Below are 144,179 nucleotides of genomic sequence, written 5' to 3'. Positions count from 1 at the left end.
ACTGCAAATCGCTTCCCATATACAGTATGAGCCCACATATAGCCTCCTGAATACAGTGTTTGCCTCCTATATACAGTGTGAGTCCCCATATTGCCTCCTATATACAGTATGAACACTCACATATAGCCTCCTGAATACATTGTTTGCCACCATATTGCCTCCTATATACAGTGTGAGTCCCCATATAGCTCCTATATACAGTATGAGCCCCTATATAGCATCCCATATCTAACTGCATTTACCTTGGTATCATTAATTTTCTATGAGACTGCTCTGTTCTCATATTGTGCATTTATGCATTTAGTAGGGCTTAATGGAATGATTGCGCTTGTTACACATCAACTCTAGATGCGCTCACTTATTAGACTTTGGTTGGGGCAACTTTAAAATATAATAATGATAATGGTCCTGTCTAGTGACAAGTTTATTTTACAGGCTTCTGGAGAAAGGCACAATACCAGTCATTCAAGGGTTAATTCTTTGGAACACTGAGAGGGACTTTCTAGCCAATGAAACCACAGTATAAAACACCTGTGATAATGATGGCAACTGCGCTGATGTCATAAACACATGCATCTATGATGCAGGAGAAGATTCCAGAACCACAAGTCATTCAGCCGCAGACGGAGCCATACTTGATGTGTCTGGAGACCTGGAGCTTCATCACTCCACAATGGGAGGAAGGGGACACCGCCTAGCCAGCCAGATCAGCCATACCGCCTAGCCAGCCAGATCAGCCATAGCTCCTAGCCAGCCTGATCAGCCATACCGCCTAGCCAGCCAGATCAGCCATAGCGCCTAGCCAGCCAGATCAGCCATACCGCCTAGCCAGGCAGATCAATGGGGTGACAGATGTTGCAGCCAGATCTCCCTCACGTCCGGTACTCGCCGCCTTCACTTTATGTGTACGGCCTGGAGAGGTCGCATTAGGCTTCTCCAGAACAAATATGACACAATGTACAAATTCAGGTACAATTTGCTGTTACATGTTGGCACTAACCTTCTAAGCCCAAGGGAAGGGCAGTCCTGCAGCCATGGTTCCCTAGAGGTTTCCACCACAGGGGGTTTTTCCTCTCCTGAGTGCTGAAGGACGATTCTTCGTGAGTTGGGGGTTCTGCCATTTTCAGTGTCTCTTTCATAGTAATTGGCTGATTCTAAATTTCAGACACTGAAAGAAATAATAATGATGAGATTTGGAATAAAATTCGGTCAATTTAACATCCAATAAAAGTGTTGTGTGTTTCTTTCACAATCTTCGGTTGGTGAGATTTTGTTGGGGATCAGGATCCAGCATCTATGATCAAGCCATGAAGCCAGATATGAAGTCAGAGCAATTTAACCCTGCGCTGGAAGACAGGACGGAGCAGAGATGACAAAGTGTGACTGCACAATTAGCACAAGTTCACACTCTTCCTCCCATTCAGATACACGAGGGGATTCAGGGCCGAGTTGGGACTAAAAACCAGCCCTGGCACACAAAATTCACCAGCCCACATACAATAAGTGTCCTCAACCCAAATTGTAGAACACTGATAGGTCATGTAGGATTTTGCTTTATCCGTTACCAGGGCCGAAACAAAGTATTTTGGGTGCCCAAGGCAGATGAAGCCGAAGGCGCCCATTTTGCATTTCTACCCTGCTAATTCTTCCCTTTTCCATTAGGTCTATGACATCATGTGATTAATAACTGATGAGCTGAATCCTTCTAAGTCAGGCCCATATGCATTTGTATCTCATGAACCTACAACTCCCAGTATGTCCTTAACAATGGTAAGGAGATGCTGGGAGTTATCAGTCTTTATCAGACTGCGGACTATACAGGAACCATAGTACTGATGAGACGCAGTCAGTACCAATAGCTAAAAATGTACATCCTGGTACCTTATAGGTGACCTCTTCTCTGATTGAGTCTTTTCTTTCTCTTAGGCCTGTTTCACACTTCAGTTTTCTGGCGTTAGTCAAAATCCGCCAGTGTGCAAAAACGGATCCGTTTCCGTTTTGTGGCAAATGGATGCAACTGGATGCGTTTTTTGTACGGATCCGCTTTAGACGCTAGTGCATGAAATTTAAAGTAAGGCCTGTTTCACGAGAGAGAGAGATTTAGCTGCCAGAATGGGATTTGGGGTTAAATATCATGAAAGGACATTCATTCGGGCATGCTCAGTATAAAAAGGAGGATCCATTGGCGGATTCCATCAATTAACGGTTGGCAACGGATCCACCGCCTTTTCTCATCCACATCTCGCTTCTTAAGGCCCCTTTCACACTCCAGTCTTTTGCAATCAGTCACAATCTGTCAAAGTGTTCAGATCCGTCAAGTGGACGGATCCTGCGTATATTGCAAAAAACTCCAGATCTCATCCAGGGCTTCCTGGTGCCTGATCAGTAGGCAATGAGGTCCCTTTATCCACAATGATCCTTGGAGAAACAATTGTCCAGCAGACCCAGCACGCCCTATAACTAGTAAAACCATCCTTTTTACCTCCCTGATCATAGATGCTGGATCCTGATCCCCAACAAAATCTCACCAACCGAAGATTGTGAAAAAAACACACAAAACACTTTTATTGGATGTTAAATTGACCGAATTTTATTCCAAATCTCATCATTATTATTTCTTTCAGTGTCTGAAATTTAGAATCAGCCAATTACTATGAAAGAGACACTGAAAATGGCAGAACCCCCGACTCACGAAGAATCGTCCTTCAGCACTCAGGAGAGGAAAAACCCCCTGTGGTGGAAACCTCTAGGGAACCATGGCTGCAGGACTGCCCTTCCCTTGGGCTTAGAAGGTTAGTGCCAACATGTAACAGCAAATTGTACCTGAATTTGTACATTGTGTCATATTTGTTTTGGAGAAGCCTAATGCGACCTCTCCAGGCCGTACACATAAACTGAAGGCGGCGAGTACCGGACGTGAGTGAGATCTGGCTGCAACATCTGTCACCCCATTGATCTGGCTGGCTAGGCGGTATGGCTGATCTGGCTGGCTAGGCAGTATGGCTGATCTGGCTGGCTAGGCGCTATGACTGATCTGGCTGGCTAGGCGCTATGACTGATCTGGCTGGCTAGGCGGTATGGCTGATCTGGCTGGCTAGGCGGTATGGCTGATCTGGCTGGCTAGGCGGTATGGCTGATCTGTCTGGCTAGGCGGTGTCCCCTTCCTCCCATTGTGGAGTGATGAAGCTCCAGGTCTCCAGACACATCAAGTACGGCTCCTCCTACGGCTGAATGACTTGTGGTTCTGGAATCTTCTCCTGCATCATAGATGCATGTGTTTATGACATCAGTGCAGTTGCCATCGTTATCACAGGTGTTTTATACTGTGGTTTCATTGGCTAGAAAGTCCCTCTCAGTGTTCCAAAGAATTAACCCTTGAATGACTGGTATTGTGCCTTTCTCCAGAAGCCTGTATAATAAACTTGTCACTAGACAGGACCATTATCATTATTATATTTTAAAGTTGCCCCAACCAAAGTCTAATAAGTGAGCGCATCTAGAGTTGATGTGTAACAAGCGCAATCATTCCATTAAGCCCTACTAAATGCATAAATGCACAATATGAGAACAGAGCAGTCTCATAGAAAATTAATGATACCAAGGTAAATGCAGTTAGATATGGGATGCTATATAGGAGCTCATACTGTATATAGGAGCTATATGGGGACTCACACTGTATATAGGAGGCAATATGGTGGCAACAATGTATTCAGGAGGCAAACACTGTATTCAGGAGGCTATATGTGGGCTCATACTGTATATAGGAAGCGATTTGCAGGCTCATACTGTTTATAGGAAGCGATGTGCAGGCTCATACTGTACATAGGAGGCTATATGCGGCCTCATACTGTATATAGGAAGCGATGTGCAGGCTCATACTGTATATAGGAGGCTATGTGGGCTCATATTGTATATAGGAAGCAATGCGCAGGCTCATACTGTATATAGGAGACTATATGCGGCCTCATACTGTATATAGAAGGCTATATGCAGCCTCATACTGTATATAGGAAGCGATGTGCAGGCTCATACCGTACATAGGAGGCTATATGTGGCCTCATACTGTATATAGGAGGCTATGTGCAGGCTCATACTGTATATAGGAAGCAATGTGCAGGCTCATACTGTTTATAGCAGGTAAACACTGCATTCAGGAGGCTTTATGTGGATGCTCATACTGTATATAGGAGGCTATATGCGGCCTCATACTGTATATAGGAAGTGAAGTACAGGCTCATACTGTATATAGGAGGCTATATGCAGCATCATACTGTATACAGGAGGCTATATGTGGGTGCTCATACTGTATATAGGAGGCTATATGTGGCCTCATACTGTATATAGGAAGCGATGTGCAGGCTCATACTGTATATAGAAGGCTATATGGGGACTCACACTGTATATAGGAGGCAAATACTGTATTCAGGAGACTATATGTGGGCTCATACTGTATATAGGAAGCGATGTGCAGGCTCATACTGTTTATAGGAAGCGATGTGCAGGCTCATACTGTACATAGGAGGTTATATGGATGCTCATACTGTTTATAGGAAGCAATGCGCAGGCTCATACTGTATATAGGAGGCTATATGCGGCCTCATACTGTATATAGGAAGCAAAGTACAGGCTCATACTGTATATAGGAGGCTATGTGCAGGCTCATACTGTATATAGGAAGCAATGTGCAGGCTCATACTGTATATAGGAGGCAAAAACTGTATTCAGGAGGCTATATGTGGGTGCTCATACTGTATATAGGAGGCTATATGCGGCCTCATACTGTATATAGGAAGCGATGTGCAGGCTCATACTGTATATAGAAGGCTATATGCGGCCTCATACTGTATGTAGGAGGCTATATGAAGTGTTCTTCAGCTATATCAATAGTAAAAGAATCAAAAGTGAAAGTGTAGGCCCATTAAAAAATTGTGAGGAAAGTATGGTTGTAGATGATGAGGAAAAAGCTAATTTATTAAACCCCTTGTTCTCCACGGTATTCATGGTGGAAAATGAAATGCTAGGTGAAATGCCGAGAGACAAAGAAAACCCAATATTAAGGGTCCCCAATCTAACCCAAGAAGAGGTGCAAAATCGGCTAAATAAGATTAAAATAGATAAATCTCTGGGTCCGGATGGCATACACCCACGAGTACTAAGAGAACTAAGTAATGTAATAGACTCACCATTATTTCTTATATTTAGAGACTCTATAGCGACGGGGTCTGTTCCACAGGACTGGCGCATAGCAAATGTGGTACCAATATTCAAAAAGGGCTCTAAAAGTGAACCTGGAAATTATAGGCCAGTAAGTCTAACCTCTATTGTTGGTAAAATATGTGAAGGGTTTCTGAGGGATGTTATTCTGGATTATCTCAATGAGAATAACTCTTTAGCGCCGTATCAGCATGGGTTTATGAGGAATCGCTCCTATCAAACCAATCTAATCAGGTTTTATGAAGAGGTAAGCTATAGACTGGACCAAGGTGAGTCATTGGATGTGGTATATCTTGATTTTTCCAAAGCGTTTGATACCGTGCCACACAAGAGGTTGGTACACAAAATGAGAATGCTGGGTCTGGGGGAAAATGTGTGTAAATGGGTAAGTAGCTGGCTGAGTGATAGAAAGCAGAGGGTGGTTATAAATGGTATATTCTCTAACTGGGTCGCTGTGACCAGTGGGGTACCGCAGGGGTCGGTGTTGGGACCTATTCTCTTCAACATATTTATTAACGATCTGGTAGAAGGTTTGCACAGTAAAATATCGATATTTGCAGATGATACAAAACTATGTAAAGCAGTCAATACAAGAGAAGATAGTAATCTGCTACAGATGGATCTAGATAAGATGGAAACTTGGGCCGAAAGGTGGCAGATGCAGTTTAACAATGATAAATGTAAGGTTATACACATGGGAAGAAGGAATCAATATCTCCATTACACACTGAATGGTAAACCACTGGGTAAATCTGAGATGGAGAAGGACTTGGAGATCCTAGTTAATGATAAACTTACCTGGAGCAGCCAGTGCCAGGCAGCGGCTGCCAAGGCAAACAGGATCATGGGGTGCATTAAAAGAGGTCTGGATACACATGATGAGAGCATTATACTGCCTCTGTACAAATCTCTGGTTAGACCGCACATGGAGTACTGTGTACAGTTTTGGGCACCGGTGCTCAGGAAGGATATAATGGAACTAGAGCGGGTACAAAGGAGGGCAACAAAATTAATAAAGGGGATGGGGGAACTACAATACCCAGAGATATTAGCAAAATTAGGATTATTTAGTCTAGAAAAAAGACGACTGAGGGGGCGATCTAATAACCATGTATAAGTATATAAGGAGACAATACAAATATCTCTCCGAGGATCTGTTTATACCAAGGAAGGTGACGGTCACAAGGGGGCATTCTCTGCGTCTGGATGAGAAAAGGTTTTTCCACCAACATAGAACAGGATTCTTTACTGTTAGGGCAGTGAGAATCTGGAATTCCCTGCCTGAGGAGGTGGTGATGGTGAACTCAGTTGAAGGGTTCAAGAGAGGCCTGGATGTCTTCCTGGAGCGTAACAATATTGTATCTTACAGTTATCGGTAGGTTCCTTAGAAGGACGTAGATCTGGGGATTTATTCTGACAGAATTTTATAGGCTGAACTGGATGGACTAATGTCTTTTTTCGGCCTTACTAACCATGTTACTATGTTACTATGTAATACTGTATAAACGTTTTTTTTCACTTGCAAAATATGGTTTTCGTATTCCTTAACCGATTTACCTAGGCTGTATTCTATAAGAAACGCCAAATTTCAACCAAATTTTCATCAGCTACGACGTCTCTAGTTCGTTCTTTACTGTTTCTTCATAAAACACTAATATAAACGATGATTTAAATGAATCAAACCAAAACAGACCGGCCCTCCATCAGTGGTATACAGCCCCCCCATCAGTGGTATATATCCCCCCATCATAGGTTACAGCCCCCCATGCTGCCGCACATCTTAAAATAATGAACCATTCATTCTTACCCTCCGCCACCGCTGCCAGTCCCTGCTTCTTCCTGCTTTCGCCGGCGTCATGTGACAGGCACAGCAGCGATGACGTCATTGCTGCTGCGTCGGTCATAGCTGGGTACAAGCAGGAAGAAGCAGGGACAGGAGGACGGCAGCAGTGACAGAGCGACGGAGGGTAAGAATGAATGCTTTATTATTTTAAGGTGTGCGGCAGCACCTTCAGATTTTCCGGTACGCCGTACCGTCGCGTACCGGCACAAAAAAGCACTGCCTGTAATACCACATGCAAGGAACAAATACAGCCACATCATGACCAGACCACATATTACCACCAATGACAGAATAATAGCACATACAAGGGACAAATACCACCGCACCATGCCCAGACCACATATTACCAGCACATGGTGACTGGATACTACAATAATGATCATTAATAAAAAAAAACATAATACTATCACCATAAGTGCCATTATACACAGGAGATCTGTACTTAGTATGTAGTGTCTGTGTACAGGTAATACAGTGATCACCAGTGACACTGCACAAAGGTACTCTGTATATAGTGTATAGTGTCATTGTACAGGTAACACACTGATTCACCAGTGACGTCTCTAGGTAAAGTCCTTTATCTTTGCTTTTCATCTTTCATCCAGCACAGACCGCCATCACGTCTTCCAGCCAGGGCTCATCTCTGTAGGAAATAACACAGTTATCTAGAGTTCCACTTGCAGAACATATTACTTAATTTTTTCCCAACTTCTACACTACACCAGATGAAGAAAAAAAGGCGACGTAGTGTCCCTCTGCACAGTAACAGAACCTCCCCCCATTTAAAACAGTATCCTCAAAAAAATAAAATAAATACATCACTGCAGTAATAATATCCCTTAATTAGCCCCTATGGTAATAATATCCCCCATCCTGACCCCCCCTGTGTCTCATTCCTGGCTCCAGCCTTATTTTCTCTCATCCTGCCCTCATGAGTATCCATTCTGCCCCCATATGATCTCCCGATCCTGCCCATCTGTCTACATCGTATCCATCCTGCCCCATGATCCTGCACCATGTCTCCCATCCTGCCCCGTGTCTCACATTCTGCCCCCTCCTGTGTCTTACCGTCACATTCTGCCCCCGTGCCTCACATTCTGCCCCCTCCTGTGTCTCACTGTCACATTCTGCCCCTCCTGTCTCACTGTCACATTCTGGTCCCTCCTGTGTCTGACTGTCACATTGTGCCCACTCCTGTGTCTTACTATCAGATTCTGCCCCCGTGCCTCACATTCTGCCCCCTCCTGTGTCTCACTGTCACATTCTGTCCCCATATCTTGCATTCTGCCCCCATGTCTCACATTCTGACCCTCCTGTGTCTCAGTCACATTCTGTCCCCTCCTGTGTCTTACTGTCACATTCTGCCCCCATGTCTTGCATTCTGCCCCATGTCTTGTATTCTGCCCCATGTCCATTCTGCCCCCGTGTCTCACATTCTGCCCCCATGTCTTGCATTCTGCCCCCATGTCTGCATTCTGCTCCCATATCTCACATTCTGCCCCCATGTCCATTCTGCCCCGTGTCTCACATTCTGCCCCCATGTCTCGCATTCTGCCCCATGCCCATTCTGCCCCCATGTCCAGCATTCTGCCCCCATCGTGTCTGCATTCTGCCCCCGTGTCTTGCATTCTGCCCCGTGTCTTGCATTCTGCCCCCGTGTCTTGCATTCTGTCCCCATGTCCAGCATCTGCCCCCATCTTGTCTGCATTCTGCCCCCGTGTCTTGCATTCTGTCCCCATGTCCAGCATCTGCCCCCATCTTGTCTGCATTCTGCCCCCGTGTCTTGCATTCTGCCCCATGTCTTGCATTCTGCCCCCATGTCTTGTACTCTGCCCCAGTGTCTCGCATTCTGCACCCATGGCTTGCATTCTGCCCCCATGTCTACATATTTGCCCCTGTGTGTCTCCAATCCTGCCCCCTAGTCTCCATTCCGCCTCTGTGTGTCTCCATTATGCCCTGGCAGGATGGAGACACATGGTCCATGTGTCTCCATCCTGCCAGCAAAACATATTGCCCCTTTCAATAATAAAAGAAAATAAAAACTTTCTTCTTACCTGACCGCGCTCGTGCGGTGAAGATGGAGCTGCTGCTGTGTGAGCTGAAAGGACCTGTGGTGACATCATCATCATGTGATCAGGGGGCGGAGCTGATCAATAATGAAGGCCTGTGATAATGATGACGTCACCACAGGTCCTTCAGCACTTCTGTATCTTTGGATGTCGGCCGCTGTGGCGACTCTGCTGATGTGTGCACTGCAGGCCCGGCCGCAGCGCACACTTGGGGCCAGCCCGGCGCCTGATGATGCAGAGCACATGGGGCCCGAAGACTGGAAGCACAGGAGCGGGGTCCCTGATCTGCGGGCCCCCTTCTGTACTGCTGTTCACCGGGCCCCATACAGCAGTAAGGGCTGTCATGCCCTGATGGCTTCCCTCTATCTATCTATCTATCTATCTATCTATCTATCTATCTATCTAAAAAGATGAAAATTAGAGCAGCACATAAAAGGAAAGAATCTGTGTGCAGAGCCCCCCAGGCAAATAGCAAACTTCAATTACAGAAATCTAGGAAATTGGAGGCAGCACCCCGTTTATAGTGAAAAAAGAGCTATTTAATAAGCCCAAAAGGCCCAAATATTGACCAAATAATGAATGTGTGAATGTGACCTAATGCAGACACTGTGAATCACACTAAGTATACAGGACAGAAATGGTACTTTGCAGTTTACATACACAAAATTCTGTCCTAGAGTTGCATCACAAGACTGGACTGAAGATAAAGCCTCAAAAGTGTCATCTGTTTCAGAAGGAAATAGAATACCTAGGGCATATAGTCATAAGTGAAGGCGTGTACCCAACAAAGGAGAAAGTGGCTGCTGTGAAGAAATGCACCCACAAAGTTAAGAGTATTAACAGCATTCCTGGGCCGAAGACGGTGGCCCCACTGCACAAACTGCTAAGGGTGATGGCAGGAAGTCCGAAGAGTCGATCGATCCAGTGGGGGCCGAGGCAGGAAGATGCCTTCCAGGCTCTAAAGCTTGCCATGATGAATGCTCCTATTTTGGCCTACACAAACTTCTCTCAATCATTTGTGTTATACACAGACGGTAGTCTCTACAGTCTGGCAACGGTGCTGGCCCAGGTCCAGGAATTGCAAAAACAATTGCCTACACTAGCAGATCGCTATGGGATGCGGAGAAAGAAATCATGAAAATTATAGCTCATTCAAACTACAATTGTTAGCTCTGGAAGTTAATGTGCGGACTGACAACCCACTTGCCCACATAGAAAACACAAAACTGGGAGCATTGGAACAACGGTGGGTCACAAGGATGTCCAAGTATGGGTACAAGATAGCCTATAGGGCGAAGGTTGAAAACACCCACATAGAAACACTATTTAGCGAGGTACAGGAGGGATAATCACAGAAAGGTCAATACGTAGCCAGGGGTCATACACAGAGCGGGCATAGAGGTACAGAGTCAGAATACAAGAGACGTTAACCGAGACAGGACCGAATCAAACACCAAGCAAGCATACGAAGACAGGCATGAAGCACAGACAGAACAGGGTCAGGCACACTCAGCTAGGAGTATAAACGACAGGGAACGGCTCCTCCATGAGGCTATAAGAACCCTCCCCAGATCCATAGAGAGGCTTCCCAGATTAACCTTTGCACCGCTTAACCTGGAGCCTCAGTAAATCATGACAGATGAGGCACAAGATTTTAGACACATTTTGACAGCGCTCATGGCCTCTCAAGAATTGGGAGAAGAATACGGACCAAATTGACTGCTGGGACTTTCACAAGATAAATGGGTACAGCTGCAACAGTCAGATCCGGAGCTATCAAAGTTAAGGAAGTGGGTGACTCTAGGCCAAAAGCCCAACAGAGAAGAGAGGGTAGCCTTGTCTATTGTTGCCTTACAGACTCTAGGACAGGGGTGGGGAATTTTTTTTCTGCCAAGGGCCATTTGGATATTTATACCATCCTTCGGGGGCCTTAAAAACTCTGCCCACAAATTACATCCTGACTCTGGCACTGGTGTCATGGCGTAATCTTTCATTGCATGCCCTTCAGTGTTCAGTAGTGAACACTGCATGTGTGTGTGCTAACAGAGCAAGAAGATATTCAGTTTGTGGCAATCAAAATACAGCTCCCTGCCCAAGAATGCTGTCTCTGAGAATCTTCCCGGGGGCCTGATAAAAGGTCATCGAGGGCCGTAAATGGCCCTGGGGCCTGAGGTTCCCCATCCCTGCTCTAGGACAATGGGAGGATCTCTGAAGAATGGCCTGTTAGAAATGTGGATACAGTTAGAGAGTTTTGGACTACGCGACAAGTAATGATTCCAGAAGGGATTGTGCTGAGTGTGGTGAAGATGGCCCATGAGAGGGGTGTGCACTTCAGAACAGAGAGGACCTTCCAATGGCTGCAGTAATCAGTGTATTGGCCACAACTATCTTGGGTGGTGGATGAAGTTTGTCGGAAGTGTTGGCAGTGTGAATTGATTAAACCTGCAGGACAGAGGGCACCCACGCAAATGATAAGGATGTTGAGCCACTAGAAATGTTAATGGTGGATTACATCATGATCGGCTCATCTCATAACAGTTGTGAATATTGCCTGGTGATGATGGAACACTTCATGAAGTTCGCAGTCGTAACACGGACCCAGGATCAGTGTTGCTAAGAACGTTGAAAGAAGATTGGAAGAGGAGACGACTTGAATTTGTTCTGGAATTAGCGTGGATATACAACAACAGAGCTCGTGCCTCATGCCTTACACACTGCTGTTTGGCCACGAAATAATGGAGCTAGATCTTGACCCAGAGGAAGATTAAACTAGGATGAGTATGTCCACCTGGGTGCAAGAACACCGGCATCAATTACAGATGCTGAGGTGGCTATTTGAACAAAAATTCCAAAAGTTGAGAAATCCGGACATGACCACAGTGCAGGAGGCAGCATTAGAACCAGAAGATCGAATGCTGATGTGAGCAATGCGCCCCAGTGGCAAGTTGGTTTACAGATGAGAGGCAACTTCCCACTGAATAAAGAGGAGAGTTCACCCCGAGAATCCAGTGTATGATGTTCGACCCGAGAGGGCACCAGGAAGAGTGCTACACTGCAACATGCTACGTCCCTGTGTATCTGAAGGGGAGAGAGTGACTGAACCCTCAAAAGAGCAGTGGAATGCTGCAGCAAGGAGGTTTGCAGATAATTAGGATGAATTATGGGTGGTACCATAAGTGTCAAGGAAATCAGCACTACCACTCCAGGTTGATCCAGATAATAGGTCAGAGGCTAAACCTGCAAGAGGAGTACCAGAAGACCCAAGTATTACTGAAGACGCAAAACCAAGAGGGGCCTTGCAGTACTGAGCGTGCCAACGCTGGTGTTCCACCCACAAGATACGTGGAGGATGACTTCATTTGTCAGATCTTAATGAAAGATTGACATAAGAATATGCTTGGATACTAGCACCATTAACAGAACCACAGAGGACCATCTAAAAATAAAGAACTCTTTCTTGACCGAGGACTGACTATTTTAAAGAGAGAAGGGATATAAGGAGATAGACAAATGGGAAGAAGCACACGGTTAATGCCTAACAAAGAAATAATTGCATTAGCATTAGCAGGAACTCAAGAGTGCAGTGCATGTTCCCTTGGGGAAGAAATTGAAGGAGACACCGGGTAAGGTGATAGCTGTGGCGCAGTTAGTAATTATAAAAGACCCAATAGGACAGTGAAAGAAAGGAGATGGTGCCACAACTTGTAGCACGATGGATGTCCAGTACAGATGCCAGATATGTGTAAAGAAACGGAAAGATCAGCTCTGACTAAAGAAATCGAAAGACCAGATCCGAGTCATGGGAAAAAGACTTGGGTATACTTATAGATCACAGACTGAACGTGAGTCGACAGTGCAATGCAGCAGAAAAGCAGCAAATACAATTCTGGGATGTATTAACAGAAGCATACAGTCTAGATCACGTGAAGTCATTATCCCATTCTACTCCTCTTTGGTCAGACCTCATCTGGAATACAGTGTCCAGTTTTGGACACTACATTTTTAAAAAGACATCAACAAACTGGAACAAGTTCAGAGAAGAGCAACCAGAATGGCGACCGGTCTGCAAACCATGTCCTATGTGGAATGGTTACAGGATTTAGGAATATTTAGCTTGCAAAAAAGAAGACTGAGAGGAGGCTTGATAGCTGTCTACAAATATCTCAAGAGCTGTCACATTGTAGAAGGATCATCTTTATTCTCATTTGCACAAAGAAAGTCTAGAATCAATGGGATGAAACTGAATGAAGCTGAATGGGAGGAGACAAAGATTAGATATTACAAAAAACTTTTAGTGTGATCAATGAGTGGAACAGACTGCCACCAGAGGTGGCGAGTTCTCCTTCAATGGAAGTCTTCAAACAGAGGCTGGACAGACATCTGTCTGGGATGATTTAGTGAATCCTGCTTTGAGCAGGAGGTTGGACAAGATGACCCAGGAGGTTCCTTCCAACTCTACCATTCTATGATTCTATTAATCGAGAGTCCACATTCGAGTAAAGAAACCGAAAGACCCGATCCGAGTAAAGACTCGAGAAAGACCAGGGCCAGAAGAGCTGAGTCGAGTGAGCAAAACCAGGGCAGAGAGAGACGACTAGGTCACAGTGGTGGGATGTTCATGGAGGAATGTTGTGTGTCGCTTTCAGTGCAGACATACAGTACAAAGTTGGGACCGGGGCTGTGATTCAGAGAATGAAGGTGGCCAGTGTTATGAGTGTACCGAGTAACTCACTGGGGCTTGCGGCCTAGCGGGTAGTAACGTCGACCCCCGGTGTGATGTTTTGTATTGCCTAGAGAGTGATGATGGTGATGGGCCCAGTAGGTTAGGGTTTTAGGACTAGGACCTCACTGATGATAACAGATAGTTAATGGTAATAAATAGAACAATAGACTATAAATAGCATTGTGTCAGTATCCTGTTCATCTGAATTACCATATTCTTCTTTAACATAACTTGTTTCATTTTCATCATTTACGATATGCCCTGAAGAGGGATGTCTGGATCCAGAAGAAGAGGCCTGCAATCCCAAAGTAAGTTTGATGCCCCTCACCCATAGCAGCACACCGGGACTGGGAAACAAGATGTCTATAGGATGCCAAAGCCAGTGGGGACTGATGGTCGCCCATGATTACCTCACTTGCACATCTCACAGGCTCAGACTGTGACACATCTTAGTTATTATATATGCTATAAACCAATTCCTGTCCCACAATGAGACATGGAGGCAGTCATTGCTGCTCTGTGTAGAACGTGTAGAAGAGACCTGGGATCAGATTTTGGCAGCACATGTTTGAATCAGATCGAGAGCATGCTCAGAAGGATTCAGCCAGTGTTGAAAGCCAATGGTAGATTTACAAAATAATAAAAAATAAAAATTAGATTTTTAGGAGCAAAACAGTAACAATGCAGGGACATGACAATAAGGCTAATTTCACACTTGCTTTTTTTTGCAGCGCGTTTTTCCCGCAAAAAAACGCATTGAAAAAACGCATACAAAAGCATACAACTGCTGCGTTTTTTTCAAGCATTTTTATGAGCATGCATGAAAAAAACGCAGCGTTTTTATGCGTTTGTATGCGTTTTTAGTGCATTTTTACCGCGTTTGCGTTTTTTCCAAACATTAGGTGGCCCCTCACACTAACCCAAACCATGACTTTACTAACCCTAACCCTGACCCTAACCAAACCATACTTAACCCTAACCCTAACCCAAACCATGACTTTACTAACCCTAACCCTGACCCTAACCCTAACCCTAACTTTACTAACCCTAACCCTGACCCTAACCCTGACCCTAACCCTAACCCTTAACCAAACCAACCCTAACCCTAACCCTTAACCAAACCATACTTAACCCTAACCCAAACCCTAAACCCTAACTAACCCTGACCCTAACCCTAACCCTGACCCTAACCCTGACCCTAACCCTAACCCTGACCCTAACCCTTAACCAAACCATACTTAACCCTAACCCTGACCCTAACCCTTAACCAAACCATACTTAACCCTAACCCTGACCCTAACCCTTAACCAAACCATACTTAACCCTAACCCAAACCCTAAACCCTAACTAACCCTGACCCTGACCCTAACCCTAACCCTGACCCTAACCCTTAACCAAACCATACTTAACCCTAACCCTGACCCTAACCCTAACCCAAACCATGACTTTACTAACCCTAACCCTGACCCTAACCCTGACCCTAACCCAAACCATGACTTTACTAACCCTAACCCTGACCCTAACCCTAACCCTAACCCTGACCCTAACCCTGACCCTAACCCTGACCCTAACCCTTAACCAAACCATACTTAACCCTAACCCTAACCCTAACCCTAACCCTGACCCTAACCCTGACCCTAACCCTTAATCAAACCATACTTAACCCTAACCCTAACCCTGACCCTAACCCTAACCCTAACCCTGACCCTAACCCTTAACCAAACCATACTTAACCCTAACCCAAACCCTAAACCCTAACTAACCCTGACCCTGACCCTAACCCTAACCCTGACCCTGACCCTAACCCTAAACCCCTTTAACTAACCCTAACTCTAACCCAAACCCCTAAATTCCATGGTTAGCAAAAAAAACGCATGTGCAAAAAAACGCATACATAAGCATGCCAATGCGCACATATGCACACCCATAGACTTATATTGGGTGTCTTGCTGTAAAAAAACGCGCGCATGCGTTTTTTTTAGGCAAGTCGGACGCCCAAAAAATCCAACAGGATGCATTTTGTGCGCCCGAGCGCATACCGCAAAAAACCGCATGCGCGGAAAAACGCGTACAAACGCATGTGTATGCGCACATAAGCGCATCCCATGCAAAGTATAGTAAAAAAAAACGCATGCGCTATTTAGCGCTAAAATACCGCGAAAAAAAACGCAAATGTGAAACCAGCCTAATCTGCACAACTAATCATATGCTAAGTAATTGCAAGTTAAATTTATGTATGAGACATCCAAGATGATTGTCTGTAAAATGATCGTAGTCTCATGTTTGAAGCAGTAGCGGATGGTGGGATATGGAGCCTGAAAGTCAAAAGTTCAAAACATTGTTACGCTTTTACTCATCACTGTAATCAATAATTATTAATACAAAGATGAAAATCAATACACCTTCTCTTTAAACTGTGTATGGGAGAGGGGTGCCAAACTGCATTTTTGCCCTACGTGCATGAAGCCCTAGATTTGCCTCTGGTCATGGCTGCAGTATGTTTTTATGTGGTAAAACTACAGTTTCTAAACTCTCCCTGATCAGTCCTGATCTCACCTAGTGTATTGATCTTGCTATGCCAAGAGTCATTTTGTCTTTCGGATAGGACACTGTGGTATGACCTGATAATAGGAGTAAAGAGGCCTGGCATGCATTATAGAATCTCATGTAAACTGCAGTAAATTATGATTTTCTCCTATGATAGGAAGGCTTACATTGACAGTAGAAACCTCCATCTCAGGAAGGGGTGTTGGGGTATAAGGGGAGTGGGATGGGCAGCAGAAGTTTGAGTGCTTTCAAATACTAGTGTAAGATGTCCAAGTGAGGTAGTTGTTGGCAAGCTTCTGTTCATTCTCGCTTTGGCATCCTACAGACAACTTGTGTCCCAGTCCTGGTGTGCTGCTGTGTGTGAGGCGCATCACACTTACTTTAGGGTTGCAGGCCTCTTCTATCTCCAGGTATCCCTCTTCTGGAACCAGGGCAACAATGAATCTGAAAGATACAAGGTTCATAAAAAAATCCAAATGTTTACTTGGTGAATGGCAGTATTTACAGGCAGGCATAGAGGATAAGGCCCAGTGGGTTGTCACGTTTCCCACAGGTACCGGACACAACAAAGCTCTGGTTCTTGGTATAGATGGAACATCCCTTTTACTATCTCTTCTAGTTCTAGGGGATCCTCTTTTCTAGCAGTATATCTGGATTCCATCTCACTCCGCTTCTCTCTGTTTGAGTTGCACCCTTGGGGGTATGTTCTTCCTCAGCCGAGGAAACCTCAACCGCTTTCATCCAACTTCAGCACAGTAACCACAGCTCGTAAGCCAAGAGGCCCCGATCTGGTTGCCAAACCGCAATCCACCAGACCAGCATCGGCAGTGGCAACAATGGCTCCTGAGCAGCTGCCTGCTGCGGCCCGAGGAGTGACAGATGGTGCACCCCAGGAGTCCGGTTGCCACAGTGGCATTACGCTCCCTCACAGGGCGTAATGTTATGCCTGGAAGCAAGGAGGGGTCCCTTTACCAGGTGTCAGTAGGAGAGAAGTTGAGCAGAACCTGGGGAGTGGAGCTGTGATTAAACTAGCCCCAGAGCTGAGCGCTAGGAACTGGATACCGGAGTGTTGTGAGTTCATTTTCCCCTTCACTACTGAGGCCCGAGGAACTCCCTCTTCTGGTAAAGAAAGGTAGTGAGCCTGATTATCAAACACCTGAGTCTGATGATGATGACTGGCTGAGTGGAGTTACTGACTGGATATAAGGCTGCCGACGCCCTTCTGCCCTGCGGGTGATTTCTCTGTGGGATCCTTGGAGACCAGTCTGAATTCCTGCTCCTCTAAAGCTAAGTTTTCTGCTCGGCTTTTTGCATTTGTGCTTAGACTTTGTTTTGCTTTGTTTTTCTGGATTTCTGCCATTCCCTGCTGGGGTGTGCTGAATTCCTTTAGCTCTGTCTTCTGAAAATACCTGAGTGCTGATTTAGTTTTTGAAGCCTAGCTGCTTCAGGGTCTTTTTCATATCAGCTTGTTGGCTTATGTCTTTGATAGGGTTTTGGCAGATTGCAGACAGCAACCTTCCTTTCCTGTTCTGTTTAGCTAGCTTAGGCCCCATCGTTTGCTCAGCCTATCTTTCTATCTGTGTGAGTGTTTTTTCATCTTGCTTCACCGTCATTATATGTTGGGGGCTGCCTTTTACTTTGGGGTCTGCTCTGGGGCAGTTTAGATTTCCTTTTCTGTCTTTAGGCTATTTAGCGCTCCGGCTGTGATTGAGGGGTCTAGGGCATCGTAGGAACCCCCCACGGCTACTGCTAGTTGTGTTGATAGGTTCAGGGGTCTGCAATCTGATAGTTGCCAACTTCTCTGGTTTTCTGGACGTAGCTTCTATTTTTGTGTCTGCCTCCTACGGTGACTCAATCATAACAGAATCACCCGCCATACCGCAAATCCTAGGGTACTCAATAGCAGGAAAGAATTGTATAAAAAAAAAAAAGAAAAAAAAGTGTGTATATTTTTTCCTCTATATCTCTGAGGCCGTAGGGGGAATTTTTTTTTCTCTCAATGGAGATAAAGCAATTGTCTCATCGTGTGGAGCAGCTCGCTGCGGAAGTGCGGGGAATTTCCGCCTACCTTGCTCATTCACATGCTGCTGAACCAAAGATTCCTACACCTGATGTATTTTTTGGGGATCGGTCTAAATTTTTGAATTTCAAAAATAATTGTAAATTATTTTTTGCCTTGAAGCCTAACTCGTCAGGGAGCTCCGCGCAGCAGGTTAAAATTGTCATCTCTTTGCTGCGTGGCGATCCCCAGGATTGGGCGTTTTCTTTGAAACCAGATGATCCTATTCTGACTAATGTGAACGCAATTTTTCAGGCCTTGGGGTTGTTGTATGACGAACCTAATGCCATTGATCAGGCTGAAAAGACCCTGCTGGCATTGAACCAGGGTCGTGATTCTGCAGAATTGTACTGTCAAAAATTCCGAAAGTGGGCAGTACTTACTACCTGGAATGATAATGCCTTGGCTGCTCTCTTTCGGAAGGGGTTGTCAGAAGCCGTAAAAGATACTATGGTGGGATTTCCTGTTCCCTCTGGTCTTGACGATTCTATGTCATTAGCCATTCAGGTTGATCGGCGTTTGCGCGAATGCAAAGCTGCACGAGAGGTGTTGCCACCTGTTGAACAAATGTCTGAACCTATGCAATGTGATAGAGTTTTTTCCAGAGAGCAGCGTCAGGAGTTCAGAAGGCATAATAAGTTGTGTTTTTTCTGTGGAGATGCCTCGCATATTATTTCTGTCTGTCCTAAACGAGAGAAACGCTTTGCACACACGTTTTCTGTTGGTGGTGTTCAACCTAAGTTTCTTCTGGCTATTACTCTGATCTGCTCCCTGTCCACATTTTCCACCAAGGCTTTTGTGGATTCGGGAGCAGCCCTAAACCTAATGGACTTGGATTTTGCTAAACGTTGTGGATTTCCGATGACACCTCTGCAGACGCCTATCCCTTTGAGTGGGATTGATGCTACTCCTTTGGCTAAAAATAAACCTCAGTTTTGGACCCAGGTGGTAATGCGGGTCGCCCCAGACCATCAAGAAAATTGCAGATTTTTGGTGTTGCATAATCTGCATGATACTATTGTTCTGGGGTTTCCCTGGTTACAAATTCATAATCCAGTTTTGGATTGGAAATCTGTGTCTGTGGTGAGTTGGGGTTGTCGGTGTGCCTTTAGTGAGGCTCCGGTGTTTTCCACCTCTCCTCAGTCGCATGATGTTCCTGATTATTTGGCGGACTTTTATGATGTATTTAGTGAGAATGAGTCTGCGTCTCTGCCTCCTCATAGGAGTTATGACTGTGCAATTGAACTGAGCCCGGGGTGTAAATTTCCCAAGGGTCGGCTCTTCAATTTATCTGTACCCGAGCACGAGGCTATGCGATCCTATATTAAGGAGGCGTTGGAGAAGGGTCATATTAGACCATCCTCGTCACCCTTAGGTGCCGGGTTTTTTTTTGTAGCCAAAAAGGATGGCTCATTAAGATCTTGTATTGATTATCGTGCCCTCAACAAAATTACTGTTAAATATCAGTATCCGTTACCCCTGATTTCTGATCTATTCTCCAGAGTTAAAGGTGCTTGCTGGTTTACCAAGCTTGACCTCAGGGGGGCGTATAATCTTATTCGCATTAAGCATGGGGATGAATGGAAGACGGCGTTTAATACTCCGGAGGGACATTTTGAGTACCTGGTGATGCCTTTTGGGCTTACTAATGCCCCTTCTGTCTTCCAGTGCTTCATGAACGATATTTTCCGAGATTTTGTCGATAAATTTTTGATTATCTATCTGGATGATATTTTGATCTTCTCCAAGGATTGGGATTCTCATGTGGAACATATTCGGACTGTGTTCCGGATCTTGAGGGAGAATTCCCTGTTTGTCAAAGGATCTAAATGCCTTTTTGGAGTACAGAGGATTTCTTTTTTGGGATTTATTTTGTCCCCGTCAACTATTGAAATGGACCCGGCCAAGGTACAGGCCATTTACGATTGGGTTCAGCCCACTTCTTTGAAGGCCCTCCAGAAGTTTTTGGGTTTTGCTAATTTTTATCGGAAATTTATAGCAAAATTTTCTAGTATTGCCAAGCCATTGACTGATTTGACTAAGAAGGGTGCTGATGTGTTAAATTGGTCTCCGGAGGCTGTTTCTTCCTTTCAGGAGCTGAAGCGAAGATTCACCTCCGCTCCGGTTTTGCAGCAACCTGATGTCTCACTTCCGTTCCAGGTAGAGGTGGATGCTTTTGAGATTGGTGCAGGAGCTGTTTTGTCCCAAAAGGATCCTGTAACATCTAAAATGAATCCCTGTGCTTTCTTTTCCCGAAAGTTCTCTCCATCTGAACGTAACTATGATGTGGGGAATCGGGAACTGTTGGCCATGAAATGGGCATTTGAGGAGTGGAGACATTGGTTGGAGGGAGCTAAGCATCAAGTCGTGGTCCTCACTGACCACAAGAATTTGATTTACCTAGAGTCGGCTAAGCGCTTGAACCCTAGACAGGCTAGGTGGGCCTTGTTTTTTACACGTTTTGATTTTGTGGTTTCTTTTCTTCCTGGAACTAAGAATGTCAAGGCAGGCGCCCTCTCTAGGAGCTTCTTTGCTGATTCTCCTGTGGTGACCAAGCCTGCTACCATCTTAGGCAAAGGGGTAGTTCTTTCTGCCATCTCGCCCGATTTGAGACGTGCTCTGGAAGAGTTCCAGGAGGACAAACCTGAGCGTTGTCCCAGTGGAAAGTTGTATGTTCCTGACCAGTGGAAGAAGAGAGTGATGTCTGAAGTTCATTGCTCTGCTTTGGCTGGTCATCCAGGTATTTTTGGTACTAGAGATCTGGTGAGTCGGTCTTTTTGGTGGCCCTCCTTGTCTCGTGATGTCAGGAATTTTGTGCAGTCCTGTGGGACGTGCTCCCGGTCTAAATTGTGTTCTCGCTCTAGTGGGTTGTTGATGCCTTTGCCTGTCCCCAAGAGGCCATGGACCCATATTTCAATGGATTTCATCTCTGATATGCCTGTCTCTCAAAGGATGACTGTTATTTGGGTGATTTGTGATAGGTTCTCTAAGATGGTTCATCTTGTACCACTCCCTAAGTTGCCGTCTTCCTCTGAGTTGGTGCCCCTGTTTTTACAACAGGTGGTTTGCTTGCACGGGATTCCTGTGAACATTGTATCTGACAGAGGAGTCCAGTTTGTGTCTAGATTTTGGAGAACTTTCTGTTCCAAGCTGGGAATTCAGTTGTCCTTCTCCTCTGCTTTTCACCCTCAGACCAATGGGCAGACAGAAAGAACAAACCAGACCTTGGAGTCATATTTGAGATGTTTTATTTCTGCTGATCAGGATGATTGGGTTTCATTTTTGCCCTTGGCCAAATTTGCTTTAAATAATAGAGCTAGTTCTGCCACTTTGATGTCACCTTTTTTTTGTAACTTTGGGTTTCATCCTCGATTTTCTTCAGGGCAGGTGGAGCCCTCTGCCTGCCCAGGTGTTGACACTGTGGTGGAGAGAATGCACAAGATCTGGGACCAAGTGGTGGATAAGTTATCTCTCTCCCAAGAAAAGGCCCAGCGGTTTTCCAACCGACATAGGACCATTGGTCCCCAGTTTAAGGTTGGTGATATGGTGTGGTTATCATCAAAAAATATTGCTATGAAGGTGGCTTCTCCTAAGTTTAAGCCTAGATTTATTGGACCTTACAAGATTTTGGAGATTATTAATCCGGTCTCTTTTCGTTTGGCTCTTCCTGTCACATTTAAAATCCATAATGTGTTCCTTAAATCTTTGTTGAAGAGGTTTGTTGAACCTGTTGTTCCGGGGGTGGCACCTCCAGACCCTGTATTGGTTGAAGGTAACATGGAATATGAGGTAGAGAAAGTACTGGATTCCCGTCTGGCTAGACGGAGACTCCAGTATTTGGTTAAGTGGAAGGGTTATGGTCAGGAGGATAATTCCTGGGTCTCTGCCTCTGATATTCATGCCAAAAGATTGGTGCGTGCCTTTCATCGGGCTCCCCCTGATCGCCCTGGTGGTGTGGTTGAGGGTTCGGCGACCCCTCCTCAAGGGGGAGGTACTGTTGTGAGTTCATTTTCCCCTTCACTACTGAGGCCCGAGGAACTCCCTCTTCTGGTAAAGAAAGGTAGTGAGCCTGATTATCAAACACCTGAGTCTGATGATGATGACTGGCTGAGTGGAGTTACTGACTGGATATAAGGCTGCCGACGCCCTTCTGCCCTGCGGGTGATTTCTCTGTGGGATCCTTGGAGACCAGTCTGAATTCCTGCTCCTCTAAAGCTGTTTTCTGCTCGGCTTTTTGCATTTGTGCTTAGACTTTGTTTTGCTTTGTTTTTCTGGATTTCTGCCATTCCCTGCTGGGGTGTGCTGAATTCCTTTAGCTCTGTCTTCTGAAAATACCTGAGTGCTGATTTAGTTTTTGAAGCCTAGCTGCTTCAGGGTCTTTTTCATATCAGCTTGTTGGCTTATGTCTTTGATAGGGTTTTGGCAGATTGCAGACAGCAACCTTCCTTTCCTGTTCTGTTTAGCTAGCTTAGGCCCCATCGTTTGCTCAGCCTATCTTTCTATCTGTGTGAGTGTTTTTTCATCTTGCTTCACCATCATTATATGTTGGGGGCTGCCTTTTACTTTACTACTGCTCTGGGGCAGTTTAGATTTCCTTTTCTGTCTTTAGGCTATTTAGCGCTCTGGCTGTGATCGAGGGGTCTAGGGCATCGTAGGAACCCCCCACGGCTACTGCTAGTTGTGTTGATAGGTTCAGGGGTCTGCAATCTGATAGTTGCCAACTTCTCTGGTTTTCAGAACGTAGCTTCTATTTTTGTGTCTGCCTCCTACGGTGACTCAATCATAACACCGGAGTCCGTGGTTGCCTGGCTACTGAAGTCCCGGCTGCTAAATCCGGAGGGCAGTGGACTGCATATCTCTTGGCCTGATCTAATACCCGACAGCACAGCACCATACCAGAGCCTGGAACCGACACAAAGGAGCCGCACCTGTGATTGGCTCGAGCTGCCTGCCATGCGGGCAATGGTTTGTTTTTAAAACAGAGAGAGACAGTTAGCAGCATGACGGTGAGCTGTTAGGCAGCGAGGAAAAGGGGAGGACAGCGCAGAAGAAAGGCCTTTGTATCTACCTGGCCAGGTGTATCCAAAATTGCTTCCAGGCTGCCCGACTCTCCATTATGATCTGTTACCAGTGCCCCGGTCTGTACTATCAACCATCAAGTAAAGCAAAAGAAAACTACAGCCCTTGTGTCCTCCAGTGATCTCTTGCTCCCCGAGTCCTGCACCACAAGGTACACGAAGCTTGAAATAAACAACCAGTAGCCCTGGGCCCCGCTCCACCTGTTGGGAGCAGGACCATCCCAGCTGCGTCACCATCAGCCCCAGCGGTCTTCTTTAGCAGCATCCGCTATCCGTTGCCAAACACCACAGGTGGCGTCACGTTAAATCCCATATACATTTCCCAATTTTACGGCACAAACAGGGCCACAGAGTCAGGTCACGGCCCTGTGACTTCCCCTAAACAACTGTCTGACCCGGTTCCGAGTACCCCACAGCTCTGGTGGGCATGTCAAAATCTCCTGCTTCTCCTCCTCATCAATATCTTCCGTATGACCCCATAGCTCGCTGAAGTTCCAGTTACGCTGCGTCATTTTACAGGGAGCCTAATGCTGCAATTCTTGCTCCTCACGTGTCGCAGATAAAATGGCGCCAGACGCCTTCCGATGGTGCACTTCTAGCACATCTGACTCTGCGTCTTCCATGGCCGAACTCCTGACGTGACCGCCGCGTCACACTTTACTCTCAGCGGCTCGGCCTTCAGCCGCACCCCCCTCTATCGCAATCTGACACACAGTGGACCACACCTCACACTGCACCACACCCTCCTCCTTAACATACCTCCTATTGTGGGCTGACCTCTTGCCACCATGCCCGTCTTCCTTCAGACTGTCACTTGTGGGTACTCAACATCTTTTTGCGCTCTCGGTCACCATCCACGCCCACGATCGGTGGCGTTTCTTCTTCTTTTTACTGCCACTGTCGCCATCTTGGAATCCATGCCACCATCTTATGCTGCATGTGTTCCGGCGCACTTCCATGTGCTATATCTTCTATATCTACTCGTAGAATGTAAGTCCACAAGGACAGGGTCCCCTCCCCTCTGTACCAGTCTGTCATTGTAAATTTGTTTACTGTAAGTTAACGATATCTATAACTTTGTATGTAACCCCCCTTCTCATGTACAGCACCATGGAATTAATGGCGCTACATAAATAAATGACATAGTTTTGAAGGCTGAAGGAAGACCTTATGTCCATCTAGTTCAGCCTATTTTTAGTGCAGCTGTTCTGCATTGTTGATCCTGGGGAAGGCAAAAAACCCAGAGAGTAGAAGCCAATTTTCTCCATTGGGAAAAAAATTCCTTCCCCTAAGCTGGGTCAACCATCTACCTATAATATTCTGTTATTCGTAACCTTCTATACTGTTACTCACAAGAAAAGCATCCATTGCTTTCTTAAATTCATTCAGTGAGTTCGCCATCACCACTTCTTCAGGAAGAGAATTCCAGAGCCTCACTGCTCTTACCAAATAATAAATGTAATAATAATAATATATTCCCTTCTTCATGCGACACTCACATTCTGCCGACTACGCCAAATGTAAGATGCCCAAGCGAGGTAGTCGTGGGCGAGCTTCAGTCCCCACTCGTTTTAGCATCCTACAGACATTTTGTGTCCCAGTCCTGGTGTGCTGCTATGTGTGAGGGGCATCACACTTACTTTGGAGTTGCTGGCCTCTTCTTCTGGATACAGGCATCCCTCTTCTGGAAACAGGGCTGAAATGAATCCAGAAAACACGAGGTTCACAAAAAACAACCAAACCTTTACTTGGTGAATGGCAATATTTACAGTATTCACAGGCAGCCATAGAGGATAAGGCCCAATGGGTTGTCATCTTTCCCACAGGTACTGGACACAACACAGCCCTGGTTCTCAATATAGGTAGAACATCCCTTTTACTATTTCTTCTAGTTCTAGGGGATCTTCTCCTTTTCTAACAGTATATCTGGATTCCATCTCACTCCACTTCTCATGGTTTGAGTCCCGTTTCTTCTGCTGCTTTGCAGAAGGAGTATGCCCCCAGGCCCTGACATCTTTCTCGAGGTTCCCAGGCCGGCAAGGGGGGACTAGTACGGAGGGGTTCTCTGGCAATCCACTGCCCCGAGGTTCTGGGTTAACGCTGTCCCTAGCAGCCCCAGTTCTGAGCCTGTGAAATCTCACTGCTCAGCATTCAGTGACTCTATCACTTTCTGTCTTTGACACAAACTCTCAGTTCCCAGCCCACTCCCAAACTGGGATGGCCATTACAGTTAACCCTGTCTAAGTTAATTGGAGCCCCAGTGAGCGTCACCCTTTTATAACATACATAAACATCAAATACCTTTAACATTTTAGCGTGTCAGGGAGCAAACCATCAGCTCCACCGCTCCCACACTAGGACTGAATTTCGGTAAATGTCTGACTCGGCTGGAACCACGGGTCCAAGGTCTGCCATTGCTTTATTAGAAGTTGATTATGCTATTAGATAGATGATATCTTCCTTTTGCTTATCAGAAGAAAGAAATGTAGAATAAAAGCGTAAAAAAAAAAATTTAAGGGAACTGGAGGCCATTGTCTATGTGGAAAGGGCTAAAATTTCTCAGGAACGCTGCCAGAAGCTAGTGTCTCACTATGTATCACATTTACATCCATAGCATAACAGCCAGAGGTATTAAACTTCAGTACTTGTCATGAAGAGTTGAATAATTTTGAGACTGAAGTTAGTCAAAAATGTGTCATTTTGTAGTGATTTTGCAGAAGCTACTTGTTATGTCAGATTTCCTGAGCTTTTTGCATTTTTTGTTTCATTGGTTTATTGCAAACAGCAGAACGTTTGCAAATTTTGCTAATAAACTAGACTTGCGATGGGTTTGAATTACTTTCATTGTAACTATATATAGTCACTGTACTGAGTCATAGTTACCACTAGATGTCAGCGTTGCAGCAAGTACCAGGAGAGGATGACATAAGAGGCTGATAGGTCTAGGGTGTGTGTGATACAGGGACTGTGCAGAAGAATGGGAGGATGGTTCTGCTTTCTTTACATTTATACAATAGATATTGTGCTTTAATATTTTATTTATTGGTAAAACGCCTTTCGTACCAGAGGGCTATACATGAAAAAAGGTGCTACATACATATTACATATACAAAATTGTTCATACAAGGACGTGGTCTCCCTTTCTTCGAGCTGGGCATTATGTTTATTTAGCTCACCATTGCTGGGTGTCCATAGTCGGGCCTTGGTCCTGCTCAGCCCTTATTCACATTGAGATTATTTTTGACACACGGTGAAGTTTTAATACAAGAGGTTAGGACCATCCTGACTGGATACACCTTGTTGTGGCGTTGGGATGGCTTTTCCATTTTTATGATGAAGAACAGTGTTTACTAAGCACCCAATGTTATTTGTATGTACTGTTGGCACCCAGGCACATAGCTTCCACCGGTTCCCTGTCTCGCCAAGGTTTAAGCAGGTTGATGTGGTAGACTTGGTATGGCTTTCTTCTCCCTGGTGGACTTCGTAGTTGACATCACTCAGCTTCTTGAACACCTTGTATGTCGCCTGTCACTTGGCCAGAAGTTTACTTTCAACTGTGGGAATCAGCATCAATACTCAGTCACAAGGGCTAAATGTCTCAGCCTCGCTGACCAATTGTAGACACTTGCTTGGGCCTCTTATGCTTGAAGAAGGCTCTCCTTCACGGTCGGTATCACCCTCACGATCCTGTCCTGCATCTGGGCCACATGCTTTGATGGGTGTGATTTGAGACTTTCATGGGTGTGATTTCTGCTTCCCAGGTTTACTTTGCAATATCCAGAAGTCCACAAAGAAGCCGTCTGTATAAGAACTTGAACGTCATGAACCCTGTAGAGGTGGAACTTCCCTTATTTAGAACAGCAGGAACAGGAGTAGTCAATCCCAGTCTTGGCCGTCCTTTTCCATGACCTTCTTAAGAATGGACTTCACGGTCTTATTGAACCTCTCCAGCAGGCTGTCTGTCTGTGGATGGTACACCGACGTCCTGAGTTGTGTAATCTTGAGAGCCTTACACAGCTCTCATTACGTTGGACATAGAGGGGGGGAATATGCATTTGATCCCTTGCTGATTTTGGAAGTTTGCCCACTGACAAAGACAGGAACAGTCTATAATTTTAAGGGTAGGTTAATTTTTACATTGGGAGATAGAATATCAACAATAAAATCCAGAAAATCATATTGTATAAATTATATAAATTTATTTGCATTTTGCAGTGAGAAATAAGTGTTTGATCCCTACCAACCATTAAGAGTTCTGGCTCCTACAGACCAGTTAGAAGCTCCTAATCAACTCGTTAACCTACATTAAAGACATCTGTCTTCCATAGTCACCTTTATAAAAGACTCCTGTTCTCAGACTTAATTATTCAGTCAGACTCTAACCTCTACAACATTTGCAAGACCAAAGAGCTTTATAAGGATGTCAGGGACAAGATCATAGGACCTGCATAAAGCTGGAATGGGCTACAAAACCATAAGTAAGATGCTGGGTGAGGAGAAAACTGTTGATGCAATAGTAAGAAAATGGAAGAAATACAAAATGACTGTCAATCAACATCGATCTGGGGCACCATGCATCAGCCTAAAACAACACAGAGGAAACTTGTTAATGATCTCAAGGCAACTAGGACCACAGTCACCAAGAAAACCATTGGTAACATATTACGTTGTAAAGGTTCCCCTGCTCAAGAAGGCACATCTGCAGGCCCATCCGAAGTTTGCCATTGAAAATCTGAATGATTCTGTGAGTGATTGGGAGAAGGTGCTTTGGTCAGATAAGACAAAAATTGAGCTCTTTGGCATTAACTTAACTCGCCGTGTTTGGAGGAAGAGAAATGCTGCCTATGACCCAAAGAACACTGTCCCCACTGTCAAGCATGGAGGTGGAAACATTATGTATTGGGGGTGTTTCTCTGCTAGGCGCACAGGACTACTTCACCGTATCAATGGGAGAATGGATGGAGCCATGTACCGTAAAATCCTGAGTGACAACCTCCTTCCCTCCTCCAGGACATTAAAAATAAGTTGTGACTGGGTCTTACAGCAAGACAATCACCCAAAACATACAGTCAAGGCAACAAAGGAGTGGCTCAAAAAGAAGCACATTAAGGTCATGGAGTGGCCTAGCCAGTCTCCAGACTTTAATCCCATAGAAAACTTATGGAGGGAGTTGAAGCTCCAAGTTGCAATACGACAAACTAAAATCTTAATGATTTAGAGATGATCTGCAGAGGAGTGGACCAAAATTCCTCTTGACATGTGCGCAAACCTCATCATCAACTACAAAAAACGTCTGACTGCTGTGCTTGCCAACAAGGGTTTTGCCACCAAGTATTAAGTCTTGTTTGCCAAACGGATCAAATACTTATTTCTCTATGCAAAATGCAAATAAATTTATATAATTTATACAATGTGATTTTCTGGATTTTAATTTTGATATTCTATCTCTCAATGTTAAAATTAAGCTATCCTTAAAATTATAGACTGATCATGTCTTTGTCAGTGTGCTCACTTGATAGTGCTATTCACTGTGCTCATTTCAAATGTCCAACACAGTGGTTTTGAAAGAACTAACAGGGGAATCAATACCATCAACTATGGTGTTATATGATTTGAATCATGTTTATGTGTGATGTACTGTTGTCCCTGCCATAAAGTATGTATAGCACTGAGTTTTCCTATGGAACCGGGCAATATAGTTACTAATGAGTATTACTAAAACCACACTTTATACAGTATGTAACTACAGGGGCGGACACTGACAGCTTGAGGCCTCTGTGCAAGAAATGTGTCTGGGCCCCCCAACCCCCGCCCAGTACTCTGCCTATGATGAGGGCAATCTGGCAATGGGACCCATGGAGCCTCGGTCGCCGAGAAAAAATCCAGATCGCCCTCATTATTACTGTTCTGCAAGCAGGGGTGTACATAGCAATCACAGGGCCACATAGCAAAAGCCCTACTTGGGTCTCCCCACACCTCAATTATATATTTTCACTGAGATGGAGATATATATACTGTATGTGTGTGTGTGTAATATATATATATATATATATATACACTGCTCAAAAAAATAAAGGGAGCATTTAAACAGAATATAACTCCAATTAAATCAAATTTCTGTGAAATCAAACTGTCCACTTAGGAAGCAACACTGACTGACAATCAATTTCACATGCTGCTGTGCAAATGGAATAGACAACAGATGGAAATTGTTGGCAATTATCAAGACGCCATCAATAAAGGAGTGGTTCTGCAGGTGGGGACCACAGACCACATCTCAGTACCAGTGCTTTATGGCTGATGTTTTGGTCACTTTTGAATGTTGGTTGGGCTTTCAGTCTCGTGGCAGCATGAGACAGACTCTACAACCCACACAAGTGGCTCAGGTAGTGCATCTCATCCAGGTTGGCACATCAATGCAAGCTGTGGCAAGAAGGTTTGCTCTATCTGTCAGCGTAGTGTCCAGAGGCTGGAGACGCTACCAGAAGACAGGCCAGTACACCAGGAGACGTGGAGGGAGCCGTAGGAGGTCAACAACCCAGTAGCAGGACCGTTATCTCCGTCTTTGTGCAAGGAGGAACAGGAGCACTGCCAGAGCCCTGAGAAATGACCTCCAGCAGGCCACAAATGTGCATGTGTCTGCACAAACCGACTCCATGAGGATGGTCTCAGGGCCTAACGTCCACAAATGGGGGTTGTGCTCACAGCCCAACACCATGCAGGATGTTTGGCATTTGCCACAGAACACTGGGATTGGCAAATTCGCCACTGGCGCCCTGTGCTCTTCACAGATGAAAGCAGGTTCACACTGAGCACATGTGAGAGACATGACAGAGTCTGGAGACGCCGTGGAGAGCGATCTGCTGCCTGCAACATCCTTCAGCATGACGGATTTGGCAGTGGGTCAGTAATGGTGTGGGGTGGCATTTCTTTGGAGGGCTGCACAGCCCTCCATGTGCTCGCCAGAGGTAGCCTGATTGCCATTAGGTACCGAGATGAGATCCTCAGACCCCTTGTGAGACCATATGCTGGTGTGGGTGGCCCTGGGTTCCTCCTAATGCAGGACAATGCCAGACATCATGTGGCTGGAGTGTGTCAGCAGTTCCTGCAAGATGAAGGCATTGAAGCTATGGACTGGCCCACCAGTTCTCCAGACCTGAATACGATTGAGCACATCTGATACATCATGTCTCTCTCCATCCACTGTCACGTTGCACTACAGACTGTCCAGGAGTTGACCGATGCTTTAGTCCAGCTCAGGGAGGAGATCCCTCAGGAGACCATACGCCGCCTCATCAGGAGCATGCCCAGGAGTTGTACAGTAGGGAGGTCATATAGGCACGTGGAGGCCACACACACAATACTGAGCATCTTTTCCTTGTCATGAGGCATTTCCACTGAAGTTGGATCAGCCTGTATTTTTTTGAGTACTGTGTGTGTATATATATATATATATATATATACTAGCTGAAGAGCCCTGCGCTGCCCGGCATAGTAACTAACTGTGGTTAGTTATAACAAATTATAATAATCCTCCATCCCATAGTCCCGTGCCCATATACCCATCACACATCCACGATCCCATAGGCCCGTGCCCATATACCCATCACACATCCTCCATCCCATAGTCGAGTGCCCATATACCCATCCTCCATCCAATAGTCCCATGCCCATATACCCATCATACATATTCTCCATCCCATAGTCCCATGCCCATATACCCATCATACATATCCTCCATCCCATAGTCGAGTGCCCATATACCCATCATACATCCTCCATCCCATAGTCGAGTGCCCATATACCCATCACACATCCTCCATCCCATAGTCCCGTGCCCATATACCCATCATACATAGCCTCCATCCCATAGTCCCTTGCCCATATACTCGTCATACATATCCTCCATCCCATAGTCCCGTGCCCATATACTCGTCATACATATCCTCCATCCCACAGTCCCGTGCCCATTTACCCATCATACATATCCTCCATCCCATAGTCCCGTGCCCTTATACCCGTCATACATATCCTCCATACCATAGTCCCGTGCCCATATACCCAGCATGCATAGCCTCCATACCATAGTCCCGTGCCCATATACCCGTCATACATATCCTCCATCCCATAGTCCCGTGCCCATATACCCGTCATACATATCCTCCATCCCATAGTCCAGTGCCCATATACCCGTCATACACATCCGCCATACCATAGTCCCGAGCCCATATACCCGTCATACATATCCTCCATCCCATAGTGCAGTGCCCATATACCCATCATACATCCTCCATCTCATAGTCAACCATTATGACATCATAATGAGCGGCGGCAGGGCTTGCAACCTATGATGACATCAGCGTCGCCATGGCAACCATTGTGACATCATAATGAGGGGCGGGGCTTGACGCGCACACACTGCTTCCCCAGTATGCAAATAGGGGCATTATGACATCATAATGAGGGGCGGGGCTTGACGCGCACACACTTTTTCCCCAGTATGTAGATGGGGGCAAAATTGTTTGGTGAATTGGAACGCGCGGGGTTAAAATTTCTCCTCACAACATAGCTTAGGACGCTCTCGGGGTCCAGACGTGTGACTGTGCCAAATTTTGTGGCTGTAGCTGCGACGGTGCGGATGCCTATCCCGGACATACACACATACACACACACACATACATACATACACACATACATACACACTTTGAGCTTTATATATTAGATATATATATATATATATATATATATATATATATATATATATATACATATCCATTATCATTCGGTTCTGTTGACTTCAGCACAGTCATACCTGCAGTCAGGTAACAACTAGTGTTAGCTGCCAGTGAATAAAGATTGCAGATGCAGCTGACAATCTAGTCGGCACATGACAGCAAGTGTGCAGAGCGCCTCCTCATGGTTATGTGATATATGTGATAACTGCTGGAGCCAGCATATCCCAACCATGTATATATTATATTACCAGATGATACAATTACCAAACATATAATGTATCTGCTCTATTCATTGTCTATGCAACTGATGGAAATAGCCGAGCGCAGCACTCGGCAGCTCTATAGATAATGAATAGAGCAGACGCCGAGCATACCGAACTCTGCTCCATCCAGGACATGATGGCAGACCCTTGCTCTCAGAATCTGTGGGGGGCACAGTGGTCGACTCCCCAGTGATCAGCAAGTTATCCATGATCCGATGGATCACACATACATCGTACATATACCGTACATACTTACACACATACACCATACATACATATACCGTACATCCACACAGATATACATACATATACCATACATACCTATACCGTACATACACACAGATACACATACATAAACATATACCATACATACACAAACATATACCATACATACTGTGAGGTAGCCCTGTCATTCCAGCAGGGGATCACTCGCTTGGCAGCGAATAAAACACATCCAGCACCGGGTTTTCATAAAGCCATCACATAGTCCATGCGGTTTATTCCTCCATCATAAACCCACAGCAGCAATATACAACAGCTTAGCGTCCATCACAGAGCTTCACTTTGGTTATCCTGTACTCACACAGGTTAAGCACATGTCCATGGCGCAGGCTCTTCAGCCTCAGCGTTATCTCACCCGTCAGGGTTCCTCATGCGGCTTCACCATCGCACACATTCGTTCCCTCCAGGGAACTCTCAGGCACACCTCACCATTGCTCACAGCCACCTCTCATGCTGTGAGCCAGGACCTTCTGCTCTGGATCAACCAGGTCCCTGCATTCACCCCATGTGACCTACCCTGGCCACCATATATGGTCCCACCGGGTCACATGGCTATGACCTCATCACAGGTCCTTGACACACTCACAATCTTTTACTGTAGTGTACTAAACACACCCCCTGGGTGGGTTTGTAGGTAACTAGGTCTGCCCATCTCCCTAGTTACCTGGAGACTTCTCCCTGACACAATGACACAGCACCGCAGCAGAATCACTGCTGCTCAACACACGCATCAGTCTCCATCTCAAGGCCACCCACCTTGAGATACATAATGGTCCTTCCATATTCTGCCTCTCATCCTCTCTCTTGGGACATCCACACAGCGCCCCCTGCAGACACAGTGGTCATTACACCACAATACATACATACACATGCCATGAAGATGACTTCGGTTACACTCAGGCCATCGCCCATGAGATTCATACAGGATATGCTGTGCCAATTTGGGAAAGATATCAACAGATACCTCCTCAGATGTATAATGAAGTGAAGGAGATGCTAGCTCACATGTTGCAGAGTGGATTGATACAGGAAGGTCAGGGTCCATGGGCGGCCCCCATCGTCCTAGTTCGGCTTGTGCCAGCTGCCGGGGGTCTGTACGGGCCTGCTGGGGGCTTGTGCCGGCTGCCGGGGGTCTGTGCGGGCCTGCTGGGGGTCTTGTGTGTGTGCAGGCATTGCTGTGTGAAAAAGTTCCCACGCAGCTTTTGCCATAAAGTGAGACCAGGGACTATTTTTTTACAGAGGCGGAGCAATACAGTGTGGAAGGATACCTACAGTCATGGCCAAAAGTATTGACACCCCTGCAATTCTGTCAGATAATACTCAGTTTCTTCCTGAAAATGATTGCAAACACAAATTCTTTGGTATTATTATCTTCATTTAATTTGTCTTAAATGAAAAAACACAAAAAGAATTGTCCTAAAGCCAAATTGGATATAATTCCACACCAAACATAACAAAGAGGGTGGACAAAAGTATTGGCACTGTTCGAAAAATCATGTGATGCTTCTCTAATTTGTGTAATTAACAGCACCTATAACTTACCTGTGGCACCTAACAGGTGTTGGCAATAACTAAATCACACTTGCAACCAGCTGACATGGATTAAAGTTGACTCAACCTCTGTCCTGTGTCCTTGTGTGTACCACATTGAGCATGGAGAAAAGAAAGAAGACCAAAGAACTGTCTGAGGACTTGAGAAACCAAATTGTGAGGAAGCATGAGCAATATCAAGGCTACAAGTCCATCTCCAAAGACCTGAATTTTCCTGTGTCTACCGTGCGCAGTGTCATCAAGAAGTTTAAAGCCCATGGCACTGTGGCTAACCTCTATACATGTGGACGGAAAAGAAAAATTGACAAGAGATTTCAATGCAAGATTGTGCGGATGTTGGATAAAGAACCTCCACTAACATCCAAACAAGTTCAAGCTGCCCTGCAGTCCAAGGGTACAACGGTGTCAACCCGTACTATTCGTCGGCGTCTGAATGAAAAGGGACTGTATGGTAGGAGACCCAGGAAGACTCCACTTCTTACCCCGAGACATAAAAAAGCCAGGCTGGAGTTTGCCAAAACTTACCTGAAAAAGCCTAAAACATTTTGGAAGAATGTTCTCTGGTCAGATGAGACAAAAGTAGAGCTTTTAGGGCAAAAGCATCAACATAGAGTTTACAGGAGAAAAAAGAGGCATTCAAAGAAAAGTACAGGGTCCCTACAGTCAAACATGGCAGAGGTTCCCTGATGTTTTGGGGTTGCTTTGCTGCCTCTGGCACTGGACTGCTTGACCGTGTGCTTGGCATTATGAAGTCAGAAGACTACCAACAAATTTTTCAGCATAATATAGGGCCCAGTGTGAGAAAGCTGGGTCTACCTCAGAGGTCATGGGTCTTCCAGCAGGACAATAACCCAAAACACACTTCAAAGAGCACTAGAAAATGGTTTGAGAGAAAGCACTGGAGACTTCTAAGGTGGCCAGCAATGAGTCCAGACCTGAATCCCATAGAACACTTGTGGAGAGATCTAAAAATGGCACTTTGGAGAAGGCACCCTTCAAATATCAGGGACCTGGAGTAGTTTGCCAAATGAAGAATGGTCTAAAATTCCAGCAGAGCATTGTAAGAAACTCATTGATGGTTACCGGAAGCAGTTGGTCGCAGTTATTTTGGCTAAAGGTTGTGCAACCAAGTATTAGGCTGAGGGTGCCAATACTTTTGTCCGGCCCATTTTTGGAGTTTTGTGTGAAATGATCAATGTTTTGCTTTTTGCTTCATTCTCTTTTGTGTTTTTTCATTTAAGACAAATTAAATGAAGATAATAATACCAAAGAATTTGTGTTTGCAATCATTTTCAGGAAGAAACTGAGCATTATCTGACAGAATTGCAGGGGTGTCAATACTTTTGGCCATGACTGTACCTCCCGTCATTGGATTCCTGGAGCCCCGTAGAGAGCGGTCGCATCAGCTGATGCTGCTGTTCTCCACGGGAAATCGGCGTGGGACCCTCGTGCCTCGTGGATTTCTGTGGATCAGGGAGTATATGGCTTGTTTGTTATTTTCATATTTTTTCATAGATGACACTGGCTTCGGGGAACAATGTGACAAGTACTGGTGAGTATGTACTCTATGTTATATGTGCTGAATGTCTATATGTATGTATTGTATGAATGTATGAATGTATTGTATGTAGTATGTATGTATTGTATGAATGTATGTATGTTGTATGTAGTATGTATGTTGTATGTATGTAGTATATATGTATGTTGTATGAATGTAGCATATATGTAGTAAGTATGTATGTATGTTGTATGAATGTAGTATATATGTAGTATGTATGTAGTATGTATGTAGTATGAATGTAGTATATATGTAGTATGTATGTAGTATGTACTGTATGTCTGTAGCATGTTGTATGTATGTAGTATGTATGTAGTATGAATGTAGTATGAATGTAGTATGTATGTAGTATGTATTTATGTAGTATATATGTAGTATGTATGTAGTATGAATGTAGTATGTATGTAGTATGTACTGTATGTCTGTAGCATGTTGTATGAATGTAGTATATATGTAGTATGAATGTAGTATGTATGTAGTATGTTGTATGAATGTAGTATATATGTAGTATGTATGTAGTATGTATGTAGTATGTACTGTATGTCTGTAGCATGTTGTATGTAGTATGAATGTAGTATGAATGTAGTATGTATGTAGTATGTATATATGTTGTATGAATGTAGTATATATGTAGTATGTATGTAGTATGTATGTAGTATATATGTAGTAAGTTTGTAGTATGTATGTAGTATGTACTGTATGTCTGTAGCATGTTGTATGTATGTAGTATGTATGTAGTATGAATGTAGTATATATGTAGTATGTATGTATGTTGTATGATTGTAGTGTATATTTAGTATGTATGTAGTATGTATGTAGTATGAATGTAGTATATATGTAGTATGTATGTTGTATGAATGTAGTGTATATGTAGTATGTATGTAGTATGAATGTAGTATATATGTAGTATGTATGTAGTATGAATGTAGTATGTATGTAGTATGTATGTAGTATGAATGTAGTATGTACTGTATGTCTGTAGCATGTAGTATGTATGTAGTATGCATGTAGTATGCATGTAGTATGTATGTAGTATGAATGTAGTATATACAGTGGGGGAAAAAAGTATTTAGTCAGTCAGCAATAGTGCAAGTTCCACCACTTAAAAAGATGAGAGGCGTCTGTAATTTACATCATAGGTAGACCTCAACTATGGGAGACAAACTGAGAAAAAAAAATCTAGAAAATCACATTGTCTGTTTTTTTTTCATTTTATTTGCATATTATGATGGAAAATAAGTATTTGGTCAGAAACAAGCAATCAAGATTTCTGGCTCTCACAGACCTGTAACTTCTTCTTTAAGAGTCTCCTCTTTCCTCCCCTCATTACCTGTAGTAATGGCACCTGGTTAAACTTGTTATCAGTATAAAAAGACACCTGTGCACACCCTCAAACAGTCTGACTCCAAACTCCACTATGGTGAAGACCAAAGAGCTGTCAAAGGACACCAGAAACAAAATTGTAGCCCTGCACCAGGCTGGGAAGACTGAATCTGCAATAGCCAACCAGCTTGGAGTGAAGAAATCAACTGTGGGAGCAATAATTAGAAAATGGAAGACATACAAGACCACTGATAATCTCCCTCGATCTGGTGCTCCACGCAAAATCCCACCCCGTGGGGTCAGAATGATCACAAGAACGGTGAGCAAAAATCCCAGAACCACGCGGGGGGACCTAGTGAATGAACTGCAGAGAGCTGGGACCAATGTAACAAGGCCTACCATAAGTAACACACTACGCCACCATGGACTCAGATCCTGCAGTGCCAGACGTGTCCCACTGCTTAAGCCTGTACATGTCCGGGCCCGTCTGAAGTTTGCTAGAGAGCATTTGGATGATCCAGAGGAGTTTTGGGAGAATGTCCTATGGTCTGATGAAACCAAACTGGAACTGTTTGGTAGAAACACAACTTGTCATGTTTGGAGGAAAAAGAATACTGAGTTGCATCCATCAAACACCATACCTACTGTAAAGCATGGTGGTGGAAACATCATGCTTTGGGGCTGTTTCTCTGCAAAGGGGCCAGGACGACTGATCCGGGTACATGAAAGAATGAATGGGGCCATGTATCGTGAGATTTTGAGTGCAAACCTCCTTCCATCAGCAAGGGCATTGAAGATGAAACGTGGCTGGGTCTTTCAACATGACAATGATCCAAAGCACACCGCCAGGGCAACGAAGGAGTGGCTTCGTAAGAAGCATTTCAAGGTCCTGGAGTGGCCTAGCCAGTCTCCAGATCTCAACCCTATAGAAAACCTTTGGAGGGAGTTGAAAGTCCGTGTTGCCAAGCGAAAAGCCAAAAACATCACTGCTCTAGAGGAGATCTGCATGGAGGAATGGGCCAACATACCAACAACAGTGTGTGGCAACCTTGTGAAGACTTACAGAAAACGATTGACCTCTGTCATTGCCAACAAAGGATGTATCACAAAGTATTGAGATGAAATTTTGTTTCTGACCAAATACTTATTTTCCACCATAATATGCAAATAAAATGAAAAAAAAAACAGACAATGTGATTTTCTGGATTTTTTTTTCTCAGTTTGTCTCCCATAGTTGAGGTCTACCTATGATGTAAATTACAGACGCCTCTCATCTTTTTAAGTGGTGGAACTTGCACTATTGCTGACTGACTAAATACTTTTTTTCCCCACTGTATGTAGTATGTATGTATGTATGTTGTATGATTGTAGTGTATATTTAGTATGTATGTAGTATGAATGTAGTATATATGTAGTATGTATGTTGTATGAATGTAGTGTATATGTAGTATGTATGTAGTATGAATGCAGTATATATGTAGTATGTATGTAGTATGAATGTAGTATATATGTAGTATGTATGTAGTATGAATGTAGTATGTACTGTATGTCTGTAGCATGTTGTATGTATGTAGTATGTATGTAGTATGAATGTAGTATATATGTAGTATGTATGTATGTTGTATGATTGTAGTGTATATTTAGTATGTATGTAGTATGTATGTAGTATGAATGTAGTATATATGTAGTATGTATGTTGTGTGAATGTAGTGTATATGTAGTATGTATGTAGTATGAATGTAGTATATATGTAGTATGTATGTAGTATGAATGTAGTATATATGTAGTATGTATGTAGTATGAATGTAGTATGTACAGTATGTCTGTAGCATGTTGTATGTATGTAGTATGTATGTAGTATGAATGTAGTATATATGTAGTATGTATGTAGTATGTATATATATATATATTTTTTTTTTACATTCAACACATTAGCCGGATGATGGGACTACTACTGTCCCATCATTGGCTAATGTGTCAATCACTGTCATTGTAGCAGGCATCGCCCGATGGGACTTGTAGTCCCATCGGACGAAGCCTGCACACACACAAGACCCCCGGCAGGCCCGCACAGACCCCAGGCAGCCGGCACAGGCACCCGGCAGGCCCATACAGACCCCCAGCAGCCGGCACAAGCCCCCGGCAGGCCCGCACAGACCCCCTGACAGCCGGAACAAGACCCGGCAGGCCCGTACAGGCAGCCGGCACAGGCCCCCGGCAGGCCCGTACAGACCCCCGACAGCCAGCACAGGCCCCCGGCAGGCCCGTACAGGCCCCCCACAGTCGGTACAGGCCCCCCACAGTCGGCACAGACCGCGCATCATGATTCGCACAGACCGCGCATCATGATGACATAATTTCAGCAGCCAATCACAGCCACAACAGTGGCTCATTGCATTATGGGAACTTCCGATTCCGGTATCAGATATTGAAAAAATATCGGTACTCAGTATCGGAATTCCGATACAGCGAATATCGGCCAATACCCGATATTTGCAGTATCAGAATGCTCAACACTAATCAGGATGCAATTAGAACAGCGAGCAGAGAACTTAGCCCTCACCATAGCTGGCAATACATATATAAGTACATCACACAATCAGGCATTTTGTGGCGCTACAAGCACCACAGCAGCCGTATCTTTCTCTTTCATGCACTGAAAAAAATCTTTATTTTACCTCTGTGTGTCTTAAATAACAATTCTACTATGCAGTTGTCTTTTTGTGTGTAGTCTGTCTAAAAATAGTTTTATTCTGCAGCCATCTTTTTGTGAGTAGGGTGTCTAAAAAAAAAATTCTACTGTACAGCTGTGTCTGTACGAATTGTGGCTGTGCTTAAAAAAAAACTATGACTTTAACCCTCTTTGTATACTCTGAAACCCAGCCTCTGTGTGTACTGTGCCAAAAAGCCTCAGACTACTGTGCTAAAAAGCCTTTGTGCCTATTGTGCCATAAAGCCTTTGTGTGTACTGTGCCAAAAAGCCTCTGTAACTACGGTGTCAAAAAGCCTCTCTGTGAACTCTGCCACCGTGTCTGTATGAGTTGTGGGCCTAATAAATAGTTATACTCTGCACCCGTGTCTGTAGGAGCACTGTGCGTGAAACAAATTTTTTCACTCTGCAACTGTGTCTGTGGTAATACTGTGCCAGAAAAATTTGTGTGTACTCTGCCCTCATCTCTGTGGAAGTACTCTGAAATACTCTCTGTGCAGGTACTTTGCAAAACACCCTGTTTTTTATTTTGGGTACGCCCCAAAACATTGTGAAGTTTAATGGGCCAGACCCATCATTCAGTATGCAGGGACATGTTGACACATACTCTTCCACCAGGTTGTTGAAAAACTGTCTTGCTCATGGATTTGATCCCTTGAGCTTGTGGTCGGTTTCTCTTTCTGCTGAGCCACAGGTGACACACCTTTTCTCTGGGTAGTTTTTTTTTTTTTGTCTGCAGTCTGTCTAACTTAACGCAGGTGTTTTGATTTGTCCACCTATCACCTTTTAGGTCCGAGTTGCCATCTAATAGTTCTTTGGTTAGGGCTATCTCTGTACCCTCACGCACCACTAGGGAATATGGTGTCAAGAAATCTAGTCTGTACAAGAACCAGCAGGCTCAGTTGCAATTTTTTAGTGTCTAACACTGCAGCTCATACTTTGCATTCAGATGCCTTGTCATGAAGGTGATTCTCAAGTTAAGAAAATTTATACCTCACTTCAGTCTCTGATGGCTTAGCATGCAAACCATCTGTGTCTTGTCAGGGTGCTCCTTTGCGCTGGCGTTGGTGTGCTCAGTTCGTCGGTGCAGTCACTAGTAGCGGCCAACATACTAGGTAGGGGCAGTCTGCTGTGCTTTTGCACCGTACTCTCTTTTTTGCTGTGCAGCTGGGGCAGTGTGACCACAACCTCCTCCTCCAAATTTCCCATATCACTCAGATGACTGTGACTCTATGTGGGGTCTAGGACCTCATCATCCCACATCGCATAATCGCACCTTTCCAGTCCGTCCTTAACTCTCCTGCCCTACTAATCCAATACTGTCATTGACACTCCTCCACTTCTCCCTCCTGCAAATTCCTTCATTGTCTCCCAATTCCACAATGTTTCCACTTCAAGCTACTAACACTGACCTACAAAGCCATCTATAATCTGTCTTCTCATATATTTCTGGACTAATTTTCCTCCTGTGCCACCTTCTGATCCATCATCGTTTGAAGCGTTTTTTTCAAGGAAGCATAGAAATAGTATAGTAAAATTTATGATGGTGTCATCAGCGCTGGCCATGTTCATCGAGTACTCGAAGTAGTGGAACACTGCACACTTGTCCCACATGGAGGCCCACTAATTGGTCATGAAGTGGTGTTGTTCCACCCGTGCATTCTGCCGCTGAAACTCCACTATTGTGTCTGGCTGCTTGCCCAGTCTTTCAAGCATATGTAGGGTGGTGGTACACCTTGTGGGTACGTCGCATATGAGGCGGGGAGCAGGAAAGCAGAATTGATGCTGCCCCACAGACAGGTGGGTAGCAGCACGATGAGAACGCCAAAAGCACGCATAGACATCCCGCACTTTCTGACTGGATGAGGAGATGGTGGAGGAAGTGGAGTAGTAGTACCAGTCAACTTAATGGCTAGGGGCCGGCCTCTGTGCTTTTGAATCCTGCTCCCTCTTTTACTGTGCAGCTGGGGCAACGTGGCCATCCACCACCTCTTCCTCTGGCTTGCTCACATCACTCAGATCACCTTGGCTCCATGTGGGGTCTAGGAAATCATCAACCCCCATCGCATCATCACAACTCGCCAGTCTGTCCGTATCTCTGCTGCCCTACCAATCCACTTCTGTACTTGCTACTCCACTATGTGAAAATCTCTTCATTGTCTCCCATTTCCACAACTTTTCCATTTCAAGCTACTAACCTTGACCTACAAAGCCATCTAAATTGTACGCTCCTCAAACAATCGCCCGAGTATCCCCCATCCTGTAGAATCCTGTGGCCTAACACATCAAATTATCCTCTACATTCAAAATTTTGAAATGGAATTTGAAAACCTATGCCTTCAGAACAGCTTACAGCCTGCAATGATCCAGCTGCCACCTCGGTAACACCAGAGCTGATGCAACCCCGAACCTACTGTCTCTTTCCCCATTATCCTGTAGAATGTAAGGTCGCAAGGGTAGGATCCTCTCCCCATTGTACATGTCTGTCACTATTAGTTTTTTCATTGTAATTTCTATTTGCTTTGTATGTAACCTCACGTGATGTTCCATCAAGTCTTCACCCCTGCCCTCCTTGCCGATGTACACAGAGCAGAAAGCTGCAGCAGTTGGCACCTGTGTTTCGTCATCTGCATCATCAGAGATTTGCTTCGGTGGTCTAGTCCACTAACCGTTTGCACTATACTTCCCACATACTCATCCTCCAACAGAACAAGGGGTTGGACATCAGTGCACTCAATTTCAAATTGTGGGGCTGAGCCAGGTGGATGGCCCACAGAACTACAGCACGCATAGTCAACAAAAAGCAGAAGAGACTGCTGCATGACTTGGGGCTCAGGCTGCTTACCTAACTTGCAAGGGGGTGAGGTGGAAGACAGATGTCCATGGGCCAAAGGTGCAAAATCAGCACTTTCAGCAGGAGACCGGGTAGAAGAGAAATCAAAGAAACTGAGGACGCTCTCAGCCAACCAATCTAAAACCACCTCTACTTGTTCTGGCCTCACCATTCATCCAGTGGTACTCGGGCCTATGAAATTACACAGAACGTCCTGTCGACTGCTTGCACCAAAGAAAGGTGTTTCATTTGGGTGCGTAGAAGACACAGATCGACCATGTCCTCTTTCTTCCTGCAGCAGCTACATCACCACCAGCAGCAACATCATCACCACATCTTCTATTTGATGCTCTCCTCATTGTTTTCAACCCAAAAAAGTGCAGAAAATTACACAGCCTGTATACAGAGAGAGTGGTCAGCAGTTTTCAGAGTATCCCTCAAAAAATCAATAACAACAAAACATAAAAACAGCATTGGCCACCTCCTCCTTCTACGCCTCTTCCACCTACACTGCCATCTCCACCTCCTCCTCCTCCACTTGAACCTCCGTCTCGTGATTCAAGATTATAGTTTTATCTATTTTTTATTTCTCTGTTATTTTTAGTAATCTCCCTATTCACATATGTTTGCAGGGCAATTGTCCTGCTCCTATCCCCATTTAGCTTCCTTTTGTAGCCCCTTACTCCAATCATTTTACAGCACTGAAGTTTGGGTCCCATTGTTTTGAATTGGGTTCAGAATCCGGGTTCAAGTTCGGGTTAAGTTTGAGTCCCAAATTGGACTTTTTAAAAAGTCCGCCCAAAACCGGTGAACCCGAACATCCTCGAGTTTGCTTATCACTAGACAGGTCCTCTTTAAGACAAGGTGAGATACATATATAACCTTCAGAGAAAGAGGCTCGTTAGCACAATATATGGTGGCCATAAACACAACTCTATTATTTTACCACAATAGTAAAACACTCAGTAAAAATGGAATGTCACACATACTGCAAAAATGTGAAGGTCACTCGGCCTGTAAGGTGCATAATTTGAGAAGTACTTGTCAACTATGGTGAATAACACAGTGAGAAATGATTGTAGCAATATGAAAATACCTAGTATATGACTAGGCAGCAGATATAGGATAAATCCCCGTAAGCAGCTCTAGCTGGGTTATTACGTTGTTATTACGGCACTATATATTGGGTGTGTGACCTTCGCTTTTATTTTGTGTGACATTCCGTTTTTAATTAGTCTTTGCACTATTTTGCACATACATGTTTGTTCCATGAGATTCTTCCTCTGCAGATTTTTTTTTTTACGAAGGAAACCAAGTGGCTCTATATAACATTGCACAAACAAGGTTCACTGCTTGCTTATTAGGTTCACACATAGGGAGATTTTTTCATAAATGTCTCCAACTGTTCCATTCATCTGAAGCTTGTAGAAAATCCTGCATGTGGGGTTACAGAAACAACCTCACCGAGATGTATGGGATGAACTAGTCAACAAATAAGTCTTGTGCGAACTTATTCAGAAAAAAAAAAAGCTATGAACTGGGATATAAATTGGTGCGCATGCAGCATGTAAGCGCATGAACACACTAGCCACTAAACAGAAAAAGACAAAGACAGAAACATAATGATGAAATACCCTGCACTAAATAAATAAATCGCATAGTGCATGAAAATAATATATGCTACTTAGTTAACATGTTTTTTGATAAAAAAAAAATGTGAAAGCCATCCCACCACTCCACGGTGGCTGTAAGGGTTTGTGCACATGTTGCGGATTCTGCTGCGGAATTTTCCGCTAGGATTTGTCTAAATCCGCAGGTCATACTAGCCCAACAGATTTTCTGCGGATTTGCCTGCGGTTTATCCCTGCGGTTTGACACCTGTCATGGAGCAGGTGCCAAACCGCTGCGGAATCCGCACAAAGAATTGACATGCTGCGGATTTTCCATTGCTTTTAATGGTACTGTACACCGCAGCAGAAATTGCTGCGGATCCGCAGGACCAAATCCGCTGCGGATACACAGCAGAATCCGCAGCGTGAGCACACACCCTAATTGGGACAGTCCTAACTCTAATATTAAAAACCTTCCTTTTTGTCAGTTGACATGCATGTAGATAAGGGCTGAGACGGACAGAGCACAACTAGTGGACACTCATCCTTTCACTTTTTTTGATCATTATTGATGTGGTCTCCCTCGGCTGTGTGTCCACTAGTTGGGCTCAGTCCGTCTCAGCCATTATCTACATGCATATCACTTGACAAACAGTAAAGCTTTTTATTTTAGAGTTAGGGTACCGTTACACTTAGCGATGCACCAGCGATCCCGACAACGATATAGATCGCTGGTGCATCGCTGAGTGGTCACTAGTGAGCTGCCACACAGGCAGATCTCACCAGCGACATCGCTGGGGACGGGGGTCGCTACTTACCTGTCAGACGCGGCGATCCTGACGTCCTCCCGCCCGGCTCCACGCGTCGCTCGTCGGCGCCACAGGAAGCCCGGCAGGAAGCGCCCGACAAGAAATGATCCAGGACCTTCTCGCGCGACCAGCGATAATCAGTGTCGGAGCCGGTCAGAGGTAAGTATCACATGTAGCGATATCGCTGCTACGTCACAAAATCGGTGACTTTACAGCGATATTGCTAGCGATATCGCTATGTGTAACGGGGGCTTTAGGACTGTCCCAATTATGGTCACTGTGATGAGGCAAAATGGCTTTCGCATTGTTTTGATCAAAAAATAACGTATATTATTTTCATGCACCATGCTATTTATTTGTCTGCTGTAGGGTTTATAATCATTGTGCTTCTGTTTTTACTTATTAGGAAGGTCACTTTACATTAGTAATCCTGTTTCTGAAGAAAACATACAGTAGTTTACTAGCAGCTCAGGGTGTGAATGGAGTATAAGACTTGGTGTATTCCTAGAGATGATCGAATCAAATCCTAATACAGTGACCAGGTCATTAATCCATGGCTGCTGGACAGAAGCCTTGTGAATCAGCTCCTACCCGATAGAATCTAAAAAAGCAAGAAAGGTCAATAATGAAACTGACCATATCGGGAAACGGATAAAATCGATCTGAGATATGTCAGGAGCTGTTATAGGGTCTTTGCCCCAGTGAGTCTATTGTACAAATCTTTCATCCAAAGTAAATCTGAAGGTCCAAAAACATCTGAAGATCTAAAAGCGAGATGTAAATTTGTGTTATAGACTGAAAGTCTTATGCCTACTAGGATTTGGGGTGAGGTTTAGCTTTTACATTGTGACACTTGCACTTTAAGCTGCTCCTCTGATCGGAATTTCACTTTGCATGTCTTCCTCCAATCTTGCGTGTGTCTGTGTGGTCTCTGGTGCTGGTGTAAGAGGAAGAACAAGAACGGGGGTAGGATCGCCCGCCAGGGCCGTGGGGTACTCTGTACCGGGCCGGTATCTCAGAGGGAAGTGTCACAGTAGCGGTGACCCAGTCCGTGGCCCTGGGCGTCCATGTAAAAGGGGTTAAGAGTGGCTGATTAAAGTTTATAAGTGGATGATACGTGACACCACCTGTGGTTCTCGGCAATGAAGGGGTTAAGCCGACGCTGCAGGCAGATCCTCTGGGACAGATGGTATAAGGCAGCAATATGTAATAGCTCCCCACAGGTAGAGCTGTAGTCCCAGGGCAGTGGTAATAGGTGTTGAGGAAGAGGGTGTAGTGTCTGGCACAGAGATGTAGCAGTGCTGGAGGGTTTGCAGAAAGAATGCAATGACACAACAGGGTGCAGTTTCCGTTACCTTTACTGTGCTTTGTAAGTGCAGTCCAGCGTCCAGATTACAGATGGACCAGGGGCTGGCCAGCTTGGAAGCAACTTAGGAATCTCTCTATGCAGATGGGTTGTGTAGTCTCCTTTATAGCGCTTATTTGAGGTACTTGCAGTACTGTGTTACACTAAAATTCCACTTGCTTGTTCTCTTTTAGAACTCCCTCGTATGGCAGACAGCTGTAGCCTCCTTCTTCTGGCTCACACGTTGCTGTTGTGCCTCCGAGTCTTATGTGGGAACAGAGCATTTACAGCTTCCTATTCCTCCGGTTTCTGCTGCAGGAACATCAGTATCCGTACAACCTTGGAGACCGGACTCCAGATCATGCGCTACAGCTAGAAGTGCGCCTGAATTCTGCTCAATCTTCCAGCTCTTCTCCTCGCATCCACACAAGTTTCCCTTCTCACATGAACTAACTAATTTCCCCTTCCTGGCCCCCAGAGAGCAGCCCTTCCCCCAGTTTTGGTTCAGAGCTCCCTCTGCTGGCCTGGAGTGGGAACTGTGTTGTGTGTTATTTTTACCTGACAGAGAGACCCTTTATTGCTTCCAAGCATGACATCACACTCCCTAGGAGGAAGGTAATGCCACTGTGGCGACCATACTCCTGGGGGTGCCACATTCCCCCCTAGTGCAATTCAGTACTCCCAGACTGAAGAAAACATGCAAAAACATATTAACAAATTAACAATTGTAACTGTAACAAGATTTAAAAAAAAAATGAAAAATTACAAAAGCCAAAGCTCAAAAATAGTCCTGATGACTATTAGCCCATGTGTCAATGTCCATGGTCCGTTTCCTGAGCAGTTGGTAAACTATGTACAAGATACTTTTGACCACACATAGTCCTGTGGCCCAATTGTCCATCAAAAACAAAATAAGATCTTCAAAAAGGGTTCTTACAGAGTCTCTGTAGGCACATAAACTTGAAAAGTTGCATATTTACTTGTACTGTTTGCATTTTCTATTTGCACTTTAATCTCTATATCTAAGTGGGATCTCCCCTTTTGTACTACGGGTAGATCTGCGTAGCATGGGTACTTCTAATGGCCTATTTATGTTTATTGGGCCTGTTACTGCTGTTGGTATACTGGGTAGTAGCCGTCTACGGACTCTTAGACTTACTGTGGGCATGACAGATTCAGCACTGGCAGGGGGAGGATTCTCTGGCTCCACTGCTGGTGTGGCATCCGCTGCCTGAACTTCCTGATTTTCAGAGTTGTCTTGAGTCTCTGCTACTTCAGTTGCAGTAGGCTGGGGAAAGATTAGGACAGGAACTGCGATGGCTTGATCCATTCTTGTCCAGGTTGCAGGAAATTCTCCGAGTACAGTGTTGACCTTTTCTTCTTCTTCTATGGGTTGAAGGTTGTTTTGTTCTCCCATCTTTTCCTTTAGCTGGTCAGGGCACAGTTTCAGATGATCCCTCGATACTGCTGATGAGGTTTCTCCTCCATCCTTACTGATAAGGCACACTTTGGTGTTGTCGAAGTTTGATGGTAAGACTGTGTAGGGTTCAGCTTCCCATTGGACATCCAATTTATGCATCCTCTTTTTACTCTTTAGGACTTGTTCTCCTGGTGACAAGGGAACTGCAGGTGCATGTTGATTGTAGTTCTTTTCTTGTTTTTGTCTCGCCTGAGCTAGACTCTTTTCTACGCACACTTGTACTCTACAGTACTGTTGCTGCCGCTCTGTATCCCAGTCAGCATCTGGTGATGTTACCTCAGGTGTCAGGACTCCCATATCCAAATCAATAGGCAGCTTGCCAGGCCTCGCTCTTATTAGGTAGGCTGGATTGCAGTTGGTGGAATTCACAGGAATATGATTGTAGAGGTCTACCAGATCTGGCAACTTCTCTGGCCACAGATTCCTCTCTTCCAAAGGCAAGGTCTTCAGTAGGTCGATCACCACCTGATTCATTTTTTCACACATGCCATTGGTCTGTGTATGGTACGGTGTTGTCCTGATCTTCTTGCAACCGTACAAGCTACAGAATTCCTGGAACACTTCTGCCTCAAAGGCTGGACCTTGATCTGTAAGCACTCAATTGGGATATCCTTGTGGTCGACAAAAGTGCTGTTGGAATGCTCTTGCTGCTGTCCTGGCTGTTTGATCCTTGACAGGCACGACTACCAGGAATCTCGAGTAGTGGTCAACGATGGTAAGAGCATAAATGTAGCCTGAATGACTTGGAACCAGCTTCACATGGTCCAGGGCTACTAACTCGAGTGGCTGTTTGGTTATTATTGGCTGCAATGGAGCTCGCTGGCTGTTACGGTTCTTCCTGCGCAGGTTGCATTGTCCACATTCCCAACACCAATTTTCAATGGCCTTCCTCATACCAGCCCAGTAGAATCTCTCCCGGAGCAAGGCCTCCAAATTCTTCCATCCAAAGTGTCCAGCTCCATTGTGGTATGCTTCCAAGACCATTGATACCTCCCTCTTTGGGACTACCACTTGCCAGACCAACTCATGAGTGCGGGCATTGATACTCCTCCGGCACAGCTTTCCCTCATAGATGAACAGCCTGCCTCTTTCCTTCCACAACTGCTGGGTTTCTTCAGGAGCATCTGGAGCTGTGCGTGAGTCAGCTTGTGACAGTAGCTCCTTTACCAGGCGGACTGCGGGGTCGTTATCCTGCGTTTCTGCCCAGTCATGATGAGGCAATGGATTTAGGGTGGCCTCTTTCACGATAGATCGTCTGTTTCTCACTCCTTGGGCACGTTGGGCCGCAATTGGCCGGTGGAAGGCAGGTAACTATTTCTTTGAGTGCCTCAGGGTCTTCTCCTGCATCTGGCAGATTAGGCATTCTGGACAGCGCATCAGCATTGGCATTCTTGTGCCCCGCTCGGTACTTGATGGTGAATTCATAGTTAGACAGTCGGGCCATTCATCGCTGCTCCAGTGCACCTAGTTTGGCAGTTTCCAAGTGAGTCAACGGGTTGTTGTCCATGAAGATGGTAAACTTGGCTGATGCTAGGTAATGCTTGAATCGTTCAGTCACAGCCCAGACTATGGCGAGGAACTGTAGTTGTCAGGGTTCCTTTCAGTGGGATGAAGCTTCCTGCTGGCGTAGGAGATCACTCTTTCTTTGCCATTCTGTACCTGTGACAGTACTGCTCCCAGTCCCACGTTGCTGGCATCAGTATACAACACAAATGGTTGGTCATAATCTGGGTAGGCGAGAACTTCATCTCCTGTGAGAGCCATCTTCAGTCGAGTGAAGGACCTCTCCAGTTCCTCATTCCATTCAAATGTAGGAATCTTCTTCCTGGCTTTCTTGGGCCGGCCCACCAGAAGATTTTGCATAGGCGTCGCTATCTCAGTGAAGCCTTTGATGAACCTTCGGTAGTAGCCTACCAACCCGAGGAATTGACGTACTTCATTGAGGTTGCTGGGCTTCTGCCAGTCCTTGATGACAGTGACTTTGTCAGGATCTGGTGCCACACCTTCTGCATTCACTACACGACCGAGGTACTGTACCTTGGGCTTCAGGAGGTGGCATTTGGAAGGCTTTACTTTCAGGCCAAAGGTGGACAAGGCTTCAAACACCTCAGCCAGGTGCTTCAGATGGTCTTCATAAGTCTTGGAGAAAAGAATGACATCATCAAGGTACAACAGAACTGTCTCGAAGTTCTTGTGTCCAAGACAGCACTCCATTAGCCGTTGAAATGTCCCTGGGGCGGTGCAGAGCCCGAACGGCATGTAGTTGAACTCGCAGAGACCCATTGGTGTTGTAAACGCTGTTTTCTCCTTGTCTGCCTCTGCCACGGGAACCTGCCACTACCCACTAGTGAGATCTAAGGTGGAACAATAGTTAGCAGTTTTAAGTGCAGCTAATGACTCCTCAATTCTGGGTAATGGGTAGGCATCCTTATGTGTAATGCTGTTAATTTTTCTGTAATCAACACACATTCTCAAGGTACCATCTTTCTTTTTCGCAAAGACTATTGGGGCTGCCCAGGGGCTACAACTGTCTCTGATCACCCCAGCCTCCTTCATTGCACATTGATATTGTGTTGGGGGTATAGGCCGGTACCTTTCTTTAATGGATGGATGATCTCCAGTGGGGATATGGTGTTGAACCCCTTTTGCCTTCCCAAAGTATAGGGGGTGTTTACTGAATACCCGCTCATACTCCTGAGTCACTCAGTAAACCCCACTCTTTTGGTACGAAGGGGTGGAGTCAGTTCCCACCTGCAGCTGCTGACACCACTCCTCCAGCTGCTTTACAGAGCCATTGTCCTCCACCTGGTCAAATGAGACCAAGGGCTCTGCTGCCCGTATTGCATTGTTACTGACAGTAAGCAGCTTAGCAACTGTGGCATACCGAGGTATTGTGGCCTCCTCTTCCCCACAATTCAAGAGTCCTACAGGTACTCTCCCTTTGCGGACATCGACTACCCCTCTGGCTGTCAGGACAGTGGGCCGGCTATCAGAGTACACTGGCTGTGGGGTACTTGGCACCGGGCCGGTGTCAGCGGGATGTGTCACAGCAGCAGTGACCCGGTCCGTGGCCCTGGGCGCCCAAGTAATGGGGGAATTGAATGGTGGAATGCAGTTGATTAAATGAATAGTTTGTGACGAGACCTGTGGTGTTCGGCAAGTGAGATGTAAAGCCGACGCTGCATGCAGATCCTCTGGGACTGATGGTGTGTTGCAGCCAAGATGGTGAAGCTCCCCACAGGTGGAGCAGTGTAGATGTAGGGGTAGAGGAGAGGCACAGGCGGTGTAGAAGCTGGGACCCCGAGATAGTGGTACAGGGTGTGTTAGCGCAGGAATAATTGGAGGACACCAGAGCATGTAGTTCCAAAGCTTTACTCACAGTCCGTAGTATACACAGGTGCCGGGCTCCATGCCGTGTCCTTTAGTTCAGGGACTCAGTCAACCTCCAGGTCAGATGGAAGGCTCCCTTCCAACACTCCACCAACATGTGCCTTTCTGAACGTCTCCTCTTATAGCGCCTTCGGTGTGAAGTACTCCTAGTACTGAGTTACACTGGAGTTCCTCCTGACAGATGTTCCCAAGACCCATACTTGTACGGCAGACAGCTGTAGCCTGCTTCGGGGACTCCTTACTCCTGAGTCCCGGCTCACTATCCAAGTTGCTGTTGTGCCCCCAAGTCTTAGATGGGAGTAGTGCATTTACAGGCCACTACTCCACCGGTGTCTGCTGTAGGACCATTTGTATCCATACAACCTCGGGGACCGGGCCCCGGTCTTGCGCTTAGAACTTCTAGGCAGGGTTCTCTTCTAACCCACGTCCTCTGTTCCTTTTTACTCCTACGTTCCGTACTCGTCTTTCCTTCTTATGGAAGATCAGGTTTCAGTTCAATGTCTTTCTCTTTCTTTCCTTTCCCGTGCCAGCAGACCCAGGTCACTGAGATCTGCTGCAGCACCTCTTTCCTCCATCCCTCTCCCAGGGATCTTCTCTTCTCACTCTCTCCACTCCACTCACTGACTGACTGACTCCCTCTCTGAAATCCTAACCCTTCCCGCTCTTTTATGCATTCTAGCTCCACCCGCCTCCGAGCACGTTTCGTGTTCCAAGCAGGGAGCCACCAAAGGTGCTCTGCTACACTCCAAGCAGGGAGCCGCAATGTGGCGTTGCTGAACTACTGTGTTGTGTGGGATGCAGGTGTTGGAGCGTGGTCAGGAGCCTCCAACTTTCCTGGATGGTGGGGTACCACACCTCACGAGGAGATGCAGTACCTCTGTGGCAACTGAACCCTCAGGGGCGCCATACTACCAAATTAGCATTTCACATCTGGGGGGTATCACAATGGGGAAAGGATCACTCACTCTGACGCTGCCAATTTCTCCGCCAGACAGTTCTACCTGCTGTCTTTGCATCAGGGCCTTGATCTCTTTCTGCAGGACTCGTCGTTCACTGGAACCAGCAGTCTCAGCCACCTGTTGCAACAAAACAATAACCTCGGCAAGACAATTTTCAATCACATTAGTACCTAAGGTCATCATTGGATTACATTCTCGTCGATCAATGTCTACAACTATCAGGCCTTGAAATTTTAACTCTACTCGCCCCACTTTAATGGTAATCTCTTTACATCCTACTTGCGGCAAAGACTGACCATTGCTGGCAACTACTGTGAGTTCATCACTTGGGCCGCGAGTAGGTTCAGAGTTAGCCCAATACCGCTTGTAAAGGATATATGGCATAGTTGTCACCTGAGAGCCAGTGTCCAGCAAAGCGTTCATGGGGATGCCGTCAATCAACACTGGAAGGACCGGTCTCCCTCCAACATACTTGGCTCGCCAGTTCTTTGGGCCTTGTGGTCCTACTCCTGGGGGTTGGCCCTCTGCCCCAGGGGTTGCTCATTTAAATAACAGAATCTTGCTTTGTGTCCTGCCTTGCAGCAGCGACGACAGATGGGACGTCCGTCCTGGTCATAGCGATCGTTGTCTCTCCCTCGGAGTGGCGGAATCCTCTATTTCCATAGCCACGGGACATCCTCTGGACTGGAGGCCAGCTGGATCTTCTCCTTTGAGGACACCTGCATGGACTGCACAGTTTTTGCAAGTGCAGCCATACTTTTGGCCAGCTCTTGGACCTGAAGGCGCAGTTCTGTAGATGGATCATTATCCAGAGTCTGTGCATCAGCCCCCACAGGGCTGGGAGGGAAAGATGCTGCTTCTTGGTGGTATGTGATTGCTGGGCGCCTAGGGGGCGCTGGACGGCTGACATTTGGTTCATGCAGCACCCGGATAGCCCTGTCCTTGAAGTCAGCAAAGTCTAGGTCAGGGTTTTGTAGGGCTATGATGCGCAGCTGTGCTCTGTGGGTACTGGATAGGAGTCCCTCAATAAACTGCTCCTTTAACAGTCTGTCTCCATCTTTCACACTGTCTGGGTCAATTTGCTTTATGGCTCGCAGCGCCTCCTGTAGGTTAAGAGCATAGTCCCGTATACTGTCCTCCGCTCTCTGCTTACACCCAAAGAATCTCTTTTTATTTCAGCTGCAGTGCGAGTGTCAAAGGTGCTTCTTAGCTTAGCCAGGATCTTTTTAACAGTCTCTTTATCAGTGTCCTGCCAGGCTTTTACTTCCCTTTGCGCTGCACCAGTTAGCTGCTCAATAAGGATGTTCACTTTTTGGTTTTCAGACAGAGGATACACCTCAAACAAACTGCACAGTCTCTCTTTAAATTCACTCAGGGTATGTGACTCCCCTGAGTACTGCGGTAGCCAGGCTGCTCCTGGTATATAGAGCATGGACAGCGGCATTATGGGGACTGCTGTGGTGGGCGCTGATTCTTGCGGTGCTCTGGAGGAAGCGCTGGCTGCTGGATTCTGCGGTGCCATTGGAGCCGCAGCTGCGCTGGCCCCTGCATCTTGCGGCGCTGTGGGGGGTGCGGTGGCGTCCACCGCTGCATCTGCTCTTGCCTCAGACATTCTCCTCCCCCCCTAGTTAACGTTTGGCCAGGCCCTGGGTTGCGCTGGCTTACCGGCTGCTGCTCTGCAGGCTGGATGATCGGGCGATGCCGGGACTGTAGACCTCTGCTCCTCACTTCCTGCGCGATGGCCTCTTCCCGCGCAGCACTTCACTTTTTCGTGTTTTTCGGCTGACTCCGCCCACGACAGCCTGCCCCTTTGGCTTCCCGCATGCACCAAGCGGCGGGGTAATGGTGGCAACAGCACAGATAGTCTATGGCACACAACACAGTCTCTGGCATACAGGACCCGGGGACACCGGGCTCTGTAAATCCTGTTTGTGATGCCAAAATGGATCGCCCACCAGGGCCATTGGGGTACTCGGTACCGGGACGGTATGTCAGAGGGAAGTGTCACAGTAGCGGTGACTCGGTCCGTGGCCCTGGGCGTCCATGTAAAAGGGGTTAAGAGTGGTTGATTAAAGTTTATAAGTGGATGATACGTGACGCCACCTGTGGTGCTCGGCAATGAAGGGGTTAAGCCGACGCTGCAGGCAGATCCTCTGGGACAGATGGTATAAGGCAGCAAGATGTAATAGGTCCCCACAGGTAGAGCTGTAGTCCCAGGGCAGTGGTAATAGGTGTTGGGGAAGAGGGTGTAGTGTCTGGCATAGAGATGTAGCAGTGCTGGAGGGTTTGCAGAAACAATGCAATGACACAACATGGTGCAGTTTCTGTTACCTTTACTGTGCTTTGTAAGTGCAGTCCAGCGTCCAGATTATAGATGGAACAGGGGCTGGCCAGCTTGGAAGCAACTTAGGAATCTCTGTATGCAGATGGGTTGTGTAGTCTCCTTTCTAGCGCTTATCTGAGGTACTTGCAGTACTGTGTTACACTGAAATTCCACTTGCTTGTTCTCTTTTAGAACTCCCTCGTATGGCAGACAGCTGTAGCCTCCTTCTTCTGGCTCACACGTTGCTGTTGTGCCTCCGAGTCTTATGTGGGAACAGAGCATTTACAGCTTCCTATTCCTCCGGTTTCTGCTGCAGGAACATCAGTATCCGTACAACCTTGGAGACCGGACTCCAGATCATGCGCTACAGCTAGAAGTGCGCCTGAATTCTGCTCAATCTTCCAGCTCTTCTCCTCGCGTCCACACAAGTTTCCCTTCTCACATGAACTAACTAATTTCCCCTTCCTGGCCCCCAGAGAGCAGCCCTTCCCCCAGTTTTGGTTCAGAGCTCCCTCTGCTGGCCTGGAGTGGGAACTGTGTCGTGTGTTGTATTTACCTGACAGAGAGACCCTTTATTGCTTCCAAGCATGACATCACACTCCCTAGGAGGAAGGTAATACCACTGTGGCGACCATACTCCTGGGGGCGCCACAGGTACCTTTCTCATGCTGGTTCCAGAACTGCTTGGGCTGTCACCCATGTTGCAGGGGGGGAAGACTTTCATCCCAGGACGAACCCTTGCATGTGAATGTAGTAGGCGGGGCAAAGTTAAATAGCACTGTGAGCGGGAAAAGAAGGAGAGCCTGGGCAGGAAAGCTGAGTGGTGAGTCGGGTACTGTGTCCGCTGTGAGGGCAGAGCGATTCGTTTGTGCACGCTGACTCGACAGTACCCCTACATACAGGTCCATTGCTGGTGGACGACCAACCGACAATCCCCCGCTATTTTGTGTGCAACACCGTGAGAGACAGATGGCTAGGCCAGTGCCTTGCTACCCAGGATTCTTGTACACAGCGGAACAAAATCTCATTCCAGGGGTTCCACACATTGGACTCAGTACCGTGCCAGACACACATGGGCAAGGGAAAGCTACTCTCTCCTCAAAGACTTTGTCAAGACGTCACATGCCGCTGTTTTCGGTGCCATCATTGGATCCCCGTCCGTCACAGACTTCATTGAGACGTCACGTGCTGCTGCTGTCGGTGCCACCATTGGAACCCTAATGCGCTGCACACAAGAAGACTACAGTCTGATAAGTTTCAGCTCTTTAATTACTGAACTATCGTTCCTCCCTGTCCTTCCCTGCCACTCTCCCAGTTCTGCCCCATTCCCTTCCACTACCCTGCAATCTATTACTCCCTGCGTGGAGTGCATTTATTGTTAAATAAAACTTTTAACTCTTGATCTGCCTCCTGTCCATGATGACATCCCACGTTCCTGTGATTTCTACACTGGGAGAACGTTTGTGATTTGGTAGACCACATCTCTTAGTCCTGGGTCACACGGCCGTCGATTTTCCCTAGCAAGAAAATCAAGCGGATTATGTTGATATCATACATCATCTCTGTTCTTGTGCTGAGATTCTCTCATGCGGGAGAATTAGATCACAGTGAGATGACACTCGGCTCAAATACTGACACAGTTTGATCCGAGTGCCATCTTACTGTGATATGAGAATTGCAGCACAGGTGCGGAGAAGATGGAGAACTTAAATTCTCCATCTTCTCCATTGTCGGAGTCCGCCGATGTGGGATTGCACTCGGATATCTGAGCGTTGTCCGATGTTCTGGACGCACCTATAGACTTGTATGGGTATGCGTTGTCTGATCATCAGATGCACCCGCAGCATGCTGCCGAATCTGCATGAGAAAAAAATCTAAGATCTGCACTGCCCCATAGAATAACATTGGTCGATTGCTATCCAAAAAAACATCTTATAGCACTCGGCTGGTTATACGCTAGTGTGAGTGAGCTCTTAATATGAGATGTAATTAGCTTGACCAGATTTTATTTGCAGCACTTAGTTGGTCTAATGTAGATACTGTATATCTGGATAATATATCGACTCTCTGAGCTATTTGTCCAAGGACAGTATATGGTGATCATACCATTTCTTTGGGAACCTTATACCACCACCTGGGCAATGCATTTTCTATTTATTCTTGTGTTATTATGCAGTCTAACAATATATATATGTATTATTTTAGTTGCACTATATAGCTTAATATTTAATTGGGAAATTGGGATTTTACATGAAAAATAGTTGGTTGTTTTATGGCAATTTACCAGCCTGTGAGTTACTTTGACACTATATGGTATTCCTAATTAGGGCAACACACTGTACGGAATTAATTTAATGTTTTGTTTCATCTTCTTTTTTCAGAAGCGCATCGTTCTCCAGCATCCTGGTTTCTGGGGGGTGGGCACTCCTGCATGATTGACAGTTCTGGTCAGTAGCATCGTGGTGCAGCAAGCCCAAACTGTGAGTGCTATGATGCTGCTATATGAGGCAGCATTGGAAGCACAATGTGACTGAGGCTGGACAGGATTGGGAGCTAACAGTGTGCTCCTCCGATCCCGGCCAGCTCGGCACCAAAGCTTGAAAGCATTGCTCATATTCTGCCACTACTTCCAAACATCAGCAGAGGCCAGACCTCTAGATAATATAATAAAACATATCAATATCTGGAGAACCAATATAGATCTTTGCAATTTTGTCTATAAAAGGATATGGGAATAACCCTTTAATTTCTGTTATGCCCCTATGGTGTCAACTAGTTTTTCCAGAATTACATCCTTTATGAATCAGGTGAACATGTTGAGGCAATCTTCTGTTTTAGGATGGGTGCAGACTAATGTATGAAAAATAATCTTTTTAATCTTTTTACATCCAAAAAAATTGATGGTTTTTCATCTGTTACCCTTATGTCATTAGTACACCATCCGTATGTCCACTTTTTGCATCCGTATTGGTATCAGTTTCAAATGTCAATTAAAAATATAATAAATATAATATACTAAATATAATAAAATTCCAAATACAGTTTTATATGTTAATTATTACAACTGAACCATAAAAAAATGGGTGCGGTATGGATGGTGGCTATATTGCATCCATTATTTTAACGCGCCCATTGAGTTTAGTGCACGTCTATGATTTTTCCCATGCGGACCAAAACATTCATGTGAATTATGCCATTGACATGCATTCACCCATGTGCTTGCACACAGACAGCACCCAAACGTAGAATAAACTTGTCTGAGCCAGTGATAAACTTTGCAACTCCTCCATATTCTGGATTCAGTCCTCTTAATTTTGGTGTACAAATACTGATGCAAAATGCTGCCATGCGAAGGAGACCTAAGTATATATTCTGGCCCCGGCTCAATAAGACTAACTAAGATATAGTATGCAGCGTAAGCCTAGGGAAAGCATAACGTGCGCTAATGATGGAAAAAATCCAACAGTGTTAGATTAATTTACTTTATTTCAGAAAACATATAGCCATCTCCCTCCTGTTTGACTGAACATGGCTCCCATACCGCATGCAAACTTGTACTGTGAAGTATTGTGGAAATATAATACAGTGAAGCCATAGCCTTCAAGGAAGTCTATCAGTACAAAATGACTATTCAAACCAAGGACAGGAACCCAGTGCACCATGGCGGACCAAGTAGATCACTGCACTTTCCCACCTAAATTGAAACCAGAAGTTTACATACACTATATAAAAAAACACATCTGCATGTTTTTCTCAATATGTGACATGAAATCAGAATAAACCTTTCCTGTTTTAGGTCAATTAGGATTACCCTAATTGTTAATATTTGCCAAACTCCAGACTAATGAGAGAGAGAATATTTTAAGGCATGTTTAGTACTTACTGCAAAGTCAAAGGTTTCCATACATTTCATTAGTATTTGGTACCATTGCCCTTAAACTGAATGACTTAGGTCAAACGTTTGGGATCTCCTTGCACAAGGTTCTCACAATGGTTGGTCGCAATTTGGACCCATTTATCCTGACAAAACTGGTGTGCCTGATCTAGATTTGTAGGTATACTTGCCGGCACCGGCCTTTTCAGCTTTGCCCATAAATTTTCAATAGGATTGAGTTCATGGCTTTGTGATGGCCGCTCCAAAACATTGACTTTGTTATCCTTAAGCAACATTGTTACCATTTTGGCAGTACGCTTCGTCATTATCCATTTGGAAGACCCATTTGCACCCAAGCTGTAACTTCCTGGCTGATGTCTTGAGATGTTGCTTCAGTATTGCCACATAATCTTGTTTTCTCATGATGCCATCTATTTTGTGAAGTGCACCAGTTCCTCCTCCAGCAAAACAACCCAACACCAACATCATGATGCTGCTTCCCCAGTGTTTCACACTTGGGATGGTGTTCTTAGGCTTCCAAGCTTCTCCCTTTTTCCTCCAAACATAACGATGGTCATTATGCCCAAAAAGTTCAATTTTAGTTTCATGAGACCACAGGACATGTCTCCAGATATTAAGGTACTTGTTCCTGTGTGCATTTGCAAACATTAATCTAGCTTTTTTTATGTTTCGTTTGGAGTAATGGCGTCTTCCTGGCAGAATGGGCTTTCAGCTCGTGTTGATACAGTACTCGTTTCACTGTGGATATTGACACAATTTTACCAGCTTCCACCATCATCTTCACAAGGTCTTTTGCTTTTTTCCCTGGGTTGATATGCACATATTGGACCAAAGCATGTTCATCTCTGGGACACAGAACCTGTCTCCTTCCTGAGCGGTATTGGTGGCTGGACATTCCCATCCTGTTTGTACTTGCGTATGATTGTTTGTACAGATGAACGAGGCACCTTCAGGTATCTTGAAATTGTACCCAAGGATGAGCCAGACTTGTCCAAGTCCACAAATTTCTTCCTGATATCTTGGCTGATTTCTTGAGACTTTCCCATGATGCTACACAAATAAGCAGTGTGTTTCAGGTGTGCATTAAAATGCATCCACAGGTGTGTCTCTAACTCAGATGTTGCCGAAAAGCCTATCAGAAGCTTCCAAACACATGACATCATCATATGGGCAGTCCCGAACTGTTTAAAGTCATAGTAATCTTAGTGTATGTAATCTTTTGACTTTGCGGTAAGTAATAAAAATGCCTTAACGCATTGTCTCACTCTGTCATTTTTCTGGCATTTGGCAAATATTAATAATTATGGTAAGTCTAATTCACTTAAATGGGAAAGGTTTATTCTGATTTCATGTCAGATATTGAGAAAAACATGCAGATGTCTTATTATATAGTGTATGTAAACTTCTGGTTTCAACTGGACTTATTTCCCATCTATCTCCACTCTTCTCTTTCTTGATTGACAGATCTGGCTGTACAGGAACCTGAGGATGAGATAGATGAAAAACAAGTAGGTGGGAAGGTGCACCCAAACCGCTTGGGCATGTCAATGGTGCACCGCTTGTCCTGGCTTGGTTTGTACAGTCATTTTAGGATAACTGTATGAAGATTTAAAGGAATTGTTCAGGATTAGAAAACATATCTAATTAAATTCAAAAATAGTGCCACACATGTCTAAAGGTTGTGTGTGGCAGTGCAGCTCAGTTTTGTTGGAGTGATTGGGGTTGACCTGTAACACCACATACCAATACATTTTTGGAAAAAAGCAGCCGTGTTTCTCTAATGATGAATATCCCCTTTAATGTAAAGGTTTCCCATAGTGAGACTCAACTAATTCATTCATTATAACTTGATAGAGAAATTCCTGAGTTTTATTTCTAAAAGTTCAAGTCGAAAGAAAAAGGCAAGTCTTACACCCGACATGAAAAGAATGAGAGAGTTTAGTCTTGGAAAAGGACCATATGGAAATCTTAAACTGCTGTTGAGACTCCACGTAATAAGACCATTGTGTTGGAGGACGACTCGACCGAGGGACTTCCGATATTCATCCTAAAAGTTTACTTCTGATTTTGGTCTGATATCAAAAGACTTTGGGATCCTCAGAAGTTTTCGACAATTCAATTCCAGCTTTAATAGAGTCACTCATAGAAGAACCTGGAACATTCGAATAATATAAGTCATCTCATGTTCATCCCAGAATCACTGTCTTTAACGGTTCATATCCAGTACAATTTTAAAATAGATTTCTACGACCTTGATGTTGATTATCTATCCCCAGATGAATAGTGGCACCCCCACTAATTAGCTGTTATCAGCTCTGGCAATGGGCGAATATAAACAGTGTATGAAGCTGAACATTGCACCTTAGCTATTAGCGAATGCAGAGTACTGCAGATGATCCTATTATGGAGGCTCCATGGCAAAGTCTACTAACAATCATTAGAACAGTTCTTCCCCCTTTCCTCCTGACTGCACAACCTCAGTAAGAAAGAGACTGGAAAGGCATTGGGAGTGGACCTATGCATGCCAAGGGCATCAGTCTTGTCATTACTTTCCACCCGAAGCCAAGGAGAGGAAGGTAGAAGTGGGCAGGAAGTAATGAAGAAGACTGATGCACTTGGTGTGCCCCAGTGAACTTCCTGCCTCATTAGCATTTATGTTCAGAATGGAGTTTCTCAGTAATACAGTAGCACTTTGGAGCCATACAAGTATCCATTATCTTGTATTTTCAAGACCTACACAGCCATGTATTCTGTTGTGAGGTCTAACGTTGATGACAGATCCCCTTTTTAATTGAAGTGGTGGTGACGCATCCCTATTCGGTGTCTATAGGGCTGATGGAGACAGACAGGTGCAGGGCAGTTGTTTTTATTGGCCCGGTAGACTTTTAATAAATGGTCAGTATTTTACATTTTGGACATAAATGGAAAGCAAAAAACCACTGCCCACGCTTCTTGAAGATTTACCGCTTTCTTGAAAGATTAGGATATCAATGGAATTTTTTGAAGTTCTACCTGATAAGTCAACCTGACAGAAGGAACATCTGCTGCTTATGCAATGGACCGCATCAATGAATAGACCAGTGTCATCCTATGCTAACAGATGAATTGATTACCTTTATTACTGACTCTCTGTCGACTCCTGTGACTCCTCACTGGATGGAGCATCACCGCCAGGTTCTAAGATAATAAAAAATGGTTGTTATTGTGAACTTCCCAATTAATACAGTATCCCAAACAGCAAAGCACTACCTTTATTCTCATCACTTGCCACGACCTCAGATGGCTCTTCAGAAGACTCAACATTCACTTCTAGATAGCATTCAAGAAAAAGAAAGCATCACTATGTAATACGGAGACTCGTGCTCAGTAAATACGGTAATCCATTAGCGCACTCAGTTGTAACCAGGTGTTAAACACACAATATCCTCCATGAGAAGAGTTTTTTCATCATAGAAACCTATTAAAACCTATTTTTGTACACCCAAATATGGAATTCTGAGAGCAGTCTAACATCCACTTTTCGCTAGAACTGAGAGAGGTTTACTATGTTATCATACATTACACAGACCACATAGTAAATTTAATGGACTCTGCGTAATTCTTCATTTCCCTTGTGGTGGCGCTGCAGAAAAGTAAAACAACAGAGTATAGTTGATTGCTAGTGGTCCCAGCAACATTATAATTAAAAGGTGCTTTCCAACAAGTATGGCTTTTCGAAAGTGAAGAACCTTTTTAATAGAACCACCAATTCTTCTGGTCACATAATAATACAAGTGCATGGCTTCTCGTCACAACCCTGTATATCAGACTTACCAGGTGATTGTACGTCATTTTCTACTGATAGTGCATCATTTTGTGCTGCTGGGGCATCAGGGTCTGTGGCTATAGCTTCAATGGCCTCTGATGGGACATCTTTCTCTTCGGCTGGAGGATCACTTTCTGTGGATGATGCTTCAGCTGACTCAGATGAAGCCTCGCTTTCTGCAGCTGGAGCCTCACTTTCTGCAGCTGGAGCCTCATCAGTGTCTGCGGATGAAGCCTCATAGTCGGTATCGGAAACCTCAGAGTCCTTTGATTTAGCCTCATTCTCCACAGATGAAGCTTCACTCTCTACTGCCGGAGCCTCATTCTCTATAATAGCAGCCTCATCAGCCATTAGTGGAGCTTCATCCTCTTTGGGTGGGGCCTCATTTTCTACAGATGGAGGCTCAATATCTGTGGATGGTGTCTCAGTGGCTACCGATGTAGCCTCGTTTTCTGTAGCAGGAACTTCCGAGTCCTTGGATAGAGCCACATTCTCCACAGATGTAGCTTCACTGTCTACTGCCGGAGCCTCATTCTCTATACTAGCAGCCTCATCGGCCACTGGTGGAGCCTCATCCTCAATGGGTGGGGCCTCGTTTTCTATAGATGGGAGCTCATCAGCCACAGATTGATCCTCAGTGTCTTTGTCTGGAGCTTCATTCTCCACAAACGAAGCTTCACTGTCTACTGCCGGAGCGTCATACTCTATACTAGCAGCCTCATCAGCCACTGGTGGAGCCTCATCCTCTTTGGGTGGGGCCTCGTTTTCTACAGATGGAAGCTCATCAGCCACAGATTGAGCCTCAGTGTCTTTGGCTGGAGCTTCAGTCTCCACAAACGAAGCTTCACTGTCTCCTGCCGGAGGCTCATACTCTATACTAGCAGACTCCTCTACCACTGGTGGAGCTTCATCCTCTTTGGTTGGGGCCTCGCTTTCTACAGATGGAGGCTCATCAGCCACAGATAAAGCCTCAGTGTCTTCGGATGGAGCTTCGTTCTCCGCAGATGGAGGCTCTTCTGCCACAGATTGAGGTTCAGTGTCCGCCGGTGGAGCCTCACTTTCTGTATTTTCAGCCATAGGGACGTCTGATTCATCTACATTTTCATTTTCTGTAGGTGAAGATTTACTGTCCTCAGCAGGGACATCAGTTTCTACTGATACATCCTTTTCAAGAGATGATGATTCAGCCTCAGAAGCTGGTATCACCTCACAAGACACGGCTGGTGGAGCCTCAACTTCTTCATCTACACTGTACATTTCTGAAAAAGGAAAAAAGAAAAGTTAAACACCGATGTCCTCAATATTTATTCAATTTATTTAAATGCTAATGGATCAAAAAATGCCTAAGATAATTCCAGGCTGTTCTCCATAATAACATAGTTACATACGTTACAAAAGTGATCAAGTTCAGCAACCTTCTCGATCAATTGTATATTATCTCTTGATTATTTGTAACCCTCAGTACTACGTGTTATGCGAAAAAGCATCCAGCCTCTTTATAAATGCCAATATAGTATCTGCCGTTACTATAATGGGTGCAGGGCTTGCAGTCACACCCAGGTCCTGGACCATAATGGGGCCCAAAAGATCTTTTTGGACCATATGAAAAGACCAGTGCTAGTTGAGGGCCATTGTGATCTGCTACCTTGGATCTAATCCTTATAAACAGGGAGGAAATGGTTGAGGAGGTAACATCCAGTTGGAAGAATATCTCCTGGGCCTTGTATTGTTCAACATCTTTATCAGTGATTTAGATGAAGGAATTGAGGGTAAACTGATTAAATTTGCTGATGACACAAAGCTAGGAGGGATAGCTAATACTAGAGAAGAGAGAGAGAGGATTCAAAAAGATATAAATAAACTGGAGCAGTGGGCAGCAACTAGCAGAATGATTTTTAACAGGGAAAAATGCAAAGTACTACATCTGGTCAATAAGAATGAAAAAAACAAATATAGAGAATGGGAGGAATAGGACTAAGCAACAGCACATGTGAAAAAGACTTGGGTATACTAATAGATCACAGACTGAATATGAGTCAGCAGTGTGATGCAGCAGCAAAAAAGGCAAATACAATTCTGGGATGTATTAACAGACGCATACAGTCTAGATCACGTGAAGTCATTATTGCCTTCTACTCCTCTTTGGTCAGACCTTATCTGGAATACTGTGTCCAGTTTTGGGCACCACATTTTAAAAAAGACATCAACAAACTGGAGCAAGTTAAGAGCAGAGCGACCAGAAAAATGACCAATCTGCAAACCATGTCCTATGAGGAACGGTTACAGGATTTGGGAATGTTTAGCTTGCACAAAAGAAGGCTAAGAGGAGACTTAATAGCTGTCTACAAATATCTCAAGGGCTGTCACATTGTAGACGGATCATTGTTATTCTCATTTTCACAAGGAAAGACTAGAAACAATGGGATGAAACTTAATGGGAGCAGACACAGATTAGATATTAGAAAAAACTTTTTGACAGTGAGGGTGATCAATGAGTGGAACAGGCTGCCACGAGAGGTGGTGAGTTCTCCTCCAATGGAAGTCTTCAAACAGAGGCTGGACAGTCATCTGTCTGATTTAGTGCATCCTGCTTTGAGCAGGGGGTTGGACCAGATGACCCAGGAGGTCCCTTCCAACTCTACGATTCTATGACACCATACTACCTCTTGCAATTGTTCATTACACAGTCTGACATCTCTTACTGTAAAGAACCTTTTCCTATTTAGCTGCCAGAATCCTCTTTCCTCCAAATGTAATGAAAGTCCCTTGGTCCTTCACAAGGTCATTGGAATCAGTAAATCACGTGCCAGTCCTTTCTATTGACCACACATGTATTGATACATGTAAAAGAGATCTCCACTAAAGCATTTTTTTTTCAAAATGCACAAAAACAACTTTTCTAACCTCTCATTATAGGAGATACATTCCATGCTATGTAATAATCTAATTGCCACCTTTGGACTAACTCTGGCCTTGCAATATTATTTTTAGAATGTGGAGCCCAAAACTGGATTCCATATTCTAGGTATGGCCTTACCAGTGCTTTATAGAGGGGTAACAATACATTAGAGTCACAGGATTTTATCTCTATTTTTATGCACCCTAAAATATTGCTTGCTTTTAGAACTGCTGCCTGACATTGAGTACTGCTGCTCAGCTTATTGGTAACCGGAATATCCAAGTCCTTCTCCTGTTCTGTAATCCCAAGTATATTTCCATTTAATGTGTGTGCAACAATACAATTACTGCGGCCTTGGTGCATTGCTTTACATTTACCGACTTTAAAGGGTAAATATAGATACTTTCAAATAACTTTTCAGAATATGTGTACATGAGGAATAACCCTATTTCTGAACATTATATGACTTGTGTCCTGCATTTCCACTAGTTTTACCCTCTGCAAGATCTATCTCTCTTAATTTGCAATTGAATCTGAGCTGGTGGAAGAAGACTAGTTGCCATGATTTTTCCCATTGAAAGCACTGCACACATCTACTGAACGGTGTACATGTGAATCCAGCTTTAGGGCGAGATAAAAGATGTAGCAGGCGATGGGCTGTACACTATGGAATTAAAAATCGCTCTCTTCATGAGAACTTTTTTATGCAAATTTTCAGTGGTGTTTGCAGTATCAGCAAAGTCTATGAGATTTCAGAAATCTCATGCACCCAGCTTGTTTTTTTTTGTCATCAGGATTTTGTGTTTTCCATGTTTTTTTGCACAATGGAGAATTTCACTTTTTTCAGCGTTTTTCACCCATTGAAATGAATCGGTGGTGAAAAAATGCACAAAAAACGCAGATATCAGGTTTTGCTGCATTTTTTGTACCAAAACCTGATTCTATAGAATAGGACAATTTCTCAACACTAAACTTTATCAGCATGCACAAGAAACAAATCTAGCATGCCAGAAGAGCAGCAAAAACATACATAAATACAGCAAAAACACAGCAAGAAAAACCAAGGAAAACTTGGTTCTTTCGTGCCAAGACATCAGGTTTTGCTGCAGCAAAAACACGGAGAAAAAACAAACTTACTATTAAAGGGAACTGTCAACAGGTTTTTGCTACCCCATCGGAGTGCAGCATGATGTACTGTAGGGGGCAAAGACCCTGATTCTAGTGATGTATCCCTTACTGGGCTACTTGCTGTAGATTTAATAAAGGGAACGTGTCACCAAGTTTGTCCCATGTAAGATAAGACCACCACCATTCAGTCCTTATATACAGCATTCTAATATGCTGTATATATGCCGCCAATCCAGCCTGCAAAACAAGAATAACACCTTTGATTATACTAACATAGTTATTAAGGTTGAAGGAAGACTTTAAGTCCATCTAGTTCAACCCACATCTTATCCTAACCTGCCCTAACATGTTGATCCAAAGGAAGGCAATAAAAACCCATGTAACAAATACTAAACTTCACATTGGGGAAAAAAAATACTTTCCCAACTCCACATACGGCAATAACAAGGATACCATACCTCTCAACCATCCCGGATCTGGCGGGACAGTCCCGATTTTGACCACCAGCCCTGCTGTCCCGCCCGGGAGCTTATTTTTCCCGCATTGCACTGAGCCGTCACCCCTCCATGCACCGACCCCATCCTCGCCCTCCCATAGAGACCCACCGGCCAAGGCAGACCCTCACTAATAAATCCCAGCAATGATGTCACTGGGCTGCTCTGTGCGCACAGGCACTGTGATGAGGTCAGAGGAGGGGGGGAGTCAGGGGTCACATGATCAGGGGCCTTGGGGTATGCAGGACTCTGCTGTGCTGGTTGTCATCATGGTGGATGAAGGGAAGTTTATGTGTGGGGTCAGGAGGGGTTTACAGTGTGGATATAGCAGAGTCGCGCGTGTACAAAGTGTACAAAGCAGAGCTGCGCATGTACGAGGTGTACGGAGCGGATCCACATGTGTATGAGGTGTACGGAGCGGAGCCGCGCATGTACGAAGTGTACGGAGTGGAGCCGTGTGTGTACGAGGTGTACGGAGTGGAGCCGCATGTGAACGGAGCAGAGCCGCATGTGTACGAGGTGTTTTCTTTTTTCTCTCTCTCTGTTCTTTTTTTTCCTCATTACCAGTCAGTGTGCCCACAGTACCAGCCACTGTGCCCATACTGCAGTGCTAAATGGGTGTGTTTGGGGCAGGGACATGGGTGTGACTAGTTGTGGAATGGGTGTGATCGGGGGTGTGGCGCTGCAGCCTTTGTCCTTCTTTCCCTTCTTCAAAACTTGGGAGGTATGAGGAAACTAGTGTATATACCCTGTAATATTATACTTTTCAAGAAAGGCATCCAGTCCCTTCTTAAATTTTAGTAGGGAATCACTCATTACAACATCATATGGCAGAGAGTTCCATAGTCTCACTGCTCTTACAGTAAAGAATCCGCGTCTGTGAATATGCTTAAACCTTCTTTCCTCCAGACGTATAGGATGCCCCCTTGTCCCCGTCACAGGTCTAAGAGTAAAAAGATCATTAGAAAGGTCTTTGTATTGTCCCCGCATATATTTATACATTGTAATAAGATCACCCCTAAGCCTTCGATTCTCCAAACTAAATAACCCCAAGTGTAATAACCTGTCTTGGTATTGCAGACCCCCCTAGTTCCCTAATAACCTTGGTCGCTCTTCTCTGCACCCGCTTCAGTTCAGCTATGTCTTTCTTATACACCGGAGACCAGAACTGTACACAGTATTCTAAGTGTGGTCGCACTAGTGACTTATATAGAGGTAAAATTATGTTCTCCTCATGAGCATCTATGCCTCTTTTAATGCATCCCATTATTTTATTTGCCTTTGCAGCAGCTGCCTGACACTGGCCACTAAATGTGAGTTTGTCGTCCACCCATACACCCAGGTCTTTTTCAGTGACAGTTTTGCCCAGTGTTTTACAATTAAAAACATAATTATACATCTTGTTTGTTCTACCCAAGTGCATGACCTTACATTTATCCCCATTAAAGCTCATTTGCCATTTAACAGCCCAGGGCAGTAGAGTCCGATGGATGTCGCTGTCTTGATTCAGTCCCTCCTCTCGTCTTGCGATGCTGTCCTCCTTCTGTGGTTCATGTACTGTAGATGTCTCATCCCACATGATCCACACAATGTCCCCGCCATTGCGCTCCTGTGCAGGTGTACTGCAGTGCCCATGTACTGGGGCTTTTTATCCTTTCCTGGCTCATGCGCACTGCAGTACTTTGCCTTGCCCTTGACAGAACAGAGAAAGTACGCCTGGGTAGGAGTGCGAAGTCGAGGGAAACTATGTGGATGACACAGGATGCGTCATCCACATGAAGCAAGAAGGAGGATGGCATCACAAGAAGAAGTGTGGCGCAGGACCAAGACCAGTGACAACCATTGGACCGGACCACCCCTGCAGATGAGTATAATAAGAGGTGTTTTTCTTGTCTTGCATGCCAGATTGGGGGCTTAGCTACAGCATATTATAATGCTGTATATAGGAGCTGAAAGATGGTCTTATCTCACATGGGACCAACCTGGTGACAGGTTCCCTTTAAAATCACTGTTTTATCTGCTGCAGATTTAGCAGTTCTCCAACGCTGAGCTCTGTATAACCCCGCCCACATCACCGATTGGCCACTTTGTGTACACTGTGTATAGTCAGAAAGCTGCCAATAAGTGGCGGTGGCGGGGTTATGCATTGCACATGAATATGGAGGACTACATGGCAACAGGTTTACTAGTCCTAGTAACTAGTGATAATCTCCTACTGAAAAAACTGATTTTATCAAAACTACAGCAAGCAGCCCAGTAAGTGACACATTGCTGGAATCAGTCTCTATCTCTACATTATTCTGCTCTCAAATTAAGGCCGGGGTCCGACTTGCGAGTGTGATGTGAGAAACTCACACATCAACACCCGGCACTGCCACCAGCACTCGGGACCGGAGTGTGCAGCTGCATGTATTTCTATGCAGCCACACACTCCGGTCCCGAAAGCCGGCGGCAGTGGCGGGTGTTGATGCAAGAGACTCGCGCAAGTTTCACGCGTCACACTCGCAATTCTGAACCCGGCCTAAATGTCAAAAATGCTGGCAACAGATTTCCTTTAATCTCCAGCTGGAGAGAATTTCTTTGAAACATGTAACTTTATATGCTGCTACAAGATTCAGAGTTCAGACCCTGCAGCAGTAAAAGTGCACACGCTACATAATCAAGGGCAAATCTAGGTCAGTGCTGCAGGCGCTGAGGGTTCACCAGGTGAGCTAAATTTTGACATTTTTTCCTTTCTCCCCATGGACGTCAATGAGAAACACTGCAGCAGGAAATAATAAAAATCACAATGCTGAACCATAAGGTTCCTGTAGGAAAAAAAGTTCTAGCAATCAGTCCTAGAACAACTTCATCAACAAAAACTTTAACCGTTCAACATCACGGCTGTGTTCACACGTTGCGTTTTTGCTGTGTTTTTAATGCAAATTTTAAGCTGTGTTTTACAGTACCAGCAAAGCCTATGAGATTTCAGAAATCTCATGTGCTCATTGTTTTTTTTTTTCCTGACTGATTTCGAAAACTGCTGCGTTTTTGAAAAGTGCAGCATGTCACTTCTTTCAGCGTTTTTTTGCAGTGAGTAAGTGCAAAAATGCAGCAAAAACGCTTAAGGAAGTTGCATCATGATATTTTAGGGGGCATTAAACTTTATCAGCATGCAAAAGAGAAAACAAAAACATAACAAACACGCAGCAAAAAAACGCGGCAAAACCTGCTTTTTGTAGCAGCTCCTTTTTGCTAGTGGAAAAAAAACGCAGCAAAAAATGCAGCGTGTAAAGATGGCCTACTGCAGATTTTGTCACAGTTTTCTTTGGGATTGTGTTGCAGCTTTGGGGCCCGAAAAGGGTTAATACATGAACCCCACGTGATAGCAAAAATATTATTTGTTTTATTATATTGAATAATTACATCAAATGTGGCTGTCAGCAGGTATAAGAGGAGCCTTGGGAGAAAATGGGAAAGGTTGTCCTCTGGCTGCCCCATCCTTCCCGTGACAAGCATGTTTATCAAGATCCTAATGCGACCCCAAGCACTGAGATCCCCGATATCTGCCTGCCTGGATCTGTTACATAGGACTGTGATGTGGCTGGTTTAAGTTATGGGGGCCCCAACCAGTTTTTATTTTTTTAAGAAAATGAGCCCTTGTAGATATTTGTTATAGGATGTGGTGTCTCTAGGTGGTAGTAGAAGGATAGCAGAGACGTAAAGGTATAAACAAATAGTTTTTGAACTTTACTCTGAAGGAGGCAATTAACTTGATGGTTTCATAGGCCTCACATGAAGCAATGGGTTGAATTTAACAAAGGTAGACAGAAGTTACTTTTGACAATACGTTAACCGTCCTCAATAGAACTTCCATCACTTTTTAATAGTCTCGTGGTCACTTTCTCAGCAGCACAGCACACAGTCACAATTCTTCTCACATGCAGCAATATCATACTTTTCACACAGTTAATGCTTTATAGTTCCCCACACCAGTCTCCTAGCTGTCTCTGGCATGGAACTCTATGGGATTGTCCAGTTTGGGGCTCACATCTGCCGTCACTCTGAGTATAGACTTGTGAATCCTAACAACGCGTACAATGCTTGCTGTCAGGATACTCAGGTGCTGGGAGTGGGCAGTCAGGTGACTACAAGTGTAATTTGCATACTTCCTGTCCACATTCCGACTAGACATGTCTGGCCTCGCTCAAATCACATAGGGTGGATGCAGATATGAACCCCAACCCTGGACAACCTCTTTAACACTCAGGCATCAGTTTTCAGATTCCTCTGGTATGGCTTTCCTCTCTCCACTCAGGCAGATAACCTCTTGTCCCTCACAAGCAGATGTTATCTTCACAGAACAGAAAACGCTTCCCCTCAAAGTGGCAATCCACTTCGGTTGGTACTCTGTTATGTCTGTTTTCTTGTCTCCTTCACCTATGACCGCGCTTTGCTCCACTCAAGACCTAATCAAGCATTGCTTACTCACTCCCACTTGCTAGATAACTATGATGTGGATGTTTATCTGCAACACAACCACCCTCTTCCATGCTCATGTGTGTCTGACCACTACAGGCTAGAAGAAGTCTCATTGTAGGCTCTCAGGAACACTAAGATCCATTTCACAAGTCAATATATTTCCGGTACCGGAAAAAACGGTACCGGAGATATCCGTGTACGTGTGTACTATGTGTGTCACACGTGTGGCAACTGTGTGCCACATCAGTACCACACGGACAGCCATCGGGGAAGAAGCGCTACAGTAAGCACTGTTCCCCGGTGGCTGGTGCTGAAGCCAGCTGTCATCATTCTCCCCTGCTCTGCCAGCGAGCAGAGGAGAATGATGAGCGTTATATTAAAGTCTGAACGACAGCAGGTGGGGGCTGTGGAATACCAGGATCATCCACACCCACTGTCACTGTTATTAGTGACAGCAGGTGTCGGATGATGGGAGTAACAGTACCAAAAGCCACAACATGCTGTTGTTCGGACTTTACTATAACAGTCATCATTCTCCTCTGCTTGCTGGCAGAGAAGGGGAGAATGACAGCCTGCTTCAGCACCTGCCACCGGGGAACAGCGCTTACTGTAGTGCTTCTTCCCCAGCGGCTGTCCGTGTCACACGGAGGATATTAATGTGTGTTCTCCGTGTGCACGTGTGTGGGACGTTTTACCGTCCGTGATGACGGCAAAAAACGGACATGTCAGCGTGCTTAGTGTCAAGGACACATGGTCTGTGTAAACACACTGACATGTGCATAAACCCATTCCTTTGGGTCTACGTGTGTACGTGTCTCCGGTACATGTGAAAACTGTCACCACACGTACGAGAGACACGGACGTGTGAAAGGGGCCTAACAGGCGGTATGAGTATGCTTGTGGCATTGATCCAATGCTGACCCATGAACCAGCCATCTCACCAGCAGCTATAGTGCACATTAAACTTTTAAACGGCACAGTGTAAAATTGTGGCGCCCCTGAGGATTCAGTTGCCACAGAGATACTGCACCTCCTCCTGAGGTGTGGTACCCCACCATCCAGGTAAGTTGGGGGCTCCTGACCACACTCCAACACTTGCATCCCACACAATACAGTAGTTCAGCAAAGCCACATTGCGGCTCCCTGCTTGGAGTGTAGCAGAGCACCTTTGGTGGCTCCCTGCTTGGAACACGAAACGTGCTGGGAGGCGGGTGGAGTTAGAATACATAAAAGAGTGGGAAGGTTTAGGAGTTGAGTTCAGTTGAGTTCAGTTCAGAGTCGGAGGAGAGAAGATCCCTGGGAGAGGGATGAGGAAGGAGGTGCTGCAGCAGATCTCAGTGATCTGGGTCTGCTGGCACGGGAAAGGAAAGAAGGAGAAAGACATTGAACAGACACCTAATCTTCCATAAGAAGGAAAGACTAGAACGGAACGTAGGAGTAAAAGGGAACAGAGGACGTGGGTTAGGAGAGAACCCTGTCTAGAAGTTCTAAGCGCAAGGCCGAGGCCCGGTCACCGAGGTTGTATGGATACTAATGGTCCTACAGCAGACACCGGTGGAGTAGTGGGCTGTAAATGCACTACTCTCATGTAAGACTTGGGGGCACAACAGCAACTTGGATAGTGAGTCAGGAGTAAGGATTCCCCGAAGCAGGCTACAGCTGTCTGCCGTACAAGTATTGCTCTTGGGAACATCTGTCAGGAGGAACTCCAGTGTAACTCAGTACTAGGAGTACTTCACACCAAAGGCGCTGTAAGAGGAGACGCTCAGAAAGGCACATGTTGGCGGAGTGTTGGAAGGGAGCATTCCATCTGACCTGGAGGTTGACCGAGTCCCTGATCCGGAGGACACGGCACGGAGGCAGGCACCTGTGTGTACTACAGACTGTGAGTAAAGCTTTGGAACTACAAGCCCCGGTGTCCTCCATTTATTCCTGCGCCAACACACCCGGTACTGCTACATCTGGGTACCCGCTTCTACACTGCCTGCGCCTCGCCTTTACCCGTACATCTACACTGCCCTGGGACTACAGCTCCACCTGTGGGGAGTTTCACCATCTTGGCTGCAACACACCACCAGCCCCAGAGGATCTGCATGCAGCGTCGGCTTAACATCTCACTTGCCGAATACCACAGGTGGCGTCACAAACTATTCATTTAATCAACTACATTCCATCATTTCAATTCCCCCATTACTTGGGCGCCCAGGGCCACGGACCACGGACTGGGTCACCGCTGCTGTGACACATCCCGCTGACACCGGCCCGGTACCGAGTACTCCACAGCCCTGGGAGGGCGACCCAAACTCCTGGCCCTTACTTGTCCCTTACCTAACAAACCTAAACACATACATAGCAACACCCTACACAAAATGCGGCATATCTCCCATACTATTTCTAGATATCCTGTATGTCAATCACCTGCATCTATCATGCAGAATTTCAGACATTCAGGTAGCACATCACAGAACATAATGCATGGTATAATACACACATGAATGCAAGAAGTATAGCATAACTTTAGTAACCAGGTAATATCCCTATTGCCACAGGGGCCAGGACATAAATGCAGAGTCCTTTCTTGTAAGAATGTTAGAAAGTTATCACTGTGTTATCTGTGCTGTTACATAGGACTGCAGGTGACATTAGCACACTCAATTGGAACCAGGTGTTAAACACACAATATCCTCCACGTAAAGGTTTTTTCCATCATAGAAATCTATTAAAACTTAGTTTTTCCCACCAACTATGGAATTCCAAAAGTCGTCCCACTTGTGGCTAGAATTGATAGTATTTACAAAGAGTGACCCTTGTGGTGGAGGACCTGTCCTGTCATACATTACACAGACAACCTAGTAAATTTAATGTAACATGAGTAATTCTTCATTTCCCCTGTGGTGGCGCTGCAGAAAAGTGGAACAACAGATTATAGCTGATTGCTAGTAGTCCCAGCAACGTTATGATTAAAAGGAGCTTTCCAACAAGCATGGATTCTCTAAACTGAAAAACCTTTTTAATAGAACAACTCAAATTCTTCTGGTCACATAAAAAGACAAGTGCAAGGTTTCTTGTCACAACCCTGTATATCAGACTTACCAGGTGATTGTAGTTCACTTTCTACAGATGGTGCATCAGTCTCTGTGGCTGTAGCCTCTGATGGGGCATCCTCTTCGGCTGGAGGATCACTCTCTGTGTATGATGCTTCAGCTGACACAGATGAAGCCTCGGATTCTGCAGCTGGAGCCTCATTGTCTGCATCTGGAGCCTCAGTGGCCACCAATTCAGTCTCATTTTCCGTAGCAGGAACCTCAGAGTCATTGGATGGAGCCTCATTATCCACAGATGAAGCTTCACTGTCTATTGCCGGAGCATCATTCTCTATACTAGCAGCCTCATCAGCCACTGGTGTAGCCTCATCCTCTTTGGGTGGGGTCTCGTTTTCTACAGATGGAGGCTCAATGTCTGTGGATGGCGTCTCAGTTGCTACCGATGTAGCCTCATTTTCCGTAGCAGGAACCTCAGAGTCATTAGATGGAGCCTCATTCTCAACAGATGAAGCTTCACCGTCTACTGCCGGAGCCTCATTCTCTATACTAGCAGCCTCATCAGCCACTGGTGTAGCCTCATCCTCTTTGGGTGGGGTCTCGTTTTCTACAGATGGAGGCTCAATGTCTGTGGATGGCGTCTCAGTTGCTAACGATGTAGCCTCATTTTCCGTAGCATGAACCTCAAAGTCATTGGATGGAGCCTCATTATCCACAGGTAAAGCTTCACTGTCTACTGCCGAAGCCTCATTCTCTATACTAGCAGCCTCATCAGCCACTGATGGAGCTTCATCCTCTTTGGGTAGGGCCTCATTTTCTACAGATGAAGGCTCAATGTATGCGGGTGGAGTCTCATTTTCCGTAGCAGGAACCTCAGAGTCCTTGGATGGAGCCTCATTCTCCACAGATGAAGCTTCACTGTCTACTGACGGAGCCTCATCCTCTATACTAGCAGCCTCATCAGCCACTGGTGTAGCCTCATCCTCTTTGGGTGGGGTCTCGTTTTCTACAGATGGAGGCTCAATGTCTGTGGATGGCGTCTCAGATGCTACCGATGTAGCCTCATTTTCCGTAGCAGGAGCCTCAGAGTCATTGGATGGAGCCTCATTGTCCACAGATGAAGATTCACTGTCTACTGCCGGAGCCTCATTCTCTATACTAGCAGCCTCATCAGCCACTGATGGAGCTTCATCCTCTTTGGGTGGGGCCTCATTTTCTACAGAGGAAGGCTCAATTTCTGCGGGTGGTGTCTCATTTTCCATAGCAAGAACCTCATTCTCAACAGATGAAGCTTCACAGTCTACTGCCGGAGCCTCATTCTCTATACTAGCAGCCTCATCAGCCACTGATGGAGCTTCATCCTCTTTGGGTGGGGCCTCATTTTCTATAGATGAAGGCTCAATCTCTGTGGGTGGTGTCTCATTTTCCGTAGCAAGAACCTCATTCTCAACAGATGAAGCTTCACTGTCTACTGCCGGAGCCTCATTCTCTATACTAGCAGCCTCATCAGCCACTGGTGTAGCCTCATCCTCTTTGGGTGGGGTCTCGTTTTCTACAGATGGAGGTTCAATGTCTGTGGATGGTGTCTCAGATGCCAACGATGTAGCCTCATTTTCCGTAGCAGGAATCTCGGAGTCCTTGGATGGAGCCTCATTATCCACAGGTAAAGCTTCATTGTCTACTGCCGAAGCCTCATTCTCTATACTAGCAGCCTCTTCAGCCACTGATGGAGCTTCATCCTCTTTGGGTGGGGCCTCATTTTCTACAGATGAAGGCTCAATGTATGCGGGTGGAGTCTCATTTTCCGTAGCAGGAACCTCAGAGTCCTTGGATGGAGCCTCATTCTCCACAGATGAAGCTTCACTGTCTACTGACGGAGCCTCATCCTCTATACTAGCAGCCTCATCAGCCACTGGTGTAGCCTCATCCTCTTTGGGTGGGGTCTCGTTTTCTACAGATGGAGGTTCAATGTCTGTGGATGGTGTCTCAGATGCTAACGATGTAGCCTCATTTTCCGTAGCAGGAATCTCGGAGTCCTTGGATGGAGCCTCATTATCCACAGGTAAAGCTTCATTGTTTACTGCCGAAGCCTCATTCTCTATACTAGCAGCCTCTTCAGCCACTGATGGAGCTTCATCCTCTTTGGGTGGGGCCTCATTTTCTACAGATGAAGGCTCAATGTATGCGGGTGGAGTCTCATTTTCCGTAGCAGGAACCTCAGAGTCATTGAATGGAGCCTCATTATCCACAGATGAAGCTTCACTGTCTACTGCCGGAGCCTCATTCTCTATACTATCAGCCTCATCAGCCATTGACGGAGCTTCATCCTCTTTGGGTGGGGCCTCATTTTCTACAGATGAAGGCTCAATTTCTGAGGGTGGTGTCTCATTTTCCGTAGCAAGAACCTCATTATCCACAGGTAAAGCTTCACTGTCTACTGCCAAAGCCTCATTCTCTATACTAGCAGCCTCATCAGCCACTGATGGAGCTTCATCCTCTTTGGGTGGGGCCTCATTTTCTACAGATGAAGGTTCAATGTCTGTGGGTGGTGTCTCAGTTGCTACCGATGTAGCCTCATTTTCCATAGCAGGAATCTCGGAGTCCTTGGATGGAGCCTCATTCTCCATAGATGAAGCTTCACTGTCTACTGCTGGAGCCTCATTCTCTATGCTAGCAGCCTCAACTTCTGCATCCACACTGGACATTTCTGAAAAAGGAAAAAAGAAAAGGAAGACACCGATGTCCTCAATATTTCTTCTATTTATTTACATGCTAATGGATCATAAAATGCCTAAGATAATTCCAGACTGTTCTCCATGATAACATAGTTACATACGTTACAAAAGAGATCAGGTCCATCAAGTTGAAACCTTTCTCGATCCACTGTATATTATCTCTTGATTATTTGTAACCCTCAGTACCATGTGTTATGAGAAAAAGCATCTAGCCTCTTTATAAATGCCATGACTGCAGTATTGTAGATGCTTCCTTCCAACTAACTTCCTTCTGTATCAACCCAACACTTTAACAACTCTGCTCTCACGGAACACCCCTTCCCCCCAAATGAACATTTGTACACCTTATTCTTTGGATAAATTGGCCAAATTGGCCTTTTACTAACAAACATTACAATAAATAACTTTTTGTAAGGAGGTTCTTGGAGCTCCAAAACCTGGCGGAAACCAGTAAATAATAATTTACCGTCCAGCATTACCCCCAGCCTCGACCACAGGCTCGGGGCACCTTTGTTGCTGGAAAACCTTTTCCATAACACCAACTCTCGGGGACCTCACCCTGTAGAGCCCCAAAATCCACAAGGCAATTAACCCAAATCCAAACACAAAGGGGAGGTTACCATCCACCTGATGTACAACCCCCACCACAATTTTGCCACCAACTCCAAGAACCAGGGCCATAGTGAGCATTACCTGACTCCTCATAATGCGAGTCACCCCACCAAAAGAAATGCCCATTCCACCCCCTTCTTGAATACTCAAAGCTCACAGATCAATCCCGATTGCATTCAGGTGTACCCCATAATGTCGTCAAATATTCCCCTCCCCGGACCTCATATCTGTGTGCCTAACTACCACTCCTCCATTCCTTGCAATTAAGCTTCCCACTGCCTTATTAACATTTTTCCTCCTTGTATTAATCCTTTACACAGACCATACAGCACGCCAAGTTTTCCTGGCCATTATATCAGACCATACTAGCTTCATTTTTGGATATTTTATCTATAAAGGCTGCACGTTGTGCTGAATGTCCAATCAAATCCCTACACGGGCGGATCCCCAGATCATTACCCCCTACTTGCAGCACAAGCACGTCCGAGGAACAATCTAACTGACCAAATCGGTGAAAATCCGTTAGCACCTGTCGCCAGTTCATCCCTCTAATCCCAATCCGCTTCACAACAGCCTCCTGCCTTGAAAAACCCAGCTGACGCCCATTTTTTTGCACGTCAGCTCTCAGTGCCCCCCAAATACACAAATGAGTGCCCGAAAATCCATACTAGCTGCACTCCTCCTATGTGAAGAAAAAGAGAGAAAGAGAGGAGGGGAGGGGGGAGGGAAAAAGGTGAGAGATAAATATAAGATGCAACAAATATGTTAACTTAATCAGAACTCAAAATGTATTTATTTTTTTTAAAACAATAACCAACACCTCCGATCCAACCTTGTCCCCCAGTCCACCCCTCCCTCACATCAAATGATGCCTCACATAAATTTTATATCTCCTAGACTCTCACCTTCCTATCTTCTGAACCACCTCAGCTGGCAATCCCCATTTCTCCGCTTCAGTTACAGCTCCGATACAGCATGAATAAGCTGAGAACCTGTTTTCTTCCAAACATCAAAATTTCCAGGCGTTTTCTGAAAATTGCCACAAACTGATATCTAGAAAGGAAAGACCCGTCTTTGTGCTTCAACAATGGGCCTGAATGATCCACTCCTAAACCCAAATAACTTTTAAAACACTCTACCAGACACATTTTTGACCCCCTCAATGCCCCCAAAACAACCCTTTTCTCTCTTCCAGCTTGATCTGTTTTAGACGCCACATCCAAAACTCTACTGAATCAGCTAAAACAACTGCATGCTGACTTAATATCCCACCCCCCTTAACCGAGGATGGGGAACCCAACTCTCCTATTCTCATGGCGTCAAAAAATGCCCACAAATACGCCAGCCAAAACAACATCTCCTCAAAGTTAGAGCTGCATTCTTGTGCCAAAATGCAACCTAATTCATGCAGAAGCTTGAATGATACTGGCCTCCGACTGTCCGTCCTAGTGAGACCCTTTATAAAACCCTTCAGCGCCTGACCTACAAGAAAATGCTTAGTAATATCCACTAAACCCCTAAACTAGAAGCCAAATGCTAATACTGCCATAACACGATTAATGCTTGAAAGCAACCACCTTTCTACCGCCATCCAACTTAACCAACAAAGTAAAGCAGCACCCACGAGGTCCTCTTCTGACCCCAACTCTCTGAAATCCCAACTCCATAGTGCCCATTCCCTCCAAGCTGTTTGATACGCCACCCATGTACCATTTACCAAGGATACCCAAGTGAATGAGTCCAACACCTGATTACCAGTTCCAAGAACTCTACTGGCCACCTGGCGCCAGCGATCGAAAACAATCCCACTGCAAATGAGAAAGAGAATCAGCGACTGAATTCTCGAGCCATGGTACATGCACCGCCACCACCCATACATTGAGACTAAGGCACCTCAAGACAAAATTACTCAGCCACCAAATCACTGGGGGAGAAGACCCAGATAAATTGTTAATCGTCATCACCACTGACATATTGCCACAATGAAAACGTATCTTCTTATTGCTGAATTGCTCACTACAATCGGGAAAAACTAATAACGTCAGATTCTTTGTAAATCCTGCTTCCACCCAGGTCTTCGGCCATTCTCCTACGCACCATTGACCCTTGCAATAAGCCCTGAAATCTGTACAACCTGCCGCACCGGTAAACAGTTCACAGTCAAAATCCTCTACCAACTCAGTGATCATTAGTGACCGGCTATTATACTTTTCAATTAAACCCTCCCAAATTGACAAATCCTCCCTGAGTTCCTTTGTTAAATGATGAGATGATGCCCCCGCCGTTGGTGATGCCAAACGACGTGAAAAAAACCCGTACCATGGGCATAATTCGGCATGCGAAATTAAGTTTCCCTAGTAAAGACTGTAGGTCCCTCAACTGGATTTTTCCTATCCGGCCCACCCTGCGCACTTCAGTGCAAAAGGCCACAATTTTTTCCTCAGACAACCTACACTCCATCTTCTCAGTGTCGATAGTGATGCCCAAAAAACTAAAGAAATGTACATGGCCCTTCCGTCATTTCCTGTGCTAGTGGAACTCCAACGTGCCCGGCTACCCACTCCATAGGTCGCAACAGTAACTGGCAAATCGGTGAACCAGGCAGCCCGATAAATAAAAAATCATCGATGTAGTGAATAACTGATGTTATCCTGGCTGCGTCGCAAACCAAAAACCAACTAAATGCTTCAAAATAGGCACAAGAAATGGAGCAACCCATGGGCAGACATCTATCCACAAAATAAACACCCTCCCAAAAACAACCCAACAAATCAACCTCAACTATCAGGGTGCCCTGGCAACAATCGGAAAGAAGACTCTATATCAGTTTTGGCTAACAATGCCACCTTACCATACTCCTTAACCCAAACGATTGCTGCATCAAAGGATGTATAATCCACGGAGGAAAGCTGCGCAAGGATTTCTGCAATCATTGCCATGTTGTCAGGGAACAGGAGATAAAAGGTGAGGAGGGCACAGAACCTTTGCTCTTGGCACCTATGCCAATTGCTAACCCCCGCCCCTTCTCAGACAGATAAACCCTGCTCAGCTGTAAACATCCCCCCACTTACTGTCCAACCCCTCTAAACTTTTTACCCCTCTGAGCCTGCGCTTCTAGCAGTATTCCTTTTAACCCCTGCTTGCCCTACAAACCAAGTCATGGGGCACTCTGCCCATGTCTTTGCTGAGGGCGACGTTTTTCCTATATAGTATCTGCCAATACTACAATGGGTGCAGGGCTTGCAGTCACACCCAGGTCCTGGACCATAGTGGGGGCCAAAAGATCTTTTTTGCCCATATGAAAACACCAGTAATAGTTGTAGCCATTGTCATAGGTTTTGCATTGGCGTTCATAAGCTTCAATTTAGCAAAAATATTATTAGTTGTGTTATATCGAATAATTATATGAAATGTGGCTGTCAGCAGGCATAGGAGGACCCTTGAGAGAAAATGGGAAAGGTTGTCCTCTGGCTGCCCCATCCTAGCCATGACAAGAATGTTTATCCAGACCCTAATGGGACCTCAAGCACTGTGATCCCAGATATCTGCCTGCTTGTATCTGTGCTGTTATATACTGTAGGTGACTGTAAGGTGGCTGGTTTAAGTTATGGGGGTCTCAACCAGTTTTTCTTTTTTTATATGATGAGCCCCTTTAAATATATGCTATAGGATGTAGTGTCTCTAGGTGGTAGTAAAAGGATAGCAGAGATGTAAAGGTGTAAACGATTTGTTTTAAAACTTTACTCAGAAGGAGGCAATAAGCTTGTTGGTTTCAAAGTTCTCATGCGAATTTAACAAAGGTAGACAAAAGTTACTTTTGACAATACGTTTACGATCTTTAATAGAACTTCCATCTCTTTTTAATAGTCTTGTGGTTACTTTCTTAGCAGATCTGCACACAGTCACAATTCTTCTCACACGCAGAAATATCATGCAGTATCTTGGTTGGCAATGTGCAGTCTCATGAATCACTTTTCACAGTTAACACTTTACAGTTCCCCACAAAAGCACCAGTCTTCTAGCTGTCTCTGGCATGGAACTCCACTTAATGGGGTTGTCCAGGTTTGTGGATCACATCTGCAGTCGCTCTAACTATAGACTTGTGAATCCTTACTCCGTGTACAATGCTCGCTGTCAGAATTCTCCCAATACTTCCTGTCCACATTCTGACTAGACATGTCTGTCCTCACTCAAATCACATAGGGTGGATGCAGAATTGAACCCCAAGCCTGGACAACCACTTTAACACTCAGGCATCAGTTTTCAGATTCCTCTGGTATGGCTTTCCTCTCTCTGCTCAGGTAGATAACCCCTTGTTTCTCACAAGCAGATGTATGCTTCACAGAAAGAAAAAGCTGCCCCCTAATGTGGCAATCCACTCCATTCAGTACTCTGTCATGCAGGTTTTCTGGTCTCCTTCACCTATGACAGGGCTCACAGACTATATTTCATGCTGGAGCTTTTACTGTAGACCTAATCAAGTATTGCTTACTCACTCCCACTTGCTAGCTAGCTATGATGTGGATGTTTTTCTGTAACACATGCTCATGTGTGTCTGACCATTACTGGCGAGAAGGAGTCTCATTGTAGGCTCTCAGGAACACTAACAGGCAGCATGAGTAAGCTTGTGTCATTAATCCCACGCTAACCCGTGACCCAGCCATCTCACCAGCAACTATAGTGCACATTAAGCTTTTAAAGGGCACAGTGCAAAATCCTTGCCCTTACTTGACCCTTACCTAACAAACTTAGCAACACCCTACACAAAATGCTTTATGACCCGCGGCATATCTCCTAAACTATTACTAGATATATGTCAATCACCTGCATCTATCATGCGGAATTTCAGACATCCAGGTCGCACATCACAGAACATAATGAATGGTATAATACATACATGGGAGCAAGAATAGTATAGATTACGTAACCAGGTAGTATCCCTATTGCCACAGGGGCCAGGACATAACCGCAAAGTCCTTTTTTGTAAAGATGTTAAAGAGGTATCATCGTGTTATCTGTGGTGTTACATAGGGCTGCAGGTCATATCTACTAACATTATTTGTACTCCGAGTTCTCACTGTTAATTGTGGTGTTACAAAGGACTGCAAATAACCTTTATCAAAAGCAAAATTCAGCTCTGCTATATTAAATAATATATTTAAATATTAAATATGTAAATGATAATTTAGTTTGATGAGTGAGTTCTTGGATTTTTACTAATATTACATAAGTGATATGTTGTCCCACTGGACAGTCAGGATATAAGTGTGGATATGCATGTGTTATCTATGGACACCCCAGCTCTGTTTTTTTTCCCTCAATTCCATCCTTCGCACTTACCTTGTGTGGCTTGGGAACTGCTCTGCTGGGGGAGGGTGATGTCCATACAGTCTATAAGGTCGTACACTGGAAGGAGGATTGTGCACAAGGAATCATATAGCTGGGTGTGTCAGGAGAGTCACTGCCCTGATTAGACTGCCTTGGGCATGCAATGGTTAAAAGGGAAAATTTCCTTCATTATGGAATCTGAAATTCAGATATTGAAGATACAGAAACTTTCTGAGTGGTAATATGAGCCATAGAGAACTTCACAGCACTACATTCTTCACATTATAAGGTGATGTATCTAAGACTGTCATATGTGATAAATAATACATACCCAGTATCCTGTTCACAAAACATAGGGAACACTAAAATTCAACATCCTAGATATCACTGAATGAAATATTCTAGTTTCAAATCTTTATTTATTACATAGTGGAATGCGTTGAAAACAATGAAACATAAGTAAATATCAATGGAAGTCAAAATTAATATCCTATGGAGGTCTGGATTTGGAATAATACTCAAAAGCAAAGTGGAAAATCAAATTACAGCCTGATCCAACTTCAGTGGAAATGCCTCAAGACAAGGAAATGATGCTCAGTAGTGTGTGTGGCCTCCACGTGCCTGTATGACCTCCCTACTACTGGGCATGCTCCTTATGAGGTGGCGGATGTTCTTCTGAGGGATCTCCTCCCAGACCTGGATTAAAGCATCAGTCAACTCCTGGACAACCTGTGGTGCAACGTGGGGTTGGTGGATGGAACGAGAGACATGATATTTCAGATGTGCTTGATTGCAATCAGATCTGGGGAACGAATCATGCATCAGAAGGAACCAGGGCCCAGTGCACCTGCATATGGTCTCACAATGGGTCTGAGGATCTCATCCTGGTACCTATTGGCAGTCAGGGTACATCTGTCTAGCACATGAAGGGTAGTGTGGTCCTCCAAAGAAATGCCTCCCCACATCATTACTGGTCTACTGCTAAACCGGTTATACTGGAGGATGTTGCAGGCAGCAGAACATTCTCCATGGTGTCTCCAGACTCTGCCACGTCTGTCACATGTGCTCAGTGTAAACATGCTCTCATCCTTGAAGAGCACACAACGCCAATGTTGAATCGGCCAATCTTGGTGTTCTCTAGCAAGTGCCAATCACCCTGCATGGTGTTGGGCTGTGAATACAACACCCACTTGTGGACGTCGGGCCCTCATACAACCCTCATGGAGTTTGTTTCTGACAGTATGAGCAGACACATGGATATTAGTGGCCTGCTGGAGGTAATTTTGTAGGGATCTGGCAATGCTCCTCCTGGTAGAAAGGAGGAGGCAGCAGTCCTGCTGTTGCACTTCTATGGTCCACTCCACGTCCCCTGATGTACTGGTCTGTCTCCTGGTGTCTGCTCCATGCTCTGGACACTGTACTGGTACACACAGTTACCCTTCTTGCCACCGCTGGCATTGATGTGTCATCCTGGATGACAGGGGCGGACACAGACTGTAGTGGGCCTCTGTGCAAGAAATTTTTCGGGCCCCCCCTACTAGCAGCAGATCCAGCAGACTTCCGCACCTTTGCCGCCTAACGGGCGACTTGTGGCACTGATCCGGCAAGCCCCATTCATTCTCTATTGGGCTTGTGGCCGGCCGCAGCAAGTGCAGTTGTGCTAGATCCGCGTTACATTGTGCCACTAAAATATACAGCGGATATGCTGCGCTTTTTAGAGCGGGAAAATCTACACAATTTCAATTTTTGCTGCGGATTTTCCCACCGTAAATGTACTGCATAGCTAATATTGAGGCTATGCAGGGCTGGATATAATATCTGTAGGGTGCTGCTGGGCTGTATTTATTATTTGCCAGTTGCAGCCTCCAAATAACATATATAGCCCAACAGCCCAGCATTGCCTCCAGTTGTTAATATATACAGCCCAGCACAGCCTCCAAATAAAATATGGTATACAGCCGAGCATAGCCTTCAGTTAGTATATACAGCCCAGCACATCCTTCAGGTAATATATACAGCCCACCACAGCCTCCAGGTGATATATATAGCCCAGCATAGCCTCCAGTTAATATATACAGCCCAGCACAGACTCCAGTTAATATATACAGTACAGCAACAGCCTTCAGGTAATATATACAGCGCCCAGCACAGACTCCAGGAAATATATAATACAGCCCAGCAAAGCCTCCAGTTAATATATACAGTTCAGCATAGCTTTAAGGTAATAGATACAGTCCAGCATAGCCTTCAGGTAATATAGACAGCCCAACACTGCCTCAAGGTGATATATACAGGCCAGCATAGCCTCCACTCCAGGTAATATATACAGTTCAGCATAGCTTTTGTCAGGAACACCGCACTGCACTTGCTCACTGAGCCAGTGCGCGTGTCCTGAGTACAAAGACTGTGCACAAAGATACCTGCGGAGCGGTGTCTCAATGGTGACGATGCATGCTCTAAGCTCACAGGACCTGAAGCATGTGACTGCTGGGGGCGTGGCCTCAGCTCCACAGAGCCAGGAGCTGCAGGGAAACTCCTAGAAAGGTTACTACAGCGCAATGTTACCAAGTGGCATAGACAGAGACAGAAACCAGATCAAGCCGGGTCAAAGCACGAGATAGCAATACAGTACCAAAGGGTTAGACAGAATGGATAGTCAGGATGTAGCAATAGATCAGAAAACCAGAACAGGCAATAGACGGTACAATAGGGGCAAACTGTAACGGAGTAATGATAGCCAAGTCAGGAGGTCAGAACCAGAAAAGACAATAGTACTAAAACGAGAGACGGAGTACAGAGTGAGGGAACGGACCGGATCATACACGGGAAGCAAACAAGCAATGCAGAATACACGCACACCAGGGGTCAGACACACCAGAACAACAGTATAGCTGACAGAGAAACCTGGTAAAGAGTGAGTATAAATACCCCTCCCAGATCCAGAAAGAGGCCACGAACACTTAACCCTGTGAGTGCAGGGTAAGAACCCTGTTCAAACTATGAGAGTACCCCCCTCTTAACGGGGGGCCACTGGACCCCCAGGCTTGTCTGGGTATCTGGCATGGAAAGCCCGCACCAGACGATCGGCATGCACAGAACTGGCCGGAACCCATGACCGATCCTCCAGAGAGTACCCCTTCCAGTATATCAGATACTGGTGATGCCGGCGTACCCACCGGGAGTCAACAATGCGCCCTACTTCATGCTCCAGCTGCCCCTCTACCAGCACTGGTGGAGCATTTGATGAGGGATCCTCTCTCACTGTCCCCACAGGTTTTAACAGGGACCTGTGGAAGACATCAGAAATTTTAAAGGAGGTGGGCAGCTGCAGTCGGTAGGCTACTGGGTTAACAACCTCCACAACTTTGTATGGGCCAATAAACTTGGGGCCCAGCTTTATAGATGGTATCTTAAGCTTGATATTGTGGGTGGATAGCCACACCTTCTCCCCTACTGCAAATGCTGGACCTGACCCCCTCCTCATGTCAGCAAACCGCTTATAGTTTTCCTGGGCCTTGGAAATATTCCTCTGAACCTCCCTCCAAAGAATTCTAAGACGTTGTGTCGCACTCTCAGCTCCAGGACAACCTGAATCCATGTGGGAAAACTCTCCAAAATGTGGGTTAAACCCATAGTTGATCTGAAAGGGAGACTTCCCAGTAGATTGACTCACACGACCGTTGAATGCAAACTCTGCCATTGGCAATACCTCACACCAGTCGTCCTGCCTGGAAGAGGCCAAGCATACTTTACAGCAAGCTAGTACCGATATATTAACAAAACTAAAACTAATCTACTTTATTAGAACCAATTAAAAAGGAAAAATCCTGATAAAAAGTGCACGTGACAAAAAAACAAACAACATGAAAACTGTCCTGACACCTGTGAAGACAGTCAAATATTGAACTAGATGATCACCAAATAAGCACTAGACTTGAATGGAAACTCTAACAGGTGTCTCAGGGGCAAATCAATCAGTCCCTCTGAACCCAGGCTTCCCCTTTACAAGTGATCATTCGCAGTCAACAATCCCATTATTTTTAATCAAACTGAATGGGATACAGAGGTTGTCCATGAAAAATCAAAAAGCTCAATCAAGCATTTTCAATATTCCATCCCCCTCAATATAGAGGGTACTTATGACATAGACAATCTAGCAGCAATAATGTCTTCAATACAATGACATCACTATCACGCTGAGGCACGTTTAAATGTAATATATGTTACTTTCCCCTTCGGGGAACATCCAAATTATCAGCCCCAGCTAACTAGAATTTGCAAACTGGCATGTACACAGGAAGGATCTCACCCAGTCATATGGTAATGTATTCCTCCGTCTCACAACATCTGCCATCTCCCGACGCGTTTCACTGTTGTCCAGATCATCAGGGGAGTTACTGTGGTGTGAATAGATGCCATCAGAATGCAAGAATGTCATCAAATGAGCTGCTCACTGGTTTATCTTTATATCACGCGCCACCACATACACTTCCTGTTCTCACGTGTGGTGAGCAAATTACTGCTGACAACTTCCTCCATTCCACGTCATGAACCCTCCCAGTACACCCATCACACATGTGCAGAGGTTGGTGGTAAGGGAGTGCACACACAACGCAGGCGCAGAACAGACACACATCTCCGATCTCATATCAGATGACCCAATACACGCTAAAGGCACGCCCAGTATAGACATAACCTATGCACAGAGATAGGCTGTGGAGGGTGAGCATAATGCGCAGGTGCAGAATCATACGCCCGAGCTAACGCAGGGCCACCCAGTGTACCTACTGCACAGGCGTCAAACAAAGCTGTGCCAGGAGGAAATGATTCATCGCGCAGGCGCACGTGAGACCGGACCGAGAGAGGGCGATACCATACTGCGCAGACACTGTTAATGGTGTCGGCGTACTTCAACTCACCACCTCTGCTAATCACGCAGGCGCGAGTTCGCGCAGCGTGATATGATGATCGATCAAAGGAAAGACGATCGAACGCAAGCGTAGTTCATGATGTCTGGTCGCCCTTCAACTCACCACCTCTAACCAGATATTTCCTCATCGGAAGCAGAATTTTCAGACACTGAAAATAGATCAAGACACTACAGGGGTAGAGGAAGGGGTAGAGGAGCTAGAGGAGGTAATCCTAATCGAGGCTCAAATAAAAAATCACCACAAGGGGATTTTTTGACTTGAGTTACCCTTTAAGGAACCGATTGAATCCACACAGCTAATAAGAGGACCACAGGTAATTAACCTGTCTTCTCGTCCTCTTACTGAAACTGAGATGTGCGTGTTGAGTAAGGGCCTTACATTTGTACCAACATCGGACCTAGATATTTTTGGACGGTGAAGGTCCTACATCTATTTGATTTTGCCCGAAAGCTAAAATCGAAGAAACACTTTGCCAGGCGCGATCAGAGGACCTCGGCTGAGCTGGTGATCTCTGAGGATCTCCTCCAGGATGTAAGGTTTCTGTTCCATTTGGGAGATGTTGACCCCAATTCTAGAGGGGAGGGTCCTTTTACCAGTCTCAGAAATAAGAGTAAAAACATGCCCCCAGCAATGGGGGAGGTCAATTCCATTGATGTCTTTGTCAACCTGGTTACCAATGATTTAGTGAAATCAGGCAGTAGTTTGAATTCGGGTAGTCACAATTTAAATAAAGAGGAAATGCAGAGCCTCATAAGACTTGAGAATGACCATAATATCACCATAAAAAGCTCTGACAAAGGAGGAAACGTGGTCATCATGGATACAGCACAATACAAAACTATGTGTCTTTCAGTCTTGGAAGATCAAGCAAATTATGAAACCCTTTCGGTGAATCCAACTGCTAGCCTTATTGTTTCCCTGAGGCAATTGATCAATGAGGGGTTTGCACTTGGGGTCATTGACTCAAAGGAGAAAGAATTTTTATTACCCTCATACCCTTCAATGGCAACTTTTTATTGTCTACCTAAAATACATAAGGGTTTGAATCCATTAAAAGATAGACCTATAGTTGCTGGAATTGATAACTTGACACAAAATATGGGTATGTACATCGATCAAATACTAAGACCATTTGTGACTAATTTGAGCTCCTATGTGAGGGACACGGGTGACCTCCTACGTAAGCTTGATGGTCTATGCCTTGAACAAGACATGATCTTTGGAAGCATAGACGTGGAGGCCCTGTATTCCTCAATACCCCATGAAAAGGGACTTATGGCGGCAAAGTACTACCTTAAAACCCGAGGACGTTTCTTTACAAAGCACAGTAATTTTGTGCTGAGAGCTTTGGAGTTCTGCTTGACCAACAAAGTTTTTTTGTTTGGCAACAAGTACTTCCACCAGCTCAGGGGCACTGCGATGGGCTGTCCTTGTGCGCCCACTTACGCAAATTTGCTCCTGGGCTGGTGGGAGGAAAAAGTTGTGTTTACTGACGCCATGAACTCTCGTAATGAAACCGTAGCTTTATGGCTATGCTACATAGATGATATATTCGTTATCTGGAAGGGCACAGAAATTGATTTTGCTCTATTTGTTTAGGGCCTGAATTCAAATGATTTGGGACTGCGGTTCACACATGAGGTACACAGGTCGCAGATTATATTCCTAGATGTCTGCATCCAGAGAGGACCTAATGGCGAAGTAGAGACGAGCAACTATAGGAAGCCAACAGCCACCATTTCTTTTCTGAGGTGGGAGAGTTGCCATCCTTACCCACAGAAAAGGCAATACCAAAAGAACAGTACCTAAGATTACGCCGAAATTGCTCTAATGTTGTAAGGTTCAAACAACAGGCTGATGACCTGAGAGGGCGTTTTCAGGAAAGAGGGTACCCCGATTACATATTAAAGGAGGCCTACAAACATTATTTGGATAAAGATCGAAAAGAATTACTAAATAAGGCTGAGAAAACTGATGAGGCAGAAGTAACTCGGTTCATCACTAAATTTTCAAATGGCTCAAGAAAATTGAAAGAAATCCTGCAACGCCATTGGTCCGTCCTTCAGATGGATGCGGACATAGAGGAAAGTCTGGGACCAAGACCCCAAGTTATATTCAATAGAAATAGATCTTTAAAAGAGAGATTGGTTCATAGCCATTTCAGAGAGGAAAAAACACATACCTGGATTGGGGGTGAACTGAAAGGTTGCTACAAGTGTGGGAACTGTAAAGCCTGTCAGTCAGTAACACAAGGAAAATCCTTCAAAAGCAATAATACAGGGATGATGTACACAATTAGACAATTTATAAATTGTCGCACTGTAGGTTTGGTCTATAAGGCGACATGTGTGTGTGGCCTTGAATATGTGGGAAAAATGAGGAGGGAATTTAGAAAAAGGATCCGTGAACATGTTGGAGACGTGATTAACCGAATCAAGTTCACCAGGGAGATTATAAGATTATGAAGTTTATGGGGATAGATAAAGTCCCCTTTCCTATTCGTGGGGGTGACTGGGACAGACTCATCCTGCAAAGGGAATGCAAATGGATCTTTTGGCTTAAAACTCTTCAACCTACGGGTTTGAACGATCAACTATCCTTTACCTCATATTTATGACTTCTTTTCCCCTTAGCGGATTCCTCCAGGAATTATTTCTACCCCACACTGGATGCATTTTCTTGGATCTTTCTCAACTGGACTCCAAGTAAATCCAGATCCCTGTATAGGGGTTTAAGGGTCGTGGAGTTCCCCGGGGGATTGCTCCGTGGATCTGCATTTCCTTGGGGTTATCCTTGAACTTTTTTTGGCATTTTTTTAAAAAATAATGGAAACCTCCGGAGAGAATGAAGTCAGGTTTGGCTTTCGTTACTATGTTGGGAACAGCATATGGTCTTGTTTGTGATGTTTATTTTGATTATAGCATAACTGTTTGAATGACCATGATCGTATAACAGATTTATGAAATATATAATATTCTTTTTTGAGGTATGTAATTATGCCTTTCTATTGCTGCTGATACGTTTACTCCATTAATCTCGACTACATATATTGACTATGTTACCACCAATGCAAGATTTTGTGGCATTAAGTGTTCTTTTGTCATATGTTTGTGGTAATGCATATGGTCTTTTTTATCTGTATACACATAGAAGTTATATCTGCTTGAGCAGAATTTTGTAGCCCTTTGTGGATGGGTCTTTTTGATCCTGGCCTGTCCACATATATATTGGGTGAGATCGTTACATCAAGTGTTAATTTCTTTATTTATACTCTGCGTATTGTGCCTTTAAACCCCTTTTGGTTGGGGGCTTCTCTTGACCCTGTGCCTTTTTCATGTATTAGGTGACTTAAGTACATTTAGGGTTAAGTCTTGCAGATACATTGCTCAAATAAGACAGGGGGCGGGTTTGATAGGAGCACGAGTGGCCATCTGATCTGGCGCATGCAAGGTAATTTATCATGCCTGCGTGATGATTAGAGGTGGTGAGTTGAAGGGTGACCAGACATCACGAACTACGCTTGCGCAGTGTTCGATCGTCTTTCCTTTGATCGATCATCATATCACGCTGCGCGAACTCGCGCCTGGGTGATGAATAGAGGTGGTGAGTTGAAGTACGCCGACACCATTAACGGAGCCTGCGCAATATTATATCGCCCTCTCTCGGTCCGGTCTCACGTGCGCCTGCGCGATGAATCATTTCCTCCTGGCACGCTTTGTTTGACGCCTGCGCAGTAGGTTCACTGGGTGGCCCTGCGTTAGCTCGGGCATGTGATTCTGCACCTGTGTGTTATGCTTACCCTCCACAGCCTATCTCTGTGCATAGGTTATGTATATACTGGGCGTGCCTTTAGCGTGTATTGGGTCATCTGATATGAGACTGGAGATGTGTGTCTGTTCTGCGCCTGCGTTGTGGGTGCACTCCCTTACCACCAACCTCTGCACATGTGTGATGGGTGTACTGGGTGGGTTCATTACGTGGAATGGAGGAAGTTGTCAGCAGTAATTTGCTCACCACACATGTGAGAACAGGAAGTGTATGTGGTGGCGCGTGATATAAAGATAAGCCAGTGAGCAGCTCATTTGATTACATTCTTGCGTTGTGAAGGCATCTATTCACACCACAGTAACTCCCCTGATGATCTGGACAACAGTGAAACGCGTCGGGAGATGGCAGATGTTGTGAGATGGAGGAATACATTACCATATGACTGGGTGAGATCCTCCCTGTGTACATGCCAGTATGCAAATTCTAGTTAGCTGGGGGCTGATCATTTGCATGTTCCCCGAAGGGGAAAGTAACATATATTACATTTAAACGTGCCTCAGTGTGATAGTGATGTCATTGTATTGAAGACATTATTGCTGCTAGATTGTCTATGTCATAAGTACCCTCTATATTGAGGGGGATGTAATATTGAAAATGCTTGATTGAGCTATTTGATTTTTCATGGACAATCTCTGTATCCCATTCCGTTTGATTAAAAATAATGGGATTGTTGACTGCGAATGATCACTTGTAAAGGGGAAGCCTGGGTTCAGAGGGACTGATTGATTTGCCCCTGAGACACCTGTTAGAGTTTCCATTCAAGTCTAGTGCTTATTTGGTGATCATCTAGTTCAATATTTGACTGTCTTCACAGGTGTCAGGACAGTTTTCATGTTTGTTTTTTTGTCACGTGCACTTTTTATCAGGATTTTTCCTTTTTAATTGGTTCTAATAAAGTAGATTAGTTTTAATTTTGCTAATATATCGGTACTAGCTTGCTGTAAAGTTTACTAGATTCCGGCTAGAGGATCACTCGCTATCTAGAAGAGGCCAAGCATCTCAGAATCTGCTCCAACGATTGGTTCGTGCGCTCCGTCTGTCCATTAGACTCTGGGTGATAGGCAGAGGAGAAGGACAACGAAATCCCCAGCTTTTTGCAAAAAGCCCTCCAGAACCTGGGTACAAACTGTACCCCTCTGTCTGACACCACATTCATAGGCACTCCATGCAACCGAATTATATGCTGCATAAATAAGCGGGCCAGGGTTTCAGCAGATGGTAACGCGGGGAGAGGTACAAAGTGGGATTGTTTTGAAAACCTATTCACCACCACCACCCATATCACCGAGTTGCCCCTGGAAGGAGGAAGATTTACTTACCTTCCACAACAACTTCAATAAGTTCCACCCAACCATCAAGCTCACCCTCACCTTTTCAAAATCCCAAATCCATTTTCTGGACACAACTATATACATCAAAGACAATACCGTGCAAACGACTATTTACCATAAACCCACAGGACGTCCAGCATACCTGAGATGGAACAACTTTCATCCGAGACACACAAAAAAATCAATAATCTACAGTCAAGCTCTAAGGTACATTCGGATCTGTTCAGACAATGAGGATAGAAAACTACAACTGCTATCACTCAGAAAAACATTCCTACACCAAGGATATCATCCACTTGTAATTGATGAACAAATCCACAGAGCTACAAGGATCCCAAGAAGCAGCCTCCTGGATTACAAACAGAAGGAGGAAAACAACAGGGTGCCGCTTGTGGTCACGTACAACCCTCACATGAACATTTTAAGGAAAATTGGCGCTGACCTCCAACCCATATTCCACAGAGACCACAGACTGAAAGCAATATTCCCGGTACAGCCACTGCTCTCCTACAAACAGCCTCCCAACCTAAGGAATATCCTTGTCAGAAGTGCCCTCGCATCACCTTCAGAGACATGCACAGTCCCCTGTAACAGTAGAAATGCAAGACCTGCCCCCACATATCACCAACAGATAAAGTCCCCATACCAAACACAAATCAGGACTATAATACCATGGACTCTTTTTCATGTACATCCTCCAATGTCGTGTACATGATACAGTGTACAAGGTGCAATGCAGGGACATACATCGGGGAAACTAAGCAAAAACTACAAACAAGGATGAATCTGCATAAACATACGATAAAAACTTAGCTGGACACACCTGTAGGGATACACTTCTCTAGACCTGGACACAGATTGGCAGATCTAAAAGTCCTAATATTGAAAGGTCATTTTAATAGTGACAGAGAAAGGAAGATTTGGGAGTATAAATTTATAAATATGTTCCAGTCGCTAACAATAGGACTGAATTTGACACCTGGGTTCATGACTCATTACATGAACACAGTTCACACCTCCACAAGAAGGTCTTCAGATCTCTAATAGAACACTTGGTCCTCATCTGCATGTGTAACAAAAACCTTAATTTGATTTCCTTGGCCTGTCTATAGCTAGCATCATCTCATGTCCTGTTGTAATTCCTATTTAAATGTTGCCATCATTTCTCAGTAATTCACTTGTAATGTAGCCTTATGAAGGGGCCTTTTGAGCCCTGAAAGCTTGCTTGCAAATATAATTTCTCTGGTTAGCCAATAAAGGTATCACACCTTGAATACTTTTCTCAATTTTTTGGGGGGACATAAGTATTTACATCTATCGCACTGTATGTAACACTTACTGCTTTAGATCCGTGACTGTGGCTTCTCTAGATATTATCAGGTTGAAGGTGCTATAGCATATTGACACAGCCTGGTCTAGTGCCTTTGATCATCTAACCATCCCCTGGTGTGCTGGCCCCAGCTGCCAAATTATACCCAAACAGCTCCCACAATCCCTCTCTCCTGACCCTGTAGTGTGGCCTATATATGTAGTAGTTCCTAAGGGGAAGCACGCAGTGTGGGGTGCAGCACGCAAGCATCACAGAAGCTAAACATCAGGAAAACGGCAGTTATACATGGCAGTTAGTCAGTGCAGGAGTCAGGTAACCCACACTTTGCTCTCCCCTTTAACCATGTGCTTTATTTTTATTCTCCTGTGTTCCTTTGCCATCCACATTCACCACTCTATCCCCCCTCCATCACGACTCATACACATCAGCCCCTCTATACTTCCCTTTCCCTTGTACAGCTCCCATGCACTCCTCACCTTCCTGAGAAACCTCAGCCCATCTTGCCCAAACACATCGCAGAAAAAACTACTTACAATTCCAACAACTATTTGCTCTTTATCTTCTTACTCCTACTGATTTCAGGGGACATCTCCCCCAACCCTGGTCCACCATCCCCCTATCTCATCCCCTACCCTACCTCATATCGAATCCATAATAATCTTATTAATATTACTTGCACTCCCTCATCTCCATCTTTTAATTGTGCCCTCTGGAATCCACGGTCTGCTTGTAACATGCTTCCTTTCCTACACCACTACTTTCTGAACAACTCTCTTAATCTGTTAGCCCTCACTGAAACCTGGATTCAGGATTTTGACACTGTCTCTCCTGCTGCCATTTCCTACGGTGGCTTACAATTCTCTCACTCCCCGAGACCCACAAACAGACATGGTGGTGGAGTCGGCATACTCCTGTCCCCACAATGCACTTTCCAGGTCATCCCCCCAGTTCCATCACTCTTATTCCCTTCTTTTGAGGTCCACACCATCAGGCTCTTCCGTCCCCTCTCCCTCAGAGTAGTGGTCATATATCGACCCCCAGGCTCACCCACCCACTTCCTTGACCACTTTTCAGCCTGGCTGCCGCACTTCATGTCCTCAGAACTTCCAACCCTTATCCTGGGAGACTTCAGCATCCCCATTAACAGCCCTACTTCCACATCTGCATCCCAGCTTCTATCACTAACCACCTCTCTAGGTCTCTCACAGCTTTCAACCTCTGAAACACACAAGGACGGTAACACCCTTGATCTGGTCTTCGGCCGGCTCTGTTCAATCTCCCACCTAAATAACTCACCGTTTCCACTCTCTGACCACAACATTCTCTCACAAATCCTCGCCCACCCCAGCTCACTCCTACCTACCACACAGTCAGAAATCTACAAGCCATTAACCCTCAGACACTTTCAGACTCCCTACACTCATCACTGTCCCCCATCTCCTCTTTTTCCTGTCCTAATCTGGCTGTTCATCACTACAATGACACTCTTAGAAGCACCCTTGACCAAGTAGCTCCCCTCCCCCTCAGAACCTCCAAGCACAGAGTAAAACAGCCCTGGCTTACATCGCAAACTCAACTTCTCCAGCGATGCTCTAGGAGTGCTGAACGCCTATGGAGAAAAACCCGCACACCAGAAGACTTCATCCACTTCAAATTTATGTTAAGAACCTATAACGCTGCCCTTCACCTCGCCAAACAGACCTACTTCACCACCGTGATCTCCTCACTAGCCAACAACCCCAAGAAACTTTTTGACACTTTTCACTCCCTCCTCAGGCCAAAAGCACAAGCCCCTATCACAGACATTTGTGCTGATGACCTGGCCTCCCACTTTACAGAAAAAATAAATAATATCCGTCAGGAAATCTGCTCCCAACCACCAAGTGCTGTGACTCCCATCCCTTCCTGCATCTCCCCTGGCTCACTTTCCACATTTGATCCCATCACAGAAGAAGAAGTCTCCAGACTCCTATCTTCTTCTCGTCTGACTACATCCACTACCGACCCCATTCCCTCACATCTCCTCCAGTCTCTCTCTCCAGTCATCACAACCCACCTAACTACAATCTTTAATCTCTCCCTCTCCTTGGGCATTTTCCCATCCTCCTTCAAACACGCGATCGTTACTCCATTACTAAAGAAACCCGCTCTCGACGCATCCTGCACAAACAACTACAGACGAGTCTCCAATCTCCCCTTCATCTCTAAACTTTTGGAGCGCCTAGCTTACTCCCGCCTTACCCGTTACCTCTCCACTCACTCCCTTCTAGACCCTTCACAGTCCGGCTTCGCCCCCTACATTCGACTGAAACTGCACTCATCAAAGTGACCAATGACCTTCTGACAGCAAAACGTAACGGTGACCACTCTCTGCTCATTCTTCTTGACCTATATGCAGCTTTCGATACTGTTGACCACCATCTCCTACTCTCTAGGCTCCAGTCACTAGGCATTAAGGACACTGCTCTCTCCTGGTTCTCTTCCTATCTCTCTGACCGCTCCTTCAGTGTTTTGTTCTCTGGCTCCACCTCATCTCCTCTTCCTCTCGCTGTCAGGGTACCTCAGGGCTCAGTCCTTGGCCCCCTTTTCTTCTCTTTCTATACAGCCCCAATTGGACAGACCATCAGCAGATTTGGCTTTCGGTACCATCTTTATGCTGATGACACACAACTATATACGTCTTCCCCTGACCTTACCCCCTCTGTACTACAGAATGCCAGTGACTGCCTGTCCGCAGTCTCCAATATCATGTCCAGTCTCTATCTGATACTCAACCTCTCCAAAACTGAACTTCTTCTGCTCCCGCCGTCTACTAACCTTCCTAAATCTGACATTTCCCTCTCCGTGGGTGGTACCACAATAACTCCCCGGCAGCAGGCTCGCTGTCTGGGTGTTATGTTTGACACCAATCTCTCCTTCACATCCCATATACAATCTCTTGCCTGCTCTTGCCGCTTACACCTAAAGAACATCTCTAAAATCCGCCCTTTTCTCACCATGGAAACAACAAAAACCCTCACTATAGCATTGATCCACTCCCGCCTGGATTACTGCAACGCTCTATTAATTGGCCTTCCCGTCACTCGACTATCCCCTCTCCAGTCGATACTTAATGCAGCAGTCAGGGTCGTCCATCTGGCTAATTGGTACTCGGACGTGTCCGCTCTTCGTCAGTCATTACACTGGCTGCCCATACATTATAGGATCCAATTCAAAGTTCTTGTTCTCACCCACAAAGCTCTCCACGGTGCGGCACCCCCCTACATCTCCTCCCTCATTTCTGTCTATCGGCCTAGCCGATCGCTGCGCTCTGCAAACGACTTTTGACTAACCTCTGCACTAATCCGTACCTCCCAATCCCGACTCCAAGACTTCTCCCGTGCTGCTCCTATCCTCTGGAATGCTCTACCCCAAGAAATTAGGACTAACCACAATTTGCATAGTTTTAGGTACTCCCTCAAAACACATTTGTTCAGAGCGGCTTATCACGTTCACTAATCAAAGTCATTCTATGTGTAAGTGTGCGTGTATAACCCATTCACTATCTCCATCCTTCCTTCACTCCCTCAAGATGGCTAGACCTTCATTGTAAATAAACAATTGTAAATACACACCTGTACTTTGTATCTCCCTCACCTCATGATAGATTGTAAGCTCTCACGAGCAGGGTCGTCTTATTTCGTCTTATTTTGCTTTAATTATTGTATTGCTAACGTTGTTACTTATGACTTGTGTTTTGAAACTGTTAAACTGTAAAGCGCTGCGGAATATGTTGGCGCTATATAAATAAAGATTATTATTATTATTATTATTATTATTAGCTGGAGACCACTAGAAGAAAGACTGTACTTCCCTCAAAGGAAGGGGAAGCTCACTCTCAGGACTGCTGTCCCATGAGTAGGACACAAACTTCAGTGCGTACCGGATGTTACTACCTCATACAATCTCCCTGCGTGGAGTATGTGCTGTAAATATTAAAGTTAAAAAAAGTGTTTAGTCAGGGACGACCAAACTTAAGGAAAGGAAGAGCGTAAAGGGGTTAAGTAAAAATGTTCCTTGTATTTATTACAATTTATTACTGTGTTTACATGTATTACAACACGTATGAAATGGCACTGCTACCCCTTCTGGGTATTACACATTTTACTGTATTATTGCATTTACTTGCACATAGTTGTGATAATGTTTACTGCAATTCATGTTTGTCACTTGTAGTATAGGGAAAGTGCCATTGTTGGACACTAGAGGTGGGCACTCAAGTACATAGAACAGTTAGGGTACTGTCACACTTGGCGATGTACCAGCGATCCCGACCAGCGATATGACGCGGTCAGGATCGCTGGTACATCGCTAAGTGGTCGCTAGTGAGCTGCCACACAGGCAGATCTCACTAGCGACATCGCTGGGGACTTGGGTCGCTACTTACCTGTCACACCAGGCGATCCTGCGTCCTCCCGCCCGGCTCCACGCGTCGCTCGTCGTCACAGCAGGAAGCGCCGCAGGAAGCTGACGACAAGAAACAGTCCTGAACGTTCTCGCGCGATCAGCGATTACCAGCGGGGGAGCGGGTTGTAGGTAAGTATCACACACAGCGATATCGCTAGCAATATCGCTATAACGTCACAAGTTATAGCGATATTGCTAGCGATATCGCTTAGTGTGACAGTACCATTAGTGAGGATAGGGTTAAGAGTAGGAGGGGCTGCCGGGAGTTAAGGTTAGAGTAGAAGGGAAGTTGTTAGTTCAGATAGGGCCAGGGTCCCCGAAGTGTCACATGGGCTATAGACGGGCTGGATGCTTTTACAGAGGCAACCAAACCGAGTGGCGGATGATTTCAAGTCTGGGGTGGAACAGGCAGAAGGAATTGTCATCATAGCAAGGTTAGGCCAGGAAGAAACTGGGAAGCAGTCTAAGACTGTCCAGTCTGGACGTGTGCCACATAGAAGCATCAGCAATGTAGGGAGAGCTGAGGAAGCAAGTGAAGTTGAATGTGTATCCCATGATGTGCCAACTGTGGATATAATGTGTGAAGTCATAAGTATAGAAAATGTTCAAGTTACTCTGAACTGTGTTTCAATTACTGGAAGTCACCTTGGAGAAGGGCCAATGCCGCTTGGGAAGTGCCCAGGGGGATCTGAATCTGGAGGTGCAGGTTCGCTGAGCAGTGGATTACAATTTTTTGTGGGGGAAGGTCGTGACACAGATGCTTCAGTGTCTCTGGCTACGACTAAACTTCTGGCCCCCCCTTACACTATGAGGACCATTGGGTCTGTGTATCAAAGCCTATTATGTGTAATAGTGTCTGCCGAGCTGTGATATCTAAAGAACTTCATACATATTAGATTAAAGATGGCCAAACCCAATGATGTATTTAGGCACAATATTATAGAATCATAGAATGTTTGAGTTGGAAGGGACCTCCAGGGTCATCATGTCCAACACATGCTCAATGCAGAATTCACTAAATCATCTCTGACAAATATCTATTCAACCTCTGTTTGAAGACTTCCATTGAAAGGGATTTCACCACCTCTCGAGGCAGCCTGTTCCACTCGTTGATCACTCTCCATGTTGAAAAGTTTTTTTTCAATATCTAATCTGTATCTTCTCCCTTTTAGTTTCATTCCATTGCCTCTCATATTTCCATGTGGAAATGAGAATAAGGGTGATCCATCAAATACTTTGACATCCCTTCAGATGTTTGTAGATGGCTATTAAGTCTCCTTTTTTGCAAGCCAAACATTCCCAGATCCTTTAATTGTTCCTTGTAAGACTTACTTTGCAGTCCGCTCACCATCCTGGTAGATCTTCTCTGAACTTGCTCCAATTTATCAATATCTATTTTAAAATGTGGTGCCCAGTATTGGACACAGTATTCCAGATGAGGACTGACCAAGGAGGAGTAGAGGGGGATAATTACTTCGCGTTATCTAGTCTCTATGCTTCTCTTAATACATCAAAGAACTGTGCTTGCTTTTTTTCTGCTGCATCACACTGTTGACTCATGTGCAGTCTGTGATCTATTAGTATACACAAATATTTTTCATATGTCCGGTTGCTTGGTTCTGTTTCTCCTATTCTGTGGATGTAATTTTCATTTCTCTCACCCAGATGTCTTGTATTTCGCCCTGTTAAATAACATTCCATTAGTCATTGCCCATTGTTCAAGCTTCTCTAGATAATCTGCAAATTTGATTAGGTTACCTTCAGTTCCCTTATCTAGATCATTTATAAAAAGATTGACCAACACTGGGGCCAGGATAGAGCCCTATCGTACCATATTTGAAACACTCTTCTAATTTAATGTACAACCATTTATTACCACTCTTTGAGTATGATCACTGAGCCAGTTATGAATCCACCTAACCATAGCCTTGTCACTCTCATGCTTGGTCATTTTTTCAGTAAGGATAGTATGAGATACTTTATTAAATGCTTTGCTGAACATATATACTACATCTACTGCATTTCCCCTATCCACCCAGTCAATGATTCCATCATAGAAGGAAATTAAAATTAGTCTGGAATTACTTGTTTGCTGTAAACCCATGCTGACTCTGGCTAATTACTGTACTCTTATTCAAGTACTTACATACATGCTGTATAATGAATATTAATTTGTTCAAAGATCTTTCCTGGTATATAAGGCTAGTTTCACACTAGCGCTCTGAGGTGCAGCGCGCAGGGCCGCCACTAAGCTTCCACTCTGCGACGCCCCCTCTGGTCAGCTCCTCCTATGGGCGCATGACGCTGCATGCGACCTGCGTCCCCTATATTTAGCGTTGGGTATGCAGGCCGTGCGCTGGTGCGCTTTTGCCAGCACATGTGCCCTTTTGGCGCTGCGCCGAGCGCATCAAAATGCAACAGGGTGCGTTTGGCGCACGTCGGCGCAGCGCCAAAAGGGTGCATGCACCGGCGAAAGTGCATCAGCGCACGGTCTGGGTACCCAACGCTAAATATAGGGGACGCAGGTCTCATGCAGTGTCATGCGCCCATAGGAGGAGCTGACCGGAGAGGGCGCAGCATGGGGCGGAGCTTAGCGGCGGCCCTGCACCGCGCCTCAGAACGCTAGTGTGAAACTAGCCTAAGTAAGGCTCACTGGCCAGTAATTTCCTGGCTCAATCGACTTTTTTTTTGAAGATAGGGACAAGATTTTCCCTTCTCCAATGGGCTTTGAAATCCTGCGCCTCTGCCCTGTAATACCACGATTATGCCATCCTTTTCCGCCTTTCTATGGGCATTGGCCTCATTGTTCTTCAGCGCAGGCGCCATCAAGCCACAGTACTGAAGTAGCAGTGACTCACCGGCACCTGCACAGAAGAACAATGAAGCCAATGCCCATAGACGGGTGGAAAACCTGTGCATAATCGTGCTATTGTAAGGCGCAGTCTCGGGATTCCGGGGTCACCAGTGCTTGTCACAGGGCACTGTGACACTGATGGGAGAGGGGTGGTACGCCAATGGTCAACGAAGGCAGAGTTTTCTTTTAGGCACTACAATCTGTGGGGCCTGGAAGAACTCATTAACATATAGAATTCAAAGATGATTTTTCAACAACAAGACCGCAGCAATGAAGCATACAGCTTTGACTATTTCAACAATTCTATCACCTGTATGCCCATATTAATAGCTTAAAAACATCCCAGGGGCTACAGATCCCCTTTAAATTAATTTAAGTGTTACCTCACCATCTTTCTGTTTATGGATATAGTGGATATAGTGGATTCTTCCAATTCTTCGATAGCACCATGAAGATCAGTTGATGATACAATTGCTTTCTTAGAGAACATAGATGCAAAATAGGAATTTAAAAGTTTTGCCTTCTCAACATCACTTTTGACCACTTTACCATTTTCCTCCTGTAAATACCCTATAGTATCATTGACTTTTCTCTTGCTTTTGACATACCTCCAAAATCCATTTTTATTGCTTTTCGTCTCCCTTGCAAGCTTCACTTCATTACTGGCTTTAGCTCTTCTAACACTTGTCCTGCATTCCCTGCAGATAGCATTATATTCTTCTTTAGATAGACCTCCTCTTTCCATTAAATATACCTTATATACCGTACATTTGTTTCCCCTTTTTAACAAGTGTTAAAGTTCTGTGTCCATCCACTCTGGTCTCTTTAAATACTTCCAATTCTTTCTTCTTTTCAGTATTGTTACTGATTGTGCAGTGAGAATAAACCAGGGTTGGGCAATTCATTTTATCAAGGGGCAACAAGAGTTTTGTGGAAGGACGAACCTAATTCTGCATATTATCTACAGTATATATATAAAACTCAAAATCTGTAGTAGTCTGCTCTATACAAATCCACAGTTCTCGTCCGATTTGGGTGAAATTCGGCATGCCCCCTCTCCACCCACAGGAGCAGAAAACTGCACAAGGTACATCTCGTTAGCATCCCCCCCCCTGTCATGAGATTGGGGCCTCCAAAGTTAGGCCCTATACACCCAGGTCTTTTTCAGTGACAGTTTTGCCCAGTGTTTTACAATTAAAGACATAATTATACATCTTGTTCGTTCTACCCAAGTGTCATGTCGGACGCTGTTCACACCACAGCATCCGGCAGGCAGAGGTAGTTCTACCTCCAGCCACTATAGCCTCAGTGGCGCCGGCTTGATCTTCAGGCTCTTAGGGGTTAATCCTGCTGGAGACCAGGCTGGATGGTTAGTCACGCCCACGGTCTTTAAATAGTCATGCTGGCCTATGGGCGTCGCCGATTATAGCTTGTGTTTCATACCAAGTGGTTCCGGTCTGGAGTGGAGGTGTTGCAGAGAGAGAGATTCGTATCTGGTGGTGTATGATCCGTCGTTATCCTTTCTTCTTCCCCTATTTGTGTTTAGTTGTGCCCTGTTCACATTACTGTATATTCCTGTGTGTGTGCGGCGCAGTGCAGTTTAAGTTCTCCCTGTCTGTCATAATTTGTGTAGGGGCTTTGGTGGTGTGACTCCTCACTGGGTGGAGGGTGGAGGGTTAAGTGCAGGGCTGAGCAGGAGACAAGGAAAGGTTGGAGGCTCAGGCATTTGCACCATCAGCAAAAACCCTGGGTTGAGGGTCAGACAGGGTTTCCCCTAGTTATAGGGACATCACAGGGGCCCCGGGTATTACAGCCTTAGTGGAACTAAGCCCCCGTGATATTATAATCGGCCTACATGTTTTCAGGAGTCCATGGATCCATTAGATTCCATAACCCGCCAGTTGGCGGCGCTGTCCATACAGGTCTCTGAGTTGAAAGGGGCAGTTCAGCAGCAGGGCCTGGTAGTAGCGAAGGTGCAAACGGCATCTACAGGTATCGGTGCAGAGCCAAAGTTTCCGCTTCCAGAAAGATTTTAAGGGGATCGCAGCAAATTTGTCGTATTTCGGGAGGCTTGCAAGTTATACTTCCGCATGCGGCCCATCTCCTCAGGTAATGAGGCCCAGCGGGTAGGGCTTGTGTTGTCATTACTGAGTGGTGACCCCCAAGCATGGGCATTTTCCTTACCAGCTGACTCTGCTACATTTCATTCTGTGGATAATGTTTTTTCTGCCCTCGGGCTCATTTACGATGATCCTGACCGACTGGCTCTAGCGGAATGTAAAATCCGCGCCCTCCGCCAGGGGGAGCGCTTGGCAGAGGACTATTGTTCGGAATTTCGCCGCTGGGCCGTAGACACACAGTAGAATGACCCAGCACTGCGGAGCCAGTTTATTCATGGGGTATCAGGGAGGGTTAAACAAGCCCTCCTGATGTATGAGACTCCGGCATCGTTGGAGTCTGCCATGAGTTTGGTGATACGTATTGATCGCCGTTTTTGTCAGGGGGCACAGGAGACGCTACCTCTGGGGGAAAGCAGAGGTGCAACTGTGGTTGAAGTAGATGAGTTCCCTGAACCTATGCAGATTGCTGGCGTGGCACAGGTTAAGCGTCGCGCTCCGGGCTTCCGGAAGCCCGGAGCATGTTTCTACAGTGGTAAAAGTGGTCATTATGTTAACGTTTGCCCGGTACTACCTAAGAGGGTCACATCGGCGGAAAACTGTTAAGCTCAGAGGGTATGGAGGAGACCCAACTGAGCGTATGCATATCCTCCATGATGGTACCTCAATGTATGCTCTCTGCCAAGGTTATTATCGCGGGCAGAGAGCTACCAATATCAGTGTTTGTGGATAGCGGTTCCGCCACCAATCTCATAGATGAGGAGTTTGCACACACCGCCGGGTTTAAGATCGAAAGACTTCCTCACCCCATACAGGTGGTGACCATTAATGCTGTTCCCCTCCCTCAAGGGGAGATTACGGAGTTTGTGGCTGAGGTGAAACTCCACATTGGGGTCCTACATTCTGAGTCGGTTACATGTAGGGTCCTCCGTAATCTCCCAGCACAAATGGTCCTGGGTTTTGCATGGTTGTCCAGGCACAACCCGGTAATTGATTGGAAAACTCAGGACATAGTACAATGGAGTGGTTTCTGCCAAGACAATTGCTTGGCCACATGTGTATCCGCCGTGACGCCCAGCCTGCCGGAGGCTTTGCAGGATTTCGCGGATGTTTTCTCTGAGAAGGGTTGCTCAGAACTGCCTCCACATAGAGCCTATGACTGTGCGATTAGGTTAAAACCCGGGGCCAAATTACCTAAGGCCAGGATGTTTAATATTTCTGGTCCTGAGAGACAAGCTCTGAAAGACTACATCGCGGAGAGTCTGAGCAAAGGACACATCCGGCCTTCATCCTCGCCTGTAGCTGCGGGGTTTTTCTTCATTAAGAAGAAAGATGGGGGGTTACGCCCGTGTCTGGATTTCCGAGAGTTAAACCAGATTACTATCCGTGATCCCTACCCAATGCCGTTAATCCCGGATTTGTTCAACCAGGTAGCGGGGGCGAAATGGTTTTCCAAGCTGGACCTCAGGGGGGGCGTATAACCTCATAAGGGTCCGTCAGGGGGATGAGTGGAAGACGGCGTTTAACACTCCTGAGGGTCATTTTGAGAGTCTGGTTATGCCGTTTGGGTTGACCACCGCGCCTGCCGTTTTCCAACATTTTATTAATGATGTATTTGCTCATGTCCTGGGGAGATTTGTGATTGTATACCTGGATGATATCCTCATTTATTCTAGCGATCGGGACACTCATTTGGAGCATGTCAGGCAGGTGTTACAGTTGCTCCGGGAGAACCAGCTCTATGCTAAGCTGGAAAAATGTTTATTTTTTGTCCAGGAGTTGCCCTTTTTGGGATATATTGTGTCCGCAGCCGGGTTTAAAATGGACACCGCTAAGGTGCAAGCGGTGCTGCAATGGGAGAGGCCGGAGAGTCTGAAAGCACTCCAGCGGTTCCTTGGGTTTGCGAATTATTATAGGAAATTTATAAAACACTTTTCGACTATCGCCAAACCGCTCACGGACATGACAAAAAAGGGTGCCGATCTGGCGAACTGGCCTGAGGTGGCTATACGTGCATTTGAGCGTCTGAAGAATAGTTTTGCTTCAGCCCCCATTCTGGTGCAACCAGACGTGTCTAAATCTTTTGTGGTGGAGGTTGATGCGTCGGAGGTGGGAGTGGGGGCAGTATTGTCTCAAGGCTCGTCCTTGAGCGAGATGCATCCATGCGCCTACTTCTCCAAGAAGCTGTCGCCGGCCGAACGGAATTATGATATCGGCAACAGGGAGTTGTTGGCCATCAAACTGGCTTTTGAGGAATGGTGACACTTCTTGGAGGGGGCGGCTCACCAGGTCACAGTCATCACCGACCATAAGAATCTGCTCTATCTTGAGTCGGCCAAGCGTCTGTCTCCTAGGCAGGCTCGCTGGGCATTGTTTTTTACTCGTTTCAATTTTCTTGTGACTTACCGTCCCGGGGCTAAAAACACCAAGGCGGATGCTTTGTCTAGGTGTTTTCCGGGGGGAGAACCTCGGGAAGAGCTGGTACCCATCCTCCAGAAAGGGGTAGTGGTCTCGGCTCTCACGACAGAGGTAGAGGCGGAGATTGCCGAGGCCCAAGAGGAGGTACCACCAGGACTTCCCGCCAACAAATCATTTGTACCCCTGCATCTTCGGCTTAAGGTGTTGAAGGAACACCACGACTCGGTACTGGCTGGTCATCCAGGGGTAAGGGGCACCTTAGAGCTGGTATCGCGTCGTTTCTGGTGGTCCAAAATCCGGCAGGACGTGGTCTCATACGTGGCAGCTTGCATCACGTGGGCTAGGGCTAAGTCACCCCGTACCCGTCCTGCTGGCACGCTACAGTCTCTGGGGGTACCCAATAGGCCATGGACAGAAATTTCCATGGATTTCATCACTGACTTGCCAGCCTCAGTGGGGAACACGGTCATCCTGGTGGTGGTTGACCGTTTTTCTAAGATGGCGCATTTTGTGGCGTTGTCTTCATTGCCCAATGCTAAGACGTTGGCTCAGGTATTTGTGAAGGAGGTGGTCAGACTCCACGGAGTACCGTCGGACATAGTATCTGATAGGGGTACGCAATTTGTGGCGAGGTTTTGGAAAGCTTTTTGCTCACGTTTGGGGATCAAGTTGTCACATTCATCGGCATTTCATCCACAGTCTAATGGACAAACTGAGCGCATTAACCAAAATCTAGAACAGTATTTACGATGCTTTGTGTCCGACAACCAGGAGGAGTGGTCTACTTTCCTTCCTCTGGCTGAATTCGCGTTAAATAATCACCGCCAAGAGTCATCGGGAGAGTCTCCATTCTTTTGTGTGTACGGTCAACATCCTCAGTTTTGTACCTTACGTCAGGGTGACTCGGGGGGTGTCCCGGAGGAGGATCAGCTAGGAGCCCAATTGTCATCAGTCTGGAAGCGGGTGAAACAGCGTTTGCTGAGCATGAGTGCCAGGTACAAACGGGTGGCTGACAGTAGACGCGTGCCAGGTCCGGACCTGTGTGTGGGTGAATGGGTGTGGTTAGCTACGAAGAACATAAAACTCAAAATTCCATCTTTAAAACTGGGTCCAAGGTTTATTGGGCCTTTTAGGATTTCTGCCATCATTAACCCAGTGGCTTATCGGTTGGAACTTCCTGCGGTGTACAAGATACACAACGTGTTTCACAGGGCTTTATTGAAAAAGGTGGTAGGCTTGGTGGACACGACGCCTATGCCACCTCCAGTCATGGTGGATGGCGATTTAGAGTTTGAGGTCGCCAAGGTAGTGGACTCTCGAGTAGTACGCCGTACTCTTCAGTATTTGGTGCACTGGCGGGGGTATGGTCCGGAGGAGAGGTCTTGGGTTCCAGCCTCAGACATACATGCGGATCGGCTGGTCAGTTCTTTTCACCGTCGTCATCCGGACAAGCCGGGTCCTATGAGTCTTGAGGGTCCGGAGGACCCTCGTAGAAGACGGGGTAATGTCATGTCGGACGCTGTTCACACCACAGCATCCGGCAGGCAGAGGTAGTTCTACCTCCAGCCACTATAGCCTCAGTGGCGCCGGCTTGATCTTCAGGCTCTCGGGGGTTAATCCTGCTGGAGACCAGGTTGGATGGTTAGTCACGCCCACGGTCTTTAAATAGTCCTGCTGGCCTATGGGCGTCGCCGATTATAGCTTGTGTTTCATACCAAGTGGTTCCGGTCTGGAGTGGAGGTGTTGCAGAGAGAGAGATTCGTATCTGGTGGTGTATGATCCGTCATTATCCTTTCTTCTTCCCCTATTTGTGTTTGGTTGTGCCCTGTTCACATTACTGTATATTCCTTTGTGTGTGCGGCGCAGTGCAGTTTAAGTTCTCCCTGTCTGTCAAGTGCAGGGCTGAGCAGGAGACAAGGAAAGGTTGGAGGCTCAGGCATTTGCACCATCAGCAAAAACCCTGGGTTGAGGGTCAGACAGGGTTTCCCCTAGTTATAGGGACATCACAGGGGCCCCGGGTATTACAGCCTTAGTGGAACTAAGCCCCAGTGACACCAAGTGCATGACCTTACATTTATCCCCATTGAAGATCATTTGCCATTTATCAGCCCAAGCTTCTAGTTTACATAAATCCTCCCGTAATATAAAATTGTCCTCCTTTGTATTGATTACCCTGCAGAGTTTAGTGTCATCTGCAAATATTGAAATTCTACTCTCTATCCCCCCTACAAGGTCATTAATAAATATGTTAAAAAGAAGCGGGCCCAAAACTGACCCCTGTGGTACCCCACTGCCAACCGTGACCCAGTCCGAGTGTGCTCCATTAATAACCACCCTTTGTTTCCTATCCCTGAGCCAGCTCTTAACCCACTTACATATATTTTCCCCTATCCCCATTGTTCTCATTTTATGTATCAACCTTTTGTGTGGCACCGTATCAAAAGCTTTTGAAAAGTCCATGTACACCACATCCACTGCATTCCCTTGGTCCAGTCCTGAACTTACCTCTTCATAAAAGCTTAATCAGATTAGTCTGACAGGAACGGTCCTTTGTAAACCCATGTTGATATTGATATTGGGTCATGAGGTTATTCTTCTCCAGATACTCCAGTATAGTATCTCTTAGAAAACCCTCCAGGATTTTATCCACAATAGAGGTTAAGCTCACTGGCCTATAATTTCCAAGTTCAGTTTTTGTCCCCTTTTTGAATATTGGCACCACATTTGCCATACGCCAGTCCTGTGGTACAGACCCTGTTATTACGGAATCTTTAAAGATTAAAAATAATGGTCTATCTATGACTGTGCTTAATTCCTGCAGTACTCGGGGGTGTATCCCATCTGGGCCCGGGGATTTGTCAATTTTAGTGATTTTTAGACGCCGCTGTACTTCCTGCTGGGTTAAGCAGGTGACATTTAATGGAGAATTTTATCCCTGATCATGTTATCCGTAATGGGATTTTTTTGTGTAAATACTGTTGAAAAAAAGTCATTTAGCATATTGACTTTTTCTTCATCCTCATCCACCATTTCACCCAGACTATTTTTAAGGGGGCCAACACTATCATTTTTTAGCTTCTTACTATTTATGTAGTTAAAGAATATTTTGGGATTATTTTTACCTTCTCTGGCAATGAGTCTCTCTGTCTCAATCTTTGCTGTCTTGATTAGCTTTTTACAGAATTTATTTAATTTTCTGTATTTATTTAATGCCTCATCACTACCTACTTGCTTTAATTCTCTAAATGCTTTATTTTTATCTTATTGCACCCCTTACAGCTCTATTTAGCCATAGCGGTTTCCTCCTATTTCTCGCATGTTTATTCCCATACGGTATATATTGTGCACAGGTCCTATTCAGGATGCTAATAAACGTCTCCCATTTTCTTTGTGTATTTTTATGTCTCAGGATATTGTCCCAGTTAATTGCATCAAGATCATCTCTCATCCGTTGGAAATTTGCCTTCCTGAAGTTTAGTGTCCTTGTAACCCCTCTACTCCACATCTTATTAAAGGATACATGAAAACTTATTAATTTGTGATCACTATTACCCAAGTGACCCCCAACTCTTATATTTGATATGCGGTCTGGCCTGTTGGTTAATATTAGGTCTAGAAGTGCCCCCCCTCTTGTTGGGTCCTGAACCAGTTGTGAAAGGTAATTGTCTCTCATAGTTGTCAGAAACCCATTACCTTTGCTGGAACTGCAGGTTTCGGTTCCCCAATGTATTTCAGGGTAGTTGAAGTCCCCTATAATAATGACTTCTCCTTGAGTCGCTGCTTCATCTATCTGCTTTATGAGGTTATTCTCTGTTGCTTCCATTATTTTTGGAGACTTATAACAAACCCCTATCAGTAATTTATTATTTTTCCCTCCCTCCCCTTATCTCTACCCACAGGGATTCTACATTTTCATTAGATTCATATATATTATCACGAGTTCTCGCCCAAATTGGGTGAAATTTTGCATGCACCCTCTCCACCCACAGGAAGAGAATACTACGCAGTAGTATAATGGAGAAATGTGAAGGTGAAAGTAAAAGTGCTTAGAGGAAAACAGTTGTGACTGACAAATTAGTAAAATGTCAAAATAATAAAAATTTAAAGTGGAAATTTTTTTTTACTGTAGCACTCTGAAAATGTCAATTTCAGGGTGACACTGAAATTTTTACTTTAGCTACTATAACCAACAATTTAACATATTTCCCGAGAGCGAAGCCGCGGGTATTCTACTCGTTCATGGTGCGTAATTATAGCAGTCGCAGGGGTCGCAGCTGCGGCGGGGCCCGGTTGCTTAGGGGGGCCCGTCTGTCTGTCCACCAATAGTGAAGGAGAAAGAGGACTAGGACCCACGTGATCCAACCATGTGACCCGCAGCAGGGAGGTGTCACCGCAGGTCCTCTAGTTACATGGAGGACTGGGGGAGGATTGATTTGAATATATTATGCAGTCACTGGTCACGTGATGCGGAGAGAGGCGTGTACACATAGATCCTTTAGCCCCACTGCTTCAGTGTGTGAGCGGCTGAGCGGAGTGCTGCAAAGTGCTCAGATTGGCTCCTCCTCACCTTGTGACATGTACGGTGCTGGCGGCTCAGAGCGGCTTCTTATCTGACTGGTGAGTGCGGCTTCTTACCTGGTATGTCATGTGATTCGTATTCCAACATCTGAGAACGGATCCTCAAGACTCCATCATGACTCTCATATGATTCCCAGCTCTTACGGTGAGTTCTGGCTGGAAATAACTTACACAGAACGCTGCTCTGCGCGGAGGGGACCAGAGAGGGGTGAGAGCGCTGCTCTGCACATATGGACCAGAGAGTGGTGAGAGTGCTGCTCTGTGCAGGGGGGACCGGAGAGGGGTGAGAACGCTGCTCTGCACTGCATATATGGACCGGAGAGGGGTGAGAGTGCTGATCTGCACTGCACATATGGACCGGAGAGGGGTGAGAGCGCTGCTCTGCGCAGGGGGGACTGGAGATGGGTGAGAGCGCTGCTCTGTGCGGAGGGGATCGGAGAGGGGTGACCGTGAAAGTGCTGCTCTGCACATATGGACCGGAGGGGGGTGAGAGCGCTGCTCTGTGCGGAGGGGACCGGAGACGTCCGTTCACCCACCAGTGCCTGATGCTGCAGTGAGGTAATGTACGGCTGTGTGGCACTGGCAGGGCTGGGCTATTTATATACCATGTGGGGATGTACTATATACCATGTGTGGCTGGGCTGTATACCATGTGTGGCTGGGCTATATACCATGTAGGGATGTGCTATATACCATGTGGGGATGTGCTATGTTATATACCACGTGGGGCTTGGCTCTATACCATGTGGGGATGTGCTATACTGTATACCATGTGGGGATGTGCTATATACCATGTGGGGATGTACTATATACCATGTGTGGAGGGGCTATATACCATGTGGGGATGTGCTATATACCATGTGGAGGGGTGGAGCCTGGGCGGAGTCTCAAGGGGGCCCCGAAAACTTTGCCAGTATGGGGCCACAAAATTCCTAGCGGCAGCCCGGGGTGGGGGGACCCATTTGAAAGTTTGCACCGGGGCCCATAACTTTGTAGTTACGCCACTGGGCTTATTGCAATGTATTCTTACCAGTGGCAGCAAATCAAAACCATATACTTTATTGCTTTTTATAAAGCTTATAAATCATACTACTCTTTTTACTCAGCATATACCGTAAGTGTATAAAGTATATTATTATATTAAGTATATTTAATAAGTATAGTTGTACTTGGATCAACAACTCCACTCACACAAAGTATGATGTCTCACAGCCCCCCACCCAAAGAATGCAGCATCTATAGCCCCCACATACATAACTCGTAGCATGATGTCCCAGTCTCCCCCCACCCCCATACCAAGTATGATGCCATTCACGTCCCACAGCTTGATACCCACAGTTTGATTCCTCTACAGCCCCCCGACACTATGATTCACCTAGAGTCGCCCCCACACATACAGACTGATACCCCCACAGCCCCTCTCACACAGTATGATGCCTCCACAAAAATATTATGTCCCCACAGCCAAAACACAAGTATGATGCCCCCACACAGTATTATGTCACCACAGACAGCGCTTCACACGTGTTATGGCCCCTCACACAGTATGAATGCACCCACATTTCAACCACACAATTACTGACTTGATAATTAAAATAAAAAAACTACTCACCTCACCTTGTTCCCTCCAATATGATGTTCAGTACTGTACACTGTGTACTGAATCTCGGCACAGCTGGCACAATTTAGTGATGACATTGCGCACTTTGAGCAGAGACTCAATAGCACAGGGTAAATGAAGGAAGAAGGTGTCGAGAGTTTCCTGTCCATCTGTTATGTCCCATGAATGAGACATTTTACAGACTGGCCTGTGCATTTTACATGCTGTATTGCAGGCTCTCATATTGTTTATTGTTGCTATATGTTCCTGTGTTTTGCATAACTGAAATCCTCCCTTTCCATCAAGTTTGTCCCTTCTGTCTCCCTGTCTCCCTCTTCTGGGTGTGATGTCACTTAGTTCTTTTTTCTCCTGTGTCTTAGTCTCCATCTTGGCTTCATTAGAGGCATATGTGCTTTCAGCTTATCTGAAGAAAGTCTTTTTTATCTGCTGCTGTTTGTATGCATTCAACAAGAATTCTTAAAGAAATCAAAGACTCTTCTGGATTCTTCATTACATGTGTGCCGGCAGCTGAGTTGAGCTATCTGTGACCGTCGCCAATTGTAAGTAAGGTGAAGAGATCCAGCATCTCACAGAGCCATATTTGCAGCCACAGGCCCCGGGGACAGAATAGTAAAAAAGACTGACCAGATTCATCTGTAAAGCCACCCACAGCTTCTATAAAGCTACAGAACTTCCTGCAGAGCATCCGCTCTCTGTATATAAGAGACTATACAGCTCCCCTTCTCGCTGTGAATCAGGATGGCTGAAGGAATGACTACACGGTCTCTGCCAGACCCATTGTTAGAGGAAGAGTGCATAGAACTCGATCCACCATTTAGTGAGAAGGCTAGACGTCCCACTAAGCCAACATGGAAAGTAAGGGAGAATCTAGAATCCAGTAAACATGATCTTCTCCGTGCTATAGCAGAGCTATGGCAAAAACTGCTGAGTCATATAGACAGCCTGTCTCAGCCTGCTTCTCTCCAACGACCACCAGAGGGAACCCTTGCACAACTGTGTTCAGATTTTCAATGTTATGCAAAAATAGCAGACCAGTACATATCAGTGTTAAAGAGACTTAACCCATTAGTTACCTGCAAAGAGCTGCAAGCTATCCAACAACTTAACTGAGAGAGAAAGCATGGTGCGCGATCTAAAAGTCAAGACAAAGGCAAGAAATGCGCTAATAGCTGAGATGTCATCTTGTATTTCTGGCTCAGCCAAACAGTCAAAGCGATCATCTAAGTCATGCTCTTCAAAATCCTCAACCCTCAGCGAACAACTCGTAAAAGAAGGTGCAGAAGCCGAGGCCACTAAAATGCAAGCTGCCTTCGCTCAAAAGAAAACTGAGATGAAAATAGAGGCCCTAGAGAAGGATCGCGAGCACGCCATAGCCATAGCAAGGTTAAAGGTCCTGGAACAAGCCATTGTATTAGTTAGTATATTAGTATATTGCCAGAACAGATTGACAGATAATACAGATGATAATTATAATTATTATCTTATTACTCTATTATTCAACTCTCGTACGGACATACTCACTGCTAACTGGTGATGTAGGTTCTTTTGAACCGTGTTGTACAGCCTTACCCAGAGATATGTAGAGATTCAGAGAAAGATTGCCAATGCAAAACCAATGCAAGAATAAAATTTTCTCACCTGCTGCAGCTGCTGGATTTTGCATGTTCAACCTCCCAGTAAGCTCCCACATACGGATTCCGAATAGGCTGGTTTCCATGGTCCCGCGTTCGGGTGCAAAAACTGTCAAAGCTGTTTTTGTTCTGACCAAAGTCAGGTCTGCCAGATCACCAGTGAGGCCAAATTAGGAGTTTACGCCCTTAATTTACAAGCGCTTGAAGACTGCACACACACACGTCGTGGGCAAATAACCTTATCTGACGTAATGAAACACAAGGCAATCTTTTATACCATTTACAACAATATGCAACTCTATGTAGCTCATGTAGCCCCCCACCGTAACACAGGGTCATACCTTGTTTACAATGTACCCAGAACATGTTATTGCTGACTATTGAGAACATATATGACAACGAGTATAGTCTCCTTGAAGCAGAGACTTATAGTCTGCTGTGTCATCAGAATAAAAACGTAGCAATGAAAGGCAAAAGGCAATTGAAGAATTAAAGGGAGTTAAAGGTGTATAAAGACAAACCATTAACTCTTCTATATCACCATCAGTGGGAGCCAAAGAGACAGCATCAGCTTAATTGATTTTGATACTGAAGACCCTCTTAAGCGTACTAGAGACTATGTACGAAGCCATTACAGCGCTACCCCTGCTCCTGCAATCCTTCCTGACCGCACTGATGCTTCACTGAGATAACAGAACACAGAGTGTTTACCCGCATCCTGCACCCAAGTTCAGTACAATACGCTGCCAACCTTGCATCCTGATCCTCCTCTGTGCACCGAAATGTAAAGGAAACCTGCACCTCACCAAATCTTATACTCAGAAACATACGTGCAGGCCAATATGCAGGCAAGTCACCACACTCCGGTCAGTCATCCAATTCCAGTCCCATGTGTGGCAGAAACTAAGCCGATTAAGCCAGTTAATAGACTGAACACCTACGCTGCCCCATATGTACCTGCATTGCCAGGTAAAAGCACAGACTGTATGAACAATGCTACTCAGCCAGCATCAGTCCTTCCAAAATTGGAGAATGCTGATATGACTGGCTTTGTAAGGTACATGATTCGGTGTGATCTAACTAAGACCGGTCTTACAAAATTTGACAATAAGCCTGAGAATTACAGGGGTTGGAAGTGTACCTTTAAAACCACAATCAGTGACCTCAGCATCACTGCCGCTGAAGAGCTAGACCTGCTAATCAGGTGGCTTGGGCCACAATCCACGGATTGGGTCAAGAGACTTAAATCCGTCCACATCAGTAATCCCATCGCGAGTCTCACTGCTGCATGGAAGAGGCTAGAAAGAAGCTATGGCAGTCCTGAGGCCATAGAAAAGGCCCTGTTCAAGCGACTAGATGATTTTCCAAAGGTATCTAATAAGGACAGTACAAGGTTCCAAGTGCTCAGCGACCTCCTGCTAGAGCTTCAGCTGGCCAAAGCAGACCCGTACCTTCCTGGCCTCAGCTACCTGGAAACTACTCATGGGGTAACCTCAATAGTTTCCAAGCTGCCGTCCAATATCCAAAATAAGTGGGCCATGCTTGGATCAAAATACAAAAGGGAAAACCAAATCTCCTTCTCTCCATTTTCCTACTTCTGTTAGTTCATCGAAAATATTGCAGAGTGTAAGACCGATCCAAGTTTTTCCTATGGAGAACACAGCGACCCTGTTTCATCTCCTAAACACGACAGTCCACGTCTTAACTACAGGAACCGCCGAGTTCCAATGTCCGTCAAGAAGACTGATGTTCTTCCCACACCTTCAGTATCATAAGAGCGACAAAGGTGAGAAGGTTGAGAATCCTAATCGTATGTGTCCCATTCACAAGAAACCTTATCCCTTAAAGAAGTGCATCGGCTTCAGAAAGAAACCACTCCAGGAACGCAAAGAGCTTCTGAAGAACTTTGGGATATGTTACAGGTGCTGCGCTTCTACTGAACACTTTGCTAAGGACTGTAAAATATCTATTAAGTGTTTGGAGTGTGACAGATTGGGATGGATGGAGCACTTGCACATGCTCCTCACTAACACTACACAGCTTACGCCTTCCCCCACCACAAGGCAAGGCGGGGAGGATGCTGTTCAAACAGTGAGTTCTATCTCAGTATCTTCTTCATGCACAGAAGTCTGCGGAGGAGGCCTCTGGGACAAGTCGTGTGCGAAGATATGCCTGGTGAATGTGTATCCCAAGGGTCGGCCAGAGAAAACCGCGAGGGTGTATGTTATCCTGGACGATCAGAGCAACCGGTCACTTGCTAGGTCAGCGGTCTTTGACATGTTTGATTTAAAGGGAAACTCTCAACCCTACACCCTAGGCACCTGCAGCGGTGTTACAGAGGTCACTGGGAGAAGAGCCAATGGACTCATGGTGTCTTCTCTTGAGAACAATGTGGAGATACCCTTACCCAGTCTGGTCGGATGCAACCAGATACTGTCCAACAGAGAGGAAATTCCAACTCCAGAGGCTGCGCTCCATCACCCTCATCTAAGGACTTTGGCAGGCAAGATACCAGCTCTCGACAACAGCACAAACATCCTGATCCTGCTTGGCAGAGACATTCTGGGATTACACAAGGTACGTCAGCAAATCAACGGGCCACACGACGCTCCTTTTGCTCAACGCCTAGACATAGGCTGGGTTATCACAGGCAATGTCTGTATAGGAAAGATGAAGAGACCCACGAGGATTTCCTCATTTAAAACTCACGTCCTACCAAATGGTCGCAGCGTTTACTTTAAACCATGCCCACATCATTACTGGGTGAAAAAGAAGATAAGCGACAACAATGGAAGAAAGAAACCTCTGACGACACGAACATATTCCTATCCGGTAATGATGACCTCGGGTCAACAGTGTTCAACTCTACAAGAAAAGACAACCAGCTAGCACCTGCAAGGGAGGACAAAGAATTTATAAAGATTATGGAAAAGGAATTCACCCAAGACGATTCAAATAGCTGGGTAGCACCTTTACCTTTTCGTTCTCCAAGAACAAGGTTACCTGATAATCTGCAACAAGCAACGGCAAGGTTTTCATCCCTAAAACACACCTTAAAGAGAAGGCCAGAGATGGAGAAACATTTTGTCGACTTCATGCAGAATATCTTCGATAGAGGTCACGCGGAACCCGCACCCCCGCTAAAAGAAGCTGAAGAATGCTGGTCTCTTCCATCCTTTGGTGTCTACCATCTTCGCAAACCCGACCAAATTAGAGCAGTGTTTGACTCCAGTGCTCAGTATGAAGGCATCTCCCTAAATAGCCGGCTCCTCACTGGGCCTAATCTAAACAACAGCCTTATAGGAGTACTGATTCGCTTCAGACTAGAATCTGTCTCAGTAATGGCCGACATTCAACAAATGTTTCATTGCTTTACCATGAGAGAAGACAGCAGAAACTACCTCAGATTCCTATGGCACAAAGACAACGACGTCCGCAACAAAGTCATAGACTACAGGATGAAGGTGCTCGTCTTCAGGAGCAGCCTCTCTCCTGCAGTGGCCATCTATGGACTAAGACGGACAGCACGGGAAGGTGAGAGAGAGTATGGGTCTGATGCTCGTCTATTTGTGGAAAGAAACTTCTGCATAGATGATGGGCTTAAGTCTCTTCCCACAAGTGAAGAGACTATCTGCTCTCTAGGACTCAGGAAATGCTGTCAACAGCGAACCTTAGACTCCACAAAATCATCTCCAACAGTGAAAAGGTAATGAAAGCATTTCCATCTGAGGATCACGCTGCTGGTGTAAGAGATCTTGTTCTGGGTTCTGACGTTCCTCCCACGCAACACAGCCTCGGTCTGCTTTGAGATATTAAGCAGGACACATTCACTTTCCAGGTGTCAGCTTGCGAGAAACCTTTTACTAAATGAGGAGTCCTATCTGTTGTGAACAGCATCAATGATCCTCTCGAGTTTATTGCACCAATCACCATTCAAGGCAAGATACTGTTGAGACAGTTGACCGCCGAGAGTACGGATTGGGACACTCCGCTATCATCCCAGAAACAACAAAGGTGGGAGGCGTGGAAGAAGTCTCTGAAGGTCTTATAGCATTTCCAAGTCCCACGTTGTTATTCCCCAGGCACCCTTTCAGCCACCATCAGAAGAGAAGTCCACATTTTCTCCGACCCTTCTACAGAGGCTATAGCTGCTTTGGCCTACCTGAAGACTTTAGAAGAAGGTAACAAGGTGCATTGTGGATTCATCCTCGGTAAGGCAAAACTAGCCCCGAAACCTGCTCACTTTGTTCCAAGACTCGAACTTTGTGCCGCCGTTCTGGCAGTGGAGTTAGCTGAAGCTATAAAGGAAGAAATGGACATAGCTATTGATTCATTTACCTTCTACACAGACAGTAAAGTAGTATTTGGTTACATCTATAACCAAACAAAACAATTTTATGTCTACGTCAGCAATAGAGTAGATCGTATCAGAAGCTTTTCTACCCCTGACCAGTGGTACTACGTCTCTACTGACATGGATCCAGCTAACCGAGGGATGAGACTCACCGCCGTGTCTAAACTCAATGACAACATATGGGTGTCACATCCAAGGCTCCTGTATGAGGATTCCAGTTCAAGGGACTCCAAGAACATTTACGAGCTGGTGGAACCAGAGTCTGACAAAGAGATCAGACCAATCATTTCTACTCACTACACTTCTGTGTCGCCAAAATTGAAACTGAGATCTCTCCGCTTTGAATGCTTCTCAAGATGGTCAGCTGTCGTGCGGGCCATAGCTCGTCTTATTCACATCACCCAGTCCTTTGTCGGGAACAAGACATCAGAGTGTTGTGGCTGGCATATGTGTAGAGAACACCCTACCGTTGCTGATATCAGACATGCCGAGCAATTCATCATCCGATGTGTGCAACAAGAATAATATGGTCTCTGTTTGAATTGGACCCAGTGATCGATCATCACGGATTGCTGAAGGAGGACATCACATGAAAGTTGTTGTTTATGGACACAGCTCACGGCAGGGAGCCTACCGCCGTATATTCCTCCAGCTGTGTTAGAACATTCTAACATTGAACTTTCTCTAGCGGATTATTGGGTTGGTGGAAATGTTTGCACGTTGCGGCTTCCCCAATCTGAAGATGGGTTTACGTTTGGACTCGGTCTATTCCGCTGTTGAGGACTTCATGCCTCCAACTAAAGGTTGGACCATGCCAATTGGACTACAACTGTTGTTGTTATTACTTGCATGCTTGTTTTCCCTTTGTTTTTCAGGTCTACAGTGACATCTCCAGAGGACATTATAAAAATTATGAAATCTATAGATTTCAGATGGAGAGTGTTATGTCCCATGAATTAGACATTTTACAGACTGTCCTGTGCATTTTACATGCCGTATTGCAGTCTCTCATATTGTTTATTGTTGCTATGTTTTCCTGTGCTTTGCACAGCTGAAATTCTCCCTTTCCATCAAGTTTGTCCCTTCTGTCTCTCTCTTCTGGGTGTGATGTCACTTCCTTCTTTTTCCTCCTGTTTCTTAGTCTCCATCTTGGCTTCATTAGAGGCATATGTGCTTTCAGCTTGTCTGAAGAAAGTCTTTTTTACCTGCTGCTGTTTGTATGCATTCAACAAGAATTCTTAAAGATATCAAAGTCTCTTCTGGATTCTTCATAACATGTGTGCCAGCAGCTGAGTTAAGCTATCTGTGACCGTTGCCAAATGTAAGTAAGGTGAAGAGATCCAGCATCTCACAGAGCCACAGGCCCCGGGGACAGAATACCATCGTGGAGATTTTGAGCAGAGGACAGCTGCAGTTTCCAGCCCTTTGGCTTTCCTTGTCTACAAGTCTGATAGGAACGGCCAAAGGACTGGATGTAACTTGTGGGCAGCACTTGGCACAGGTCTGCATTAAACCAGCATTGGATTGACCCTCTGTTATCAGCATATTATCTGAACCCACTGCTATCAATGCGTATGGGGGCCCCTGACTCTCTTCCAACAGATGATGGTGGGGAGATAAAGATCTGACGTGTCCGATTTCAGACTGCTAATATTTTTATTCTCTAAGAGATAAGCCACCATAGATGTCTGGCAGCGTGTCTGTAGAAAACACAGGAACTCTCGATAGAGTAAAGGGGGTTTTACACATAGCGATATCGCTAGCAATATAGCTAAAGCATCACCGATTTGGTGACGCAGCAGCGATATCGCTAGCGATATCGCTATGTGTGATACTTACCTCCGACCGGCTCCCTCGCTGTCTGTCGCTGATTGCGCGAGATCGCGCAGCTCCATTTCTCGTTGGGCGCTTCCTGCTGGCACTGACGAGCGATGCGTGGACGTGGGCGGGAGGACGTCAGGATCGCCTCATCTAAAAGGTAAGTAACGACCGCTGTATCGCTGCTGCATCGCTGTGAGATCTGCCTGTGTGGCAGCTCACTAGTGACCATTTAGCGGTGCACCAGCGATCCTGACCGGGTCGTATCGTTGTCGAGATCGCTGGTGCATCGCTAAATGTGAAGAGGCCTTAAGCGCTCCTGTCAATGGGAGAGTCAGGCAACAATCAGATGGCTATTTAAACTGGATGGTGGCTTTAGATTCATGTTGACACTGATTGGGCATTTTAAGGCCTGATCCTTTTGTTTCCATTGCAGAAAAGTCACCTTGAGTGGTGTCTGACAGCAGCTTTAGGCCCCGTCACACACAGCGAGATCGCCAGCGAGATCGCTGATTTTGTGACGCCACAACGATCTCGCCAGTGACATCTCTGTGTGTGACCTGTATCAGCGACCGGCCCCCCTGCCGGGTATCGCTGATCGCGCTCGAGCGTCGTGGACCATTTTTTGATCGTTGGTCTCCCGCTAGCCAGCACGCATCGCTGCGTGTGACATCGAGAGACCAACGATCAGTGACGCTGGGAGCTGGTTTCCAATGTAAACAGCGGGTATCTAAGAGCCGCACGACTCTTAGATACCAGCTGTTTAGCTTGGATACCAGCTTGCTCGCTGGTCCTGATCGCTGGTGGGTCTGTCTATGTGACAGCTCACCAGCGATCAGCTAACTATGTCCCAGCGATCCCAACAACGTCGGATCGTTGGTAGGATCGCTGGGACATTGAAGCGTGTAACGGGGCCTTTTCTCCTTTTTACCCATTGAGGACATATGAAACCTCAGCCGAAACGAGTCTTTTCATTTTTGGGACAGTTGAAGGAGATCTAAGCTTTTCAGGAACCTTAAAGGGTTATTCCTATTTCGGTAACTTATGGCATATGCCATATATGTAAGTTCGAGGTATGGGAATACCCACTTAGGCTTAGATGTAAGCAGCTCAGCAGACACTATCACGGGATTAAAAAACAGTATTACGAATAACAGAATATTATAGGTAGATGGTTGACCCAGCTTAGGGGAAGGAATTTTTTTCCCTATGGAGAAAATTGGCTTCTACTCTGTGGGTTTTTTGCCTTCCCCAGGATCAACAATGCAGAACAGCTGCACTAAAAATAGGCTGAACTAGATGGACATAAGGTCTTCCTTCAGCCTTCAAAACTATGTTACTATGTTACTAAAAACTCTGTATTATTTAGATGCACTTTTGCTTTTACTTATTTAGTTACAGCAGGGTTTTTGCTTATTTAGTCTTTTGCAGGTTTTATGTTTTATGGCCAATGTCAACATGCATTTATATGCTGCATGTGTATCAACTCAAACCAAGCGAAATTTTTGTGTTTTTTTTGTATTTTTGCATTCTGTGCAATCTGGGGTGTGGCCTCCCTCTCCTGAGCTGGAAATTGTATATAAGGCTTCCCCAGACTGGTGTCTACTGTTTGGGACCCAGTCCTTTTGTCTGCCCTTGTTCACACATGGAGGTCAACTTTGACACAAGGCAAGGTTTTTAATATTAGACAGTGTAGGACTATCCCGAACAGAGTTTCCGCGTCGTGGTGGGATGGCTTTCATGCTACTTTTGATCAAAAACAGTATTACTAAAAACTCTGTGTTAGTTAGATGCACTTTTGCTTTTACTTATTTAGTTACAGCAGGGTTTTTGCTCATTTGGTCTTTTGCAGGTTTTACTATCACGGGATAAGCCAATCAGAAGTCACTCTATCTAATTTTGTATGATACAATCCCAAAGAACTGCATCACTCCACAACTCCCATCATATCATCTAATTCTTCATTAAAATTTCCAGGCTGTCACATAATGTGACATCCACGAGGCTCAGCACTTCCCCCATGTAATATATTTACAACATTTATAACTATTACATTAGCATTAAAGATCTGTTTAGTTACCTGGTATCAGATGAGATCTTTCAGGTTTGATATCTCGGGGCGTCGCCTTCAGTATCAATGTTTTTTATGTTTAGACAAGTCCTTTCATTTATCACATTTTCTTACTTATAAAGCCAGCTCAGCAGATCCTGAAATAATAGGGTTACACATGCTCAGTCAACACCAAGGTATACAAGTTATTATCCTCTCCCAGGAATAATTAAGCACAATATCAATATCTTCAGAAAGCTTAAAAGGGTTATTCACTACCAAGACTGTAAGGCAGCCAGTGTGGTAGTTGTGGTAACAGGCTGTATGGTTCCCACACCCTGGCGCCCCACAGATAAAACACAATGTCCTTTTTGCTGCATGTGCAGCACGCGCAGCAGAACCCTTAGGCTGTGTTCACACACAGCATTTTTTTTAGCGGTTTTTAACGCGGTTTTCACTATAAAACCGCTATAAAACCGCTAAAAATAAGCTTCCCATTCATTTCTATGCATTTTGCACTTTCTGTGCACATTGATGCGTTTTTTACCGCGAAAAAACCGCATCGCGGTAAAAAACGCAGCATGCACATTAATTTTGCGTTTTTTTCTGCGGTTTAGGCTTCTCCCATGCTTTTAGAAACCGCTGCGGTAAAAAACGCATCAAAAACTCATCAAAACCGTGCAAAAACCGCCGCGGAAAAATAGGTGCGGTTTCTGGGAAGGGATTCAGGTTTTTGTACAGAAATTTTCTGCAACGTGTGCACATACCCTAAGGGTGTGTGCAAATGTTGCGGAATAGTCGGCTTTTTTTGCAGAGAATCCGCATGTCTTGGCAGAATCCGCAGGGTAAAACAGATGTATTTTTCCTGCGGTTTTCTAGCATTTGTAAAGCGGATTTGAAGCAGGTTCTAGTGCGTTTTGGCAGTGCGGATGAGAGAGATAGAGAGAGAGAGAATGAATGCATGTTTTGTGCGGTTTTCCACCTGCGGATTTCTAGACTGGAGCAGGTGGAAAACTGCAGCAAAAGCGCACAAAAGAAGTGACATGATGCTTTTTTCATTCCACACCAAATCTGCGTGGAAAAAAACGCAGCATGTGCACTGCGGATTTTGTTTTACATAGAAAAGAATGCTACTGTACATCACATGCAGTTCTGCTGCAAATCCGCAGGGCCAAATCCGCTGCGGATCCGCAGCAGAATCCGCACCGTGTGCAAATAGCTTATGGTTACTGTCAGAGTTCCTTCCAGTTCTGGCACTCCGGCTCCTGACTTCCCAGCTTCACAAAACACTTTGGAATCATAGTTTTTTTTCCAACAGTTCGACTATACTTATCAAAAGGGCAGTCAACAACTTGGCAGCACAATTCACAAAGAGCCACGTATCCTGTACTTTCCCTGCCTTCCGGGCAGACTCTATTTCGTCTGTAATTTCTCTTCATGCCTCCTGGTGTTCACGACTGTACCTCTAGTCAGATTCTGTTCTGTCCTTGCCTTAGTTTTCCCTGCCATCCGTTCAAGCTCCCTGTCAGCCCCTTGTCCAGTTCCAATTGGGAAAGGTCCCGGGAACATCATCTCAGCTGCTCCCGCCCCGGATCCTTCCTGGGGATCGTCCTGTTGAGCTGGTGCCCAACTACACTATTCTCCACTTGGGGCCCCTTACTGCTGTAGCAGACTTATCCCCACAGCCAGCTCCTGTCTGCTCGACTTCTTCTCACACAACTTGCCCTGGGCAGGCTGCACGGGCTTCTCCCTCTAATCAGGACGTGTCTGTCTATACTTCTCTGCTCTGTGCTGCTCTGCTCTAACTCCTCCCCGCTGAATAACCCCTTGCTGGCTGTACCTAAACTAACACTATTATCTATCCTATTCTCCAATGTGCTCCTTCTATTCTAACCCCACTATACTCTATGCTAACTTCTATCCCTAATCCTAAACATATACACAGTACATGGCAGATACATGACTTTGCAGTACATAAACATTACATTTCACATTAATGAACAATGAGGTGCCGCCTGTAATCATGCGAACAGCGTCCAGGGAATGAGGCACGCGAGGTTCCCGCCACCTCCTTACAAGACAACCACCTGGAAATCCATGATTTAGTGAAGTCATCACTTCAGCACCTGCATCGTTCCAATGATTTTGGCTCCGGGTCTACTGGGACTCTTGTGGCTCCTGGGACTCTCGTGGCTCATGTCTATTGCTTGTTCGACATTCTTCTTCTGAAGAAGTAGCCCAATAATGGCCATCGAATGGCTGCAGGGATCATATGGCATAACAATGACACATTAACTCTGACTGATCCGATGCCGACATTTTTGGAATGGCGCTGATGCGTATATGGTTTTATGTTTGACTAGGCGGACTACTTCATTTAAAATAGGGAACTTTTAAGGGGAACCTGTAATGTCTCCAAATGCTATTAAACTGCAGATATGGGGTTAACATACAGGTAAATAGCATTACAATGCTGTTCAGCCACCTAACAGGGAGAAAATAAAATTTATTCCTCCCGGGAGCCGCCGGCTTTCAGCCATAGAGGCATGCCAGGAGAGGCTACAATCACCACTCTTAGCATTGTGAGTACTGGCTGTAAGCATGCCTTGGGAGTATGCTTAACACCTCGTTCAGTAGTGCTGCAAATAAAGCTGTCAATCAAAGTATCGATACAGTATACTGAGCGGTGACTGAAACCTCACCGGCTATGCCTTTATGACTGAAAGCCGGCTGCACCCAATAGAAATAAAGCTAATTTTCTCCCAATAGCCGCACTTTCAGTAAGGTGGCAGGATAGTAATTTGGAGTGCTATTAACTTGGATATCCTTTCTGAATGCACACACAGCCCAGAGTACAGACTCGATAGAAATCATAGACAACAAAGCATTGATATTCTTTAAAGGGAACCTGTCATGTCCCCAAATGCTATTACTCTACAGAGCATTAATCTGCTGAAAGTGCAGCTACTGTAAGACAATAAACTTTATTCTTCCAAGTGGCCGCCGGCTTTCAGTCATAGAAGCGTGCCGGAACAGCTACAGTGATTGCTGACAGCATTGTGAATGGTGGCTGTAAGCACGCCCTGGCACTTTGACTGTTCATTCTGCACAGATACACCATAGAATGAACTGTCAATCATGCCAAAGCATGGTTATAGCTGTCGCCCACTGTGTACTGAATGGTAAATGTAGCCCTTCTGGCACAACTCTATGACTGAAAGCCGGCGGCTCCCATGATGAATAAAGTTAATCTTCTTATGGTAGATTCGTATTCAGTCTTGCAGATTAACTCTATACCTACAGGTTAATAGCATTTGGAGGTATAGGGGGGTTCACTTTAAGGACTGCTGCCACCTGAACCCCACTGTTTTATGCTGAACTGTCCAAGACTGAATTATCCTACTATAGATTACCATTGACCCTGCTGCAGTGAGGATATCTGGTTTTGAATGTTGAATTGTAACCATATTTATGATGTTGTACGCCCTGCCATTTTTACCTATTTCTCATCGCCAGGGTATGCACTGCAATGTTATAATTATGAACACTTCTTATATTCTATGAGAATGCTGTGACAGATGTGTGATAAACTTGGGAATCGCTGCATCTGTGAAGAATGTGATTAGCGATGTGTGAGCCAAAACATATAGAAGAAAGACGCTAGGTCTAAATACGCCCAGATAGCTTTCCACTCTATAGCTATATTTTTTAAAGGAGTTAAGGGGGTTGTCCCCTTTCAGAAAAACTTTGTCCCGGCTGCAATTTGTTATACAAAACAGGCCACACTATACTCACTGTCCTTGGGTCCAGCGCTGAGTCTCCTGTGCTGCTCCTGATGTACGGTATTGGCGGCAGCACCGTTGACACTGTGGCAGCCAAATAGTAAAGTCACCAGCTCTTCCCATGTAGATTAAATTCCCCCCTCAATTTCGCTGAGCTCAATGAGTGACCGCTGCTCTGTCGGCATGACATCAGCACCGCAGCCAATACCAGAAACCGGGAGGAGCGCCAAAAACTCAGCAATGAATTTTGGGACAGCGAGTAAAGTTTCTTTTTTTATAATGAACTGCAGCCGTGGACAAAGTTTTTCTGAAGGTAGACAACTACATTGAGGCACAGATTTTGCTGGTGAAAAGGAAGTCTTTGGACAGTTTAGGGTTGGAATTAGCATGCATGTTCATACCCCTAAGAATTTCCAGCAAGCTTAAAGGGTACCTATATTCTGCTAGTAGAGGACATACTAATACAGACAGCCTGGAATATGAAAGTAGAAGCTGTGCAGTCTAGCAGACGGTGTATGTCACAGCTAGCTAGAAGTGGGGGTGAGTAATACTTGTCGTTATACATGATGCACTGCCATAGAGGAGCAAAGCAGGAAGCTCCAGTTTTACTAAAGTTGTATTCTGATCCAAGTGGGGGAGACCAGCCTACCTGCATGAGAGTATTGACAGTAGGAAGTGTGAGGAGTTGAACTCCTTAAGATTTATCCTCTATGCTTCACCCTGTAGTAGTGGAACTCTCCACTCTTTCTTTCTAGTGGCAATACTCTCATACTCGTGGGCTGGTATCCTCCACTTTGGAGTAAAGAATCTATTCTCCCATGGATGTTTAGTTATCAGAAAGGTGAGGATTTTCTACAGCAAATGCTCGTTACTAACAGTGAGCATTGACACTCCTAAGGATTCGGACTCCTAATGGATGACGTACCAAGTTTTTTCAACAGGTTGAGGTAGGAAACATGAGTGTGGGAAAGCTGGATGACGTACCTGTAGGGAGAATAGATAAATGGACATGCTGATTAGAGTGCAATGATGTCAGATGGCAGGATACAGTCTGTATACATCATTCTGGATTAATTCTGAGCTTCACACTTGTATGATACGCTTATGTGATGCACAGGGCAGACTGACATCTTGGCAGACTTACAGTATGCTATGCAATATATGAGGCTGTTGTTCATGTTGGGTCCTGTAAGAAGCAAGTTGTTGAGAGAGATGCCTTCATGCTGAGCACTGGAGTCAAATACCACCCTGATCTGGTTAGGTTTCTGAGGGTGGTAGAGCCCAAAGGATGGAAGGTACCAGCATTCTTCTCCTTCCTTCAGTGGTGGTGCGAGTTCTGAATGATCTCCGCAACATGCAGGCGCAATAGCCTGATGTCGGTTCTCGGGCAGCGCGCACTGCGCATGCCCGAGAACTCTTGTCTCAGCGCAGGCGCCGGCATTCAGAACAGGAGGATGCAGTGACCCACAGGGGCATGATAGAAGGATGGTGGGCTGAGCCGAGACACCGGTCAGGCATGATGGACGGATGGTAGGCGACTGATACAGGGGGACACAATATACCTATGGGACACATTACAGGTATGAGGAGCTAGTTATAAAAGAATAATATTTCAGTGTTATTGGGGGTCAGAAAAAGAAGAGCCACCTTCACAGAGTGCAGCCTTACTGCTGCAGAAGGTGGCTCTTTAACTGAAAAACGCCCTGGGGGGGTGACAGATTCCCTTTAAGGATATCCAGCCATTGGATCTCTCCAATTCTCTTACTGAATCCCTTAAAATCTGCCTTTCTGAAATCTAACCTTGATGTCTGAGTCTTCACAGGTCTTCCTCCTCTAGTTAGCCAAAATTCTAAAATAGCATGGTCGCTTCCTCCTAGGGTCCCATCCACTTTTACCTCCTCAACCATTTCCTCCCTGTTTATAAGGATTAGATCCAAGGTAGCAGTTCCCATTGTTTTCTCCCCTACCTTTTGGAAGATAAAGTCTTTTTCACAGATACTGGGTCTCTACTTTTCTGTCAATTTGACGAGGCCTCTCATATTTGGGAGCGGGTGACGCTGTGCTGGTGAGTTCTCCACAGCTGAATCTTGGGTCAGCCTTACACTCTGCAATGTCTTTGATGAAAACACAAAAGTAGAACTGAGGAAATGACACCTGGTGTTCCTTTTTGTAACTTGACGCTAGCATAGTCCACCTTTCTTGTACGTCATATGGCAGCTTGGTGACTATGTGTTTCACCCCATATGCGGGGTCCAGGTAGCTGAGGCCAGGTAGATGTGCATCTGTCTTGGCCAGCTGGAGTTCAAACAGCAGGTCGCTGAGTTCCTGAATTTTGGAGCGTCCTTTCTGGACATTTTAGGAAAATCCTGTAATTGTTTGAGCAGTGCGTCTACTATAGCTTCAGGACTGCCAAAACCTTTCTCTAGTCTGTCCCATGCGGTCATGAGAGCAGCCGCTTGATCGCTGATCTGAGTCTCTTGATTCGCTCTGTGGTTCGTGGTCCCAGCTCCCTGATCAACAGGTCCAGCTCTTCAGCAGCAGTAATGCCAAGGTCATTAGTTGTGATTTTGAAAAAACACTTCCACCCTCTATAGTTTTTGAGTTGGTTGTCAAACCTTGTGAGACCGGTGTTCATGAGTTCTCGGTGAATCATGTACCGTGCAAAGTCAGACATGTCTGTTCTTTCTGACTTTGGGAGCACACTTGCTGGCTGAGTAGTGCTGTTCATTTTGGTTGTACAGGGTGGGCCATTTATATGGATACACCTAAATAAAATGGAAATGGTTGGTGATATCAACTTCCTTCTTGTGGCACATTAGTATATGGGAGGGGAAAACTTTTCAAGATGGGTGGTGACCATGGTGGCCATTTTGAAGTCGGCCATTTTGGATCCAACTTTATAAATGACCCACCCAGGTGTATCCATATAAATGGCCCACCCTGTAGTTTCTTGGTTCAGAAACATGGGAAGGTATGGAGCGGCATATGCGTTTAACCCAGCAACCAGTTTGGTGTATACAGCCTCTGTCGCATGCGAGGCTGGAGCCAAGCGGTTGTCAAAGGTATAGTGACTTGCGGTCATGTTAGGTTGCATGTAGATGTTGGCATATGGAGTTTGCTGAGGTGCAGTGTTCGGCTGCGAGTTGGAGCATGAATGAAATTCAGGTTTGGACATTGGTTGTGCATTGGACTGACCTTGAAAGCTGGGAGCTGCAGGGGATCAATGTCTTGGTGCCTTGGAGAAGTGTCAGAACTGACAGGAACGTTAGTGGTGGTCGGTGGTTCATTGTTTTGGCTTAGTACATAGTCTCTTGTGCGCTTAAAGGGAATCTGTTACCTCATTTTTGCCCTATAAGATGCGGCCAACGCCATCAGGGGCTTATCTACATCATTCTGTAATGCTACAGATAAGCCCTCGATGTAACCTGAAAGATAAGAAAAACGAGTTAGACTATACTCTCCCCGGGGTCTTGTCCGGTCCGATGGGTGTCGCAGTCCAGTCCGGCGCCTCCCATCTTCTAGCGATGACGTCCTCCTCCTTACTTCTGCCGCGGCTCCTGTGCCGGTGTACTTACTCTGCTCTGTTGAGGGCAGAGCAGAGTACTGCAGTGAGCAAGCGTCGGGAAAGGTCAGAGAGGTCATAAGAGTCCCGATGCGAGGACTCTGATGTTCTGTGTGAGCATTGGCGCCTTGGCCCATGGGTCACCTTGCTGTTTTGTAGACCGCAGGCATAAAGCGACCTGCAGTCTACAAAACGGAGAGCTGTAATGCATGCCTCCCTGCATTACTGCACAGCTTAACTTCTGCGCACGCCGATACAGTTAAGCGTTGCGGTAACTCCAGGTGAGCCTCTCCGGGGGACCACACCCTCTGTCCCCCCCCACCCCGGTAGCTATGCTACTGAATGTCACACAGATATTATGAGTGAAGGTAGAATAAGCAATGATGACTTATTGATCAGTGAGAGTCCGACCACCAGGACCAGAACAATTGACAAAACTGGGAGCTTTTATCCCTGTTTCAAAATGGAGTGGTAGGTTGTATGCCCAGTAAATGCCCTTTTCATTTTCTATGGGGCTGCCAGGAAAAGCCAAGAGCAGGACTTGGTAGCCCCATAGTAAATGAATGGATCAGGGGTCGAACATGATGCTCCATGCCAATGGGGATAAAAGTTCCCTATTTTGCTGATTGGTGCAGGTCCCAGTAGTTGATTAATAATAAGTTATCTATACCTCCCAACGTTCTAAAATAAGTGATAGGTACATATACTGCATTTTTGTGTAAAGAATAGCAAGGGAGCACAAATAGGGTACATGGGTGTTATGACAAGGCAAAAGATGGGACTGAAAGAGTTAAAGGGTGATGTGCCTTTTCTAGGGTGACTAAGAGCTGATGTTTTTAGCCTGGGGGCTTTATCCATGGCCCCTTCCTAGGCTATTAATATGCAGCTCCCTGCATATCCTTTGCGAGTTATTAATTATAGGGGGACCTTGCATCATTTTTTTGGGGGGTCCCTCATTTTAATAGCCAGTAAAGGCTAAGTATATAGCTGTGAGCTGATATTAATAGCCTGGGAAACTCCATGGGTATTTCCCCCTTCCCAGGCTATAAACATCTGCCCCCAGCATCGGCTTTCCCTCTTTTTCAGAAAAATAATCTTTTATTAATTAAATACATATACAGTAAGCTGCACACACACTGCACTAATTGTATATGTCACTGACATCTGTATATCTATCTATTATATGTGAATATACTGTATATAATCCATCTATTCTAAGCTGTCGGCTCCTGCTATGATTTTACACTATGCGCCTGCTGAATTGCTGGCTTTTCTTCTATCTATGTAATATATACTATGACAGGGTCACTGGCACAGTATATGAGGGGAGATATGTGTCATTGCGCATAATGGCATCAGTGATGTAAAACCAGAATATTTTCCTCCAGCACACTATATGTTGGGAGTATTGGCAAGTCTCGGTGCCAACTATAGCATGCTGCAATTTTAGACGCACGTTGAATAGACCTGAAAAAGAAAATACTGATGTGAGCTGCCCCATTGATTAACACTGGGCCGAGAGCTATGCAGTGTTTTCTCGCATAATACTCGGCCGTATTCTATGGTAGTGTGACTTTGGCCTTACGCATAACCTTCTGGACATCTATGGTCTGATTTATTTGCCTGTGTAGATTGGATGGGTTATTACCAACATACAGTATGGTCAGAAATTCATATCAATACAACCTTTAGGGTATGTGCACATGCTCAGTATTTGCTCAGCATTTGACGCAGGTGAAATCTGCATCAAATCTGCATTTGAGGTCACTGGCAGGCCACCTGCGTTTTTTACATGCATTTTTTTAATGCGTTTTTCTGCATGCGTTTTTTCATTGCATGCTTTTTTTGTCACTTGAAATAAAGCTAATAGAAAGTTGGCTTCTGGGAAGGAAAAAAAGTGATTTCCTGTTTACAGATATATTGGGGTATGTTCCTACAGTCAGTAAATGCTGCGTGCTGAACGCTGCGTACATCTGCAGTGTGAAACCCGCAGCGGCCAGATGTTACAGCATAGTGGATGGGATTTCAAGAAATCCCATCTCAACTATGCGTTCAGAGACGCCTCCGGCTTCCCTGTGTAAACGGACATGCGGCGCCTCTTTCCAGACAGCAGCATGTTTATTTATGTAGCGGAGACACTCAGTCTCCACTGTGTAAATTACCCAAACACTCTCATTAGATGTGGTAAAACTGCATTATCTTCCTAATCACATGAGTATTAAGTGTGGGAACGCACTTAAATAATGGTGAATCTTGTGACACAGCCAGAAGTACATGACACAGGAAGTGGAGGAAAGCACAGTGAGAGGTCCTCTCCTTTTTAATAAATAAATAATAATTATAAAGATATGCAAAAATTGGGGTTACTTATCGCTTGCAGTTCTTGAAGGGAAAAGGCTGGAAAATCTCCCGACGGCATCACAAATTGTGAACAAAGTCTCTGGCTCTATTATGGAGGAAAGAGAAGCACTGTCTTCCAACAATGCTGATGGATCCGGTCATGGCTGGCTTGAGTGCGCTGGGTTGTAGAAACATTCCTTTGTGTGGATTCCTCAGCGATGGTGCCAAACACGAGCCGTGTGCCCGCTCACAGACCACGGTAGCCGACGGTCCTCTGGGATAGTCTCTAGGGACGCAGCAAGTCAGCTTATCAGCCACCACAGGCAGGACTGGACTGTCCACAAGAACAGGGTCAGACGATAATTCAATAGAGTCAAAGTCAATCATGGGGTCAGCACTCTGAGGGATGAGTAACATAGTAACATAGTTTTGAAGGCTGAAGGAAGACCTTATGTCCATCTAGTTCAGCCTATTTTTAGTGCAGCTGTTCTGCATTGTTGATCCTGGGGAAGGCAAAAAACCCACAGAGTAGAAGCCAATTTTCTCCATAGGGAAAAAAATTCCTTCCCCTACACTGGGTCAACCATCTACCTATAATATTCTGTTATTCGTAACCTTCTATACTGTTACTCACAAGAAAAGCATCCATTCCTTTCTTAAATTCATTCAGTGAGTTGTTGGCCATCACCACTTCCTCAGGAAGAGAATTCCAGAGCCTCACTGCTCTTACCGTGAAGAACCCTCTTCTATGCTGGTGCAGAAATTGTCTTTCCTCCAAACGAAGAGAATGCCCCCTTGTTCTTGTCACAGTCCTTGGTACAAACAGTTCATTGGAGAGATCTCTGTATTGCCCTCTGATATACTTGTACATATATATTAAGTCTTCCCTTAGGCTTCTTTCACACATCCGGCTTTGTGTCTCCAGCGCCGTGCAGCGAAAAGCCGTAGGGGAGGATCCGGGATGTGCCGGAGACACCGGATGCCTGTGTGGCCGGATACGGTGGTGCCCACATTTAAAAGAGCAGTGCGAGACTCAGAGTCTCCGCGCATGCGCTCTGAGAAAAACCGGTCCGGCGCTGTCAAAAAACGTTGCAGCGAGCGTTTTTTGCAGACGCCGGACGGCTACTTTTTGCCGTATCCGGCGAAAACCGGATGCGCCGCATACCCATCCGGCACAGTGCGGCGACAATACAACTCTATGGGACAAAACCGGATCCGGTACCGGATCCAAATTTCGCCGCATCGTGCCGGATTCAAAAAGCCGGATGTGTGAAAGCAGCCTAAGTCTTCTCTTTTCTAGAGTAAATAGACCTAATTTTGATAACCTTTCTGGGTATTGTAGTGAACCAACTCCATTTATCATTTTAGTAGCCCGCCTTTGAACCCTTTCAAGTTCAGTAATGTCTTTCTTGAGCACCGGTGTCCAAAATTGCACACAATACTCCAAGTGTGGTCTGACGAGTGATTTGTACAGATGGAGAATTATGTTTTCATCTCGTGTCCCCAGACCTCTTCTAATGCATCCATTGACCCTATTTGCTTTGGTGGCAGCTGCCTGACACTGGGCACTCCAATTTAGCTTCTTATTGACTAAGATGCCTAAGTCTTTTTCCATGTCTGATTTCCCCAGCAGTTTCCCAGTGGCGTGGAGTTATCAGCTGGAGCAGCGGAGAGGGAGTCAACCTTCTCCTGTTGCTTTCCGCCAAGTCTGCCCCGTTCCCGCGCTCAGTCCTCTTTATATTCCCCGCTCCCCCTGCTGTCCAGCATCAAGGTCCTTCCCCCCTAGAAGAACCCTCCCCTGGCAACAGTGGTGACGGCCTCAAAGGGCACCGGATACCGCTGACTCTGTCTCAGCTCATCCTCTTACACAGCGTCCAGCCTGCAGCGTTTACTGACCGTGGGAACATACCCTTAGGAATATACTTACTTAGAAAATTGGTAACTTGTTCAATATTTATTCTACCCACTGTGTACACACACAAACAGAATACAGGGCATAACTGTAGAAACACGATGCTATCTGTCTAGTTAGCAATGGTGCACTTGGCTGGTAATGCACAGTATATAGGAGACACAAAAAATGATGGTTAATGGGAAGAGACAATACATGATGTGATCAAATTATTTACTTGGGCAGAATAATTAAATAAATGAAAGATAATAGTGTGATCAAAATACAGGCAAATGCCAAGTAAACAATATATATGATTCATGGTGATGGGTGTGTATATATATGTGGGGGACATGGTCAATAAAATACAAAATTTATAAGAGAAGACCGTGAGAGAAGATGTAGAAGTGTAGTGAACACAACTTCATGTGGGTGAAGATGAGCGAGTGGTGATGATGCTGCCTGAAGATGTCATATAATGGGAGGAAAAATTAGGGGATTAATATAGATAGAAAGAGCCTAACAAAGGGGTGTGCACAAGAAAAATAAAACTGGAGAAGGTAAAACAATGAATAGATATAAAATATGCTACAATGAAGAGGGAAGGTAGAGGGGAAGGGGAAAAGGAGGAATGAGGAAAATCTTCATGATGACTGTTCCTTTCTCGTCATACAGTATATAGGATCACTTCTGATATCCGAATCCTCTGTCGTCACCATGGAAGAAGCCAGCAATATTTGACCGAACCAGCGGGCAAACTACCACAAATGGCAGTAAGTATAAAGTAAATGCTAAAACAGATAAAAGAATCATTAAAAACAAGAAGAGGAATATTGTAATCTGTCCTCGAGAAGAATGCTGGTATTGGTGAATGAAGAATAATTATAATATATTGTTATTTACCGATTCAGAGGACAACAATGGTTTACAGATATGGTGCAAAGCTTACATTTTCATTTAACCCAAGAAGGCATACAGTCTTGAGGGTCCAAATCCATTTGGTCTCAAGTTTGGCTAAATCCATTTGGCTAAATTTGTACTTTTATTGCCACCTCTGATGCCCTACAGACATAATGCTGCGAGACCTTTTAGTGATGGGCTTGTGGGACACACTGACGAAACATGTGGGTGAACACTCGCATGACCCTTTCTGAGATAGGAAGCGAAGCGCGCACGTGTGAACAGGAGCAAGGGGTGACAGTCCCGGTGGGGAAGGTCCAGAGCATGGAGATGTCAGTGAATGCAATCACTGGACCCCAATGGGTGGAGGAATTGAGGAGAGAACTTCTGAATATTAAGGGAGATTTGGCAGGCATTGAAAAGAAAACTGAGACTACTGCAGATTCGCCCGGGGACAGGGAAGGCCCAGAACTCCGCTGTGATAATAGAATGCCAACCAACTGCTCATTCTGGTCGCAGTAGTGGCGTGGATGCAGATCTCCATTGGTGGAAAGGGTCTAGGACGAAAGGGTGTGATGTTAACCCAGGGAGAAGAGGGTAGAGGACACGCAGTCACCCTGGGAATGAACGCCTTAAGAAGCTTCCTGATCAACGAACCTTCTAAAGAGACTTTGAAGCAGTGGAGTTCACATACCCCTCAGAGGAGAGTTTTCCAGCAGTTAATCTGTGTAGCTCAAGCTCAAAAAACTTATCGTGACGGAGGAGTATTAGGAAAAGTGATTGTCCCTGCCTCTTCCAAACTCATTCTGCCACCCGGGCAAACAGTACTCACTCTACCCGTCCGAACTAGTATTCTCCTGGAGGGAGTTGAGATTCAAATTGAGCCTTCTTCAGAACAACTTCCTTCGGGATTCTTGGTAGCATGTACACTAGCCATTGTACAGGAAGGGACAGTGCTTGTACGCTGCGTCAATCTGGAGGACCAGGACATCACATTCTGTCCCAGATTCAGGAAGGGCGACTTATATTGGAATAAATGCGACTTATATTGGAACAAATGCGAGCTGATTTGAATGAACTCACCCAGGCACAGGTGCAGCAGGTGGAGGCTCCACTGGGGCGATACAGGGATGTATTTGCTCGTCATGATGACGAATTCGGCTGCACCACGGCCATCACCCACGAGTTACCCACAGAAAATACCGCACCCATAAGAGAGCACTATCGCCAAATTCCACCGCAGCTGTATCAAGAGGTGAAGAGTATGTTAGGTCAGATGTTACAGAATGGTGTCATCAGAGAGTGTCAGAGTCCCTGGTCTGCTCCAATAGTTCCAGTGCGGAACAAAGACGGTACTCTGCATTTTTGTGTGGACTATTGAAAACTCAATGCCTGCACCGTGAGAAATTCATACCAGCTACACAGGATTGAGGAGTCCCTGTCCACGCTAGGAAAAACAAAATTTTTTTCTACATTGGATCTCGCCAGCGGCTATTGGCAAATGCCATTGTCGGAACAGGATCGAGCCAAGACCGCCTTTATTCTACCCATGGGCCAATTTGAATTTAACCGAATGCTGTTCGGTTTGGCTAACACCTCCGGAACCTTTCAGCATCTCATGGAAAAGTGTTTAGGTGATTTGAACTTTGAAGCTACACTCATCTATTTAGATGACATCATAGTCTATGCGGCTTCATTTGAGGACCATCTGCAACGACTGGAGCAAGTGTTGAGCCGTCTTCAGAAACACGGGATAAAGGTGAAACCTCAAAAATGTCATCTGTTCCTCACTCAGATTGAGTACTTGAGCCACGTTGTTTCTGCTGAGGGGGTGAAGCCATCTTGAGAGAAAATCGCTGTGATCCAGTTCTGGCCCACTCCAGAGACGGTTAAGGATGTCCGAGTATTTCTGAGATGGACTGGGTATTACCGCCGATTTGTAAAGAATTTTGCCCGCCGAGCCAGACCACTGTTGGAGCTGCTGAAAGGGGTGCCCTCAGGCACAAAGAGTTGGACTATTCATTGGAAGGAACACCAAGAAAAAGCCTTTCAAAAGCCTTTCAAGACCTGAAGAGGGAATTGACGGAAGTCCCTGTGTTGGCTTATGCGGTCTTTTCTCAACCGTTTATTCTCCACACCGATGGAAGTCTGCATGGACTTGGGGCTGTGTTGTCACAGGTACAGGACGGGAGAGAGAAGGTGATCGCTTATGCAAGTCGATCCCTTCACAATTCCGAACGTAATCCAGACAATTACAGTTCCTTCACGTTGGAACTACTGGCGTTGGTGGGGGCTATGACGGAGAGGTTCACTGAATACTTGTCCGGGTCTGAAGTACTAGTACGCACCGACAACAACCCATTGGCACATCTGTAGAATGCGAAGCTGGGAGCCTTGGAGTAACGGTGGGTGTCCAGAATGGTAAAGTTTCGGTACAAAATTGCCTACAAAAGAGGAGCAGAGAACACTCTTGCTGATGCTCTATCCAGAGTGAAACATACTAAACCTGGGCGAAATAGAGATGAAGAATTGGAAGATGAGGAGATCCCCAGATCCCTGGGATCTGCCAGGACGGTTGTGGCAACTTGGGACCAGGTTCAGACCCAGGGGGGTGTCTTGGGGCGGTCCCGGGATGAGTGGGTCAGGTTACAGCAGGAAGATAGCGCACTTGCTTTGCTGAGGTGGTGTGTGACATCAAAGAGACTTCCCAGTTTGGCAGAAAGAAATAATCTATCGCTGGAAACTCTGCAAATTCTTAGGCTAATTTCACACTTGCTTTTTTTTGCAGCGCGTTTTTTTGCGCAAAAAAAGCATAGAAAAAACGCATACAAATGCATACAAACGCTGCGTTTTTTCAAGCATTTTTATGCGCATGCAGGAAAAAAACGCAGCGTTTTTATGCGTTTTTAGTGCGTTTGCATTTTTTTACACATTTTTTGGTCCACACCCAAAAAAAACAACAAAAAACATTCAACAACACACAAGACCAATGGGACGTCAATGTTGGTGTGGTATGCTAATATATAGACCCTGTCAACAGTATTCTTCAGATTTGCTTGATTCTTCTCGTGTCAACATGGATCTGCACTGGAAGAGTTTTCACTTCAACTTGGATTTGGACATCGCGATGGCTCAGGCGTATGCAGTTGCTTGCCATGAACAAAGGAAGAGAGAGAGGCAGCGAAGACGGCAGAGGCGGCGTATATGGATACATCCGATTGTTGAACTCCGGGAGAGCCGTGGGGCGTACCACACCCTCTACAGTGAGCTAGAGGTAAACCCGGAGAAATTTACAGATTAGATCCAGATGTCCCAAGAAAGCTTCATTGATTTGCTTGCTCGTGTCCAACAATCCATCCGGAGACAGGACACACAGCTCCTTCGTGCGATTCCTCCTGAGGAACGGCTACTGGTGACATTACGGTACGTAATATTTAAAAACCAAGGGGTGCGGTCTGATGGTTTTCTTTTACATGTAGTATTCAAAACCTTGGGTAATTAGTTTTCGTGAATGTACTAATATTTTATTTTATAGTTTTACAAAACAATATACAGAAATATTAATTTTACTTCTTTCTTTGTTCACAGATTCCTGGCGACTGGAGAAACCCTATCTTCACTACACTTCCAGTACCGTATTGGAATCTCTACCTTGTCTGGAATTGTTGCGGACACCTGCCGGGCTCTCTGGAATGTTCTTTGTCCAGAATTTATGCCCCTTCCCACCGCTGAAAAGTGGATGGAAGTTGCTGACAAATTCTGGACAGTATGCAATTTCCCCAACTGTTTGGGAGCTGTTGATGGTAAACACATACGGATCATCAAACCCAAAAGAACAGGATCTGAGTACTATAATTACAAAAAGTACTTTTCAATAGTACTCATGGCCATTGCGGATGCCGGATGTATGTTTGTAGCAGTGGACATTGGAGCATTTGGCCGTGGTAATGACTCACAGGCTTTTAAAAACTCAGACATGGGCCGGAGGTTGTATGGCAACCAATTTAATTTCCCTATGCCACGGCCTCTTCCTCACACCGAAGCTCCGCCACTAACCTTTGTAATGGTTGGGGATGAGGCTTTTCAAATGTGCGCAAACTTACTGAAACCCTACTCCAGCCGGGACTTGGATCACACCAAAAAAATATTTAATTACAGGCTGACCAGGGCCAGAAGAACTGTCGAGTGTGCTTTTGGGATTCTTGTCTCAAGATGGCGAATTCTCGGCACAGCCATAAATCTTAAACTTCAAACGGTCGATGAGGTGGTGAAGGCATGTGTGGTTCTACATAATTTTGTGATGGCTAAAGAGCACCCGACCTTTGAACTGGACGATGATGCTCCTAACCCATTGCCTGAATTCACTCAGCACCCTCTCAGGTCATCCGTTGAAGTTGGCCAAATGAGGTACCAATTTGCGGCCTACTTTATTTCTGATGTAGGACGGGTGCACTGGCAAGATGAAATGGTGTAATAATGTTTGTTTGTGTTTGTTAATAAAAAACCTTATTTGATACCAGTACCGAGTGCACTATGTTTTTTACACTCCAATAAAATAAAAAACTTCCCATGTATACCTGTGAATTCATGATGTTTATTCACCTGCGCAGGTAAATACACAATTTAAAATGCGGCATCGTTAGTCTGCGTAAAATATATTGGTAAGCAAAGCTGCAGGTTAAATATGGTAAGCAAAGCTGCAGGTTAAATATGATATGTGTATTAACCTGGGCATATGATTGATAAATAGTTCTGATTATGACAATGAGCGACTTTGTTTGGATCGGGTTTCATGAAACCAAATTAGTTTCAAACTTGTCCAACCAGTGGAAAACAAGTTGGAGATTCATTCATTTTGAATGAAAGAAACTCGCCTTTTTTTTTGACCGAGTTTCACCAGTTTGTGTTTCTGGAAACCAGATCCTAGTTGGTAAAATGCCAGCTATTATACTAGGCCTTGGTATGTAACATATTAACAGATTACGTTTATTTTACACTTATACTAGGCCTTGGTATGTAACATACGTTTATTTTACACTTATACTAGGCCTTGGTATGTAACATATTAACATATGATGTGTATTTTGCCCATCAGTGGATTCTAAACACACGAGTATGTTTTTAATTACAAGGTATATCAATAATCCCCCGTGCCTAGAATCACCTTGCCTAGAATCACAATAAGTAAAATGAGGATGGTAAAAACAGCCAATCCTCCAAACACTTTTTATGACACCTTGCAAAGTTTAAGTCGCATTGTGTGTACGGCGCAGTGTGTGTGAGCGGCGCCAAAAACATTAATCAAACTTTGTTATGGTGAACCAGAAATTGTAAATTTATTTTGAAACAGAAATATTTAAAAAAACTTTTACTGACTGCTGCCTGTACCAATTATGCTGCATAGCCTGCAAGAAAGAATTGTTGCAGGCCTGAAGCACATTCAGCTGTTGCTCAGGACTAAGGTGTTCCGCCATGCCCTTTTCAATCTTACTAAAAAAATGGTGCGCTGGTCTGTTGAGGTCGGCCTCCAGACGGTCAAGGCGCTGTTTGACAGAATTGAAGCGGTGTTCAAAGTGGTTAAAACTACGTTCCATGAGTGCAAAACCGCTTTCCACTCTGTCGGATAGCGACTTGAGACTGGCATTAAAGGCCTCGCTCAAGTGCATAAACTCGGGCAAGACAATCCTGTCCAAGGCCCTCTGCCGCTGGCAGGTAGTGCCCGCATAACCAGTGGCAGAGACCTGGGACAGGGGAACACCTGATGGCCCAGATTCCTGGTCACCAGCTGTCTGTGTGGCTGACCTGCAAGGTGCTTCCTGGCTGTCGGATGGCTGGGACGGGTCAGAGGACGTCCGATGAAGGACCGCTCCAGGGCCAGGTTGCAGGGTGCTGCGCCAGGTGCTGTTGAAGAAACGAAAATCATTACTATCATGCCTTTACAAGAAGCATCAGCTGTGGATTAGAAAATCACAGATTAAAAAGAAAAAAAAAAAAATTATAATACTTACGCTCTGGTGGCAAGGACAGGTCTTAGGAACTGCAATGCGTGATAGTAACGGTATTGGGTTCTTGTCCTTGACGCAGATCCACTGCGAACCTGGCCCTCAGCACGAACATCACTGTTGAAGCGGTCCTTGATCGAGCGCCAACGTGTTCGGACTTTGTCCACTGTTGGAAAAAAAAACAACAACATGTCACTTGTGTTTTTGATGCACGACATATGCTATCACTAAACCCAACAGTGCCGTCAAGGACAATACTCACTGCAGCACAATACAGCAATACAATACTCAAAGCAGTCACTTTAGAGCCTGATGACACTGTTGGGTTTCCTGCTAGAGTATATCTAGCACTAAACCCAACAGTGACATCAAGGACAACAGTCACTGTGGCACAATGCAGCAATACAATACTCAAAGCAGTCACTGTAGAGCCCGATGACACTGTTGGGTTTCCTGCTAGAATATATCTAGCACGAAACCCAACAGTGACATCAAGGACAACAGTCACTGTGGCACAATACAGCAATACAATACTCAAAGCAGTCACTGTAGAGCCCGATGACACTGTTGGGTTTCCTGCTAGAATATATCTAGCACGAAACCCAACAGTGACATCAAGGACAACAGTCACTGCGGCACAATACAGCAATACAATACTCAAAGCAGTCACTGTAGAGCCCGATGACACTGTTGGGTTTCCTGCTAGAATATATCTAGCACGAAACCCAACAGTGACATCAAGGACAACAGTCACTGCGGCACAATACAGCAATGCAATACTCAAAGCAGTCACTGTAGAGCCCGATGACACTGTTGGGTTTCCTGCTAGAATATATCTAGCACGAAACCCAACAGTGACATCAAGGACAACAGTCACTGCGGCACAATACAGCAATACAATACTCAAAGCAGTCACTGTAGAGCCCGATGACACTGTTGGGTTTCCTGCTAGAATATATCTAGCACGAAACCCAACAGTGACATCAAGGACAACAGTCACTGCGGCACAATACAGCAATACAATACTCAAAGCAGTCACTGTAGAGCCCGATGACACTGTTGGGTTTCCTGCTAGAATATATCTAGCATGAAACCCAACAGTGACATCAAGGACAACAGTCACTGCGGCACAATACAGCAATACAATACTCAAAGCAGTCACTGTAGAGCCCGATGACACTGTTGGGTTTCCTGCTAGAATATATCTAGCACGAAACCCAACAGTGACATCAAGGACAATAGTCACTGCGGCACAATACAGAGCAGGGAAATACTTACTAAACGCCTTTTTGGAGGATGCAGTGGCGCTGTCCCAGCCATCCATCAACGCTGCGGCCACCTCATTCCATAGCCGCCGGGTCACCACATTGTCCTTGTACAGCCGGTCATGGCTGTCCCACAACGGAGCACGCTCCTGGACCAGGCTGATGAGCTGCTCATTATCCAGGTAGACGTCTTCATCCCGTTGTGGAACCTAGACAAAACACATTCATTAGAATAATCAAATTTAAATTGAATAAAAAGTTACAAAAAAAAAATACAGAAAAGATGAAATATAGAAGATAAAAAATAAAGAACATTACAAATCATTTGATACATACATTCCGTATCACCACCGGGACTTGGCTTCGCTGCTCCTGCTGTTCGCCCTCAGTAGTCACGTCCGCTGAAGATGACGATGTCTTAAAAAAAAAAACGTAAGAGATTTGGAGTAGCAGCAGATATACTTACCAGATGCACGAAAATAATCACCTCACGGTCTGCTTGCGCCAATTCCTGCAGGGATGGGGAATATTCTGATTCCGAAGGCATACTGCATGTAAAAATAATAAAAAGCATTAATACATACACAATTTAAAAGGACAGGCATACGATGTAATAATACTCACATTCTTGACGCTGATAGAAGATGGGTTCGTTGCTGAATGTCTGCTCTCCAATCTGTCACTGTAGTTGTGGTACAGTGTTGGCAGACACCTCCTTTATATAGACCTTTTTTTTGGACTTTGTAATTTTATAACTTGTCTAAATAGTGGACACCAAAAAAAAAAACGCAGCGCTAAAAAAATGCATACATGCGCATGCCAGTGCGCACGTATGCGCCTCCATAGACCATAATGGTCTTTTTTAGCGCAAAACGTGCGCATACGTGCGCATGCGCTTTTTTGAAGTGGTTGGGCGGACCAAAAAATGCAACATGTAGCGTCTGGAAAATAAAATCGCACACCACAAAAAAATGCAGCGCACGAAAAACACATACGTGCGCATGCCAATGCGCACGTATGCGCGCCCATGTTAAATATAGGGGAAAAAGCGCATGCGCACGTATGCGTTTTTTTCCAGCGCAAAAAAACGCAAATGTGAAACCAGCCTTAGACAGTGGGAACGCCTCCAGATGAAGAATGGTTTGCTGTATCGGAAGGTGCAGCTGTTGTCCGAGATCACCACCGAGGCACTCGAGAAAGGAGCATATTTTGGGCAGTAAAAGACTTTTCAGTGGTTACAGCGGTTCATTATTCATCCTCGGCTGAAGGCAGTAGTGGAAGAGACTTGTAGAGCCTGCCAGACGTGAGCTGGCTAAACCACCGGAGCAGAGAGCCCCCATGCAATCCATTGTGACATCTGCTCCCCTGGAGCTGCTAATAATAGACTATCGGACCATCGGGCCAGGGGTACGAACATTGTTTAGCAATGGTGGATCATTTCACGAAATTTGCGGTTGTGACTCCTACAAGAGTCCAAACCGTGGAATCAGCTGCACATGCCATCTGTAAAAACTTCATTCAAGTTTATGGTTGCCCGAAGCAGATTCATTCGGACCAGGGAGCCTGTTTCCTGGGAAAAGTAATGGAAGAAGTACATCGTTTGTACAGAATTGACAAATCTCACACCACACCATATCATCCACATGGAAATGGCGCCTGCGAATGGTTCAACCAGACGTTAATCCAAATGTTGAGGCCCGAGTATGTATTAGAGTTGGTGTGGGTGTATAACAATCGAGTACACCGAACCACGGGCTATACCCCCTATTCTCTCTTATTCATCCAGGCTGGAAAAGGAATCACTGAGTTGCTGTTGCATCCAGAGGAGGACTGCTTGCGAATACGGGTGTCCTCTTGGGTTCGAGAACATAGTCATCGCTTGCAAACTCTGCATAGGCTGGTACAGACCAGGCTTCAGGAATTCGAGCATGCGGAAAGAACTTCGCCACTGGAAACAGATCTTCAAGTCAGAGACCATGTCCTAGTGAGAGAGCGACATCCTCGAGACAAACTGGAAAATCACTGGGA

General features: G+C 45.3%; 1 protein-coding gene across 7 annotated transcripts; it reads right to left on the bottom strand.

Moving 5' to 3' along the window:
• Nucleotides 1-58,172: 58,172 nt before the first annotated feature.
• Nucleotides 58,173-124,612, bottom strand: LOC141056360 (uncharacterized). Of its 7 annotated transcripts, XM_073553115.1 has the most exons (9): nt 123,873-124,113; nt 122,440-122,567; nt 118,350-118,485; nt 83,115-83,300; nt 74,480-77,134; nt 62,413-63,663; nt 61,849-61,908; nt 61,713-61,776; nt 58,173-60,751 (listed from the first exon to the last, which is right to left on the bottom strand). In XM_073553115.1, exons 4-8 carry the CDS (start codon nt 83,158-83,160, stop codon nt 61,718-61,720), a joined length of 4,071 nt encoding a protein of 1,356 aa, XP_073409216.1. In that variant the 5' UTR covers nt 83,161-83,300; nt 118,350-118,485; nt 122,440-122,567; nt 123,873-124,113; the 3' UTR covers nt 58,173-60,751; nt 61,713-61,717. The 7 variants fall into 7 exon arrangements, with proteins under 7 accessions (XP_073409216.1, XP_073409218.1, XP_073409217.1 ...); XM_073553117.1 differs by lacking the exons at nt 118,350-118,485; nt 123,873-124,113 and adding an exon at nt 124,497-124,612; XM_073553116.1 differs by lacking the exons at nt 118,350-118,485; nt 123,873-124,113 and adding an exon at nt 124,395-124,520.
• Nucleotides 124,613-144,179: the final 19,567 nt, after the last annotated feature.

Source organism: Dendrobates tinctorius, unplaced genomic scaffold, assembly GCF_039654945.1.
Source record: "Dendrobates tinctorius isolate UK_male_01 unplaced genomic scaffold, ASM3965494v1 ptg000197l, whole genome shotgun sequence".
NCBI classification, from domain to species: domain Eukaryota; kingdom Metazoa; phylum Chordata; class Amphibia; order Anura; family Dendrobatidae; genus Dendrobates; species Dendrobates tinctorius.
This window is presented reverse-complemented; position numbering and strand designations above follow the sequence as displayed.

Coding starts and splice junctions, on each gene's coding strand:
- LOC141056360 (XM_073553112.1), bottom strand. CDS start 80,713: ATGGCAATGATTGCAGAAATCCTTGCGCAGCTTTCCTCCGTGGATTAT. Junction 61,909..62,412: donor AAATGACGTACAATCACCTG/GTAAGTCTGATA, acceptor AATGCTATCTAG/AAGTGAATGTTGAGTCTTCT. Junction 61,777..61,848: donor GGCAAGTGATGAGAATAAAG/GTAGTGCTTTGC, acceptor TTATTATCTTAG/AACCTGGCGGTGATGCTCCA.